Genomic DNA, 144,179 nt, shown 5'->3' on the forward strand with positions numbered 1-144,179 from the left:
GAATGGATTGTCCAAGGTCTTTTAAATCATGTTTCTTTCCATATCTTGCAAAGAAACTTAAGTTTTAATTACTCTATGTTTGTTTTAGCATGAAGGAGGCAATAGGCCACCACTGGAAGAATTTGTGTTGGTAACAGGAGCTCACACCTCAGGAGGAACACAGCCTGGTCTCCAAGGTTGAGCACAGTTTGCAGATTGAGCAGACAGGGAAAAAAAAATATCATAAATATCTTTCAAAAATGCATTTTTGCTCTAAGTCACAATGGAGACCATGGAAGCCCCATTGTTGTGCCTGTACAACAAAGCATACACCTTTTAAAACAGAAGATCCTAAATTAAATTTTAGCCACTGCATTAAAGGGTCATTTCCAAAAGATGAAAGTACATTCTGTGGCAGTGTAAAAGGATAATAGAGGGCAAAAAAAGAATTACAACACACTCGTATTGTGGAAAAAAGAGCATGAGTTTTGATATCCATGAAATGTTAGATTTTCCGCTATTCACAAGGCTCTGCATTCTTAATATCTGTAAAGAATGGTCATCTCACTTGCTAAAATATAACCCAAATGCTCAAGCCACTCAGCTAAAATACTCCAAAGTAGCCACTCCATCCAGCTGATTCTGCCATTTAGCACTTCTCCTGTAACATCAGCAGTGTAACCTTAGTCCCCAAAAATTGGAAGGCGAGTTATGCCATTGACCTCAGTCTGATCTGGCTCTAGGACAAGCAGCTGTGCAGTCCCTTGGGGCTATGAGCCGTGGGGGAACTCCAGGGCTCTGCCAGAGGAAAACAGCCCCAGATGCCTCAGCTGGAGGGGAAAGTCAGAGCTATAACCTCTCCCTGCAGCTGCCAGGAGCCTGAAGTAGTGGGGCCAGGTTTTTGGAGAATCACAGAATGGTTTGGGTTGGAAGGACCCTTAAAGATCATCTTGTCCACCCTCTGCCATGGGCAGGGACAACTTCAATGAGAACCAGGTTGCTAAAAGCCCTGTCCAACCTGGCCTTGAACACTTTGAAGGACCTGGTCCACCCTCACAGTAAAGAATTTCTTCCAAATATCTAATCTAACCCGGCCATCTTTCAGTCTGAGGCCATTACCCTTTATCCTGTCACTCCATGCTCTGGTCAAAAATCCCTTTCAGCTCCTTTGGAGCCCCTTTAGGCTCTGAAAGGTGCTGTGAGATCTCCCCAGAGCCTTCTCCTCTCCAGGCTGAACAATCCCATGTCTCTCAGCCTGTCTCCATAGCAGAGAAATTCCAGCTCTTGGATCATCTGGACTCACTCCAACATCCTTCTTATCCTGGGCCTCTCAGGGCTGGATGCAGAGCTCCAGGTGGAGGCTCACAAGAGTTCACCCTGGCACACAAAAATGGAGAAATCCCAAATCAGAGCCCACCTGGTGACACATTGGAAAGTGCTGGTACGGCCTCATGTATGAACAGCCAGGGCTGGTGTTGATGTGTGTTCTTCATAGCGAGAAATTCACGTGTCAAAGTCTTTAGACACGTTGCTCAGACACCAAACCCTTGTATTCAACACTGGGGGACACGTGAGACCCTCGTGCTGCCTCCCCACATGTCACACTCTCCAAAGTGCACGTCCACATCCACACACACCCCTGTAGGGACACTTGCAGGCAAGCACTGTCTTCTCAGCCACAGAGCAAAACTCACTAATTAATGTTTGTTAAAATTAATATTTTTGCCAGTCAGTATTAGTCACACTTGAAGCATCCTGAGCTTCCAGTAGGCTGTCTTAATTAAAGTTTTATCTCCCACTTAATGGAAGAATTATTACCAATTTTGATCACTCTTTTTCTTGCAGATTGCAGCAGCGCTGTATCAGACTTTGCATCCCTGTACACAAAGCAAAACTTCTTTCAGATTTCAAAGGCAGGCTGATTTATTTTGCAATATTCTGCTGCATCCTGGGGTGTCTTGGATCCAATGCTCTCACCCCACAGTGCAGAAACCACCAAACAGGTGTTCCCACAAAAGGAAAGGACAGTCCCCATGATGGATATTTTTATGGAAAGCAGTACCATTTGCACAGCTTTGTTTTCCACTGCTTCAGATATTTTCAATAGCAAAAAGCCATCCAAGTAGTGCTTCTACTGACAACTGAAGGTTCTTTCTTCCTTTTTTTTTTAATCAAATAATTTAACAACACTGATTTCCCTAACGTAAGGTCTATTGCCCTCATGCAAGTCTGGAATAATAGCACCATCATGAATGGAATTCAATCTGGAGTCATTCAGGAGCAGCTGAGATCCAAATTCCCCAATCAGTAATATTTTGTTCCAGATTGCAAAACTTCTTGCTAGAACACAAACCCTCTCTTTACAAGAGTTTAAATGAGTTGTTAGTGACGTCTTCACAGAGAGAGTTGGAGAATTTATTTGTACTTCACAAAGAACCTCTTCCTCTCTTTAAAAGCACCAGTTGTTTTAATTTAAACTGTTATTAAAGGTTTCTTGCCCTAAGTGTGGTGTTGGAACTGTACAGCATCTCTATCAGTGGAGGGATTCAATGGCATAAAGACCAGGCACTGGAGTGAGACAGATCCTTGTATTGCTCCCCTCAGCTTGCCAGAATTAATCCAGATTTACACGCCACTCATCTGTAAGGGATGGCTAGTGCCTAATTCTTCCCTCATAACCATGGAGCAGCAGGGAAGACAAGACCCTCTATGTATTTTAATTGAAAAGAATGGATTGGTAAACCAAAATGTCCCTTTTTCAGTCACAGATTCAGACCTGGATCAAGTGACAGTATGTCCTAGAAACTGCAGCGTCACCAGCACAGTGACCCAAGTCAGGAATGCTTTGGTGGCACTTTTAAGCATTTCTTTTTCTCTTAAAAAAAAAAAAAAAAAAAAGGCAGCCAATCTTCCCCTTGTGCCACGTTGACGTCAGGAAACACAGAAATCTACAGAATTCTCTTTAAAGTATTTTGGCCGCATGCAGCGGAGCTTAAATAGGATCAGCTCTTTCCTGACAGGTCACAGTATGCTGACTAAGTTTAGTTACACTTTATGATTTCAAAGGCTTCTCCCCCAAAAGATACTCCCCTCTCTCCTCTGTTGTGTTTTTTTTAACAGCGCCATGATCAAAGTGCTTTTCAAAATGCTATTCATGACGACTTTGAGCTAAAAAATGAAACCTAAAGTGATTCTGAGCCAGCATTTCATTTTAATTTAAGTGATGCATAAATTTTGCACGACTGCTCAGCTTCTTCCATTCGACCACTACAGATAATAAAGAGTTATTTAAAATATGTGGAATATGTGAATAGTTCTGTTAGTGAGAAATGATGCCATGTTCATGCCAAAAGCTGAAGAGATGCCCAAGAACTTTAAAATGCCCAAGAACTTTAAACCAGTGCAAGGGTGATAGGTACTGTGAAGAATTAAGGCAAGAAGACATAACTGAAACAGAGTCATCACCTTTGATTTAATTGCTATCATTTTATTCAAGCTTTGAGTTATATGGAGCAAAGTTTTAAAAAACTGGAGAGCTTTATTATTGCCACTGAAAGAGAGAAAGAGGAATATTTCTGCCACTTGCACAGGGTATCTCAAGCATGTAACATGAAATGCAGCCTTGTGCAGAACTTCAGCAGAGATGAAAAGCACTTTAGTCTCCAGAGCAAGTTTATATTTTTGTGGTGTTATCTGAAATAGCCACTCAATGCAAACTCCATACTTACCTTGGGGGGAAAAGCCAAGTTCTTTCTGCCAGGATTTAAACACCCTGTTCCTGGGAAGTGTATGTTTTCCATGCTCAGACTGCCAAACCTCCTGCACCAGCACTCATTACATGGTCCAGTGAGAGTTAAGGGCAATATACTTCCCCCAAAAAAACAGACTTTTTGCTCATTTCACCATTTTTTCCTGAAATATAGGGCTTCTCCAGGGGACCAGCTCCAGCTCCTAAGTAGGTAGTATATAATGACATAATATTCTGGGCACAGTGTCTGCAAGGGTACACCCATCCCATGTGAAAGGCTGTTCCTAAAAAACATTGCCACCTCTTTGGTATCCTTGGGAAAAAAATGAAGGGGAAAACCAGATTAAGTGTTAGAGCAGAGAAGGGGGAGCCACTGGCATTTGTGCCGCTGATTCTCTTGCAGTTTGGGGGCTGAGAAGTTAATGCATTCAGCTCATCTTGAACGGCAGCCTTCCTTCCCTCACGTTATTCATACAACTTAACTCCAGCTGCCTCCTCCTCGTCCCTCCTGCTTCGCCTTGTGCTTCTCAAAAGGCATTTCTCTGCACGGCACATCAGAAACTAAAAATCTAAGTTGCTATCTTACTTCCAAACCAAGCTGTTGTCAGCATTAAACCTACACAATGCATTACAATATAATCCATTTACAGGGTGTCTTATCATGCAAATAACTCAAGGTGCCTCACAATAAAATAAAAAGGACGAGAGGAATAAACCTCAGCCATTGGAACGCACAAAAAGGAAACCTTGAAATTTACTTTTAAACACACTAATGGCTCTTTTCTCCCAGTGAGGCATGAAGAGGGACAGGGCAGAGGATTTGACCAAGGAATTCCTATTAGCATTTGATGTGACTTAAATGTGTAAATCCACCCCAAGGTTACTGGGAGACCAGACTTCTTAAAAGGAGAAACTTCCTTCATACCTTGAAGAGAGAAGATTCATAAAGGCACAAATGTTAGAGGAAACCTTGGTCAACAAAAGATCATCCCATTGGCCTAGATCTAAACAGGAGTAAGGCCTGAATTATCCAATTCAGGGCACAAACCATGAAAGTTCCCCATAACACAGAAGCAGAAATAACATTTAAAAGTAAGAACAGTTTTGACCAGGGCTTACCTCTGACTCATTTCCAAAAAGGGTCCTTAAAATTAATGGTCCATTATCAGTGTAGAAGTAGAAAATAAAAGGTGCTTTTTTACCTTTCGACTTAATTTGTTTTCATTTTCCATAGTTTTTCCTTAGATTTATAAAATGCTCTTTGAAAGAGATGGATTCACAGTTCCCCCCTCTCCTTTGCCCCCCTGAGTTGAAGCATGAAGCAGTCAGAAATCATTGCAAAAATGCCAAATACTGGAGATAAAAGGCAGCACTAGGAACAAACATGTGAAGGTACCAGCTCTTGTAGCACAGTCAAGGTATTTCCTTAATTTTCTCTTCATCGTTTTTCAGATGTACCTACGTGTTCAGATTAAAAATATTTGGTGAGCGTTCAGCTTTGGGGCATTCAGGAAGGGAATAAGGAAGACTGGAACACCTCAACCATCAGGAGACAATGAAAAGCATAGAATTCAGCCTAGAATGAAAAACCCATGGATATTTTGGCAGAGTTGAACAATTCTTCCTCCTCCCAGAACAGAAAAAACCTCCACAATCCAAATATATCCAGCACATATCCAGTAGTAGTTTACTACTTTTTAAATGAGTGGGCATTAACACAACATCCAAACCATAGTTTAGCTAGCGTCCATCTATCCCATTCTAATTTTAGTGAGGAATGTATAACCTATTTTCAAATCGATACTAGCAGCCATTATAGAAAATTATTATTATGCACCAATATTTGCTCTACTTCTAGGGCTCATTGTAGCCAGCCTTGCCTACAAGCTGGGTTAATTCTACAGACAAATTAGCAGAAATATAAATTGCCATTTTACATTTTAAACACCACTCCCTTTCTTTCAAGGTCACAGTAGCCATGGTTTCTGTGTTGCTGAACACTGGCTCTACTCAGATTTGAGTGGTCTTTCTCTTCAGGATTTCCATTTCCACATTCATTCCCACAGATTTAAATCCAGAGTAATACTTAAATAGCGAGTGATTTTCCACATTTCTAAATGCTATCAGATATTTTCCTATGGCCCAGGCTAAGCAGTAATGAACTCCTAAAGTTACTCTAAGAAATAAAAGACTGAAGCAAAAACGCAATTTAAATTGGAAAGCACTGTGTTGTTTGACTTCTCTTGCTTCAAAGTAAAAAGGCCAATTTATTTGCCATTTGAAGAGGATGAAAGCCTTTCTAAGACACTATTCCCCCTTCATCTATCACATATTGCTGGACATGTATTGCACCCATGGTTTGTGAGAGCCCTTCCTGAGGGATCATAGCTAATTTCAGAGGAGACAGAGGGATATGTATCATCTGCCTTGCCAAGATCAGAATCAGGTCTGCCTTGGTAAGCTAAGCTTTAGCTTGGAGAGAGGTTTTTATGGCTGAGTTATAAAAACCCTGGAAACAGGGGAGTTTATGACAGAACCACTGACAGACCCTTAACTATGGCAGTATTCATGGTTACCACTACAAGACAGGCATTATGTTGGAGGGCAGTAAAGTTAAACCTGCCCATAGGGCATTCCCAAATGTTAACTGCTGGTGCATACAGTAAAATTTTTAGCACAGGTGCACTCTCCAAATAAACTTGACTTCCAGAAACCCCCTTTAAAAAAAAATAGGGGAAAAAAAAAAAAAAGGTTTTCATCTGTGCCACTGGAAACATTTCTATAGTTGTGAACAACTACATTTGATTAAAAACTGTCAGATTTATCTTCTTAGCAGGAGGGAAGAAATATGTGTTTTCCTCCAAAAGGAAATCAATGTGTCTTTATGACAGATACAGAGTGAAAACAGGGATGGTGTCACTTTAAAAGGGGAGGGAGGAAGGAGTGTGACCCATTGGATGTGGCCATTAGCTGCTGGCATAATCATTGTGAGGAAATGCCCTGTTCAGGACTTATATTCTGCATTTACAGGGCTGGTGTATATTCACTGACCCAACAGTTACTACTCACTCTCTTAAGGCACAGCATCTTCAGTGCAGGGGCACTGTGATTCTTTGTCCTCTTCCCATTTCTTAATTAGCACACCTTAATGAAATCTCATGAAAAAGGCCCTTGGCTTTTTCTTTACTGATATTATCACTGCGAGAGTCCAACCAGATTCTTTAAAACAGCAGAATAAAAGCAAATTCATTTTACTTGAAATAACACAGAATTTTTTTTTATTATGGCATACTGGTTGATTTAGTGGCCAAAACAAATATTCTCGCTGAGACAATGTATCACTGAAATTAAATATATATATATTAACTGAAAGAGTGAAATGGAGCTTGATTAAAACCAGTGACTTAATGCCCTTATCAGGCTATTTGACCTTAACAAATGCATTATCAGCTTGGATTACGACAACACCCAGAGTTACCATACAACATGGTTAAAAGAAAAATCCAGAGGTAAAGATGCTGCCCCTATCCTGAAAAGCTTAGAAGCTGAAGAGAGGTGATGGAAGAAATAAATAATGATTGCACCTCTGAGCAACTGCACTGCAGGAAGATGAAGCAACTTGCTCAGTAAGACAGATTTTTGGCAGAGGAGTACAGTCTGTATACCCCAAATGCCAGATCACAGCCTTAAGCAGAAAAATACATTCTCCTTTTGAAATTATTTTAAATTTAACCAAGCAAAACCACCGTGGTTTTTAATGCCAGGTGATGTTCAGAACCATCCCTTGCTCTGCACAAATTCCTTTTAATGAGGTTCTGCCAAAGGAATCAGTAACTTCATGTGCATCTCCAGCAAGGGCACACAGATTTTTAGAAAGGTTTTGGTGCTTTAAACTGAGCTGTCCTAAAATGTGATGGTTGCAAGAACAAAGACTCAGTTTTCAGAGTAGGGGCAGCTACTAAGCAGGAGTCTGTCACCAACTATGCTGATCATATATGGATAAATGAGAGAGAATTATCCAACACTCTCCAAGCTGAAATATCTCACTGTACTAAGTGCCAGAGTATTAGAAAAACAGGAGAAATTCAGTGTCACTGGGTGGAGAGTAATAAAAGTGCAATACAGACACACACAGAGGCTGTAGATGCATCTGTGCCAGAAAGATCTCAGTGACTGTGAATAATTCACTGTAAAGCATCAATTCAGTGCCCCACAAAAGGGAAAATAAGATACAAGATTATGAGGGAAGAAGGCAAATGCAGAAAATATCCTCATGCCATGTATAAATCCACTGTAGTTCTGGTCACTCTGACTCAAAATAGATGCAGAAAATTGCAACACCTTCCTGCTTCTCTTAAGTAAAGAATATCTGAAAAAGAAAAAGGGAGCACAATATCTGGCCTATAAAATCTGGAATAGGGAAGGTAAGTAGGGAATGATTATTCACTCTTTTTCATAATACAATATAGGGCACTTGCTGCAAGAAAGTATTTTTCTCCTCAGCATGAATTCAATGATGGAACTCATTTTCAAAGATGTTGGAGAGAACAAAAGTAGAGATGGATTTTAAAATCCATGAAACCACACTGAGTAATATTAAACATCATCTTTGGATGTCTTTTAACTGCAGATTTTGACATCAGGAAGGTACAGAGTTCTCCTTCCAATAATCTTTCCCTAATCTGTCACAGACTATGGCTGGGCCAGGTTTTACTTTGGTTTGACACAACTTGAAGTTTATGGTATCATGAAGTTTATTATGAAATTTTCACATAGCACATAAAATTGTGCCAATAAAATCTGCAGATGACAGGAAGAATTATTTTAGCAAGTGATGGGAGAGGATGAGGTTCTGATTCAGGGCACTCTGTTATGCTGTATTTGCTGCAATGTAGCTAAACAATGCAAAAATCAGGGAACAAGGCTGATTTTATAGACTGGGAACTGTCTCAAAACATTTGAACCTGAAGTATTTAATCTCCACCTCTACTCAGCATAACAAGGCCAAAACTGTCTGGAGTCCAGAGCCAGAATAAAAAAAAAAAAAAAAAAAAAAAAAAAAAAAAAAAAAAAAAAAGGAGAAAGTTTCAAGTAGAAACAAGAAAATTATCTGCTCTAACAAAAACTGGTAATTCAGGTCACTAGACATCTGGGTCTGACTTTACTTTCAAAAGGGAGACCTACCAAAGTAAGACCATAAAATAATCTAGATATTAGAAACAAGCACTGCTGTGCAACATATAAACTCAAATTCCTCAGCTGAACAAGAAAGGAGTAAGAGGACTTGATTTCTAAGCAGTGGGACCTGTGCACAGGGAGAATATTGGATAACACGGGGCATTTGACCTTGCTGCCAACAACATGACAAGATGCAAAAATGGAAACAGCAGTTACAGAAACTCAGCTTTGAAGTAAGATGCAGTTTCCCAGTGCTGCAAACTGCTATATTTTGAGATCATTGGGCTTAGACAATGTAGAATTTATCTTCATCACCTGACTTGGAACACCCAGCAGTTTATGCACCCTCCTGTTTGAGAGGATATGGGGAAAGGAGAGGATTCTTATGCAAGTGAGAGAAATGCAGATGCTCAACATCCATAAAGCAGAGTCTATTTTTACCAGTCTGTGAATCTGGGCCTTTGCCTTGTCCCCTTTATTATCTTTGTGGTCCAGCATTAGGAAAATATTTATGCTTCAGAGTCCCAAGCATTAGACAGGTACTTGCAGTGTCAAGAATAATTCTCACACCTTGGTGTATAACTAGGTTTCTGGTCTTGCTTTATGCCAGTATTTCTTCCCTTGGCTACATCCAAGATTTTGCAATGCTAGACATGAAATGCTGAAAAGGTGATCAAAGTCTAGGAGGGCAATGAAGAGGTCTCACAGGTGGTAGCTGGTACCTGTTCTTGTCATGTTCAGGATTGCACTGATCACCAATTTCAGACCTGAGAGTGAAATTAACCCAGGTCAGGTTATCAGGGACAATGAGGGAATTCTTACTGTGCAGGAATCCCCAGATATATTTCAGCCAGTTTCTCTGGACTTTAGTATTGCCTTGCTGTGACCCATTCTCTGCCTACACTTAATATTTGAGGAACAAGAAAGGGCAGAGAAGAGGGGGGGTGGAAATGCACAGAGTTTTAAATAGGTTGCAATCTCTGCTCTTATCATAGGTAATTTGTAGTATTTAATAGCCCTGATATACAGGAGGTCACATGAAATCATTTAGAAGTCCTGTCTGGATTCAATTTCTAAGAATGTATTAATCTCTGCCTGGCACGGGGAAGATAATGGCATTTCCTTCAGCAGAGCCTCGCTGTGTGCCAAGAGCAGGAGCCCCACTGTCATCAGATCAGCCAGTGAAAACAAGAGGGCTGCATGGTTGTTTATTTATTGAGTCATTCCAGCCCGATATTGGCTTTGTGCCAATGCATATAAGGCCAGAGATAAAGAGTTATTCCTGACGATAGCAGGACAATCCATTCCTCCCCATCGCAGCGCAGAAATCCGGGGCTAAATTAAACCCAAGCCCAGATATGCAGGTAACCTGAATCTCGGCTTTCACAAGGGAGAAAAGGTTCAGGAGACAAGCTGGGACAAATCCAGAGAAGGGTCATAAAGGCACGACGAGCCAGATCCCTGCACAAACCTTTTGCTGTCTTTCAACAGCCCGGTGCAGATCTGAACTTGGAAAGGTCCAAAGGAAACTATTTAAAGCCAGGTCCCAGAATGCAAAGTGAGCTGGTGGGATTGCTCAGGAGCCTGAAGTGGCATTTTTTTATAGAGCAAACAATATAAAGTAAATAAAGGAGAATGACAACCCTCTAAAAGAAGACTAAAAGCCTCACTGGTGTGTGCTGGCTGTCAGAGAATACAGGAGCAAAATGCAAGTGTGGTAAAAGGTTCTAGCCTCGAAAAACCTTTTTTTTTTCCTTCTTCTTTAAAGTAATGAAATGGTTCAACAACCTTCTGAGAAGGTGAAAAATCTTGCCTGTTTACATTTGTAAGAGAAGCCTGAATTACCTGCCTTTCCCTTTAAGCATTTTCAGATACAAATCAAACACAGATGGCCCATTATGTTTATGACCTCACTGTCAATTGCTCTAGATAGTGCATGCATTAATTATTGAAATATTTTCATAGTATACAACTTTTTAGTGTTCACATTGTCACAGATAATTTCAACTTTCTGATTAGGAGATATAAACAGTGTTATTTACGAGAATTAATCTCTCGAATGCCATAAAAGTCACAAATATACTGGGGGGAAGGGAGGTTTTCCATATATATGTATATATATGTACACAATGAATCCAGCCCAAAAAAATAAAATAAAAATAATTGGCCTCAGTCCTGAAAGTCAACATTATGTTAACATTCCCTGTGATACATAAACGATGCCAAAACCTATTACAATTGCAGTAAATTTTGATTACCAGAGTTGTTTGTTATTTATGTCTAGAAGATAAAGATAATATTGGGAATAGCCCTCTTCTTTTCTGATTATAAATTACATCCATAAAATACTGTGTTCTTCAAAGAGTAAGAAACTTGATTGAGGGTTTTTTTAAATTCTGTCTATTCTGCTTCAAGAAAAACAGCTTTGGTGAGTGAGCAGGTAGTAGGACATTTTTAATTCTCATTTAGTTTCATTATTAAAATTGAGCAGCTCTAGATTATGTCCAGAGAATTCTGCAGAGTAACAGACAGCTCCTAGGGGTGGCAAAGTGTTCATTTTACTGTGAGGTCATTAAAAACACCAGTTCCACCAGAAACAGCCCATTGCAACATGCCTGTTAATCACTGTATTGCTTTAAAAATTTAAAAAAAAAAAATTAACCTTGACTTCCAATACTATTTTTCCCCTCCCAATACTAATTTTCCCCTCCTAAAACATCTGCATTCATACTGTGATAAACTTTTCTAGGCTTCGTCCAGCAGAAAAGCATGGAATTTTTATCCTAGGTACTGTTAAAAAGAAAAAAAGAAAAGGAGATCACCTGTTCATTAAGGTTGCAAAAGTACATCTATGTAGGAAAAACTTTTCAGTTTCTTCTACTGATACTTCTCTTACCTTAGTATTTCTGCAAGGCAAAACTAGAGTGGAAACCCCAAATTTATGGGGTGAAGAATTCAAAGAGTTAATCCTCCCCATAATGTTCCGGATGAGCCAACAGAAAACATGCCTTTTTAATATTTCTATTTTCAGCAAAAACCCCTCCAACCAGCTGATGGCATCCAAAAGAGCAAAGGTAGAATGAGGAGGGGGGAAGGAAGAGAAAGAAACATCTCATGGAAGTAGCCCAAGGGAGAAATAAGTTCATGACTAGCACATTTACACCTTTCTTGATTTATTTAAGGTACAAGAATAGTGTAATATGACCTGTTTGCTTCCCTAACAAGCATTTCTATTTGCAGCAGATCAAGTCCAGACCCACTTCTCTCCTCTCAGAGCCCTTCAGGAGAGCACAGAGCTGAGCCCTCTGCAGCATCCCATGGGCATGGGGGGAAAGAGCAGCTGAAGTAGGAGGAAAAATCCCACATTGCTCCTTTTTAACCAAATTTAGTGGTGAAGCAGGATTCTCCCTTTTAACCACAGCCCCCAGCTTCACATATTCCATCTCTGTTCCAGCCAAGTGGCTTTTGGGTTCTCACGGACCCCAGGTTTGTTTGCGCACCCCAAGGAGGAACCACACCTGACCATGAAACCCTCCCAAGCAATTATTTCCCCTCTCCTCACTTCACTCTCCTCAAACATGTCTGTCATAGACTTTCTGATAGTAAAAATAACAGAAAAACAGCTAGCAAATAAAAGCCCAACTTTTCCAAGACACCCTTTGTCTCATGGATGGAGATTTTTAGGTTCTGCAAGGACCCAGAATTCCTTTAGTCCAATTTACACCCAGGCCCCAACTCTCCATAAATTTCCTTAATGCAACTTCTTCCCCTGTGGGGTCCTGTGCATTGTTAGAAGAGAATTGGGAAGGAAAGAAGAGGTTTGCTTCTAGGTAGAAGTTTTTCTGACCTTGAAGGAAGGAAAGATGTAGGTTTTCCATGCCCCTGTTTCTATGCAAAACTGCTCTTAATCCATCCTGCTGATTTTATTGATTCTGAAATTGTTAGCACTAGGGTTTTTCTAGAGCTGAGAAACAGGGGAAGAATTAGATTTGGGTCTTTTTTTATTCTGTAGAGGATTCTTATGGTTTTCTACACCTTGAAGAGCTAAACCTCGCACTTGTGACCGTTTCAGATGGATTGTCCCTATCAACTCTTCCAGGACTAGTGCTTATGAGAGATAGTAAATATTAACCCTTTCTTCTTTGCCTTTTTGCTTCCAAACAGAAAGCAGAGGCCAGGTGAAGTTTCTGTCCAGGCAAATAACTAGGAGGTTTATTGTTTAACTGTCATTTAACAGCAAACCTTTCCTGCTTTTTTTTTTTTCCTATAAACTGTGAGGGAAAAGTAGATGTTCAGGAAAGGACAGACCCTACTGAAACATGTTTGGGGCTGATGGAAGCAGGCTGGCTGTGCAAACAGATCTTTAGGGATTTATGATGATCAGTTTTTCAAGCATTAGGAAAGCCTGAGAGCACATTATTTTTAAATGAGTTATATATTTAGCACTATGCCCACCATTCTTTCAGTTCTAATTTTAGAGGGCAGGGGACAACTCTGGCACTATTGTAGCCTTGTCTAAATTTAATATAGTTGAGCAGCTGATGATTATCAGAGAGATTGGCTTTTTGCTCCTTCAGGAATTTTTCACTCAGGAAAAAAATCACTGCGTAGTACTCTGCTCAGGGTATTGTACAAGCTGTTGTAGTACTTGAGAAGAAAGTGTGCTCTGAAATAGTCTTTTAAGCATTATCTCCTACTCCAGGTAGGGATTTTAGATACAGGAGAAGGGGATGAGGTTGGTTTGGTCAAGGTTTTCCTTTCCCTTCTGCAGGAGGAGCAGTACTTCATGGTGTCATGTACCAATGGACAACTCCTTATGGGTGCAGACACAACTGGAGACAGAACAGAGCTCAGGAACTTCCAGGTCAGAAGCTGTCCTGTGGGAAGGGTGAGGAGAGGTGTTCCCAACTTCTTGCCCACTGCCAAAAGTCAAGTGGTCCATCCAGAGCCATGGGTTGAAGACCAGAAGAGGAACTTTTGTAATCCTTCAGCTCAGTCTCCCATAAACTCCCCAGTCCCAGTCAAATGTGACTTTTAACTCTTACCTGGTGCTGCCTTTCTTGCTGTGGCCTCAGTGAGCAGTGTCATCTCAAGCAGTGCCTCTGAGTTTGACAGACGATGTGCCAGTCATCGTTTATGGAAACAGGGGCACGATGCAGGGAGGGTGTTTAAGTGTTTGTAAGTGATTAAAGGCAGCATTCAGAAACACTTCAGTATTAGAGGCAAGCTCAATCTGCATAACTCTACACAGTGTCAAAGACTCATTCGGGACAAGGGATGTTTAAGGAAAATCTCTGTAAAAAGAGGCCTTGCAACTCCCTATAAATATTAGGCTTTCTGCCTTCCTTCTGAAATATATTAACAGCCTCAAGAGGGATTATTGATGCTGGCAAGTTTAAACAGCCCTCAGAAGTCCCTGACACTGTGTGCAGCATTAGAATTTTGCATGTGGTTCCCCCCTCACGCACTGAAGTGTTTTGAGGTTGGGGTGGCTGCAGGTCTCTGAGAAAGCAAGATTGATAAAGCAAAGCAATCGGAGTTATTTCCTATGCATGAAATTGATTAAATGCTTCACTAAATGGCTTATAAATTTGGCTCTCATATTTCTGTCACCCACTGCAAAGATTACAGAAATTCCGTCTATAACCATGTTGTATACAATACCAAATTACAAAAGGTTGTAAAAACTAATGTTTTGTTTAAAGTTTTGAGCAGGACCATATGCCTTTGGTGACCTTGAGTAAGCTATTTTAATTCAAAACATTTTAAAGAGTAGAGGAGAAGGAAAAAAATCCATCTGCATAACAAAACTGAACTAACAGAATTTAGTACTTAGGATGCTGCACATCATTTTTCACTTGTTGCCAGAAAAATTGTTGAATCCCCTTGTACTAGAGTATTCTAATTTTATAGCTACTAAATGTACATGGCATGAAACCTAGAAGCTCAGGTTTCCTCAGATTGAGTTTGCTTTTCTTATTTTATGAATTCTGTTATCAAATCTACCTGGGAACTTGCATGGTCCCCTCTACTCTTGAACCCATGTGCATCAGGCACTGGTGTTTTCTTGATCTCATCAACCCTTTAAAGTGAAGCTTTATTGATTCTTGCCTTAGCATAGAGTTTCATTACCTCCCAAAATAGGGTGAAAAACTGAGCCACGGAGACCCTGAGGATCTTTAGATGCCAAAAACAGGTGTGAGTGTAGTTTGCACCCTGATTTGCTTGTTTTCCTTTCACGTGAGACAGCCACAGGACTTCCCAGAGTTTGTGCAATGCTCTGTGAGCATTGTCAGCTGCTGAGACCCACTGGTACCACATTAATTTCCTGGCTGTGCTCAGCCATGCGCAGGGTTCTGCACACATTTGACAACAGCTGCTGCTCACACCCAGTTGTGCTCTCAGTCTGCAGCAGAACAAACTTTGGGGCATCTGAGTCTTCTGTTATTTTAAAATCTTGTGTTGGATTATGCCTTGGCTGCCCTTGTGTAAGCACCTGACCTGGAAACCTAAGCCCTCCCAAAGTGTCCAATTGTGGATGTCCCATCCCTGGCAGTGCCCAGTGTCAGGTTAGACAAAGCTTGGAGCAACCTGGTTTAGTGGAAATTTCCCTGCCCACAGCAGGAGAGTTGGAACAGGATGATCCTGAAGGTTTCAACCCAAATCATTCAGTGATTTTCTGACTGTAGGAAAGGACATTACTTAGAAAGCTACAGATATATAGTTAGCCCCACTGAAACAGCCAGATTTTTTTATAGATCCAATAAACACTGGACTTCTCACAGCCACAAATAAAATTTTACAGGATCCTTTTTACATGGAGCTCCATTGTACAGATGAGAAGAGCAAAGTTCAGTGGGCACATTGCTTTTGCCCAGTTTCACAGTGCAAGACCTTTGGCAAAACTTGAGGCTGAGCTCTGGCTCTTTCACTCCCCAGTGCTTCAAGAACTCAACCATTCTCTCCTCAACTATACAAATAAAGACTTTAAGTGATTAAATGTAAGTACTGAAGCGAAGCTCATAGCAAGCAAGAGTGAATTGGCATGAAATGCAAACACAAGCATGAGAAAACAATCCATGTTTTAACCATAAATGCCTGTTTTCTGCAGGAAAAGCTGTGTTCTCCCATAACATTTACAAGCCATCTTGTCCCCAGCAAGGATTAACATTTGGCATCGAAGTACTGATCTGGCAAAGGGCTGCCAGTAACGTAATCTTTTTTACAACCAACAACATGCTTAAAGTCTTGACAGACTTGACCTCTGCCCATTGCTAATCCCTAACTTTCTTGCCCACTCAGATATACATCTTTAAAGAGATGGCACCGAATGTATAGCAAACAGCTACACTTGAAGTGATGGTGAAACAAGAGCTGCCCAGGGAAAATCATTGGGTGGAGAGCTAACCCAGCCTGGCTGGGATTTTGGCTCCATGGTGGGGAGAGGTTAGCCTGCTCAGTTAGACATTTGTGGGGACTTTGTTGCTGCCCAGATGGGAGAACACACCTTTTGGCAAGAGAAGATGCAATGTATTTGCTTGGATTGCTGGAGAGCCCAAAACTGTAATGGGACTCTTTGTGCTCAGACAGTCTGAACAATCCTTGATCCCGAAGGATAAAGCTAAACAAAGTAGATGAAACTCACACATGGAAAAATGAGATATAAAGAGGCCTTATATTTTACTGAATCAGTTTCTGGTTGAAAAACCAGAGTGGTAGATTTACATTATATTCACAGAAAATAACAGCCAATCCAAAAAGATTCCAGCTGTCTTTTCTTTCATTTGTATGACAACCAGTCCTGGGACACATGCCAGCTCCTCAGATATTGCTCCTCCACAGTCTAGTTATTTTAACTTCTGGCAACTGGTTATTTGACCTCTTGGTGGCTTGTCATTTTAGTATCACTTTCTCTATGTGGATAATCTAGTGGGAATCCTTCTTTTATAGTGAAACGTGGTAATTGGCCAGAACACTTAAGCATTGTGCTGTCAAGTCCAGTCTTGAGCTACAGCTGAGGAATTGTGGCTGGGAAGCACAAAAAGTACATTTCAGGGTCTTGTTCATGAATTGATGGTCATCAGACACTGGGAGAAAACAAGTTTTTTCTAAGCCATGTGTTGTATATCAGCTTTGGATCACTCCATAAAGCCTTGTGATAGCAAACTCTTCTCCTGGGTGAGCACAGGCTCCTAAGGACTGACAAGGAGGAATTTTGAACAGCATGACCCTCAGCTTTCACTGGCTTGAGAATGCTGAGTTAGATCACTCTGGCCAGAGAAACCAGCCAGGTGTAAGACCTGATCTCTCCTTCTCTATCCAGTGATTCCAAAGTGGCACAAAATCCAGCGGAGTTCTCTGTATCCTATGGAATTCCTCCAGGGATTGGCCAGCACTGCTGGACGAGAGTTGCTTTTCAACAGTTCCAAAGCAGCCTGAAAGCACTTCAGAAGAGCCTTGTGTCTGTAAACAATCTCATCTTCTGATGAGAAATGCCAACAAAGGGGCAGCCATATATCTTTAATTTAAGGCAATATTCCTTTGTCCACCTTGAGCAGTCAAAGCACAGCCATAGATTTTTCCAGTAGTCTGGGAATGGGATCTTAGAAAATGGTGTGCTCAGTCTGACATGGACTTAAATAGGTTTCAGAATAATCCATTATGCATCATGTGTTTAATTGACATAATTAATATTTTTAAGGGGAGCCATTTACATTGTGAGTTCTATACACATTATTTACAATTTCAACAGTAACAGTTAATGCTCTGTGACAAACTATATTGTTTCCAGCTTGTTATCCATTCATAACAAGGTCAATCTATTACCATTATTTTTGTGAATGTAGCTGTTACCTTGAGGCAAAAAGTTAATTGTAAATTACAGAGGAGGGATTATTGAGTTGGATTTTTTAACTGTATTCACTGCAATGTATGGTAATGCTGCTATTTTATGAAACATTTACATTTAAAAGCATTTTGTTATTCATATCACACATGCTGGACAAACTCACTTTTAAACTTTTCAAGAACTCGCTCAACGGGAAGGGAAGAGCCTTTTGGAAGGATCCAGCTGAACACTCCATAACCACTGCAGTTAAAACCAGATGGAGTCTCAATCTATTTTTCCCCTTTGTCTGAGGCTGGTCCCTCTGCTATCACCGTCCAACACAACTCTGAGAAGGGCTTAGTGCTCTGAGGAACAGGAGCAGATTTGATTGTAATTCTGAGTAACACCACAAAAGTGATCTGTAAGAGACGTATCTGCAGATTTTATTCAGCCCCTGACACACAGCAAGTACACAGGGCCGCTCTGATGGCTGAACTCTTCTCCTCCCTTCTTCTGCACAATTTCCACTGCGTTGGTTGATGCCCTGGCAGGCAGAGTTAAATTTTATATTTACACCCTGCCTTGTTTGCTTCCACCTGAGCAAAAGTCAAAGGGTCCATGGCATTGCTGCTTCCCAGATGGCAGTAAAATTGTCATTCAGAGACTACACAGAAAAGGATGGAGAACCATCATAAAACCTGTCCTTTTTTTTTTTTACATCATTTTAACAATGCATCTCAGGGCAAAACCCATGAGTTTTCCATTAGATCATGGACTTGTCCATCTTAAAGGAGAGCTGACACCATTTAACTCCAATCTAGATCTGTCTGAAACGTTGATCTCCACTTTAGTTTTCTTCTGTACTGTACTTGGAATTAGGTGATTTATATAATCCCATTCTATCCTGGCTTCAATTAAAATACTGTCATTTTATCTTCACAATCACTTCCAGAATAAGAGAAGACAAACTCATAAACACTGAATATTTTGAGCACACTAAAGAATGTAAGAGCCTGATCAGATGCAGAAATGCATTTGCAGTCACACAGAAATAAGAAAGTGTGTTTTATCTTACTTTCTCTACTTAAGAATAGGCAGGTGAGAGTTGTTGGGATATTTCCTTAACCAAGCTGTAGGAGATGTGTTCTAACTTCTCAGTGATGAAATTTGTGTAGCATGCTGAGGGTGTTCAGGTGAAATTTTATAGAGAACAATTTAAGTCTGTTAGAATCTCAACTGCTCACTTGAGAAAATTTATTCCTTTCTTCCTCAAGTCCTGATGAAAAATAAATTTGTCAGGCCTGTGTTTTATATTTCAAATGTTTAATGTGCTATAACAGACCAAGGTTTTTTCCTACCTCATGCTCTCAGAAACTTCAAGGCATCATCAGGCATTAGCATATCAAGCTTGGAATGGGTTAATTAACATTATTTCTGTGGTCTCCTTTGCTGGCAGCATGTTCAAAGTGCACAAAGCTCGGGACATGTGCATTCTTCGTCCAATAACTTGTCCAGTAATTGGTATATTGATTGCTAATGTCATCATGTTTTAGTATATATAAACCCTCTCACTCTATCACACAGCAGCCAACAATCCAAGAAGTCATTGTTTATTCATTGTAACTCCCAAACTGGCCGTGTCAGATTCTGCTTCAGGCCTTGCTGATAAAAATCAGCAGATGATTGGGCACACACATTCTTGACATGGCTGACCCATGACATCTTAGGGCCAGCAGGGAGCCTGTCATTATGTGTACAATACTCTTCTTTCTTCCCCCTTATCTATTCCCAGATGACTTTGAGATTTTTATTAACTCATTAATGACTGAAAATGTCATTAAAGAAAGTGGGGAGGGAGGGGGAAGAAGGACATTGTGTTTGTTTGTTTAAAAGTGGGGAGCAGCGAGCCATGGGCTCCACTTGGAGAAAGGTGAGGAGCCTTAAAGGCAAAGCTGAAGTGTATCCAATGGAAATGATCATTAGTTCAATAGGATGAATAAAGCCAAGCTTTAGAACAGAGAAAAAATTATACTAGGTCATATTTGAAACAGAACTAAAAAGGGAGGGATGAATTTCTCAACAAAAATAGCAAAAAAGGGTGGTCAAGATTATTTAGCACAATCAAGAGCCCTCACAAGCACATAAGGATATGTCCCTGGGACTGCCTGGGTGTTCAAACACTTCAGAATTCAGTCAGAAGGAGTTTTCTGTTCAGGCTTAGAATTTTATCATGTCTTTAAAAGAGCATCACTTCACAAAGAGAAATAGTGCCTGTGTTTATGGGTGTTTTTAATTTTCTTGTATACATGTCAGTTGAAAGGACATTGAAAAGCATTAAATAGTGATAACACCTGAAGTTTTTCTCAGGTTTTTTTTATCCTAAGTTTATGAATTCTATCTGTAAATGTAGAAAACTACTGTATATATAAATTTGCAGATTTTTACTATATGGTCAGAATTTTATTACATTTAAATATATGTATTTAAAGCAGAGTTTTCATGTGAGTCTGTTGATAGGCTATTTCTGATCCTACAACATTCAGTCACAAAAATTACCCTACATTCAAGATAAAAAGCTACTCTTACCTTAGAGAGTTTTCTTCCACCTCAAAATATTGCTTATATTTCTTAACTTCTGAAACAATCTCAAATCTGATACTTTATTGGAAGCTGGATTCATATGAGAATGAAAATAGCCTTTTTCTCCTGAAATTTGTGTGTTTCCTATAATTAGAGTCCTGTCGGTTTAGAACCAAGGACTTAATATTTTAAATATTGCAATTATTTTATTTTAATGATTGCCATTTGTGGGCTGACTGAGGAGTAGTGAATGTTTTCCTTTCCTGGGCAGCTGCCCTCCATATGGTTGTTGATCTCAGCCTAGAAAACTCTGATGTGATTCTGTGATTCCTGGGTGCTAAAGTGACCCAGAGCTCAGTGTCACCTCCATTGGTTGTCCCTTAATATTCCTTGTTTCCATGTCTTTCTGCTCCATGAGGTGAGTGGAATAAAGATGAGCCTGTTTCCCAAAGGGAGCTGCAGGTATTGGTATAAAATAATGCAATAACCTCCATGGATTGGACCTGTGAGTTCCTGCAGCCAACTCAAACAGGAATCTGCTCATTCCATCACATAAACTGCAGATAATGGATCAGATGTATCAACCTGACCTCATAGACTGAGTACAGTCATTTTTAGTACTCCTAATAGGAGCTAAATTAAAATAATTTAATTAAACCACATTATTTGTGATAACTCTCCATTCTCTCCACTCAATAGGTGATCAGATCACCTGGGTCATAGGGCAAACATTTATTCTCAGGAATAATGATAATATTTGCTGTGTCCCAAGTCCTTGTGAAGACAGTGGACATTTTCTCCAATATTAGATGTCATTTCTGGTTTGCCTCTTTAAGAGTGATTTCTATTCTTCTTTTGTCTCCTGATAATTAACAGAACATTGTTTGTATTGTAGTGGGAGCTGGAGTTCTCCATCATAGGTCACAGACTTTGTGGAAGATGCTGTCAGCGGCTTTAAAAAACTGCACATACATATATTTTTATATACCTATATTCTCCAAAGGAGCACAGATGGTTTTAAAAAAGAAAAAAAAAAAAAAAAAAACAGCAAGCATTTGCTGGCCTAATCAGCTATGCCCTGATTAATCAAGGTGTGTCATTTCCCAAATGCACCTTTCTGAGAGGAATCTTTCCTTTCTCTTCCCTCTCTGACATCCAGCCTCTCTTCCATCGTGTACCAGAGTGGGAACCTGTCATGAATCTTTGGATAATGGACTGTTGCTTTGACAAACTACTCCTGGTGAAACACGTGCCTGTCTTGGCAACAATAATAGCAAAGTGCAGATTTTGGGGAAGAAATAGAGGTTTTGAGGGCCTCAGCACCAGACTTCGAGTCTATAAATTGCTGGCCTGGGATGTTAGATGCCTTTTAATATTTTCAAACATCCAGTAGAGTAATGAAAGGACTGTAGGGCTACCCTGATGTAAGACCTCGGGAGAGTTGTTTTCAGAGATCATGGGAGCTCAGAACTTGTTTAAGAACATGAAGTCCTATCCAAGTAATAGCTGGAAATAAGTTGCTTGATTTTTCTATCCCTAAAGACAAATTCTTGTAATAGCAAAAGTGTAAAATCCAACAAAGAGGGGCTTGATACTTTCAGATACTCCAGCCACTTCACAGTAGGGGGGAAAAAAAAAAAAAGGGCAGACTGACAGTGAAACTATTTGGGGTAAATAATGAGGACAGACTACTCAGAAATAAACTGGCATGGATTTGGCCATGAGATGTCAGATTCATAACTTGGGAAATGAAAGCCTCTATATACTAGAGAGCAGGCCCTAGCCCAGCAGTGGCAATTCAGCCTTCTGAGCCACAGGGATTTCTTTATAAGCAGTGGTATATTAAATGTGGGATCGGGCAGGCCAAAGGGACAGCAGTAAAACAGAGACAACGTGCAGCGACCAAAAATGAGCTAAAGCCAGACACTAATTACTTCACAGTAATTTGGTTTTCCTGTAGAGTTGACTAATATTGCTTGCTCCTGGAGAGTAAATGCTATCCCTATCAGTTGGGTTTTAGACCTAGTAAGGTTTTTTTTTTTTCATTTAAGTGAAACTGAGGAGAAAGCAGTTTTTGTTTATTTATCTGATTTTGCGCCTTTTTCGACGTGAAGATGAGGGGCGGATTGTTACACTGTGCACATAGATGGAGTGGGCTGAGGAGGAGACAGGCCTAGGTCAACAAAACAGATTCATCCATCACATCTGCCAGAGTGGAAAGATAGTTGTCTGGATGCTCGGTCAACCCGGGACCTTTCTGCTGAGTCAACTGACAAGATTGCAGATACTCGTGACAACAAGGACACTTATCCACCAGTAAGTGGACTGAAGACCACCAACACGTTTCTGGCGGTGGGTCTTCAGCTTGGGAAGCTCTGAACTCTTGAACACCAGAGTTTGCAGCCCTCCTCTCCTTATCGCCTGAGAATCTTGCCAAAAACTAAGATGGAATAAGGTAAAAGAACAAAAGGAAGGGATTCTGAGGTGCTAATGGTGGAAGGTGTGAGAGTCAGTAGAAAGTACAGTAAAGAAACCCATGACAAGTCATGATAAATGGGTCGTTATAAAATTCATGTTTAGGCTGCACCAGTCTGGGGATAATGCCATTCGTCATGGCAACACTGGGGCACTAATGAGCCCTCATTGCATATTCATGGCTTTGGCGCCTCTCTCCTCTCTCTGCCTCCCTCCCACCCCTAACCAATGCCTGGTAAATATCTCCACCTCAAGCTGAAACTCGACTTAGGCTGCTTTTTTTTTTTTTTTTTATTTGTTATGTTGCAGCAATTACACTGTAAAAGTGCTGCACAAGATTGATTGCTCTGATCTGTAGTTCAATTGTAAATTAGAATACACATCCCCCTGGGGACACACGGCCCCTATTTGTGATTAAGAAAAAAGCCCCATAATAGACTAATAGCTAAAGTTCTCTCTCTTTTACTTTCAGGCAATTAGCTTGATGAAATGGCCTCTTTTTGTGTACCCTGGAAGTGTAAACCGATATCATAATGAAGTATATGATGTTTATTCTATTATTTTCACCTTGCCATGTATGCAGGAATGCATAAATAATGGCTGCTTTGTCTAGTACACTTACTGATTCAGAAGTAAACTCTGTCTTAAAGATGCAGCCTGTGATCCCATAGCCTTCTGGACACTGTGACTAGTCCCTATAAAAACTCACATTCTGCCCAAAGAAGTTGGAGACCATTTTTGGCCAGGTGATTAAATACTGTTTGCCAGACACTTTCATTTATGATGAACCTTAATTGGCAAATCCTCCTAATAACCTTGTGGAAAACAAGGTATGCCCATTTTACAGAAAGGAAAACTGAGGGGCAGATGCTGAGCGCGTTACACAAGCCCACACAGGACCTTAATAAGTACTTAAGAAATCCTACCTCCTGGAAGGTTTTTTCAGGCAATCAGAGGCTCCCTTTCCTCCCTCTTGTGAAGTTATTAATGCTGTCATGGATGGGTCATGGAGTGGCTCTGACCTTACTCTTCCTCACCGGCGCACGACTCCGCGGTGTCACGGCTGCCTCCATTTCCACGTGACACACAGAGCTAAAGCTCTTTCACCTGAATCCAAGGTGGATGTGGTCATGCCCATTCTCAATGTTGTGTGCTGGATGTCGGCTTTCCCAAGGCTCAATTTGAGCTGTCAGTCTGAGCCAAAGGAGTGGTGTTGTGCAACAGCGTTAGAACGCGGGGATGGTGTTTGTGCAGTCGAGCTCCAGATAAATATCTGGGAAGCAAACTGCCATGTGATGATAGCTCTGGGCATATCTGCCTGCTGAGGAAAGGTGCTCCTGCATTAGCCTTTCACTTTGGCCCAGGAGTGCACTTTTGAAGAGAATCCCCCAAATATAACCCTGCTTACCACATCCCACCAGGCCAGGCAGCCTTGGAGCACGCAGACGGAATTCTTTAGTGGGGAATTAAAGCAGGTGATGTGGTCTGGGAGCTGCAGCAGCAGCTAACAGGAATTCTCTCCACAGGAGCATGCTAGAGTTAGTCTGAGTAAACCTCCACCTGGGCCAGTCCCTGCTCCTCAGAGCATGGTGCAGACAGAGCTTTCTTTGCCCATTTGCAGGGCTCCTATCCAAGGAGTTATGACAAACTTGGGTAGTGTGGCAGGGAGGACGTGTGAAATGGCCTGAAAATCCTGCCTGAGGAAATGCACTTCTTTATGTACACCCCCATCAGTTTGCCTGCAGTAGAAATGTCTCCATTTAGTTTAAATTCTGTGTGAGAGGTGTTCTGTAGGGGAATATAACACAGCTTGGAAACATTTTGCTAAGAAGCACTACCAGTGCAAACCTTCAAAGGGTAACTCTGTACATGGCTACAAAACCATATTCTGTTTAAACTTGTTCATCATTGTCTTCTTGCATGACAGCCCTGGCATTTAAAATATGTTAGGGGTGACACAATACTTTCACCTGGTGCAGACATATATCACTGGAAGGATGTTCTCATAAACAAAGTGCTGCAGGCTATGATCTTATCATTCTCCTCTTCCTTCTTCTCAGCTCAGTTCAATGACAAACACGTATTTCTCTTCTTTGCTCCAGTTTCTGCTCTGCAGGAGCCTGGTGCTGGAGCAACAGGTGATGTTGCAAATCAGGAATGACAAGCGTTGGTGGTGGCCTGGTGAGGGGAAAGCATCAGAGGGGGCAGGAAACAAATGGAACAAATTTCATCCCAATCCAGCTGGTGCAGCTTCATGGCACGGGCAGAAGTGCACAAGCGTGTGTGCGTGCCTGCACAAGCGTGAACTTTTTTTGAGGAAGACAAAGCAAATTAGAGTGTTCATGTGTAATTAGCTGACTATTAGTGTGGTTCAGCCAAGGCAATAGGCAGACAGTTAACTCGAAGATAGCTCGCAGATAAAAGGGCTGGGAAGGGTGTTCTGGGGAAAGCTGGAGGTAATAGTTCAGAAGATAAAATCCTGACAAATTGAGCAGGCATCTCAGAAGTTCTTTCCCCACACCATTAGCACAGTGAAGCTACACAGGCCTTCCCTCTCCGCCCTGCAAAGCTTAACCCCTCACGGCATCTGGGGCTCTTCACCCTTGGATGGCTCACTTCTGAATTATTTAATTATCATTTCCTGTTTAAATGCATTCGTTTGAAATAAAACGGTGAAATTTCCTGCCTGTGCTTCCTGCCCTCCTTCTTGTGCTAGCATATGAAGCAGAGATTATTACCCCTGTAGAGGCCGGAATACCTCCAGCTCTTTATCTGAGAGGGTGTGTGACCAGGTCTAGTAAAAACATTATCATTAAGCATCACACCTGTGGAGAAACAAAAAGTGTGTCCGAGTTCAAGTCTTTGCAACTTCTGTGAAAAATGTGGGTGTTTTAGTAAATCTCTGTGCTAAATGAAAATGTCATTATAATTTTCACTCATTTTACAGCTGACAGGGAAGTGCTTTCTTCTGTCCCTTGGGAGTTTTCAGGATTTCATATTCTTTCAGCTAATTCTGTGGCTAACCAATAAGCTGCTAAAAAGTGAAAAATCTAACTGAGCCATTTGCTTCAGTAGTTTCAAAATATTTCATTTTTTTACTTTCACTTATAAATTAAAAATTAAAATCAAAAATATTTCAAAAGCAAATATACATTCACTTAGAATAATATTATTGGGGCACTTGCAATGATTTTTAAAAATCTTTAACATCTTTTTTTTGCAGCGGAGAAGCCTCATGAAAACTTAATTATTCAATCCAAACCTTTTTGGTTGTTTGATATTTTCCAGGACAAAGTTCTCATGGAAAACCCTAGCCACAATCCACTTTTATCATTAATTCAGTATATCAGGGCATTCTTGTTTGGGATGACTTCCAGGAAAGAATAATTGAGAACTTCATGCTAAGTTGATCCAGCAGTGAAATTCTCAAATACTGCTGAAATTATCCATATTTCTGAGTATTCATTTATGAAAAACTTACATTTCTCTAAGGTCTATATGCCTATGGCCCCTTCCATTCCTCTCAAACAGGATTGATTAAAAGTTCTTTTTGTTGAAGTAAAAGTTTATCACAGGTTTTGCACAACCTGTGCACTGTTTCTCTGTCAGTGTGTAAATTTTGCAGCAGGACTGTTAGAACTTTTTCCTGCAAGGAAAATGCACTCAGGGTATTTCAGATGAGACGGTCTTTTCTGTGATGCCAGACACAGAATTCACCAAATAGACAGGAAAACCTGCACTGTCGGGGTGGGTACAGCCATACACACTGAAGAACATGTTATTTTTTGCAGGAAAAAAAAAATCACTTCTCAAGGTACAGTTAGCAACTTTTGCTTCATAGCTATTCTTTAACCCCCAAAAGAAAATTCCCACTGCTGCTTTTAATGCTTGTTTGTCCAAGCCTTGTGTAGGCATTTGTCACGAGCCAAATTTGGAGCGAATTCTCTGCAGAAGAAATGAGGAATGAAGAGTGGGCAAGACTGTGTTGGTGTTTCTGTCCATCTTGAAGGAGGGAACCTTCTGCTGCAGCTCTCAAGTGATGCTCGAGGGGAAGAACAGCACGTACAAGGAGGAGAGCCAAGTGCCTGCCACTAGAGAGAAGCCCTGGGGACAGCACCAAGGTAAGGGCCCTCACCAGCCACTCAGAAAATGCTTTCCTTGTGACTTTTGCTGCCCCACTCACCTTCCTCCCCGTGTCCTGTCGTTTCCCATTTTGCACAACGACAGGGAATCCTGAGGTTTTACACAGGTTTCTGGAGTGAGGAGCAAGCATTCAAGCTGCTTGCCTTGCCTAAAAAGAGGAGTAGGGTTACACCAGAGGTCCTGCAAGCCCCTCACCATCTCCTCTGAGCTTAGGGGTGTTCAGCCTGGAGAAAAGGAGTCTCAGGGGGGACATTATCACTCTCTACAAGTCCCTGATAGGAGGTGCAGCCAGGTGTGGGTTGGTCTCTTCCCCCAGGTGACAAGCCACAGGACAAGAGGAAGAAACTCAAGTTGCACCAGGGGAGGTTTATGTTGGATATTAGGGAAAATTTCATCACTGAGAGGGTGCTCAAGCACTGGAACAAGTTGCCCAAAGAAGAAGTGCAGCCACTATACTGGAGGTGCTCAAAAAATGTGTGGATACGGTGCTCAGGAACATGGTTTAATGCTAGACCTGGCAGTGTTGGGTTAATGGTTGAACTGACGATCTCAGAGGTCTTTTCCCACCTTAATGACTCCATGATTCCATGGCCCCTGTGATTCTATGATCCCACCTTAATGATTCCATTATTCCATGGCCCCTGTGATTCTATGGTCCCACCTTAATGATTCCATTATTCCATGGCCCCTGTGATTCTATGGTCCCACCTTAATGATTCCATGATTCCACGGCCCCTGTGATTCTATGGTCCCACCTTAATGATTCCATGATTCCACGGCCCCTGTGATTCTATGGTCCCACCCTAATGATTCCATTATTCCATGGCCCGTGTGATTCTATGGTCCCACCTTAATGACTCCGTGATTCTATGGCCTCTTTGGCAGAAACTCCCAGCAGATGTACAGAAAAATGTCAGAAGTCAAACTAATTCTTCTCATGAGGTATCTTCCTTGCTCCTATCACGCAGTGCATTAGAGACTGGCAATAGAAGTTGCATAAAACAAGAATGTTTAATGGTATTTTAAGTTGATTATATTTTTGGTATTCTTTTGGCAGAAAGTCCTGCAATTTAATTAACTAATTGTGTTGCATGACAAAATTTTATTCACTTTAAACCTCTTTTGCTCCTTGTATTAACATAGTCTATAAATATTCCCCTCCTAAGAACATTCTCCATAACATTTGCCACGGTATAAACTTCAGCCCCCTCCTCCCAAAGAGTTCTAAATTTATCTGGTTTATCCTGGCATGAAAGCAAATACGTACAATTACTGACAAGACAACCACTATCAAACCCAACTGTTGTTACCCAGACTGAAATTCTTCCAAAAATTAATTATTTAAAATAATCCAAACGGTGCAAATATCCAAAGATCAGACAGATCCATAAAACTTGCCTGTAGCAAAATCATGCAATTAGAATCATGCTCATAAGTGTTGCAGTCTTAAAACATTAATGGAAGGAGTTATTAAAATTGTATTTGATTTGCATTATTACAACACTGAATGCACTATGGAAAACTGAGTCCATGAGTGAGGTGCAGCACAAACCAGAGTATTATTATCTGAGTTGGAACTTTAAAATAGACTCTGCTTTACAGTTCTGCCTGAATTTTCTTTAGTTTTATTGCTCTTGTAAATTGATAAGGATTCCTGGTTTTATATTAGAAATAGAAAATGAGGAGGAGGATAAGAAAATAGTTGTAGATAAAGACTCAGGAAAGCAATTCGAGAAAAAAAAAATCCTTCCCAAAGTAAGTAATTTTTATCAGAAATGAGATGCGTTGTTGTGATCATAAGTGCCATCAGAAGCCCCAAGAATTGCAGGGTTTCTGTAGACAACCTAGGGAAAAGTTTCCCCAAATGTGGAAGCAATTATTATAAAGAAATTCATGACTCACAGTAAGAATTCCTGGTTTTATTTCCATTACAAATAGTCTGCAATTTGTGCATCTCTGTCTGACATCTTTTTATTGGGCACTTACCCTCCCTGACATGTTTATAAAATTACCTGCTTCATTAGTGGGACATCACCAGCAAATCTGATGCACAAATATTGCCTTTAATCCAGCAGAAAACAGAGTTTGCTGAAGTCAATGGAATAATTTCAATCAATTCCAACAGAATTAGAGATAAACCTGTGAGGGTTAAAAAAGATATATATATAACCACTATTACAAAGTGTAAGAAGGAATACAGGGAATTTTCTTTGCAACTGAGATATTTTTAGGTTTTTTATTCTTTAGAATCCCTGTACAGGCACGTCCCTCATGCACAGTTGTCAAAAATAGTGTTTAGGCATTTAGGCTCAAGTTGATCTAATCCAGTACAGAAGTGTGCTCTAAATTTTTCAGGGCAGTGAAAATTTGTAAAAATGGTATCTTCATGTTCAAAAGCTCCATTTCATTTAGAAGAACAGTGTCAATAAATTAAATAAATGAGATTATTTCTATTAAAAATAGAAATAGTGTCTTGTAGAAAAAAATAGTCCTTCTTCTGAACTTAAACTATGCTTTAAAATTCAGTATTCAGATCCTTAGCAGGTGTAAATCATCACAGAAATTATGCTGTTACACTTTACATGATATTACCAAATTGTCTTGCTGGTAATTAAGAATATCCTCTATGGAATAAGGACCAATGACAGGAGAAAGTATAAGTTGATATTGTCTCAGCACGCCTAAGTGGTAGACAGAAATATTCATGTGCATAATCTTGCACCTTCCTTACATGATACCCAGTGGGCTGAAGTAATAGTGTACAGAATTATCTTGGAAAAGGCAATTCTCAACAGAAACTAAAGAATCTTATGAGTTGTCTGTGTTTCTCATAATTATACATGGCAAAAATTAAGATAAAACTAACAGGCATGCTCTTGGAAAATGTTTCTTTAAAAATGTTTCTTTAAACTTTCAGCATATTATACTCAAGTGTTTTCCAAGCTCAAATTTTCTGTATTTCATTCCAAGAAAATCAGTATCCCTTTCTCCATTTCTCTTTATGGGTCTATCATGTCTGTAATGTACAGCACGTAGAAACCAATGCCATTCCTATTACTCAGGAAGGCAATGAAGCTGTTCTGATCAAAGATGAAATTTCTGAATTCTGGTGTATGAAATTCGGATGAAATTTCTGAATTCTGATCAAAGATGAAATTTCTGGTGTAAATTTCAGGGGAAAGGCCTGAATTCAACAGAGACTTCCATGAAGAGGCAAACAGCCACTCTGTCCTCTACAGCACAGCTCCCCTAACTCACCAACAGAGAGTTTTTCCAGAATCAAACTTCTCTTTAAAATGCCAGTGCTCTCCTTCCTCGGTATTAAAAGTGATTCTCGTGAAAATTATTTTCTTCTGATTCTCGTGGAAATTATTTTCAACATGTCCCTTAAGGAGATGCCCATTATGAGCAGCAGAGGCTCAGGGCTGGCATTTCAGGATTTCATGAAACATGCTCCAACCTATGTGTTCAGCCCATGGCTCTCCCCAGTATGCTTTGGGCTTTAGAAATCACTTTGCTTTAATTCCATCTAAGTTACTGTGAGGATACAAGGTCAAAATTCCATGGAACATGATGTTACATCCATGGAACATCAACATACAGCCGATGACCAAGTCCCCATTTTCTCTTTTTGGATAAAAAGGTCAGTATTGGTTTCACTATCCCCTCCAAAAAATTAAAAATAGTCAACTGAGAGAGGAAAAAATACAATGCATAGTGGTGAATGATGCTAGGATGCATGTGTTTAAAATGTCCTGTAAGTGCAGGGTAACCAGAATCCTGATGTCATAAACATAACATTAAAAGGCCAAACATATTAAGACCAAAAAATATTCTGTATAGATTACTAGTGAGCATCCTTATGGCAGATACTGAGGGATATTCTAGATTCTATCAGGAATCAAGAAAGAATTAGGCATATATGTACATATAGGAGGAGTTTTTGATCTCACATAAAATGTAGAAAGCATAAAATACTGTGTATTAGAGGTCCCCTGGGCAAGAACTATTATCTCAGCATCAACTGCAAACACATTACCATCGGAAGGCTTATTCCAAGGTATGAAAAAATCCACTAACAGCAGGAAACAGAAACGTTTGAGAGCTCCTCTGGAAGCCCTCAGAACCAAAGCAGGATGGCTCTGTGCAAGGCAGGCTCCAGCAGCGCGGGCCCTCCAGGAGCTCTGATCAGGCACTTCCCTCATCTTCACGTCTGCACCCTCCAAGCTGAATATCAGCATCTTTCTGAAGCTGCTTAATGCATGAGGCTCTGTTTTAACCTCTCGGTGTCCTGTCTGTATGTGGAATGCAGAGAAGTGGGCTTTTTTCCTTATTAATATGGAATAATAAAATAATGTCACCTGTTGTAATGCACCAAGAATTTTGTGGGAAAATTTTTTCCCACAGAGGGAAAATTCTGTGTCCTGCCTACTAAATGACAGGCACAAGCAGCTCCTTCTGTGCATGTGATCACATCCCACTTTGTGCACGTTGGAGCTTTCCAAACCTCCAGAGTTTTGTGTTTAGCAAAGCAGATGTGCAAATGGAGATCGGGGTGACCTCCCTTCTGAGAAGCAGGCCTTTGACACACATTACTCCCCTGCTGACAGCACCACAAGTGTGGATCAGTTGGCATTTCACACCTGCAACTAATGTAGAAGTTGTAACAATATGAGTGAGCATTAGGGAGAGAAGGGATCCTTTGGACATAAACCAGCTATATTTAACAGGAAAGGTGCAAATCCACATTATGACTCAGGATATGTATTAGCTGCAGCCCTTCCATAACCTAGAAAGAAAGAATTATATCCAAGGGAACTTACCTCAAAGAGTTTCTCTCTCCTCAGGCAGAAGTGATGATTAGGCTAAAACTGGCCATTTGTTTTATCTGTGGGTCGGGAATAGACAATTTAGTCCTTGCAGCTTCAGCTGTCTTGGCTCAAGATCCTGACCTACAATAAATACCTCTCCAATCAATAGAGCACTGAACTTGGAGCACAGCCAAGGACCTTTCCTGGCAACTTTGGCCTGGACTGAGCTGACCTGGTAAATCTGCAGCGTTTGGGGAGAGATGTCACTGAGGATCCTGAGCTCTCCAAGTCCTCCAAGCCTTGGGAAGTCTGTGCCTCCAGTTAGGCTGCTGGGGACAGGAGCTACAGCAGCTTTTCACATGCTGTTTTCTTGTTGGTGACAGATGATCTGCGCTGCTCCTTGGGCTGTTTGGGCTGTCCTAATGCTGCAGCACATATCCTACAACACTCATCACTGCTCAGGGCGCTCTTCGCTGAAGCAGGTCTATCAGCTGCAGAGCATTTGGGGTTGGATGTATTTGCTCCCCCAATTAGGAGCAGCAAATCTTGTTGAGTGGATAGAAAGGTACCATCACCCTTAGTACCAGCATGGTCTGGGAGCTCATCTCTGGATGAGTTCTGCAGGTTTCTTTGCCAGTGTCCAAAGGTGGCTGCCCTGATCCCTCCCTACATTTCCCCCTTCTGCCTCTCTTCCTGCCTGAGAAATGTCACTGCGGTGAATGGGCAGCTTCAGCTCCTCCTGCCAGGCTGGGAAGGGGCCACAGCAGCACATCTCTCCTTGAAAATCAGGGTGCAACACCCACCAAAGGGGGCCCTGGGACGTTACGTGACATTTCCTTGGGAAAGGAAACCGGTTTGTCACCTCTTGCTTAACGGTGTCACCTCAAGGCAGAGCTGAGGAGCACCCGTGGGCACCAGAGATAAGGTTGCATTAGTAACACTCTATCCATCTTGTTCTGGAGATCATGGAAGCACAGGAAAGCTTGGGTTGAAAAAGACCTCCAAGATCACCTAGTTCCAAGACATTCTGTTTTCCAGCCTCGAATGTGACATAACATTAAAAATGTGGTGAGAGTCTCACTTACATAAATGTTAATTTATAGATTGTCCTACCAAAGAAAGTAAAGCATCTCTCCCAGCTCATCTTCCTGATTTCTCTTAGAGGATAGAACAGCTCCAAAGTAGATCAGAGCTGTCACCATCCATGACCCCTTGGGGTGAGAACTGTATGAAAACATAGAAAAGGTGTTCTTAATGCAGAATGACATAAACTACAGATGAAGTATGTGTGAATACTTTTGTGTAAGGTGACTGTATGAATGTACTCTGCAAAATGCATTTTGGATGTCGTTGAGAATAGTAGTGCACACAATTCAAAGTTACCAGGAATATTAAAACAGGTGGGAAAGGCACAGAATAGACAAAGGAAATTGTAGATAAAGGCAGGAAAAAGGGAAAGATGATAGATGCGGAGACAGCTAAGAGGATGACAGGTGAGACAGGCAGGATGAGATAGGACAAACCCAAATGGTTCATTGGATGGAAAAATGTCTCTCTGGCATTGTACCTTTAGTTTGTTTTTCCACAGTGGTGTTACAGTTCTGTTTCTACTGCTACTACAAGTGCAGCACTGAAGTTCTCCTGATTAGTTTTTCCCCCCTGTGTAAGATGTCCTTTATGCTGTGATGAGATCATTTGTGTATTAGTTCATTTTAATCTTTTCAGAAGGAATCCAGGAACTGCGGTGAGGTCATGACTGCAGTAATGTCTAAAAGGATGGTTTTATACAGGAGGGGAGGAGTATTCCTCTCATTTAGCAAAACTCTAACAGAATTTGTGGCTCTCAAGTGTGTTGGACAAGTTAAGGTTTGGGATTTTTTCTGTTGTGTGTGTTTGCAAAGGACAGGCTGCTTCATACTCTTGTTTTTCCCTAAGTATTGCATAAATCTAATAAATTGTGCAGACAAAGTACCCTGTTAGAACTTCACCTGAATAATCCTCTAGCATCATCCTGACCCATGACACCTCCCAGTTTTACAGTCAAGAGCGTGGTAAATAAACCCAGACTCCTCTGGTGGCCTGAGTGTCCTCACATCAGACCTCCTGTACCACTGAGAAGGCAGCTGCCTCACTGAGAGCATCCTTGTTCCCATCTCAAGGTGAAAAATCCTTGGGGCATGCCCCAGGGCCATGGTATCACTCTTTAATATGATATATCTGTGCCTCATGGGTCAACTGAGCAATGTCAGGCATGAATTTGGACTGTGACATTTCAGGCAATGACCCAAAAATAAAAGTGCCAAAATTTCACTGTTACTCTGATTTTCACCTCCAGTCGTTCCCACTCTCTGTGGAAGTGACAAGACTTAATGATATAATTCTGAAAGGTCTCTGGATGGATTTAATACTGGAAAGAGACGTGTAGACAGATGGAATCACGTGCCTTGCTTTGCCATGGCCAATGTATTATATTTTAAGGTGTTCTAATGAACTTTAAAATTATTCCCCAGCATGCACTGGTCAGAGGGGTTCTTCTGAGTGTGCCATCTTCCTGGATCCTTGAGATCATTCCCTCTGGATCTGTTGGATCAACAGCAGAGTGGTGATAACAAATACAGTGCTGCTTTAACTGTGCTTTCCCCCTCTTTGCTAAATGGACTTGTGCATACCAAGAGTTACACTGCTCCTCTTTTAGCAACTTCAGGGCATCAGTCATGTGCTCAAAACCAGTTCCCCTCTCATATCTAGAGACCAAATGTCTTGGATGATCCATGGGACACAGAAGACGCCACAGGCTTAGTTTTGCTCCAGGGGTTTGAGAGATTTAGTTACCCAGAGAGGAGTGGGAGATTAATGGTGCTCGTTGATGGTGACAGGGACCTGTGTGCTCGAAATCCCATCACAGGCAGAGAAGAACCCACCTCTACACACTCCTAATATGCATAACTATGGAAAGCCTTTTAAATAAAAAAGACTAATTAATAATGCCTAGTGGTCTAGGTGTATAAGTATGAATTGTCAGGGATTTCTGCAGGCTCAGGGAGGTGGGGAAATGGGTTAACATTGCATTGTTTCAAATTACAGGGTTTTAGATTGTTTCAAACGAGAAGCAGAGAGGGTTTCCACGCCAGATTTGAGACTTTTATTCTCTTTTATTTGTACTCAAATTTCGGCTTCAGCTCACATTGTCATTCTGCCCAGGCTGCTTCCCAGACCAGCTAATTTGTCTACCTGTGTTCCATTTTAGGCCTTGGTTTTAATTTGAGGATGATTCCTGCTAATACCAAAGACTGGATAGGACATCCATTAAAAGTCTACACAGCAATTGAAATGGAAAATTCCAAAAGAAACCCTATTAGAGTTTTTCTCCATCAAATCAACATTACAGACTTCTTATGCATTTCTTAATTAGACATTGATATTAACTGGACTGTTGCATGATTTAAATCTAGCTCTTAATCTCAGCTATTCTATGCTGCTGTAGTTTTTATGACATCCAACCAGCGGCTGCTTTATGCATTAATCTATCTGGAAAACCACCTTCACATTTTTTTTTTGTCTTTTTTTAGAAGAATAAAGGCCCCAAGAAGGAAATGAAAGCTTTTGGGTTCAGCCATTAGTAATTTTCTGCTTAGTATTTGAAAAATTGCTTATTTTAATTGCTTCATAGAAGAAAAAGATATCAAAGCTAACGTTCTTTCTCTCCAAACTTTGTAATTATTTCTCTCAGACTCTTATTTGAAATGCCTTGAAAGGATTTTCATTGAAATGTAGATTTCTTCTCTTTCAAAAGTACTTTTATTCCCCTGTGCTTCTTTCCCTTTTTTTTTTTTTTTCCTATTGACTTCCTCTCTAGATTTAGAGCAAAAACATAGTCTCCAATGTCTGGACACTGCAGCATGTGTCACACAGATGTCCCCAAAGTGACATCTTCTTTAAACCTAACCTTCCCATGGCCTACAGACTGTGCTGACAATTTGCCTTAGGTCTTAGTCTGGTACCCTTGGGCTTCCTCCAGGGATAGCAAGGAAAAGCCATAGGTATTATAGGGGCTTGCTCTGTCTACTCATGCTGAAAATTATTGTGTGATTTGCTAATTAATATCAGCACCAAAATTAGGAATCTAATGGAAAAATTCTGTAAATATGAATGAGGGTGTCAGTGAGCTGAGGCCAAGGCAGATGTAAGCCTTGTATAGTTTTGGGTTCTGTTTCCAGCAGTGTAAGCCCTGAATATCCTAATCCAGAAGGGAATTTACCAACCAAACCCTGTAGTTAATTCTGCATTGTATTTAAATGTCAGTAGCACAAAGCCTGAGGATCGTGTTGGCCTCCACAGTAATCCTTGATACCAATACAGCAATAGTAGCAAGAAGTTCTTTATTTCACCTATACATTTTCAGAGAGCATCATTTACTAATAGATTATGATCTGGTCAAAGTGATCTATACATTCATTACATCTGGAGTGGGCTTTCATAACTCACAGGACCTGAGAATGAGGCAAAACTCACACTTGTTTATGGTGCTGCAGCTCTGCTCAGCAAGAAAAGGTGCAGAGAAAACACTGTCCTAAGCACTTGTGGTCTGCTCTGGGTCCCAGGTGATTTCTCATGCCAGCTCACAAATATCCTTAAGAGCCTCAGAAGAGGGGGGACGTGGCTGCCCCAGAGCCACCTCAAAATGCAGCTTTGCAAACCAGTCACCCCACAAGCCTCGTGCAGCCATGGCTGAGGTTATCTCCCAGGGGAAATCTTCCCAGTGGAACAAAACATTTTGAGAATAGAAGATGGAAATGAAGCTAAAGCATTCTCAATATCATATTTTGCACACATTTTTTTTTTGCAATAACACAGAGGGAAGAAAGAGAATAAGAAAATGAGTTAGAGGGAGATGGAGAGAGAGATGGTCTATTAAGCAAAGCTACTTTTTTACTCTCTGAATTTACAGTCCTGATAGACATCTCTTTTCAAAATTACTCATTTTTTATATTCAGATACTACAGCTTTCAGTACTAGGTCCTAGATTTGTCTGGACAGATTACCCTCTTATTTCCACAATGAAACTTAATTATCCTTTTTATGTCTTCAGATACTTCCAGTTATTTCCTGAACTGTTTCTGGGGACAGAGAGCAGCTGATGGGTCAGTCAGTAAAGTAAATACTGTGCATCCCTACTGTTTTTAAGGCAAAAGCCCTTTGGCCCCAGGTCTTTTTAGAATATCTTGAGGGCTAGCCCATATAATTTGCTCAGATCTACTTTCCTGAGCTTTTTTTCTTTTTGTGACTAGGCAGAGACTCATCATTTTCTCACCACCTTTCTGTGTATTACTTGGAAGCATCTAAATGTGACTAACTCACCTGGAATCCGTAGAGGGATATTTGAATGCGTCATCCCTGAGACAAGAATAACTCCTCCTGAAATCCAGGGTGGAATTGACTGCGTGGCTTCAAACACCCCTTCCTGTACCCCTGCTGCTGCAGCAAGAAGGAATGCATCCGAGTGCTCAGAGCCCAAATGAATAAATAAACTGGTTCAAAGCAATGGCAGGAGCACACAGGGGTGTGGAAGTTGCTGGTATTGAGTAGTTTCTGGATTTTAGGACACTCCAGGTTTCATCTGTAAAGAAAACTATAACACATAATCCACTGTCACTGCATTCTGTCTGAGCAGAGCTAACACAGAGCAGTCAACATGAGAATATCACCTGAAATAACCCAGGACCTGCAAATACTGAACAGAAAATTATAATGAGTATCCATTCAGACTTTGAGAGTTATTTTTTAGCTTTTTCTTTATTTTTAAAGTCTCAGTTGTTCAAATTAGAAAGTAAAGAAGTGTTACAACTAATTAAAATATAAATTGGCTACAGAAAATCACCGAAATCATCAGGAAGTAGAGAGAGAGCACAACTGGGGATGTGTTATAGAATCCTTTATGAATTAAATGCTAAATTCTAAAGGGCTGACCTGGCAAAATAATATTAATGTTAATATTAATAGAGCAAGTGTTGCTGTGGTACCCAGGTATATTTTACTTGGTTGAACAAGTAGTGGTCAAATGCAGTTTAGCTAGGCTGGGATGAATAACAGACTTTGTATGGACTTTACATATTGTATTCACCCCGAATTAAACAAAATTTCTCTTACCCTGGCACAGCATTCACACTGCAGTCACATCTCTGCATGGAAGTTCCTTCTTCCAAGTCAAACTTGTGACCCCAGCCTGAAAGCAGGAACCAGCATGGTTCAGTATCACTGAGTCTGTCATACCAAAACCAGAAATTAAGATGTCACTGAGGTATAAAACACAAGTTTCTCTGTCACACCCAACCTACATTTTCTCCAGATGAGCTCATCATACTCGGTTTCCACTATCCTCAGAGAACAGATAATCTGTTTCCTATAAATACAATAAAGAGTGCTTCAAATGACATGACATTTTTTCAATTCGTCATTTCGGTGATTCAAAATAAGTGTGAAGGGAAAAGATGCTGAAAGCAGCAAGCAGCAGGAGCCCAGGACTGAGGAGCTCAGGAGGCTGAGTCTCCATTTTTGCTGGGTTTTGATGGATTCTCCCATCTCAGACCTGTCACCTGAACCTTCAGCCTGGGTGCATTTACCTCCACAGGGTCCTGCAGCCCTGTGTGCTGCACAATGATCTGGTCCTGATCTCATCTCTGCCCTCACTCCCTGCAACCAGAAAAACAGTGATAAAAAAATAATAATAAGCCCAGAATAATTATGTATTGTCTTTGCAGTGAAACAGGCCTTGAGCACTGAGAGCTCTCCACTGGGAGAAGTCCCATTTAAAAAATCTCCCTGGCATAAAAATGAATCAGATCCTGTTACATGAATGGCCTGTGTTTACTATTCTTTTCACTTACCTTCTAGTCGTTCATTTTCTGAGCTGACTTGTGCCTCTTCCTCTGTTGCCAGCAGGAATTGGGTAACAAGAACTTGCTGGAAATGGAGTGGTAAACAAATAAACAAACACAGAGAAGGACCTGCTGACTTGGCAGATGCACTATTACAATCATGATGTAAAACTATCAAGCAACAAATGCAACTTCTGAATATCTCATGACTCACATCACAAACAGTGAAGGGAAAACTGAAAGAGAATTAATGAATTTGGAACAACACTGGATTTTCAGATCATAGGAAAATCAGGACAAGTCTGGGTTGAATTCTTGGTCTGAATCAAATATTCTTCTTCCTGTAGCCATCAATCACTACATCCATTATCTGTAAAAAAGGCATCACTTGGACTACCCCAATAGCAATGACCACTCTACTATAACCAAGAAAATCAGTCAGCATCTTTGCTCTAGGGTAAGGAAAATATTTGGACGCTTCAGGAGTACTCATTTCTCCTCCCAAGAGCCCAAAACCTCTAAGTGTGTTACCAGGGCTCCTTGCTTCATCTGTTTCAATTTTGAAGCTCTTGGAAAAGGTAACAGTTCACAACTGCTGCAATGGTCTTGCCCCAGGGAGATGGACAAAGCAGCAGGGCAGAGGCAGAAACACCACAAGGAACCCAACGGATGTTTTCTTGGGAAAAAGGGGAGATTAATTAAAGGGGAAAATCTGCTGGTCATTAAGTGTCCTGGAGCAACTATTGTGACACTGAAGCAGTGAGTTTCTGTGTGGCTTTAAGACATCTGCCCTGAGGAAACATTTGCAATTGAAACTGTGTCCTCTTTTTCCCAAGTCTCGGATTCCCATGGGCCAGCAGTTGCCTTGCTAAATGAAATGCTTCTTTAGGGAGACTGGCTGGCCCCAGGGATTGGTAATGCAATATAGAGCCTTTCATCTCTCACCCATGAACCCAAGTCAAACAGAGTTTGGTAAATGGCCAATAACCCCTACCATTCCGGGGCTGTTTGGTGACCTGTGCGAAATGAGGAGGGTCATCTCTGTGTCTGTTTACTAGAAGGCAAGTGTCAACTTCACCATAAAAAAGGACACAGTTACTACTCATTATCACCCAATTTAACATTCTGAAGACAAGAGAACGAGCCTGGAAAACTCAGCCATCTTCTGACCCAACCATGGCGGTCCCAGTACATCAGGGCTTGAGGAACATTAATGAGGACAGCTGCATTGTAGCAAACCAGGCTGTGCCTCTCCTGCCAACCAGAAATCCACGTCTGAGCTACTCTCAGCTGCGTGTGATTACAGTCCTTCCCAGATCCACACGGAAATCCACAGGACTCTGTCCAGTTTTTGGGTGCATCGGGCACTAAAACACAACCATGAAGTTACACAATGCCGCAGGCTTCTGCAAATCTGCATTTATGGTCTTAAAAAGGCACAGGCAACTTGCACAGGGACCCAGAATCCAGCACTGAGAGAGTTAATGTGCTGAGGAGCCCTGCACTGAAAGGCTCTGTTCCCTCACCCATGGTGAATATAGTGTTCTGGTTACCAAAATAGCTGTATTTGGAAGGGTTGAAGGCCAGAAGCTCACTGCAGTACCCACTCTTGCCCTATGCACTGCTCATTTTAAGGTCAGACCTTTAGCATCAGGAATCTGTTAGAAGAAAGAGGAATCGCTTTAAAAGTTGTTGCCACTCTGGGGATTACCCTGGAAGGTCTGAGAGGGTAAAGGAAAGGGCAGGGGCAGATAAACACTTGGCCACATGAAAAATCAGCTGCCCCTAAATTTCAATACATCTGCATAAACCTCCCAAAACTGCAGCCAGCTTGCTCTTCCTCACAGTGTTCCCAGTCACCAGTCTCATTTTGCAGCCCTTCTCATGCCACAGCAATGCTAACTCTGTCATTGTCAGCTGAGTTACTGTTTAATCCCTCCTATCTTGATTAATTGCATTAAATTGGTATACCTCTGTTAATTAAACAGAAGATGGCAGAGGCAGCTTTTACTTCTTGTTCTTTTGTGTAGATCATTTCCCAGGACTTCACAGGTTGTGGAAAAATAACAATACAGACACACCACACATCATATTTCAGCACAGCTGATAAAGCTATTTTACCCATACAGTGGTCCATGATTCTTTTTGCATATCACAGTACAGGTTTAATTACCACGCTGCTGCTGCATGGCAGCTCTTCTTGCTTTTTCTTTTTTTTATTTGTATTATTTGCAAGTCATAATCATGTTTTCCTGTCATCCCCGAGCAATGTGCATGCGTGCGTACAGGCAAATGCCAAGCCTGGAAAGGAAATTTGATGCGTGTCCATGAATTAGAGTTTTCAAACTTTGGCTGAAGATTAGTACATGTAAACATAGCTCTGCCCCCTTCATCTTGGATAATTGGTCACAAATGCTACTTGACACTTCTCAAATCAGACACTTTACATACTTCTGAGCATAGCTGAACTTTTTTGGCAGGAATTAATTTGCTTTGCAACTTAGCTGCTCGTTCCTGGCCCGGTCCCTGCTGCAGTGATTTCAGGGCAATGTTCTGCCCGTGTGAGGCAGGACCAGATCTGTTTGCCAGCGCCGACGAGCCCAGCTCTGCTGACTCCCTCACAAAAACAATTACTGCAGCTGATGTTCTGCCCTTTGCCAGCCTTGATTAACACTGGGATTTTTACCTTCAGGCCCCTCTTTCTATTCCAATGACTGAGCAAGTTATAATGCATCAGGGGACGTCTCAAAAGAACGAGGAAGGTGATGTAGCATCCCCAGAAAATGCAACTTTTGACACGCCAAAACCCTTCCACAGCTTTATGGGAGATGGTCACAGACACCATCCAAGGAAACTCGCTCACTTTTTTTTCCTGCCCTTCCTGCAAACAGCGCACGCTCCAGCAGAGAGGGGAAATCCATTTCTGGAGTAGTGATGGAGTTTGAAGCAGGCACAGAATTTGGTGCTATTAAAGAGCCCCCTGTTTGCTCTGACAGTTCAGTGTGTTTACTCACCCTGCACCAGCACTGAGAGAGCTGAGCAGACCATATGCTCACTTAGAAGGGCTGCCAGGTCTCAGGGAGCATTGCTGTGCCTGTTCCAGGAGGGGTTTGGGACAAGAACACATTCCATAAAGGATTTCACTAGGAATATTGTATTTTATCTGGTGATTTATTTCTGTCCAGTCTCTGCACTAAATGGCAGATTATCAGCATTTCCATGTAGATCTATGAATAACCAGTGGAAAATCTCATTTGCCCTTTATTCACTGGGGTGTTGATAAGCTGCAGCATATTAAAAATATTTGTCAGTTTGTTCTTCTCAGCTATCAAGTAGGGTACGTGCCAGCATGGCTGCTTCACCCAGAAAATGGAGAGAAAATGACGAAAAAAATGTCAGTTCTAGAAGAGGGTGACCATTTGCATGAGTTATTTTAGGATTATTGCCTTGCTTCTAACTAAAACTTAAATCTGTAAATTAGACTGAGCTCCTACCTGCAGAAGCAAAGGGTGGAACTTTGTGCTGTGCCTCAGGTGTAGAGAGGAGCAAATCCCTGGTGGTGCACTCGTGTTTCCTTGGTTCTCAGGGCTTCCTGCAGCTCAAAGCACTGATGAGGAGTAGCCAAGACAGAAAGAGTCCCCACCTCTGGCCTCTGGTGCTTGTGCCATGACCAAGAGCTGAGCCCAGGGCCAGGGAACCAGCTGCATCAGCCACCTTTGAGTGCTTGGTCCCCCTGCTTTCCGATCATGGTCTCGTGATGGTTCATCCCTAGAAAAGAAGGGTAACTCCTGTTATCAGAAATATGGCAGATTCACTGTGGAGAAGCAATAATTTCCCCAGAATTCAAAAAGAGACATGGCATGTTAGTATGTCTTGAGTTTTTATAGGTTCATACTTTAAAATAAACAAATTGGTATGTATTTTGCTCTCTTCAGTTTAACTCTGATGTTTGAATCACTGTGGGAGGGGTGGGTATGATATTTCTAGGAGAACAAGGCAACAATTGGCCAAGAGATATAGCACAGCTCTAAAGTCTGAGCTAAGGAGGATGCTTGGTTTCCATTACTATTATCTATCACTATAAATTTAGCTTTCAGGTCCTAGACATTTTAAAATAACATGTCTAGTGTTGGAATAGGAGACTATCAGAAAAAGTGAATTACAGGTTACAGGCTTCCAGGATTTGCAGTAAAAGAACTATTACTGTAATTACACCTGTGGAGTCCTCATTTATGTTGTTATTAGGGGAAAAGGATGGGAGAATTAGGATGTATGGAAAGAAAACATTGCAGAAGGGGGGCTAAATAGTTTAGCTGGGACAAAGAACTATGATGGCTCCTGGTCACACTTGTGTTTTCAGCATGTGAAGTCACCATGTGCATGTGGACCTGAAATGTCCAGGGATTTAGGTGAAACCACTATGGATCACCAGTATCTGGTACAAATGGACACAAACCTCAGCCCCCAGAAAGGCCCAGCCTCACACTCAGCACCCAGATTGGGAGCTGATGCCTTTTTGTGCCATTGAGCATCTCCATGATCTCTGCTGGGTGCAAATGGGGATTGACCAAGTGACTCCATGAGCTCCCTTCTTCAGAGACAAAAGTCCTTCCCCATCCTCAAAGAAGATCAAACCCAGATCCTTGAACATTTGAAATGAGAGTAGAATAGGGAAAAACAAAATCTTTCTTTTTAGGGGAGAGGTGAATCTCCATTTTGTCTCGTTATTTTGTCAGGGCTGAGTGGCCATTATTAGTCCATGGCTACTTGCTGGTGTAAATCCACTGTGTCATCTCCTGGATGTTATTACTTAAAGTCAGCAAATTTGTGCTTCAGTGGCTGAAGATTTGCTTGCTTAATGCCTGGTTTCATCAACAAATTCAGGCTGGCAATGACATCCTACTTGTCTAAGTTAATATACAGCTTTGCACTGTCCTTGTTTCCCTTCCCATTCAAACTTATGGCTCTGTGTTGGTGTCTACCAAAAACCAACATCACAGCTGAAGAGAATAAAGTGATGAACGAACATGAGGTTTGCATGTAGAGAATTAGAAGTCCGGCTGGGTAGATCACATTATTTAATGTATCATCATTATGTTTGCATTTAAAAAGCATTTAAAGTATATTATTTCTTCTAATACTCCATCTCTTCAGTGCTCTGACAGCAGGGATGAATCGTGCTGTGTTTTTTGGTAGAGATTTGTTTTCTAAACATGATGGAACTATGTGGATCCACTACAATAAGTGAGTCATCCCTGCTTGAGGAAACTCTTGTGTCAAGAGTAAAATCCTTGTTTGGCTGTGCTGCAAGAAGCAGGATGATATTTAATTATGACAGCTGAAACTCATCTCCAAGTGCAGACAATATTGATTTGTTCTAATATAGAACAGGTGGAATTAAAAAGCCGGTTTATTTAGAAATTTACGTATTCCTAAAATGTCTGTTCAGCTCATTTTTAAATTTGATTTCTTATCCCAGGTGAATTCCACTGCATTTCTGAATCTCAAGAACTGCCTGTGCCTGATAAGAGCTAATCAAAGTATACCAGCATAATTCAGTTGTTTTGATTGTGAGATTTTTGTTTGCTGCTTTATTGGGCAATGGTGTTTGCAAAAGAGAGGTGAAGAGAACCAGAGATGGAATTACAGCCCACAGTTGGTGCATGAGACTTAATATTAGGATAGGACCACAGTCTATAAGGTCAGTGGCACATGATACCAAGCTAGCAGGCAAAATCAATGCCTGGTTCTGTAAAAAAACCAGCAAGGAGAATCTGTGCCAGCGTCCCAGCATGACAAATGAACTTGGGCAAGTTGAAGATAATCATGATTATTTAATATTCCACAGCTCTACAACTTGATACTCTGTGGACAAAAGATCAGAAGTCTGCTGAATCCAAAGTTTTGAATCTTTGGGTCAATATACTTCTCATGTCTTCAACATTGTTTAATTTAGGAGGAAACAGTTCTGAGCTAAGATAAGATCTCAGACAAAATTGACGTGGACTCACAACATGGCCTAACATAACAATTTAATCTATCCTGTGCTTCCCCTGAAAGAAGGCTTAATAACTGTGGTATGATTTCACCTGCTGCTTCTAACATTTGCTCATTCTTTTTTCCTGAGCAAATTTGGATTATCAGATGGCGAGCAGCTTTGTTCATGGTAGACAAACTTGAATTCATTTAGGATTAATAACAATAGGTTCAATCTTGGATTCAATGGCAGTTCTTAATGAATGGAGTCTTTGGAAGATAAATGTTTGTTTGTGTGAAAAGAGAAATAATTAATTCTCCATTTTTCTGGGTATGAGGTGATTATAGTGCATATCACAAAATGTTTTCCCTGTGTTTCCAGCCCTGAGTGTAACAACTGCAGGAATGCTCCCCAAGCCCCAGCATTGCAGATATGAGCCATTTTGACCTTGTCATTTCAAAATCTGAAGTTTTGCAAGGAATTGCTTGTGTGAGAAAAAAAAAAATGTATCTCTTACTCACAGTGCTCTCAGGTGTTCCTGGTGATCTGATGCAGGGCAGCGAGGAGGGAGGCAGGGAGGGAGGAAGGTCCACATCACTGCGATCCATCGGCAGCCATGGGTCAGCACAGGGTCACTTGAGTGAAGGAATCAAGGCTGGATTTTGGCCCAATCCTCACCATTGCCTTAGACATGGGCGTCTTCCAGATTCCTGTGGGAAATCCCACGTTCTTCATCACTGTCCCTGTCTCTTGGGAAGCAGCCGGAGCCCACCGCGCCCGGCCAGGAGAGGCTGTGCTGCCCAGCACCCGGTACCCGCTGACCTCAGGAGGAATTAACAGGCTTCAGCAAACGTACCCTGCAGGCAATTTTACCCTGCAAAAACATCACCCACATTGCTAGAGTTTAGGACAACAAATTAGAGCTTTTAATATGCACTGGCCGCTTTTTTTTTTTCACCCCCCCATCCCCACACCACCACCATCCCCCCTCCCAGCCCAGTAACATCCAGTTGCTTAATTCCATTTGAAATCACCCGGGTTAGGCACCTAAATAATCTTGTCCTTCATGCCTGTCAACATCTTGAGGCACCTAACCACCTTTAGAGATGTGGTGTGAAAGCTTGTGAACGATGCAATCGAGGAGGGAAACAAAAGACAAGTATCCCTATTTGCTGCCCAAGAATCCACAAAGAATGCTGCTTCAGCTCTGCTCTGATTTCTAATTAGATTATGAGTGATGTAGGACTCTGAAGCCAAGCTGGAGTTTGTGCTAGCACTTTGCATGTATGAATGACAAAGGGACACCACTTTCATATTGATTTAAGCAAGCCAGTGGAAGAATGTTTAAACATCAAGTGCTTGATGTCCCAGTTTGCCAGAGCACCTGGAAATATCAAATTAATTCCAGGTGTTCTGCCATTAAGACGGGCTTGCTGCTTTTACAGCCACACATACAAAATGTGGCTCCCAGTTCCACAAATAAAAACGGAATGGTTTCTGCTCCTAATGCCTCGATAACTCCGACATATTGCAAGTTCTGGAAAGAATTTTAATCTACATAGTTTTTTTTTTTTTAAATGGGGAGGGGAGCGAGGGGGGAAAGATTTTAAATATGCTGCATACAATTTGTGATGGTCATCTCTAAAATGCAGCTCCATTATCCTTTTCCATTTGGAATGAATGAGGCTAATTAATTTCAGGCCATACTTGATGAGGTCAGCACCATACGAAGGGTGCGTGCTAGACATTGCTAATCTCTTTCAGCTGAGAGTGATGAATTAAAGATGAAGCATTCCTTTGCAGGCCTAATTTAGAATGTATATCAAAAACCTACAGCAAATAATACTATACCCTACAACAAAGGAAAACTTGTTCTCTCAGGCTCCCATGTAGGGTTGATTTTAAAGGCATTTTCATTTCGCTTTGGAATTCCAGCTGTGGATGGGTGAAACAGTTCAGAAAATTCAAGCTTTCTCTCTTTCTATTGCTTTTATGGACAAAAGTAGGCAAGGGGGGGCTAAGGGGAGAGAGAAACTGGTCCGTGTTTGATCCTGTATGTCCTGTGGTTCTGACTGTACGCTCGGCATTTGGGAAACCAAGCACCTGTGACGTGACACCCCCCAGGGCCACACTCACATCTTGCTGTTGGGGATTTCTAGGTCTGAGGGGAAAGCAGTCAAGGGTCCCCTCTGGTTCAGCATCATCCCAAGAATGTTTTGTTGGACATTGCTGGGCCACCCAACAAGGACAGGAGCTTCCAAGCCTTACAGAGCTGTCCTTCTCCCCAGGGATAAACACCTCCCTATGCGAAAAGGTCCCACCACATCTAGAAGTGCAGATAGCAAAACTGAATGGAACAAATCACAGTGAAAGCAGCCAGGTCTGGGAGCAGGACAAATTGCTACACAGCTCCCAAACTTGGCTGGGAGTTGAGGCTCAGCCAAGCTTTGCCACCTTTCCCTCAAGGCAAAGCCACCCACAAAGTCCATAGGGATTTCCCCCGAGCAAGGGACTGCAGGATTTGTCCCTGTGGGCAGCAGGAAGCTGAATTGTCATTCTGGTAAAACAGAGACTTATGAAATCTTAACCCAGCCTCCCAAGGAGGCTGCAAACAATAGACCAGCATCCTCCCCAGCACTTCTCTGCTCAGTACCTGGCAGTTCCTTGGAATTCTTGACAGGTTGCTGCAGCGCGTGGAAGTTCCCAACTGGTGGCCATAAGCGGCTGCCGTCTTTGTATCCCAGTAGTCCTCATTAGAACAAAGCTGCTTCGAATTAAATCCAATCTACATGCCGAATCAATCTTTCAACCCTTTGATTGCTTCTGAAAATATTTATACTTCTTAATAATGCACATTTTGTCCCAAAGCCTGTGATTAAACCCAGACAAGGTCCGGAGAAGCCTGAAGTATATGGGGAAGGGGTTGTTTTGGACAGGAAAAGAAAGATAAAGACACAGGTTTTTCCTATTGTGAAATCATTAGAGTGTATAAATCTAGCAATTGCAGTTGTATAAGCATCAGAGTGGGGTTGTAATAAATACAGATTGGAGTATTATAGTAACCAAATGGAGTTTATGGATTATGTTCACTAGTTCATATTTCTCAGCTACTACAACCTAACTAGCTTCATGCTGCACTCACCTCTGTAAATATTCCCTATTAATATTCTCTTTACGTGTTTGTGGGGGGAAAAAAAAAGTTAGGATTCAACTGCTGCTCTGTGTAAAACAAATATGTTTAAAGAATCATGCCCTCCAAAGAAAAAAAATAAACACAGGGATGCTGCAAAGCGACCGTGTTCGAAGGGCACAGGCTGTGTCTGGCTGAAATCGCCCCATTCTGCTGAAAGTTAATAACTTCCATCTGAGTGGGATCTGCTCCTAATGCAGGGCATTTGCTGTGAGAAAATTGGGGTGTAAAAACGAGGAAAATAACTTCTGCTATCCCTTACCCTGGTGGATTTTTAGGGTGGTAAATAATAAGCTTTGGCTGGAGATGAGAAGCGCACAAAGGCTTTGAAACCGGGCTGCGTGGTAAACAGCGCGTTATTCCCTTCTCAAAAAACAAAGTGAATCGCAGGTGAGACATGAGGAGATGAAGGGAAGGAAACATTCCCTGGCTAAGAAATAACCCAGACAGGGCCAGATCCTCCAGAGTGGGGGTCTGCCGTCGATTAAGAAGGTGCTGGTGGCTGGGGACGCAGATCAGATAAAGGCTCTGTACCTGTCTCCCTCCCTAAACACAAATGACTGCCCTTGTCTCTAAAAAAAGGGAAAAATTGACTTTGGAAAACACACCATGATAAATCTCCTTGGATATAGTATGCAGTGTCTGTGTGAGCAGGAAAGAAATCCTAGAAACTAAAAGTATGCAGTGCTTATTTAATATCATTGTCATCAGCAGCATCAGATGGTAAATGCAGGTAATATTCTTCAGGAGTGGGCTGATAAATGCTTGTGGTAGTTTTGCTCGTGACAGTTTCCCCTTTCATAAAGGAGAGAAAGAAATATTCTCAGCTAAAATATTATTCATTGACTCTTTCATCACGTAGTTCATTATATTAAGTTGTTATTTCCTAAATATGTTAGGGGGTGGTAATATTATTATACATATATCCTGAGTCATGATGGCTGTTTTGCATTAATGTATGATTTGGATGCTCAGTCTTTAAGGTAGAGAGAAGGGGTGTGTTTATCATGACCATAAATAAGGGGAGAGCAGAGATTGTAAAAAACCTCTCATAAATAGGGATGGATCCAAAATCTAATGACACGCATGAAAATCCATTTTGGATCAGACCCCCATCAGAACTCTGTATTATATAACCAGCATTTTCTGAGTATCTTCTATTGTTTGACAGCCCTGATTTCACACTGAACTTGGAGTTCATTTCTGAACAGAAGCTTTTTCTATAGAAACTTTTAATCATATCTTTTTTGTGAACACACACATACCATCGAGGATATTGTCTTATTAAAGAGTTTAAGCCTAAAGGTGTATGCCTACTTTTAAAAGAAATTTTCTGATTGTAGATAACTGCTCAATTTGATTTAGTGTCCAATGATAGTGATGGGGTTGATAACTGAGCATTCATCGGTAATTCATCTTGTGCTAGTAGAAATTTACAGCAAAGCAGTGCTTTCCCAACACTGACAAGTCCTATTAATCTTCTTCAGACACATTTCAATAGGTGTCTCCATCTGTGCCCAACATCTAAACACTCTGGCATCGCTGGGGACTTGGAGACACCTTCATTTCAGGTTACACTAGTGAAAATGTGATACTAGATTGTACTCTATTTTTAACCTAATTCTCTCTTTTCATTCAATTAGCCTTTCTTGCCTGCATTTTTCTACTCATGTGTAACATCCTTTTCCCAGGAATAGCTTAAAAATGAGATTTAGTTACTTAAAGAGACAGAATCTGCCAGGGCAAGAGCAACCAGGAGCTTAGCACAGAAAAGCAGAATAACAAAGCTCAGGGACACAGCGTGGAGACTGAATTGCCACTCACCAAACACGTCCCGAGCAGCATTCCCACAATATTCCCCTCCTGATGCACCTCTTGCAGGCACCACAGGGTTAGGACAGGTCTGAAACCAGAACTCAAAACAATTGCAGGATGTTTGGGTGTTGAAATCCCAAAGAGCTCTGTTTGTTCGTGCTGCACGGGGATCCCCACCATCCATCCCCACTTCGCTTTACATATACAACTAATGCATGAACAAACACAGAGCAGTCAAATTACAGCAATAACATTTATGGGTGGATTATGTTCCAACTTCCTCGCTTATTATTAAAAGCGAGTAAATTGCGAAGCACATGGAAGAGGTAGGGTGCAAATGCAGGCGAATTTCCACTCTGAACCAAATGTTGTTTTTTCACTTTCAAAGCTGCGATGAGTTTGCGAGCAGACGCAGCACAGCTTTAAAGCTTACTCATTCAAAAATGTGTGTTTGGGTTCCTCTTTTTTTTTTTTTTTTTTTTTTTTTCCCCTCTCTCTCCCCTCCTTACTCCATTTACGTTTTGCCTTTCAAAGAGGAGCAGATGCACACCATTTGGGTTTGGGTGGCTCCTACTTGCTCTGAACTTTCTTCTGAAAAGAGCAAACCGTGAGCCGTGCGTCTGCTCCGCGCCGCAGAGGCAGCCTCAAACTTTGTTTCTGGCTTTATGAAGTTCTCTCGTGAGTCGTATTATAGATCTAAATGACCTTATTGTAGGTGGCAAGTTTAAATGTGCCATATTAATAACTTGTTATCCAAGACAAATTAAGTCCTTATGTGTCAAAAGCACTCTGTTCTGGATTACCTACAAGACAAGTATTTATTGAATAAACGTTGGATCCAATTTCATTTTAATGTGACTGACTGTATGCTGCAGCCCCTTAGAACGAGATAAAAACACTCAAACCTACAACTGTGTTGCAACATTACACCTAACTTGTCTATTTCTATTATTGTCTTTTTAACATGGGATCTCAAAAGTGTTTGGGGGGGTTTAAGGATTTATTATTATTGTTGTTATTATTTTTTCTGAAGAGCAAGGAGAGAGATAGAAAAAAAAAAAAGACTGGCATTCAGCCTAAAGAGAAATCATTGAAACAAATTAATCCTATGCCGTTTAAATTGACATGGTAATCCATCATCAGCAAAGGGAAACTCTGAAAGCAATCTAGAATCTGCAGTGTTCTTTCACTGGCCCTCAGGCACAAAGACAGATAGTAAAAGAGGAAGGGGGGAAAAAATCATAAAAGTTAGCAGCACCTTAGCATAGGGAAGGGCTAGAGAAAGCAGCTTTCACTTTTTCCTGCTTTCAAGCAGCCAGCTCAGAAAGCAGCGCCGATTAACCTTCAGTCACTGCCTGGTAAGGTTTGCTTGTGTGTCAGATCATCTTCAGCTGCTGGGATGGGAGTTATTTCAAATAGTGCAGAGCCCCCGTCCTGTATAAACTCCACCATTGAAAACTCTGCCAAACATCAACTTGGGCATTTCTGCTTACAGAGGGCCTTTTATTAGCCTAAACTTGATCATTCCAAATGGACAATAAATTCTATCTGCAGAGCCCTGCAGAAAATAGCTGCACTATCCTTGGGAGTTTAATAGGCAGGATTTTCATAGAGCTAGCATGAAAAAAACTGGGGGGGGTTTATTTGGGTTTGGACTCAGGGTAGTTTTTTGTCTATCCCCTGCTTTCTCAGTGGGGCTATCCACCATAATATATGTTTCCCAAGAGATTTTTCAAACTAGTTTTAAATATCTAAAGTGATGAGACTTTGTGCACCTTTAAAATTTTATTAGACTTACGGTCAGAAGAAAACATAAACCTCTTGGGCCTTGAAAGCCCATTGCAATACAGCCATTATCCCTATAATGTCAACAGAGCTACAAAATTCTCTAGAAATAAACCTTTTAAGAACAGCTTTCCCTGCTTCATGTTTTCTTTTAAGGTCAGTGGTGCATCACTTTTTTGGAAAGCGTTTCCCCTCTCTGGCCAGGTTTAGCAATGTGAAATAGAATGTATATTACTAAATGAATAGGTTTAATTTTAGACACTGAAAAAATAAATAGAAGAAGAGAACCAGGGCAGGAATAATACCTTTCAGTTAGAAACAGACATAGTAGAAAGAAAAAGTCAGAACTTTAGTGCCAGGGGCAAAGGGGTGAAAGGCTGGCTAATATGAACCATATCCAACATCTGCCCTATTTTAATTTAGCAGGGATAAAGTTTCTTCTTTTTTATTATTAAGAAAACTTTATGTGGCAGAGAAACCCATGAGCTATGTTATCAAAACTGTTTTATTGTCACACTGAAACTTAGAACTATTAAGAATTGGCGGGGCAAAGAGATAAAAACTCCCCTTCTCTCTCCTTTTATACTCTGTGACAAGCCTGGGCTCGGGTCCTGCTGACTGGGATGTCCTTTTCATGTCTTTATGAAGTACTGCACTTGGGGCTCTAATATAAAGGGGAGGTTAATTGTTCAGGATGGGTCCAGATGATTGATTCTCCAGGTTTAAAAAAAATAAATTAATAAATTTTTAAAAATCTGAATATTTTAAACAAAATCCTGATGCGGCGGTCGCCCTCAGAGTGAGCGATGGTGCTGGGGCACAACAAGTGTAAAGAAGGGCTGGGCTGGGGACCTGTATGAGAAACAGCCCAAATTGCCAGGCTGGAACATGATCTCATTCCACCTAAAAGTTTTCCACCTCAATAGTGCAAATTCCACTATAAAATAACAAAGTGTACCAAACCACATGTGAGTAGCTGTAGGAGTAAGAGAGCAAATTGGTTTCTGACAAAAGAGGGATGAATACCTTCGGATAATCTAAAGTTAAAATTTGATTGAAAGCATAACATTCCTCTAAGCATCAATATGCTTAGGATCCAAAATATGGTTATTTTATTACCAGTTAATACTTAGATCAAAGCAAAACACTGTAGCTGGAAGGGACATTCTCTCTGGAAATAAAGTTCCATGTAATTATTTCCTATTAAAAACTAAAACTGGTCTTAGATTCAAAAATTTGGGCTTCCTTACATATGATATAATGCAAGCTTGTCAAGAGAGAGCAGATGTACCATTTTTCACTGTTTGCTGGTATCTCTTTGCTTTAAAGTTTTCGGTTTAGCTTTAACCCTTTGAATGTGAAAGATTCTCATCCAATTTACCTCGATCAGACCAGGGGAACTGTTTTGGATTATATAGACTCATTTCCTTATGATAAGAAATTAGGATTTGATATGAGCTAACATCATTTTAAATAAAGCCTGCAACTGTAAAGAGGGAAAATCTAAAGAAAATGATATGGCGATGGGTAGGCAGCTGAAAGTTAAATATTAAATTGTAAACAAAGGTTTTACTCTTGGGCAAAACAGCTCATCTTAATTCAGTTCGAGACATGGAGTTTAAAATATGCACTCAAAATACTTCCAAGAAAGCTGCAACCTTTCAGAGGAGAGAGATAAGAATGTATTTTAATTATGAGGTTATAAATATGCGATAGATTTAATTTTTTTTTTTACCAACTCCTAATGTGCTACGTAACATTGTTCAGATGCAGTTATATATTTATCTGTCTGTCTTTATTCCTGTCCAGGGTTTTGCTTTTATTTTATTCTTTCTCTTTTTTTTTTTCTTCCCTCCTGATAGCTCAATCTCTATTTATGGCATCGTTGAGACAGGCCCTGGGAAAAAAAAAAGAATCTATCCTTCTGTATTTATAAACCACCACAGAATAAATAGGGAATGCTTCCTTTTTACAGCTGAAGGGCTGGTATTATAAGTAGCAATATGAAATATTTAGACACATTATTTCAAGCTTCCCGGCTGCTTCTGATTCTGCTAATTATTTTTGATCTGTCAGTCAGAAATAAAAAAATAAATAAATAAAACTTTAAAGAGTTCATTAGAACTGCGGAAAGGAAGAAGAGTCAGATATAAGGCAGCAATTATAATTTGGTTTTAACATGTTTTTTTCATTTTTTGCTGACTCCTCAGCCACATTGTTTGGTAGAAGGATGGCTACAATATACTTCTACATTAAAGCCTGTTAAATAGGGAAGAAGCTGAGACATTCAGCTGGGATATTGTTTGCTAGCTCAATTAGTATCCCAAGAATTTGAAAGTACAATAAATGTATCTGAAGATCATATCTAAACATACTTACCAAAAAGTACCCACCTCTCTCAGCAGTTCACATATTTCTGCCTTCTAACAGGGAGGGGAGAAAAAAAAAAAAAAAGAAAAAGAAAAAAAAGAAAAAGAAAAAGAAAAAGAAAAAGGCAGTTTGATGTGTAGGTTAAGATTGGTGTGTGGCAAGGTTTGTGTGACATACAAAGAAATCTGTATTTCACTCAACAATTTCATTGCTTAAACATATAGTTTAGAAGCATCTTTTCCTTAAACATGTGGTTCAATAACATTTTCTTCAAAGGAACAACTCAGTGTGTTAAAAGATTTAAGAACAAAGAATGTGCTGCAAAATGCAAATTCCTCCAGTGTTACACTGTGTATGCAATTATGTATGTAGGCAGATAGATATAATTTGAGAGTTATTAACTTTCAACATCAATGATGTACCCTGAATCAATACAATGTAACTACCTATTAAAATATAAACCAGGTGTGTTCCCAGGCAAATATAGTCTCAGAAGCTTTTCTAGATTTTTTTTTTCCTTTAAAGATTACAGCTCTACTGTGGACAAGAAGCTCAAGAGATTGGTGCTGGTCCTAAAGATGGAGATTGTTTTGCTTTTTGCTGATGGTTCTAGAATCTTTCATTCCCTCCACGTTTAGGGAAAAAAAAATTAAATAATAAATAATATTGAAATGGTGTGAAGGGGATGAATTGTCTCACAAATATCCATATATTTATATATTTATACGCCTCCGGATGCATAGGAAAGAGAAAAGTTCCCTATTTCCATATTTCCTTTGGCTGAAGGGAGAGAATGAAGGGAGCAGGAATCATTTTAAGCTTTGCCCTCCCGGCGGATCGACCCCTCTCGCAAATCCCTTTCTCCCGGCCGCCCTCCCTCGCTCACAGCCCCGCGCAGTTAACCTTGGAGCGGCGCCGGGCAGGGAAGGGTTAATGAAACCCAGCTCTTTACGACCTCCAGGGTCAGACTCTTCCTATCTGCAATCTAAGGAATTAGGTAAGGAGGTTATAAGATTATAGTGGAAGGAGTTATAGGCCCTCGTAGCCTCACACCTGAACATATTGGGCTAATCCACTGGGATTCTTAAAAATCGCTTCAGCTATGGAAAACTGTTAATTAGGCTGGGTCTGTCCCGAGGTTTCCTGTTGCATTACAGATCCAGCCGAGCTGCCTGCGCTCCATGGGCTCGCCTGAAACCTTCATAGTGTGCCCAGCTTTCTGTCCCTTCCCCACAGCTGAAATCACCACCAGCCCCTGATTCCGGGGTCAAAAAATAGCAAAGCTGGGGGAAAATTCAACCCGGGACATGAACAAAAGTCACCCCCCTCCGGTCCCTGAGCCCTGGGTGCCCGGCAGGCTATTTGCCGCTGTTTCTAACTTCAGTGTTTGTTTACAGTAGCAAAATTAGCGCTTGGAGGAGAAGTGAAAAGCTGTTTTCACATCAGTTTTACTCCTCGGTTCCTAGCTTGAGATGCCTTTCCTCCCTCCCAGCAATCAGCATCATTTAAAGTGCGGTACAAACTTTCTCTCGCTGCTTTGGCTTAGTTCTCTGCAGTCGCATCCTATTTTCTGCTAAAGAAAAATACGCGGGGAGAAGGCAGCATGTGAACACGGGCCAAACATCACGGATTCGAGGCAAAAAAATAATAATCATAATCCCGAGCATCCCCCCAGAACGTATTTCAATGTGGCATGGCAGAGCCCTGCCCTAGTCCCAGCTTTCTGCCCTTTGGCACTCAGATATTTGCTTGTCTCCAGCAAAGTTTTCTTTAATCCGCCGAGACACCCCAGGGCTGTACCTGAGCCACGGCTAAATTGCTCCCTACAGCCGATAAAATCCTGCAGCAGCAACTCCCCAACTTCAATACTTAAAGCAAGAGCTGGTTTTAGCCATTTTGCCATTTGCAGAAATGCTGAATTTTTTAATTTTTTTTTAATTTTTTTTTCCCTATGCCACTTGTGGTCACCCTCGAATGGCAGTAATCTGTAGATTACATATTACGAGCCTTGTCATTACGTGGATAAAATGAGGTGGTTAAACGCTAAAATCCATTTTACTCACCACATTTGCTTGTGGGGAGGGAGGGGGGCGGGAAGGAGAGGGGAGGACAAACTTGTAGGAGAAGGATTGAAACCCCTCGGATGGGAGCTGGATGTGCTGTCAGAGCCCTCTCTGCCTGTGGGTACACGGGCTGGGCACCCCTCAACTTCACCTCCAAGGCAGCCAGGCGCCCGATCACTGCAGCCCTTCTCCCTCGCTCCTGAGCCTTTTGTCCCCATTTTCGTGGTATCTCAGCTTTGCTCCACAGAGGCGACTTTTCTCTGCCTCTCCTGGATTTGCTCTGTAGCATTTCTAGGCTCCTACTCTCCAGCTCTCCCCCCGTTCGCCTCTTTCATCTGTGTCCCTGATCCCTCTCCAGCTGATGTGATTCTTTAGAAATGTGGGTCTTATCCCGTCCCTACCTTTGCCGGCTCTGATTAGATATTATTTTTTCATTGGCTCTGCTACAATGGGTTCCTCCCTTTAATCTTTCGGTATATTTTCCCCCTCCCGGTATAACCAAATCCATGAAATTCACAGCCTCTCTCTTTGACACGACTGGTTCGTCTAATCACTCCATATCGATTTCCCTAACTCTTTTCATCCAGCTGAAGACACATTTTAAAACACTCCAAGCCAGAGTGTGCTCTTTGCTTTATACACACTAATAAAATGATTTACCCTTCTCTCTCTGCTCTCCTCACAGGAGAAAATCGTTCAAGTCGCGGCTATTTGTGTGTGATCAGTAAATATTTAGTGTGGCGACATCCTCAGCTCCTCTCCTGATCAATACGCAACCCAACAGGAGGCGGACTATTGTCCGGGTAGTGACTTGCTGAGATCTCCTTTAGATGAATCCTTTGCCCCCCATACTGTCTGTTATGATTTATCCTCGAAGGTGACCAATAAAGCAAAACCGAGTCTTTAAACCCGTCTGTTTCTAACCTGTTTACCGTGCCATTAAAGCACCTAAGCGAGGAATGGCTCCTTCATCCCCGTCTCCCACATCCCTGGCATGGGCTGACACACGCAGGGCGCTGCTGGAAAATGGGGATCAGAGCGGGCAGCTCTGCACCCCTGAACCTCTGCTCCCCTCGTTCCCCTGCAGGAAAAGCCCGGCCGCTCTCTGCGCTGCGGTGCCACGGCTCTGAGAGGGCGATTCCCCGCTCGCAGCCACCCTGCAGCACCCCCGGGCACAGCTCAGCCCCAGCCGGTGCCAACGGTGTGCCCAGGGATGGAGGGTGCCCCAGCAACTTGCAGCCCGCCTCCCTCCTCCTCCTCACCGCATCCCGCGGCTCTGCTGCCCCAGGAGCAGGCTGGGGCAGGGCTGCTGGGGGCTCAGTGGTTTGTTGGTTTGTTTGTTTGTCTGGGGTTTTTTGGTTTGGGGTGGTTTTGTTTGTTTGTTTGTTTTTTGAACGACATGGAAAAGCTGCAGTGAAGGAAAATAATAATAATAATAATAATAATAATGGAAATGGAGAAGAGCTTTAAAGCACGTTTCCTGTGGTTAACCATAACGAGAGCTTTCCCAGAGTGATAAAACGGGCAGCAGGAGAAGTTCGCGTGTGGATGTGTGTGTGCTTTATCCTGATGTGCTCTTTCGCTGCTGGCAAAGCCAATGCCTCCCCTTGTAACACCCCAGGAGCTGCTGCGCCCGCCGTGGTGTCCGAGGCAGCAGTGGTGCCTGTCTGATGCAGCCTGGGCGCCTCCACACAATGGCCACGCAGTGATCTCTGCATCGCCTCTGTGTGCTCGCTCGCACCATGCCCTGCAGCCCACAGAGGTGCCCAGATATTTATTTTATCCCCGTGCGTGTGCCTTTGCACCTCAGCTCTGGGTCGGAGGCGTTCATCTCTGCAGATGGACATTGCCTGCACAGGCGCCGCATAAATCCAGGGCTGTGTATTACAGATGTGCGACTGTTATTCAAATGTAAAACCAGCTACATCCACCTGTTAACTTTGTTTAGAAACCACTTTCACTAATGGCTTTTCTCTAACTTATTCAGCCCGTTACTCGAGTATAGGAGGCAATGGAGGGGAAAAATCCATATGAAACCCTGCTCACAGGCTCTCTTCGAGAGGACACTTTCCACACCTTGCCTAGACAGGGCTCCTATAGAGCGCTTATCTCTCGAATATATCTTTATACTAATGCATACTTAATTGGTCTGTCTTGACTGTCCATATAAAACAATTTAATTAGGGTGCTTTCTGCTTTGGAAAGAAAGAAAAAAAAAATCTGCCCAGCATTTATTGTATTTAGCACCAATACAGGCAGAAAATGTTGCACAAGTTTTTGGTTGAAAGAGCACCTATGTGTCCATTGAAGGGCGTTGATCCGAAAAGACAGAGAGGACAAGTAAAATCGATTTGAAGCAACCCTCTCTGTCCCTTTCACACCATTCAGACACTCCATTCCTTCTAAGACAAAGACCCAGCGCCTTGGGAATGCTGGCAAGGCGGGGGGGGAGGGGGGGGGAAGGAGGAAAAAAGGAAAAAAAGAGGGGAGAAAGAAAAAAAAAAAGGAAAAAAAAAAAGCTTCAATCCCCCCAAGCGAAAGGGAGAGCTCTGAAATTCCTTCATATTGCTGTTATTTACCCCCGAAGATATGTTCAACTCCAGGATTTTCTTCAATTCGGCGTCTAACACTGCTGCTGCGAGGAATGTCCCTGGAAGGGGAGGAGGTAATTATGGCTATTAGTGCTGCGAGCCCAGCCGCAACCTTGGTCACTCGCAGGCTTTTAGGGTTAAAATAGCCCTCACCTCTGACCCCTGCGGAGCAAAGTTGTAGCTATTGCCACAAGTTGGGCCAAAGTTTTCAAATCCAGGGCTGGGCAACACCGGAGGGGGCAAACTTCTCCCTGGAATTATTTTTGGTTGGGATTTAAATCATCTTTAGTCTATTTAATTGCCTTTCCCTCCTCCTTTGGCCAAATAATCCCTTTCGGGGAGGTGGGGGGGATTTCAAAACGCCCTGCTCTCGCTACCTTTCCCACTGCTCTTTCCATTTAGGTTTAATTTGGCAGATTGTTTTCAAGCATGAAAATGGTTATCATCAAACTGAATTACTGGGTCAGCCTTTCATTCAGAGATCTCAAGAATAAAAGGGGGGACTGGGGGGGGGTGGTCGGGCAGGGGTGTCCCCCCCTTTAGGCTTTCCCCGCCATGACCCGTTCAGCTTTACAAAAAAAAAAAAATATTAAAAGGAGCATTTGGAAAAATGAAGAAAGGACAAAAAGCTTGGATTTGTCTCCTGTGCTTTCTGCACACCTTCACGATCCTCCCCTGCAAGGGGGGATTTTGGAAGGGGGGGCGAGGGGGTGCTCAAATTGAGGAGGGGAGGGAGCCCACAGATGCAAGTACCCCTCTGGCAATAATAAAAATTCATTCAAGTGGGCTATGTCTCCATCTTCCATGTACTGATTAGACTTAACAAGAGTGGAAACTTGTGTAGACCATATTTATGGTATTAACAAGCAGTTAAAAGATTTATCCTTCTTCTGATCAATATTGTTCGTGGCCGGTCCTTCCCCCCCACCCCCCGGGCCCTCCCCGAAGGCTGCAATGACAATCGCCTTCATACTTTTTCATCACCGATCGAGGTGGCAAAACCCTTTTGTAATTTTCATTAGCCCAGTAAACATGCAATTAACATGCAGCACTGTGGTTAACTTAATTCCTGTTTTAAGGCAAGGACAAGCAAGAAATGGAAGAGCGTTTGTTCCATTTGTCAAGTATGACACACTCCCTACCCTAACAGTTTCTTAAAATAAAAGCTCGGCTCCCCACCACCACGACCACCACCCCTCTTTCCAGAAACCCCCCACACTGATACACACACACACACAAAAAGGAGCAGGAATCCATTAGTTGGAGAGTATTCTCCTGCCAAAGGCGGTATAATGTATTCCAAATTTTCCCAAGCCCTCACTGTACCGGGGTCCCGTTCCCCCCACTCCCCCCTCCCATCCTGGGGAAGGGGGCTGACTCGCTGATATTTCTCGTGGGTGAAAGATTCAGCCTTTTCCTAACCGTATTTTTTTTTTTTTAATTTAAATAAAATAAAACTAAACGTGCTTCCCATGACTAAAAGTTGCCATGTTTGTGAAGGGGGTGGGGAAAAATGTCTCCAAGGGTTTCAATTAGCAACAAATGATTATTGCAACGGATTTTTGGTAATGAAAAAATGTGGAGTACCTCTTTCGAGCTGGGATCTCAGGGGCAGTGAGAGAGAGAGAGAGAGAGAGAGAGGGGGAGAGGGAGAGAAGGAGAGAGAGAGAAAGAGATTGCTGATTAGCTCGGATTCTTTCCCAACTTGCTTTAGCGTGTGCTTGCGTTCCCTGCCGACCCTACACAGGACACTATATATTTTTTCCCCTTCGGTGCATGTGTTGATAGTCCAGCCTGTAGTTGTTTGCGGTTGGCTTTTTCTTTTCCTTTTCGTTTTTTGTTTTTTTTTTTTTTTTTTTTCTGCCGGGGAGGGGGGAGGTGGGAAAGGGGAGGAGGGGGGGGCTGAAATCCGTCGCATCCATCCTACCCCCACAGTCATTAACTTAGGAGATTTCCCTCTCTTATTTTTTTTTTTTCCTCCCCAATTGGAAGGGTGGGTTGTGAATATTTTTCCCCTTATTTTTTTTCCCCTAATTTTTTTTTTTATTTTTTTAAGTCTCGCCTTTCCAGCTCCAAACAAGGTGTAGCGAGACTCTCTTCCTTCTAAGGAATGAAATGAGACAAGGATCACTCAAAGACATCTCCTACCTTGGGCTTGGGGATTTTTTCTTAAAGGCAAGGCGCACATTCCTAAGCAGCTGTGTACAAAGCCCCCCCTGAAATCTTGTCTGTGTAAAGTTAGAGTGTGTTCAGGGTGTTTTTTTTTTTTTCCTCTCTCTCCCAAGGCTGATCGCTAATAATACATCGAAAGCACTTCCCTTTAGGTTGTGGGAAATCTATTCCCTTCACCTTGCTTCCTTTTTTTCCCCCCCTGAAGGCTGTAACTTTACTTTTTTTTTTTCTCTCTCTCTCTTTTTTTTTTTTTTTAATCAGTTTGCACAATCGCTTAGATAAACACCAAGAAGGAGACTTCTCTTTAATTACCCAACGCACATCTTTCTGGGGGGCAAACAGCGGTCTGAATTTTTTTTTTATTTGTTTGTTTCACCTGCCAAACTAAAGGAGAGGTAGAAAAAGGAAGATGCAAGCGATTTGGGACCTTGAACAAGGCAAATATGGTTTTGGTATGTTTACTTATAGTTTTTTTTCTTCTTCTTTGACACTTTTTTCGGGCAATGTGTTGTGATTCTTGTGTTTCTCTTTTAAGGAAAACAAAAAATCCAAAAAAGCAAATGTTAGCTAACGTGCGTCTTAAACGATCGTTTCTAAGGTTACGTGGGTTGCTCTAAGGAGGGGAAGAGGGGAGGGGGGCAGACCCAAGTATGTGTAATTGCAGCACCATCAGTTTAGCACGTCCTTTAAGCTAAATAAAGCAAAAGCAGCAAACAAACAAACAAGCGAACAAACCCAAGGACCGGAGCCGCTTTCCAGGTCCGAGGCAAAGCGCCTGCGAGTCATTTCCCCGGGAGCAGAGCCCGCTGCCCTGCCCGGCGCCGGGAACGCTCGGGAGGAGCGCGGACCGACCTGCTCCGGAGGGTGGGAGGGCAGGACAGGGGCTCTGAACTTAAGTGATAGCTGTTAAACTGCCCGCGATCGCGCCGCTCCGTGCAGCTGGCAGCGTTTATTTGGGGTGGGGGGAGATGGGGGGAAAAAAAGAAAAAAAAAAAAAAAGAAAGAAAAAAAAAAAAAAAAAAAAAAAAGAGGTTGTGGTGAAGGTAAAGCGCCGAGATCCCCTCTCCCCCTCCGGTCGCTTCCCTGGCTAAGCAAGTACAATGGAAAGAAGCTGGAATATACTCACCATCCGAAGGTGTGGTTGGCAGTTCGGCTGAGGCTTTAAGGCAATTATTTATCCTTCTTTTTTTTTTTTTTTTTTTTTTAAGTATTATTGCAAAAGACGTAGATCTGACTTTAAGCGGCAGAAGTGTTTTGCTCTGACAACAGCAAGCGAGGCTCGGATCCTCGTTAAAAAAAAAAAAAAATCACAAAACAGGATCTCCCCCCCCCCCCCCAACCCAATCCCTTACCACTATCCCTTAAAAATACCTATTCGGCACAGCTCTCGCAGAAACCCTGATGCAGAAATCTTATAGTCCGGTCTAGGAGTGCCCAAGCCAATTAATTTTAAATCCTTAGGAATTAATCAGATTAAAATGTACAGAAGTTTCATTCTCGTATGCATACGTGAGCCAAAAGTCGTTTCCCTTTAAGAGATCCTTTTCTTTTAAAGTTGAATTTTAGGCAGATAAGAGACTTACACTAGGGGGCAGCCAGATACTGTACTTGCTCCAATCTTAAGCAATTTTTTTTCCTCTCTCACAGCATATGCTCTGATTTAGCACTGTAAATTTTTCAGAGGACCCAACTCTGACAGCCCCTGGTGATTTTCAAAGTACCACAAGCCAGTGGTTAAAAATTGCATTGACTTGGAAGTTCAGAGGCACACAATAGGAGCCACTTTCCCTATTCATGGAACTTCAGTGTGGTGGAAGAGAAAAACACACACATACTACATTGAGGGAGAAGAGGAATTCATTGAATTCTGTTAGACGTAACTGCTTTCCACTGAGTTCAGAGCGAAACTCGGTATTTGTTCGATGCTGTATTCATATTGCGATTTAATCTAGAAAGAATTAGAGGACTGTTAGGCAGCTTTCTGCCAGGAAAGCAGCTTCCCCCTCCTTCCTCCTCTCTTTTTGAAACCTAAAGATTTACACCGACTCTATCCCCAACTCAATTTTAGCAAAATAAATCCTTCCACTCCCTCTCATTAAAATAAATTTACATCTGCAGTAAAATGGCAGGAGGGATGCGTTTGTTTATTTGGAAAACCAACACGGTCTCACTTTTAAACCAGAGCATTTCTATTGTCATTAAGCCTCGGAGAAGGACAGTGGAGAATCTCCCCGTTCCTTGCGAAGCGCTCAGGTTTCGAGGATTATTTAGCGAAATTAGCTGCAGTTCATTTTTACATTCATCTCTTCTGTCTCAACCCACTCGCAGGGGTGTTTTCAAATAAATAGCAAAGCATCTAATGGTGCTAATAGATAGTTATATCGCTGCATCCCTCGAAGAGCAAATAGTTAATCTGGGGCATTCTTCATTAATGCTTGAGCAATCAGCGTATACGGCGGCTTTTAAGCGTATTTCAATGGTTTTTCATTTTTACGATCATACGTTCAAACTATTAATATTGTGCGTCCTGTTAAAACCGCTTTCTCTTGTGATTTCTGCATTTGTTAGGACGGCGTTTATGTTTTTTCATATGGTGAATTAATCCTGTTTACTTTGTCAGATTCGAGACAGGAAAGGTTGGTGTTGGGTTGTGCTTTGGGTTTTGGCTTTTATTTTTTTCCTCAGGAAATCCAACATCAGCAACAATCTGTGGCTATTCTGTATTTTGAACCCCCACCTTCTCCTACCCTCCCCGAAAGGTCACCTCCTCAGCTCTGGCTTGTTTGGAAACCATAAGGCAGTTCCCCACATTTTAACCTGGAAAGATTCCTTCCCCACTTTCTGTCTTCCCAGTCCCTCCTGGTCACTGTTTCGGGTAAAGGTTATTTTTTGCTCCGTGAGGATCAATGGGAACGCTGCAGCCTTGTCTTTGAAATTGAGTCGCAAAAACCTCTTCGCCCGTGGGGTCTGAAACACGCCAGGTTTCCCGGCAGGACACCCTCAAGTCGAGGTGCTTTTTACAACTTTCCAACCATCTCCGCACCTGCGGCTTTAGCCACACGTTTTATTTCTGCGGCACAAGTGTGTGGGCATGTGGCAACATGAAAAAGTGTGTGTGAGGAGGTGAGGGGCAATGAATCCCTGACAGAGTTGTGCCCAGGTCTGTGTCCCCGCGGCCGTGCTTGGTGACCGGCTGGGATGCGAGCGCTCACAGACGCGTGTGTTCGCGGAGGAAGAACGGTCCGGCCGGGCATTTATCTGTCTGTGCTAACATGTTTTCTATTTTATCTCTCCGTCCCTTCGCTTGTTCGAGTGTCTTTTGGCCATTTTCACCGGGAGACGGACTCGAGTCCCCGCTCCGCTGGCCAGTAGCTCCATTCAGCGGCAAATAAACACGTCCCCGTGCTTAGCTCTGTTACCTGCTCGTGGTACAGAACGGAGGTCGCGTTACAGTGTCGGGGTACGTGCGGCCACCAAACCCCCGAACCCGCAAAACCCCGAAATAAAGTTAAAGGGGTCGAGGCGAGCCACGCCGTGGCGATGCCGTGCGGAAGGCTCGGCTGTCACGCTCTGCGGAGCGCCGTGCCGGGCTCCGGAGCTGCTGCAGCGGAGCCGCGCTCCCCTCGCTCCGGGGCGAGCGGGACCCGGGAGCGCTCGGGCGGAGCCCCCGAGCCCCGCCGGGGCCGGGCGGTGCGAGCGGCGGCTCCCGGAGCGCGGGGCACGGGCGCGCTCGGCTCGGCGCGGCTCAGCGCAGCCCGGCCCGGCTCGGCGCGGCTCCGCGGGCGGCCGGGGCTCGGCTCGGGCGGGCGGCGGGACACGGGGCGGCCGCGCCGAGCGCAGGTGCCCGGAGCGGGGCCGGGGGGCTCTGCTGTGAGACCCCCGGCGGGCTCCAGCCCGCACCGCGCTCCCCGAGCGCTTTCGGACAACCCGCGGCCGCCCCTTCCCCGCAGCGGCGGCGGCGGCAGCGCCGGGGCTCGGCTTTACTTTATTCCGTGGAGTTTTACCTCGGTTTAGCGCCTGCTTGCCGCTTTGCACCCGGCCGCCCCCTCCGACCCCCGAGGCCGTGCCCCGGCGGGCAGCCCCAGGTGAGGCGGCGGCGATGCCGCGCTCCGCACGCCGGGCTCGCCCTCACCCCTGGCCCCGGCGGGGCGTGAGGGCGCGGGGCGGCGGGCGCGGGGCGGCGGGCGGCGCTAGGACCGCGCGGGCGGCGGCGGCGGCCATGGCGGGCCGCGCAAGGGCGGCGCGGGCCAATGAGGGCCGGGGGGCGGGGCGCGCGCTCCTGGCCACTCAGGCGCCGGCCCGGTTGCCTTATAAGGCGCGCGGTCGCCATGGCGACGCGCGCTGAGTTGCAGCAGCCGTGTCAAAGTTCACTCTCCCGCCAGCGGGGCGAGCGGCCGGCGGGGAGCGCGCTCGCCGCTCCTCGGCCCACACGCCGCCCGCACCGCCCGCCCGCCCCGCCCCGCGCCGCCCCTCCCCGCCGCCGCCGCCAGGGGAGGGGAGCGGGGGGGAGCCCCTGCTTCTTTTTATTTTGGGGCGGGGGGGGGGGGGGGGAAGCGCTGGCGCGCTCTCCCCGTGGTGATTTTTTTCCCCTCCTCCCTCCCTCCCCGGCTGAGGAGCGATGCTGCGCGCTGGGTTATGATCCTTCCCTCTCTCTCTCTCTCTCTCTCTCTCCCTCTCCCTCCTCCTCCTCCTCCTCCTCTCCTCCTCCTCCTCCTCCTCCTCCTCCTCCTCCTCCCGCTCCCCTCTTTTATCATCCTGGCTGGCTGGGCGCTGCTGCGCTGGCGAGTTGACTCCTTCCCTCCCCCCCGCCCCGCGGCCCCCCTCCCCCTGCCCGCGCCGTGAGCACCGGCGGCGCGGAGGCGAGAGCCCACTTGCGAGGCGGCAGAAGCAGCATAAGGCAGCGCGGCGGCGGCGGCGGCAGCGGCGGCGGGAGCGGCGGCGGCGGGAGCGGCGGCAGCGGCACCCGAGCGGCGGCGGGAGCGGGAGCGGCGGCGGGGACGCGGCGCGGCGGGAGCGGCGAACCGGCGGAACGGGGCAGAGCGGAGCAGAGCGGCGGCGCCGGAGAGGAGGAGGAGGAGGAACAAATAAACAATCATAATAATAATTCATAATAATCGTAATCGTAACGATCATAAGAATTTTTTTATAAAACAAAAAAAAAAAAAAAAGAGAGCGAGGAGGAGGAGGAGGAAAAAAAAAAAGCCAACAGCCCCCCCACACCCCCGAGCCCAAAAGAGGGAGCGAGAGAGAGCAAGAGCGCAGCGGCCGGGCGGAGCGGCGGAGAGGAAGAATTAAAGCGAGCGAAGGAGGGAGGAGAGACAGAGCAGAGAGAGAGGAGGAAAGAGGAGGAGGAGGAAAAAAAAAAGCCCACAAAAACAAAGCGATCGCAGTTGATGTTGCTGCTGCAAGCTGGACTTCCAAAAACTACGGCGAGACCGACCGCTCTCCGCGCCGAGAAGAGTCTCCTCCGCTGTGCGTGTTTTTTTCCGCTGTGTGTGTAATCTTTAACCTTTTATTCATTCTTATTTTGATGGCTTTCCTGAATGGCTGACTGCGAGCTTCCCTGGACCTGGCCCCCAGACACCCGCCTCTCCTCCTTCAACTACTCTGCTGCAGATCAGCTCTAAGAGAGAGAGAGGGAGATCTTTGAAGAGATTTTTTTTTTTTTTCTCCTCTCTCTCTCTCTCTCTCTCCCCCTCTCTCCCCCACCCCCACCACCCCTTTACTTTGCTCTCCTGGAGCCCAGACAATCGACTCGCACCTCGCCCCCCCGCACACACACCTCCATCGCCCCGTGCTTCTGCACCTTCGCCGGTACCGGGAGATCCCCCCCACCCCGACCCTCCTGAAAAAAAAAAAAAAAAAAAAAAAAAAAAAGGCAAAACAACAAAAGAGAGAGAGGGAAAAAGAGAGAGAGAGAGAGAGGGGAGGACAAAAAAATAAAAAGACTGCTGCAAAGCTGATCTGAAAAGCAAAGCAAACAAACTTTGAAAATAAAGGGGGAACAGGAAGTTTGGCAACGGTGTCCAATAGATATGGCAATGGTAGTCGGTGCGTGGCGAGACCCCCAGGACGATGTGCCCGGAGCTCAGGGAACGCAGCCTTCGCAAGCCCCGCCGGTGCAGGGACCCCCGGCCGGGGCCCCGCACACCCCACAGACCCCGGGGCCCGGGGGCCCTCCCAGTACGCCAGCCCAGACCAACCCGCCGAGCCAGCAGAACCAAGGAGACAAGCAGCAGCAGCAGCAGCACATTGAATGTGTGGTTTGTGGGGACAAGTCTAGTGGCAAACATTATGGCCAGTTTACCTGCGAGGGTTGCAAGAGTTTCTTCAAGCGGAGTGTAAGGAGGAATCTCAGCTACACTTGTCGTGCCAACAGGAACTGTCCCATTGACCAGCACCACCGCAATCAGTGTCAGTACTGCCGCCTCAAAAAATGCCTCAAAGTTGGCATGAGACGGGAAGGTATTGGGATTTCATTTGTTTTGCAATTTTTTTTTTCACTCGCTGCGTTTTGGGGTTTGTTTGGTTTTCCTTTTTTTATTATTTTTAAATAATATATATAATTGCTCTTAGCATTTTTAACTTTCCTCTCCAAACCCCAAACCCAACCAGAACCTTTCCTTCCCCCCCACCCACCCCCCTCGAATAAACCAGCCAGAAACTTTCTCGTAATGAAAGAAAGCGGTGTTGGGGAGGGTGGGCAGGGAGGCAGGGGCTCTCGCATGCTTTCTCCTGCACTCGTAATTGATTTGTGTTTGTTTTGATTTTGCTGATGGAGGTTTATTGAAAGTGGATTTTTAGTTTCACGCTGCTTAGGAGCGAGATGATGATTCTGACGTGTGGTTACTTTTCCTTCGTGTTTCCTCCTGCATGCTCAGCCTTAGCCCCCGTGCCCCGAGCAGCCCTGTGTGTGTGTGTGTGTGTGTGTCTGTGCGTGTGTGTACACACACACACGGAGCCTCCCGAGATGCACACACACACACACACACACATACACATACACACACGCATATATATATATCCTCCAGCACCCTGCCTTAGATTGCAATTTTACACAGGCGGTTCAAATTACTATTACAATGGGACTCACCCTACCGAGGCTCTACAGCACTCCACTGTGGATTCCCGGCCGGATTTTTCCTCCTTTAAAAATATATATACACACACACACATATCTCCACGAGTGTGTGTGTATACACACACTGCCGTGTGCCTGCCTTTCCTGGTTGTTATTTCCTCACTTTTCTCTTCTTCCTCTTATTTTCTTGCTCCTCCGGGAGAGGCAGGAGGGGGTAGAAGGGATGGGGTGGGGGGTGTAAGGAGCAGTCCAGAAGTAAGTGTGGGGTGCTCGGATCTCTGCAAGTGGAGTCTTTGTGATATAAAATTAGACGGGAAATGTGAGCCTGCAGTTTTCCAGTGCGTGCTCTGTGTCTGGACGCTGCTATGTAGGTTAAGGGTGAGGGGGCTTGGGACTCGCCGGGCTCCTCTCTTTGTGTTTCTGCAAGAGTAACTAACCTTGGAATACAGGCGATAACAAATATAAATCAAGCACATTTTTAGGCGTTCTCCCTTCTTGTCGTCTCTCTGCCTCTGAGCCCTTTATCTCTCTCCTTTTTCTCTCGCTGTCACCGTGTAAATTTATTAACAAAATGAAAGGCCCACTTTCCATGGGCAGCGGGGGAAGGTGCCTTTGGATAATGCCCTCAGCCTCACCAGGGGACCTGCCGGGGATGTTGTGGGGTGATTTCGCCTCCTTTGGTATTTTTTTGCGAGAGGGGGGGATGTATAATACCAGCAGCAACAATGTATTCAGTGGGCGAGAAACGCGTGTGGGACCAGAGCCGGGGATTTCGAACTGAAGTGTTTCTTCCTTCTCCCCTCCTCCTTCCCCATCCCGCTCCCCCAGCCTCAAACCAGCGAGCTGGTTTAGGTGTAACGGAGGGAAAAAAACACACAAAGACGTATCCTGCATCTCTGGAAGGAGGGGGTGGCGGTGCAGGGGAGGGGGGGATAACCGGACTGTGGCGTGTTTTGGGAAGTGAGGAGCCGGGCTCCCACAGCAGCCCTGGCCGAGCCCACAGCGTCCCTCAGCTTTTGTTGTTGCTTGACTTGACCCGAGAACTGCGGAGCCTTAGAGCGGGGCCGGGGCTGAACTCTGGCGGGGAAAATGCACGCTTCCCCCCGAAGCTGGCCGGGTGCGGGGTCACACAGGCACGCACGAGCACACAAAGCAGGCTGTATTGGAACCGATGGTCGCAATTCAGATATTAATAGCTGTAGTTTCTTCTCTATTTACTGCAGCGGTCCAGAGGGGCAGAATGCCACCCACACAGCCAACTCATGGTCAGTTCGCCTTGACAAATGGGGACCCTCTCAACTGCCATTCCTACCTATCCGGATATATCTCCCTTCTTCTGAGAGCAGAGCCCTACCCCACCTCCCGCTTTGGCAGTCAGTGCATGCAACCCAACAACATCATGGGCATCGAGAACATTTGTGAACTGGCAGCTAGGATGCTCTTCAGCGCGGTGGAGTGGGCCAGGAATATCCCCTTCTTCCCAGACCTCCAGATCACAGACCAGGTGGCCCTCCTGAGGCTGACCTGGAGCGAGTTATTTGTCCTCAACGCTGCCCAGTGCTCCATGCCCCTCCACGTAGCTCCGCTCCTGGCAGCTGCTGGCCTCCACGCTTCGCCAATGTCTGCTGACCGAGTGGTCGCCTTTATGGACCACATACGAATCTTCCAAGAGCAAGTAGAAAAACTGAAAGCATTGCATGTCGACTCTGCAGAATATAGCTGTTTAAAGGCCATAGTCCTCTTCACCTCAGGTAGGCGGCATTTCTTTGCTCCTTTTTTTTGTTGATTTTTTTTTTTTTTTTTTTTTCTTTTTCCTCTCCTCCTTCCCCGGGCCCCCCTTGAGAAGTGTTTGCTCTTGCAAAGTGTTATTGCCTGCACCCCATGCCCGCTCCCTGCCCCCCGAGAGCCAGCGCGGTCTCTTTTCCTTTTAGGAAGCGGTGCCCTGTGCTCTGCCCTGCAGGGCCTCGGATCCGAGCATCCCATCTTCTAGGGAGTGCAAATCAGAGAAAAAAAACAAAATAAAAATAAAATACACACGCCCCATTCATTTTAATTTTTTTTTAAAGAAAAAAGCAGGCGGCCAAAATACACCCCAAGCCTAGCTGAATAATGCTGGGGACTGGGAAAGAAGGGGCCTGGGAAGAGGCACCCATTCGCCACGAGAGACTGCGCTCTTCCCATTGAAAATAATATTTTATTTAACAGTATAGCTCTGGGTTGTTGCATTTAATGACACGCATCCGAACAGCAGCAAAATCTGTTTGATGTTGTTAAATACAAGTCGTCCTATCAGTGAAACCACTTTAAAAAGAGGATCATTTTATGGGCAGCCAGGAAGGGAAAAAAGCCCTGCAGGATTAAAAATTGAATTAAAAAAAAAAAAAAAGTTAAATGCGCAAATCTGAGTTTAAAATATGTTCCCTGCCATCTCATAAAATAAAATAAATCAACTTTGCAAAGAGCTGTCTCTGATTTAAACAGAATGTGGCAGTGAGCAGTTCTGTGTCATTTAAGCTAAGGGGAAAAGTTTGCATTTGTACCCAGCAGGAACTGCATAGTCCAAAGCGAGTAGCGGGTGCGAAAAGATCATTACCATAAGTAGACAGGGATAGTATGGAAAAGTAAGAGGAGGCTGAAGCTGCCGCTCCGCAGTGTAATTCCGGGGTGACACAAGCATGACTCTCCCGAGGAAAAGACCTCGAGGTGTTTCTTAGATAATCAAAGAGGGGAGGGGGGGGAAATATGTGTCAACTTTTGCTGCCTAGAAATAGTGCATGAGTTATAAAGCAATAATTGAGTGCGTTGTGAAATCTAATTAGCTTGCACTAGAGTTTAACCTGGGTGAGTAATAATCCTGATATTAACTCTGGAGGCTAAATTTTTTTTTTTTTTTTCTTCTGAGGGGAAAAAAAAAAAAATCTGCTCGCTAATTTGTGCAATACGTTATCTCAGATCACTAACTTTGAGGCTGCACCGGCAACCCAGTGTGCTGGAGCCCTGGAAGTTTGGGGATTAAATTTAAAAATACATATATTTCGCCTGTAACTCATTCGGACGCTTGGGAAAGTGGCCACGCGATAAACATATGAATGGAAGCAGGACCTGCAAAATAATTACTCATCAGAGTTTTTTAAAGCCTGATATCAGGAAACAGGAAAAAAATGTAGTTTATGTGGGAAAAGAAGGGCTCACAATCCGTTCCTTGTTGTGTTAAAGGGGGTCTGGGGAACGAAGTCATTTTCTGGACTTTGTCCAGGTTCTGGGTCGTGACCTAAACTTCCTTTTATATATTATTGCTTTACACATAAAAAACTTCTCCTTTTTTTTTTCCTCCCCCCCCAATTACTGGTGTTAAATCCTGAGGTGATCAATGAGCAGGGCGCATCTAGCCACAGGGAGACAGGGATCCCGAGTGGGAAGGGGTGTCCGTGGGGTGCTTATTTTATTTTTCTATCGTTTTTCTAGGATGCATTTTCCTCTCCCTCGCTCAGCCGCTCAGCGAGGATCCCACACACGCTCACATCCCTCCCCAGCCCCTGCCCAGCTCACACCCACACCAAGGAGTTTATTTCCAATCCTGCCTTTTCTCCCAAATCACTTTTTTTTTTTTTTTACTTTTTTTTTTTTTTTTTTTTTTTTTTAGCCTTCTGAGAAAACAATCGTCCGATCCTGTCGTAACTGTTTAATTTATGACTATTTTCAAAATGGGAGGCCTGGCGTGTAAATTGCCTCCCAACTAGATAAACGTTTCTTGTTATCTGATTCTGGGGAAGACAGCCGCATGCAAAAAAATATAGGGTGATGCTTGCAGCTTCTGCAGCACCCCAATAACCCTCCCTGATGTAAAGCAGACGCACATAGATGCATATAATGTTTGCTGCAGCCTCTTTTAAGAGGGAGGGGGGAAAAATCTGGGTTCTAATGACTCGCAGAATATGCATGTGTTAGCCCTGTGCCTAGGAAAGCCACAGGGAGGTCAGGTCACAACCTGTGCTCTTTCAGCACAGACGTCTCTGATTTAAAGGGAACTTATTGTATTTTAGCGTATCAGGGAAAAAAAAAAAAGAAAAAAAAAAAAAGAAAAAAAAAAAAAGAAAAAAAATGTCCAGACCCTATCAGGGAGTTTTCTTCTTGTAAGGGCCTTTAGGTTTAAAAAGAAGAAGAAGAGGAAAAAAAAAAAGAGGGGGGAGTGGAGGGGGGGGAAGAAAGAAAGAGAAAAGAAAAGAGGGGGGAAAAGAAACAGCTCAAATGAACAGAGAGATCACAGTTTGCATGGCTGCCTCTGAATAGGCTAAACTGACAAGATCAGTTTTAAAGGGCCACTTAAATCAGTTTCAAAGACTGAAGAAAAACGCGTTGTCTTCTTTGGGGGAGAATCTGTTGCTGGATCCGGGGCGCCATTATCTTTGGCTGGGCCAGTTTTTTATTATTATTATGATTTCTATCACTGTGAGTAGTAGTCCTTCTCATCACAGGGTTAGGCTCCCCCCAATTATTTTCCAAGAAGGGGGGGGTGTGGAGAAATAGTGGCTCCCTTTCCCCCTTTTTGACTCAAGGCTTCCCCGCCCCCCCAGCCTTTCCCCCAAAAACCACAGAGATATGGAATTAGGCTTGGCCAGCACCTCCTTGCCACCCCTCAGGTCTGTCGTGCCATTAGAAATCTCGACCCTGGGAGCTGTGCTCTGTCCTAAAGGAGACCCTCTAGAAGAGAGAGAAATGCAGACACACACACACACACACACACATGCACAGAGAGATTGTCCCTTTTGGTGAAACCCACTTAAACTCTGGGGGGCGAGGTGATGGCGCACCATCTACTCTTAAACCTAGACATTTGGAGGAGAAAAAAAAAATCAAATTAAAAAATTTAAAAACAACACACACAAACCGCCAAAACCTTTTTAATCTGATGATTGCTTTCTTTTTTTTTTTTTAATCTTTTCTTTCTTTTTTTTTTTTTTTTTTTTTTTTTTTTTTTTAATACACTTTCTTCTAGATGCCTGTGGTCTCTCTGATGTAGCCCATGTTGAAAGTTTACAGGAGAAGTCACAGTGTGCTTTGGAAGAGTATGTTAGGAGCCAGTATCCCAACCAGCCAACACGATTCGGGAAGCTATTACTACGTCTCCCCTCCCTTCGCACTGTCTCCTCTTCTGTCATAGAGCAATTGTTTTTCGTCCGTTTGGTAGGTAAAACCCCCATAGAAACCCTAATCAGGGATATGTTACTGTCTGGCAGCAGTTTTAACTGGCCTTACATGTCCATTCAATAAAACATCCAAGAGAGAGAGAGAGAGAGAGAGAGAAAATAAAAGGAAAAAAAACAAAACAAAACAAAACAACAACACCGAGACAAAAATTAAAAAAAAAAAAATAAATAAAAATTCAAAATTGAGAAGGGAGATGCGAGTGAAAGGAAAGCAGATGACATTTGGGTTCTGGTTGTTTCTTAAATTTCCTTCTGCTAAGAAAGGATGTAAAAGGATGTTACAAGTTTGCTAAGAGAAGACAGGAAAAAATTAATGGACTGTGAATTAAAAAAAGAGACTGTCAAATGAACTTTTACAGAATGCATTAAAAACTCCCGTGTCGTTCAGAAAAAAACTTGCTACTTATCATTTTTTTTGTAAAAAATAAAAAAGAGGGAAAGAAAAAAAGAAAGAAGAAGAAAAGAAACGATGGTGGGCTTTTTCTTTTTTTCTTTTTTCTTCTTTTTTTTTCTTTTTTTTTGGGGTAAACTTTTTAAAAAATCTCGCTTAAAGTGCATTTAAAGGAAATTTGGAGAAAATTAGCAGAACGGAAGAAAGTAAGTCTTTTTTTTCCAAATTATTAATTGTCCTATGTGTCTATGTACCTATAGCTGTTCTTTTTTGTATTTTTCTGGTTTCAAACCAGTTTATTCTGTGGTTCTATAATAATTTTTGATATAACCTTGGCTTCTTTAAAAAAAAAAAATAAACTGTGTATCCTTAAAATATATGTTCTGAAAGAATTAAAACTGAGTCCACGAAAGTATCATAGGAAGAAAGGAAAAGAGAAAAAAAAAAAAACCCTCAACAACACAATGATGGAAGCGCACTTAAGGTGGTGACCCAAAATCTAGCTTGAAGCTGAGAGAGCTATAATTATATAGACCCGAATGAACCACACGTGTCATATAACTCCCCCCAAATCTAGGTTTTTTTGATATTTCGGACAGAAAATGAACTGTGGGGATTTATTATAGGTAGAAGGATTTTGTGTCCAAGACACACTATGGTTTTGATTTAAAAGGAAAAAAAAAAAAAACAAACAAGCAAACGAGCAAAGTGAACTTTTGTAATTTGAATTGGGTTCCACATAGTTCATCATGAATTGTTATTAAACTCCTCTATCTGTTTGTATATTTGCAAGCCCTTTGTATTATAATAATTGTTGATATTTTCCCTTTTTAAAAAATACCATTGAAATCAGCATGACAAAATAACACTGTTGGCACTTATAGATAACGTGATTGATTCAGTATCTTAGAGTTTACAGTTTTGTGTTTAAAAAAACTGAAGGTTTTTTTTTTTTTTTTAAGTGCAACATTTCTGTATACTGTAAAAGTTATAATAACTGAACTGTTTGGTCGAGTCTTTGTGTGTTATATTCCAAGGAAAATTGAAAGTATTCAGAAATTAAAATATTATTTGATATCTGAAACTTGTTTGGCTGTCATAAATGTCTTTCAGAAACCACATTACTTCTCTATAGTTTGCAGTCATTTAAGTCCATAGACGATTGATTTGTTTACTTGTCACAGTAAGTTTGTAGCAGATGTATTGTAGTGTATTTACCTGTTTAATTCCGGGATGGGGGTGGAGGACTTAAGTTCGTGGTTTATCTATGGTTTTAGGAAGTACTATGCTGAAATGGTAAACCATCAACCCCCATTCATCTAATCCTCCTGTTAATTAAAAATGGATTTTCTGGAAAAAAAAAAAAAAAAAGGCCCTTATTTTTGTCACACTTAAGTGCCTGCGTAGGAAAGGTATTGTTGTGAAAAAGTATTAGAAATCTGGAGATCAGTATCTATTTTATGATCAGAATGGGGCGAAAAATCTTTTGTAAATGTCTGACATACGCGCACAAGATCATTCAAGCAAGGTAATAGCAGTATTGTAAATATAGGTCAGTTGTTTGCAATGAGTTTTCTTTAAGTATGTGTGATTTTTTATAATACTCCGTAGTTGCCATCTATCGTTGTCATTGAGAGGTCTTCAAATGGAGTGGCTTTAGCTTCTAGCACTGAGGAGTCGGTTTTTAATGTATATATACTCTCAAGTGGATTTCATTTTTTTTTATTATTATTTTTTTTTTTTTTTTTTAATTTTTTTAACCTTTAGACTGTGAAAGCATGACCACAGGTCATCTCTCTCTTTTCCATATGGGCTCGGTGTCTGTGTGTATGCTGGCACACAGGCGGGCGTGGGCGTCCCTGGATGTGCCCTGTGTGTGGAGGCACAGGGCCCTCTCCTGCAGCTCCCAGGGACCTGCCTGGGCGGGTGGCACAGCCCCGGACACACCATGGGCAATTGGAAAAAAAAACCCCACCAAATAACCCAACCCAAACATGAAGGAAGGCAAGATGATGTGGTTTTTGCAATGGGTTGATATTTTATTTCGTGTGTGTGCGTGTCATTTATTTTATTTTTTTTTTCCTCTCTTTTCTTTCTCTCTCCCCCCGCCCGCCCTCCCCTTGGTCTATAGCAGATGCTTTGTATGTGAAAGCTTGCAATTTTGTTCTTGTCTGAGGCTTCCCCCTCTCCCTTTTTACCACACGTAACTACACCATGTTGTGGTTTCACAAAAAGAGAGAGAGGGAGGGAGAGAGATCATTCTGTAAAGTCGATTAAACCCTGATCTTTAGTGTGTTCCAGTTAGACACATCTGTACTGGGGGCTGAGGGGCGTATGACTGTGAATTTGAGCAGAGTTTTACATCTGAATCATGGCTCCTTTTCTATAAATATATAAATATATATAAATATATAAATATACTATTATTGCAGGGGAATTGCTGACCTCTAGATTTAGCTTTTTCTATTGCAAGTGCTATCCATGTGAGTGTGTGTGTGTGAAGTTTTTATGCTTACTAAGAACACAGGATCTTGACTTGTTTGTTTTGTGTTAGTTTATTGTAAACAACCATTTGTTGTAAATTGTTATTGGCATTAAATTATAATTTATGATTTTCAAATCCAAAACATTCTCTGCTTTTTATGTTTTAAAGCCTGTAAGCTATCTCTGTATTTATAAGTTTCTTGCAGCGAGCTTTGGTTCACAGAGAATAATAGTAAACAGAAAATGCACCAGGGTTAAATAAAAACACACACACACACACACGCACGCACACACACAAGCCCCGTGTATATATGTTTGGAATGCTCAGAGGAGGATTTGTTTAGGGACTTCAGTTAGTTTTAAGTTTATAGCATTTAAAGAAAGTTTTTCTTTTCATGCTGAGTTAGAACAAAAGATCTATCCAAAGATTGAATTGGACAAAAGAGGAGGGTTGGGATGGAGAAGCTTGTTCTATGTTGAATTGAGGAGATCCCTTTTTTTTTTTTTTTTTTTTAAGAAAAGGGAAAAAAAAAAAAAAAAAAAAAAAAAGCTGTTAAACATGGCGACTCTTTCCCTCTAAGTGTCTAATATATTTTTTTTCCTTGCGGTTCCCCCACTTCCCAACCCTCCCTTTTATTATATTTTCTGCTTTAATCTGATCTCAGCTCGCTCTATTCCTTCCCCCCTTACCCCCGCCATTCCTGCCACCGGGACTGGCGGGGAAAGACCCAAAGGCGACCCGGAACGACAGCGAGAGCTGCGGAGCCGCCCGCGGTGCAACCCACAGCTCGGGAAAGGTCTTCTTCACCCCCCCTTCCCCTTCCTCCTCCTCCTGCCTGCGCTCTGCCCTCCCCGCCGCCGCTCTCCCGAACCGGCCCGGCCCCGCCGGGGGGGCGGCGGCCCCGCGGGGCGCGGAGGGGGCGCGGGAGGAGGCGGCTCCCCAAGTTCAGACAAAAGCGGGGGCTGGGGCCGGAGGAGGCGCCGGGCGGGCGGTGCCAGCCCGCGCGTGTGAGCGTGTCCGTGTGTCTGTCCGTGCGTGTGTCTGTGCGTGAGCGCGTGTGGCAACCGCGCGTATCTCCGTGCGCGGCGCCGGCCCGGTGGGAGGTGGTTTTTTTTTTTGGTTTTTTTTTTTTTTTTAAATTTATTTTCTGGAGGTTTTTTCCGGAGGTTCGGAGGAGGAGCGGGGGGCTGCGCGGCCGCGGGGGCGACGCGTGGGAAAGTGCGCGGTGGGCGGCGGAGCGGAGCCAACATGGCGGCCCCGGGCCGGGCGCTCGCCCCGCGCAGCCGGGGGGGCCCCGCGGCCCCGCTCCGCGCCCCGCGCAGCGCCCCGAGCCGCCGGGAGCGGCCGCGCTTCCCCCGCCGCCCGCATCCCGCCCGCGTGTCAATGACCTGTGGAAGCATCTCCCCCGTGCGAGCGCGGCGCGGAGCGGCGGGGTCACGCCGACCCCGGGCGGGATAGCGGGGTCTGCGCCCGCAGCGAGAGCGCGGCGTCCTCGGGATGGGCCCGAAAGGGGAAAAAATAATAAAAAAGGGGGGAGAAAGAGATAGGGATAGCGAGGAAAAGGCAAGGATGTTTCGAGGCGCTCCGTAACCGCCGCTGATAACGAGCGGGATGTGGGAATGGAGATGGGTTTTATTTTTATTTCCTTCTCCTCTTCTTCTTTTTTTTCTTCTTCTTCTTCTTCTTTTTTTTTTTTTTTTTTTTTTTTTTTAATTAAAACTTTAGTGGGTCCTGGGGATCGCGCTCGCTTCGCTTTGCTTTGTAGAATGGAAAGAGATACACGGAGAAATGCAGGCCTTGTCAGGATTTATTGAAGTTGGGTTTAAAAAACGTGCTTCAGATGATTTTTCCCATTTTCTCAGATTTCAAAGGCTCCCCGCAGTGCGGCTGCCTAATTAATGGTGAAATTCAACTAAATCTAATTATGCAGTAATTTTAAAGCAGTTAGTCCTGGGCGCTGCTTTGTAATAGGAACCCAGTTTTTAAAGTTTGCTTAATGTGTTGGTTTAGGGAGCTGGGGAGGAGAAGGGTGTAAGGGACAGAGCTGTGGGGTTGTTTCTTTTCCATTTCCCCCTTCTCCCCTTTTTCTCCCCCTCTTTTGTAAAGCAAAGAAATGCAAAATATAAACCCCAAACAGGCAGCGAAAGGCAAGGAGAGAGGCTGTCTTATCCCCTCGTATGCGATAGGGGTATTGAGTGAGAAGCACCAGCGAAAGTGTAAATAACACAGTAGTTAATAGGGACCATAAAGGTATTCCTGGCCTGTGGATTTCCAAGTGCCGAGCTGTTTTAGAGAGGATCTTGAATCCTGCGGTAATAAAGGGGCAACGGAGACACACAGCGTCTCTTCTTGGGAAATAGAAACCAGATTTCAGCTATTGAACATCTATTGTCATTAAGAGGAGAGGCTTGTGCTCGCGAAGTTATAAATCTTATCACCCTTTTGATAACACAGTTGTAATCAGTTAGCATCGCATTCAAACCCAATTGTAAAACTGCCTAATTTCATATGTCATACATGTCATTAAAACTTTATTTTTCCCACTTCTCTTTTTTTCCTCCCCTCTCTCTACCCATCCCCCCCCCCCCACGTAAAATGTCAACAGATCTGGCTGTAACGTGCAGCAGGGAGAGCCCGAGGTGGCTGCGCTGCTCCGGGGGCGAGCCCGGTGCTATGATGAAGAGGGTTTGCTTTCTTCCCACCTAGGTAATCGGAAGCGTTTCTATCATATTAGAAGTATAGGAGGGGGAAAAAAAAAAAAACCCACCCCATAATAATAAAAATAGAGGGGGGTGGGAGGCAAGGGAGAGAGGAAAATGAAATCCTTCTCCTTCCTTCGGAATTGCCATCGCTCAATGAAGTTCTTTGAAAGAAACTTGTCTTATGATTAGCTAAGCAAACACATCTGCTTTCCTAGTTTGGGCTTAGCTAATTATCAAAACAAAGGGGCCGTTTCTTCTTCTACCTTGCTGGAAAGAAGATGTTATTTCAGGAGTCCTGTCCCTCCTCCCCCTCCCTGATCCACACACACACGCAGCCCCCGTCCCAGCCCTTCCCAGCGAAGCACCACGCTCCTTTTATTGGGATTACCGATGGGGAAATGAGTTTGCGCACTCCTCTTCCTAATGTTAAGCTTTATCATTACCTTCCTTGGAACAATATTTTTCCAACCAAATGTCCCTGCGGCAGGGCGGAGGGTGGAGGTGGGAAGGGGAAGGGAGGAGGGGGAAGGTGGTTTTGAATTGCGGACCAACTTCGCAGCTATTTGAATCAAGGCTGCACTCGGTTGATTTTAGTTGACAGAGCGTGTGTTGAAGCTGAACTCTATAATTTGCACTTCTGTTCTTTTATTAGACTTGGACAACGAACTAATGAGCTTTCCCAGACCAGTGTGTCACTTGTATTTATTTTCTTTCGGAAACTTTTAGATAGAAGAAGTGTTCTCGCAGAAGGGCAGAGGTGGAGGGAAGGTTTCGCGCGGCGCTTATTTATTTATTTATTTTCCTGGAGGTGCGGGGATCAGCTCTGCGCTGGTGCGGATGTGTCTGTGCGTGTGTGCGTGTGTCCCTGTCCCCGGTGAAAGGCGACCCACGCGGTGTTAGAGCAGGAGAAGCTCCGAGCTCCATGTGTTATCCGGGCGATGCTGCCCTTGCAGTGACTCGGGTGGTGGGAAGGTAACGCGGAGGCGAGCCTTGCGAGACGCCCGAAAACAAAATAAATACATGAATTCGCGTCTAAAGCCTTGGTCCTGAAGGCAGAGGCTCCGCGGTGCGGGCGCGCTGTGGAGCGGAGGGCAGTGAGCGGCGTGAACCCGAATTTGATCAGATCTCTGCAGGAGCGGGTTAACTTCATAAAAGCGAGAGGTGGCTTTAAACATGTACCTGAGAGACGCTGGAAGAAAAGGGTTTGAAAGCAAATAGAAAGGTTTTTAATATACATGCATATTTAAGAAAGGGAGAAAAAGCCCAAAGGAAGGGTTTCCATACGCAAAAAAAAATAAAATAAAATAAAAAGGGGGCGAAACGTTTGTCACTACATGACCACCAACGCACGAAGCCGTATCCATCGCTCGCAGCCTGCTCCATCCGTGCGAGTCGTGAGATATTTTGAATTTTGATTCCAGCGTGTTTTCTTTGAACTGGGCCTTTCGGTTTATTAGGGCAGGAAGAGGAACTCAGCAATCCTCTTTGAAACACGCTTGGTTTAACTATTTTACACAAGTTTGCCCAGGTCCCTGGAGATTCTCCAGTTGAAGAAGATTGAAATTAGAGTTAAAAGCTGGCGGGGGGGTGGTGTGTGTGCTGGGAGGGGGTGTAAGAGGGGTAAGGGGGTGGAGGGCGAGTGTGGAAGAGGGTGATGAATCCATTGTAAATGCTCTCCTGTATTCCTGTGTGTTGGGGAATGGAACAGAAATCTGCGTCGCCTTGTTTGATCCATACGCGCGCATCTGCGGGTGCGAGTGCGTGGCTCGTACTCTGTATGGAGACATGCACACACATCTCTAGGCCACGATTAATATTCCCAGAAATGCAGGAGAAAAAAAGCTGGCATTTAGCGGCCATACGGAGAGGAGCACGCTGCCTGCTTCCCAGCAGCTTCGCTCCCAAACTTTGCCTTTTCTTTTGTTTTCTTTTCTTTATTCTTTTTTTTCCCCCCTCCTTCTTGTAAATTGCTGTTAACGTGTGTCTTTATGTTCTGTCTATAACTAGGATGTAATCAGGCGCCCCATGTCTCTCTCTGAAAGCATTTAATAAATGTCTATTAAAGCGCTACAAATGTAAGATAAATTTAGTGGCGCTGCTGTCTCCCTGTATCCAAACGGTAATGATGGATTTATCAACAGGGATTCGCCTTCAGCGCGGTGAGAGAGATTTACTCAACAAATAAGTCGGAAAAGCACCCACCCAAATACAATCATTTATACGGAAACTGATTTCTTTACAGCACCACAGATTCGAGGGAACATACAGCTTATTGCCTTTTTTTTTTCCTTCGCTTTTTCTCTTTTTTTCCTTTTTTCACCCGTCCTCCTTTTATTTCCCTCCTTTTTAACATAATCAGTGGAGCTGAGAGCGTGTGTTTGTCTCTGTTTTGGGAGTGTTTGCCTGCTTATTGCTGGTGGAAGCTCCCAGACTCGATCAAACCCGGATCAATGCCTAATTTCTCGGCATTACCCTCTCCCTTCTCCCCCCTACTCTCACGTAATTTTTTTTTCCTTCAGCCCCAAAATATCGAACATACGCGTGTTCGGTACCAAAACCCGTCGAGTTTCGAAGACCAGGATGAATAATAAAAGGGGGGGGAATTGTCCCTGAATTATCTGCGTGTCGCTCCATAAATGCTTGCGAGCGGCTCTCAGGAGCCACAGCACCTCGCAGAGATGCTGCCTACCTCTGCTGAAATTTCTCTCTCCTTTTTCTCAGCCTTTGCTTTGAACCCTACCCAACACCCTGCACGCGTATAAAAGGAATGAACTCAGAAAGAAGCGCCATTCATTGTTGGATTCAAGCACTGTCAAAAAAAAAAAAAAAAATTACTGAAATGCAGCCTTAAGATTATTTCCCTTTCCTAGAAAGTAGCTCCCAACCTCAGATTTCTCCCCCCTCCCCCTTCTTCCCTGGTTTTATTCCCCCCCCTCCCCCCCCCACGCACACACACCCTTGACCACATCTTTCTCCGATTCGCCTTGGAAAAAAAAAAAAAATTGCATGTGCTGATGTGATGGAGCCCTTTAAACAACGGGCATGTGAGAGCTGTATTCACTCTGAAACATTACCCCTATTTTCTGAATTTCCTTCCTTTCAAATAGCTGCTCGTATCTTACCATCCTGGATCTCCTGATTTAAACATCCTCAGCTCTGGGAGCTTGTTAGATACATCTACGTTTTAATTTAATTTAATTTCGGTATTGTACTTAAAACAACAATAAATAAACGCGAGAACTTGTGTTTTCCTTTGCAGAGAGTTTTTTATTCTTCTCCAGAAATTTCATTGAGATGTCTCTGTACTTTGTTTGTCAGTTATCTTTGTTCCTTTTAAATAAAGGGCTTTTAAATGGACTTATTGCTCCCAGCGTGGGTTCTTCTCTCTAAATGTTAGAAAATTGTGCCATCTACCCGCTATTCTAAGTACTGTCACACTCGGAGACCTCCAAGGACCTTCCAGCCCCAACTTCAATACAACTGTGTCAAAGGGTGCCTAGTAGCGAGAGGAGAAAGGTTTGCGTGGATTTTACAGATTTCCAGCCTGAATCGCTCTCTGAAGCGCCAGAACGATCTGCAAAGATGCAGTTGGCTCCCTTTGATGGCTGGCGCTCCGGCCCCAGCTCCAGCCCAAGCCTTTGCAGGAACTAATGAAGCCTCCCTGCCTTTAGCTACATCGCACTTTCTCTCCAGTGCATAGTTTTCCCTGCTAATTTTAGACACGAAAAGTGTGGGTGTGCAGGGAAAGGGGCGGGGGGGAGAGAGGGAGAGGGGGCAGTCAGTCTTCTGTCGTAATTTTTTTTTCTTTCTTTCTTTAAGAGAAATAGTCAGATATTTATAGCCATGGTCTCTAATGCTGAAAATATAGTGTCGTTAATTGAAAAACAAAAGTTCGCTCGCTGAGGTTGGTTCTGGCTGATTAGCTGGGGATGCTGCTGGCTGTGTTTCCAAGGGCGGGATGAGCAAAACAGAAATGTATATAAACTTTACAGGCCTTTTTATCTCCACCCCAATACTTTGCACAGTAACCCAGTTCTACCTCATTAGCCCAACTGGAACATTAGTGCTCAGGTTTAAAATTAGATTTCAAAACCTTTCTTGCTCGTAGGTAAGTAGAAATAGTTGGGAAGGTGTCTCAATCCTATTTTTTTTTCTTTTCCCACTAAAACTTAAAATCAGAAGCGCCTTCTAAATCAGTTTAAATGGATTACCAATTTCCAGGTTTCTGTAATGGTGTAGTTACATGTCTTCGAAATTATTTTCGCACCTCTTATGAGTATCAAGAGAAGATTGAGGGTGCTGGACGAGTATTTATGTGCGGGGAAAAAACCGTGATACGCTTTATGACTTTTATGACTTGTTTCACACTGTTCGAGAAATGGCGTTTTAAGCAATGTACAATTAAAACTATATTGCTCTTTGGACAAATTCCAAGAAACTTCAGAATCAATTAGTTTAGATCCTTGAATACTTGTTGCTAATACGTTTATAAATGTATATATATATATATGATATCAAAGAACAAGAACGACTTGCCAAGGACAGCTATGCTCCAGATGTAATTTTTAAGTCCCTGCCATATAGCTGCGCAGAATCCCTTCTCCGATTTCTCATTTTTCATTCATTCCTGTCGGAATATCCAGGCATCACAGAATCATTTTTCTCTCCCTTTTTTCCACCCCCCTCCCCCGCCCAATCCCCTCTTTTCGTGCCCTTTCGAGCTTTCCGGGAAGTTTCGCCATTTGTTTTTGTTTGTTTGTTTATTTGTTTGTTTTTCCGTTTGATACTTCCCAGCGGCTTTTTAACCATTCCCGTGATTATTCCTATTGGCCAGGTACTGGGGTTAAAACTTTATTCTTCTCTACCCACAAACTCCCGCCCCGCAGGCGAAGCCACATTCAGCCCCTCTTAATTCCCAGGTTTAAAGATAATCCGAATTTTAAAAGCGGCTCCACCAGCTTCTCTCTTCCCTTGATCACAAACTGTTTTGTCATCTTAAGTGCGATTTTCCATCCTTCTCCAATATTTTTTTTTTCCTTGCCCCAGAGCCTTTTTCAGACCACATTTCCACAATTCTGCTGCCTGAGCTTGGCGGTGGGAGCGGGGCTGCTGCCTTTGGGGCCGCAGCGGCTGGGGCTCAGCCCCGGGCATCCCAAATCCTCCCAAATCATCCCAAACCATCCCAGCGCTTTCCTTGGAGATCACTGTCCGTTCCTATTCTTTGCAAGGTTTATTTTTCTGGACAAGAAAGTCGTCCCCCCGCTGCAGATGTAATGGATTCCACTCGCAGGTTTTCCTTCCTGCAGAATCTAATCTCAGCCAACAAGTTTCTGCCCTAAACTCCTGCATCGTTATTTGTGAACGACCCCTGGAAATTTGCTGGACAGTGACCTCAAATTTCATCCTCTCCGCAGACGGTTTCGCTTACCCTTAAAAAGAAGCTTATTTTTTTTTTAAGCTCACTAAAGTAAATAATAACAACAACAACATTAATAATAATAAACTCTGACAGAAACATATGCAAAATATCTTGAGGATAAAGCCTTAAATGAGACATTGACATCCAGGCTAGTTTTTGCATTGACACTGCGTGAGGCTCAAAGGAGCAGTGAGAGTCAGGGCTGCCATCCAGCAAACTTTGCTGGACTTTATTCAGATAAAACTCGATCTTTCCCTCGCTGAAGCCAATGGCGAACTTGTACAATAGGAGGCAGGTCAGAGCACATCACACTGCCCATATTGTCTTCTGAAACATGGGGAGAACCCTGCCACCTTCCTCAGCTGCCTTTAAAAAAAATTATTTTTATTATGTTCCACGCCTGATAGACACCCCCTCCCCGCTCGTGTTTTGTGTTTCCTAGTCCCTTTATAGGAGGATGATTCATTTTGCACTGTCACTATTTTCAATTTTGTGGGTTTACTGATGTCTTACTAAAGGGAAAAAAAAAAAAAAAAGTACACTTTTCCTACCCCAAAGGTCTCATTAGCCTCCACTGGCTGCTTTTTAGACAGCAGCTCAGTCTCTCTCCTCCAGCTGAATTTGTCCAACCCCTTCATCTTCTCATGTTTTATTTCGAGGTCTCACGGAAATAAAACCATTAAATCCCCAAAAGGTCAGCCTGTCCCCGCTCTAACATCCCCGCGAGCCGAGGTTCCGTCCGCGCTCCCGTTCGGATGCGCTGCGGGGATGCGGCGGGGCCGGGGCTCGGGGCGAGCCGGGCTCGGGCTCCGCAGGGTCCCCCGGGACAGCCCCAGCACCTTCCCCCTGCAGCTCCCCGCACGCTCTGGCCAGACCTCAACGCTGTTTATATTATTATTATTATTATTATTATTATTATTATTATTATTATTATTATTATTATTATTATTATTACTACTACTACTGATATTCAAATGGGTGCCCGTTTGTCCCCCGCCACCAGCGTGTTTCAGAGCGATTATCTCATATCTTTGCTGCAGCAGTAAGCTATCCCTCAGCCCCGGGTCAGGCATTGATCTCTCTGCAATGTAACAAACGGCCGGGTTAATTTTCCCTCATTACCATTTCCATGGCTCAGGCTCCACACGCAGGACGGAGCCCTCCAGCCCCGCGGCCGCTGTGTGCGGCTCGGGGCGCGCACACGGACGCGCGGCCGGACAGACGGACATGCGCGCCCCAAACCCGCTCCGAGCGCCCCCGAGCAGCGCGGGGCTGCTTTTCTCTGCCGTGTCACCTCGCCTGACCCCCCCTCTTTGTACGGATTTGGGGTTTTCTTTGGGGTTGTATTATTTTTTTAAACGTTGTTCTGCTCGCTATAAATTAGAAGGATTTTTTTTTTTCTTTCTTTTTTTTTTTTTTTTTTTTTTTTGTTCACCCCGTTTACTTCTTAATCTTTTCTTCTTTCTTTTTTTTTTTTTTTTTTTTTTTTTTTTTTTTTTTTTTTTCTTCATCGAGTCTTTTCATTCACTGGTTGCAAAAGAAAAGGGGGTTGGTCAACACCAAAATGGCAAAGTTCAGCTTGGAGAAAAAAAAAAAAAAAACAAAAAACAAAAAAACCTCCAGCTACCTACAAAGGGGCTCAGGGCTTTGTAATGGCAGAAAGAAACAAAAATGAAAAGAAAATTGCAGTTGAGGCTAAAGTGTGAGAGTGTGTTTGTGTGTATGTATATCTGTGTGTATTTTTAAAGGTTTCTTTGAACTGCCTTTGTGCTGACTAGGCAAAGCTCCTTGCCAATGCTAGTCACGGTTTAAGGAACTTTGAGTTAACCTCTTATATCGAATGAATCTTTTCATTTGGAAACCAATAAATCTCAATCTCTAGCCACCTTTTGTAGAACAGGCTGGGGCTTACCAAGGCGAGGCTGAAGCTTATAATAAAGAAGAGATAAAGTTTGCCAAAGTTTGGGTTGTTTTTTTTTTTGCTACTTTTTTTTTTTTTTTTTTTTTTTTTGTAACCTTCCCCTCCTTCTTCTTCCTCTTCTTCTCTTGTAAATAAAAGTTTTGGAGATGGCAGCATTTGGAAGCAATCCGGAGAAGGACTTGGATCTATGCATTGTTTCACAGTAAGCCTATTTACTTAAATAGAGTCTTCAGGGATTGAAACACGAAAATGATTTATAGTTTTCCAACAAGTCATTATTTTGGTCAGTTGTTGAGGGTGGGGTTGTGGAAAAGGAGGGGGGTCCATACAGTCTAATAATCAATGTGTGTCTATGGAAAGTGAAAAGGGAGGGGTGGGGAGGGGAGGGTTCTGTAGATAAGTAGGGTTAACACTATAAACATTGCAGACAATTGAGTTTTCCCATCTGAGCGGGAGTTGGGGAGAAAAGGGGTCTTCACATTTATCAGGCATGGGAGAGGGGGAGTGTGGGTGGACGAGAGAGAGGGGGAAAAATACATTTCTCAAATCACTCCGGACTCACTCCTTTGGTTTCTGCCTTGCACTTTTGCATTTTGGGGATCATTTCTTTGAAGTACTTTGAAACCCAGCGTTTCATCTAATCTTTGGACGGGAGACGTGACCACGAGAATCAATGTTTTGATTTATTTTTTCAGTATTTATCTCCTGTCCAGTCTCCCTCGCTCGCTCGCCTGATTATTCCATATTTATACTCGTGTATACATAATGTACAGATTATATATATAATGCCCCCGTAGACATCTTTTAAAAAATCATTTGCAATTTCTCTTGCACGGAGGCGCAGTTCACTTCTCAACCCCTCTCTTTATCCTGTTTTATTTCAAGACGCTGTCTTCTTGCCGTCTCCAAATTGTTCCCATCCAGGAGTTATTAATTACTCTTACAAGGCGGGAGATTCTTAACTAATAACAAAGTTGTAAATTACCACCTTCCCTCAAATATTTCTCATTTGTCAACCCTGATTGATTTGATTAATATTCCACCGGCTGAGATCATTTCAAGTTGCACTATATAATCAGCAGCACCAGGCTGCTCAGCAGAGCTTCTGCTTGCGGAGAAGGATTTTCTCCAGCCCTTGAGCTGAAGTGTGTTTTGCACTTGCTCCAGAGGAGGTATAAACGTGGACCTACCGCTAAAAGGACTTTAAGGTGCAGAGGCTGAATGCGGTGTCGGGAAATTAAATGAGCAGAGCGTATCTGTTTGGTTAAAAAAAAAAAAAAAAAAAAAAATCAGTAAAGAAAAAGAAACGAATGGTAAACCCTCATGTAAGCCTGGAAGAAAAAGAAGACACGGGTTTCTGCCCTGCTTACGGGGCTGGTTCAGCCCTCGCCTGAACTCTCCCACACTCCCTCCTCGCCTTGCATCCAGACTGTCACATCGCCTGCAATAAACACCCAGCACTGCGGTCTGTGCTTTGCTTGTGGCCTCGGACGCAGAGAAATAATACCAATAGCGCTTAAATTAACCCCCCATGCCTCGAAGTGACAGACAATAAACTTGGCTTCAGCCCCTCTCGCTCCGCCGCGAGTGGGACTGGGATTCTGGTTCGAAACCATCATATTGACTTAATTACGTGGCTGTAAATAACGGCCCAGAGATCATCTTTCTCTGCTTTTAAAAGGGGGGAGAAAAAGGCAAAAAGGTCATCTGGGTGAGCTTTCTGCCCTGTGCCCGAGCGGAACCTCCGCGCACCGCTGCGCGTATGCACCTCGAGAGCAGGGTGGAGGAAATAAGGTGGAAATGGCCAAATAGGAGTGACCCCTGCGTGCCTGAGCCGGGCCAGCAGGTCCTTGCTGTCCTTGCGACCCAGCGACACCGCTCCCGCCGCCAGCACTTCAGTTTTAATCTTAATTATATTAAGTGAAGTAGCGGGCTGGCCGTGGGGTTGGACGTGGCGCTGCCTGGCAAAGCATGGATCGTGACTATCGCCTTTCTATCGCTGTTCACGACCCACCTTGTCTGAGGCCGGGGGGCTGGGGGGCTTTTTTTGCTTTTTTTTTTTCCTTCCCCTCCTTTTGGTGGTTGTTGTTGTTGTGGTTTTGGTGTGAGTGTAAAGGTAAAAATGAGAGACACGAGTGAAATAACATTCCGCCCAGTCACCTGCAATTCAATATGCACACGAGAGACGCCGATGTATATGAGACGATTTTAATTATGATTAGAAGACACACTCTGAGCAAGAAAATAGATTTGGAGGGAGGGGAGGGCGGGGGGGAAAAAGAGGATCTGGAGGAGCATTAATGAAATCTTTCCCCGCGATACTAAAAGAAACAAGTGGTTGATACAACGGAGGTGATTTGTCACCCAACTGCAGAGGGGGGGTGGGCGATGGGATCTGAGCATCATTCCTTTCCTCCCCCCCCCCATCTTTTGAAGCACATGATATGCCGCGATGCCTGGCAGGCAGAGCCCGCACCACGCCTGTGCCGGGCTCTCCGCGCCGAGCCCCCCCTGCCCGCCGGCCGCGGCTCCGAGCAGCGCCGTGCTCGGGCCTGCCTCGAGGGGAGAGACGGGGTTTGTGCGCATGGAACCTTTTGTCTCGGCCCGCGGATCGCCGGCCCCTGCACAGACAGCGCCGACAGTTCAGGGTCACCGGCGATTCGCGGCCCCGCTGCCCGCAGGGTGGGGAGGGGGACGCGGGCAGAAGGTGACCCTGGCCGGTCCCTCCCGGACAGTTGTGGCCCCGGGAGCCGGAGCGGAGGCGGTGGCGGTGCGGGGATGCCGGGGGAGCGGCCAGGACCTGTTCTGCCCCCGGCTGCGCCCTCCCAGCCCCGGCGCGGCCCCCGCCCGCCCCGCGCCGCCGCTGTGCGAGAGCCGGCTATTTTTCTCAGGATGTGACTTCCAAGTGGCATAATCTGTGGGAGTGTGAATCTGTTCTCGTTATGTTTGTCCCCTTCGGTATTTCTACAGGCTCTTTTATTTTTTCCTTTCTTTCCTTTTTTTTTTTTTTTTTTTTTTTCCCATCTCTCTCTCTCTCTCTCTCTCTCTCTTTTTTTTTTTTTTTTTCGGTATAAATTAACTCCGACTGAAACCACCAGATTGTTCCGAGGAGACTACCTCCCTAATGACTTCATCTCCAAAAGTTGACTGACACTCTAGCGAACTGCCAACACCTGTTTCCCAGCACCCAGACTCCAGAACCCACCAGACCTCGTAAATTTAGCTTCTCCCTTCTCCCCCCCCCCCCCACCCTCCCTTAATAGATGACGTGAATATCTGAAGGGAAAGGGGGAGGGGGAGATGGAAGTAGGTCACATTTGAAACTTTTTATTTTTCATCTCTTCTGAGCCAAAGGCGGAGATAAAAGGGCCGGACAGCTCCTGCCGCGGGGTGCCCGGGGCTGGTGGCAGCCCTGGGGTCGGGGTCGGCCTCCAGCGCTGGCAGCTGCCCGCTCAGGCGGGGTTTAGGGGCAAAGCTCACGCCTGCCCGGCAGATCTCAGGGGCTGTAACCATGACCCGAGCCCTCTCCTCGCCTCTGCCTTTTCCCGAGGTTGCTGCAGGTCTGGGGCTCTTCGGTCCCACCTGGCCCCGCTGGTCTCTGATGCAGCCTCGCTGCAGGGGTGATGCCAAGCTGGGCCGAGGGGACAGCGGTGGGACAGGGCCAGGTGTCACTCCGGGCAGAGGGACACACCAGAGGGGCTGCCCCTGGGGGAAGGAGGGGTAGGAGGGCGGCCAGCATCGCCCCCGAGCCTGCGGGAAGGATGGAGAGGGCTCCAGCCCGAGGTGGCCGGGGCAGCGGTGGTGGCAGCGGTCCCCTCGCCAGGGTCCTGGGCTGTCTGGGCACTTCCCTGCTCCCCGTCGTTCCCTGCACGGGTTTCAGAGGTTCAGGAGAAAAATAAATAAAAAATAAAAAAAAAAAAAAGAAAAAAAAAGAAGAAGGACAGAAATTAAAAAGAAAACTATCTTGTCAAATAGGGAAAATCCTTTCCAGCTGCAGCCTTGCTGGAGAGGCTGCGGGGAGCAGGCACCACGAGGCCGGAACGGGTGCCGCAGCCCCTGCCCCGGGCGGCCGAACCCCACCTGTCCCTGCCCACCGTGCAGGAGAGCTCTGCTCTGCTCACATCCTCCCCCAAACCCCCCACCCTGCCCGGGACAGCCTCCGCCACCGGGCCTGGAGCCCAGCACGGGAGGAGGGCGAGCACAGCCCCGCAGCGCCGGGTGGCATCTCGGCAGGGCGCTCCTCAATGCCGACATCTCCCCTTGCCACCCCTCTCCTCATCCCCCGGGGGCCCCGAACACCCCGAGAGGAGCCGGTCCGCTCCCCGAACAGCCGGGACAGAGATTTGGCACACCCTGAGCAGAGGGGAGAGCTTTTGGGGAACGCTGGTAGGGTGACTTTGGAGCGCTCCTCACCCCGAGAGGAAATCCCCAGCCCTCGGAGCATCCCGCCCCCCACACGGATGCGAAGTTGGAAGTTGTCTCCTCTTGAAAAGAACCCCCTGAAATTAATAGGCTGCGAACATAATTAATAGGTGGAATATGCAAAACGTTTGCGGTGTTTAAAAGGCTCGTGGCAGGTCCGCGTGTCTGTGCGAGATACTGAGGTGTCGCAAGGGCTGGTTATTAATGGGCAGGTTTTACGTAGCTTAAGGAGAGGGAAAAAAAAAAAAAAGAAAAAAAGAAAAAAAAAAAAAAAAGAAAAAAAGAAACCAGGTTTTCTTTTTCTCACTTCTCGCTCTCCCTCTCTCTAATCCAGGAATCATTAGCAACCCCCTCTGGCTACATGTTTTGCATCAGTGAAACATTATGACATAGTTGTAATACAAACTCCGCTGACTTGCTCTGCATCTTGTGGTAGGAAGTGCAATAACAATAAAAGCATTTTTTTAAAAAAAAAAGACTCCGGGCATTAAGTTGTCTACCTGGAACACTCTTTTCTAAACAAACAAAAAAACAACCAAAAAAACAAAAAAAAAAAAAAAAAAAAGAAAAACAAACCCAACCTCCCCCCCCCCAAAAAATTAAAACAAAACAAAACAAAAAACCAAACCAACAAACAAACAAACAAACAAACAAACAAGGTGGTGTTAGGACGGAAAACTTCTCAGCCTGAGGGATCCACTGTCCGCACTGGACAGGGGGAATTTCTTCCCTGTCTTTTCACCCTCCTGTTTTGTTGGGGTTTTTTTCCCTTTACCCTAATTCTGAGCGTTTTTCATAATTTCTGGGTGTTGCTGCATCCCCCGCACTGCCTGCTCGCATCCCCGGGCTCTTAACAAACCCCGACCGGGGACATTATCTCCCCGCAATATTAATTGTCAAAAGCAGCCTTTGCTCAATTATCTCTCTTCCACCTGTCGCAGCTGTTGGGTTATATTGTTCCCCGTTGAAATTCTCGCTGGAATTAAAAAATAGAGCGATTTTTCCTCTTCTTTTCTGCTTTCTTTGAAAGAATCCAATTGTGCTGGGGCCGGCCGGGGGCCCGCCGCCCCGCACCTCTCTATTTTCTCCATTACTCATTAACTAATATTCGCTACTTTCTGCTAAAGTCAAATGGCTCTTAATAGCTCTTTACATTCTCGGAATAACATGTGGATGCTCTTGATCAATACTTAATAGCACGTTTCATGCTAAACAACTGCCGTGTGTGCTGCTGGGCAGGAGTTCTGTGCGAACGGGAGGGCGAAGAGGACCCGGGGGAATCTCTGCCCTCCGTTGTCACCCAAAGCCACCAAAACCTCGGGAATTGGGGTCTTTCCTTTCCTCCCTGCCCCTGCCGCTGCTCCCTTCTCAGAAGGACCGAAAAGGATCCCCCCAAATCCTCCTTCCCGCTCAGCACCTGCCTGCGAGGAGAGATCCGCGGGGTGCTTTGAAACGCGCATGTGACACTGTCCCTATTGTGAGCCTGCAGGGGCCTTCCTCTTCTTTTTTTTTTTTTTTTTCTTTTCTGTTTCTTTTTAATAATTTCCCAAAAGAGTCCTCCAAGTGCTGGAAGTATTTCGAGACTTTACGTTTTCATCATCTTCTTTACATTGCATTATTCACTGCTTCCTATTCCATTATTATTATGATTATTCCCTTAAGCGACGTGGGAATTTCGAACTATATCAGCGCTAATGCTGGTGTTTGGGGGGTTTTACCATTTAATTTATTTTTTTTTCCTGGGGAAAACAAACAGATTAAAAAAATGTTAAATTATCTTGAGAAATAGCAGTGGTACGTGCTCCATAAGGAAATTACTCTGCCTTCTGAGTATCATTTTGATTTAAAGAAAGTAGTTGATAGTAGTTAATGTGAGTGTTTTGGTTTTTTGGGGGGTTTTTGGTGCAGAAATTGCTGCCATAGCGGGCAGAGAGAACTCCTTCAATTCTGCTCTTTTTACTCGAATGCCCAGTCTTACCACAGCATTTTGCGCTCCGGGACAGTCCCGAGCCCAGTCTCCCTGCGAGGTCAGGCACCACCGTGCAGGAGGGCAAAAAAAGACATTTAAAAATTGCAGAGAAGGCGAGAAAAGCCTTTCTGTTCTTTTTGAGATTTGGCTGCAGGAGCTCCGCGAGTGCTGTCCCCTGGGTCTGTCCCTGGGTCTGTCCCTGGCTCTGTCCCTGGGTCTGTCCCTGGGTCTGTCCCCTGGTGCTGTCCCCTGGCGCTGTCCCCTCGCTCCGCGCCCCCGTGCGCGGCCCCGCAGGTGCGCGGTCGCTGCGCGGCTGCAGTTGCGCCCAGCGCAGCGAGGTGGCGCTGGGGAGCGCGGCGGGCGGCGGCGCTGGGGGGACGCGGGCGCGCAGCGGGGTCACCCCTCCAAAAAATACACCCTCCTAACCCATCGTACGTGGTTTTTATCAAAATCCAACCCTCCCGGTGGCAGCTCTGACCTTCCCCGATTCCCCTCTGGAGCGCACACCTTCCGCGCCCGCGCTCTCCCTGCGGGCATCCCGCTTCCTGCGCGGCCGCGGAGCGGGGTCAGGTTCTGCCGGCGCCTCTGCCGCACTTTTAGGGTGGTCAGTGTTATTTCAGCGCTCAGGCGTTAAGAGAGAGCAAAGGTAGGGAGCAACCTGTCTGCTTTGTTTAAAATAATTCCCCCTCTCGCCCCGCTCTGCCCCCCTGGAAGCGGCTCTGGCGCGGGTTTATTAATAAACGCAGGTTATTGGCAATAGTTTTATAGAGCCAAACACGCTGCGGGAACCTGGCCGCGCGGGGAGGAGAACTCCCACAAAGGTGAATTCCCAGCATGGGGAGCACACACAGAGCCGCCAGTTCTTCTGTGGCCAGGGAAACTCCTGAGAGCTTTGACGCGTGCTGTCATTGAGGAGTGCATTTCTCTGATTTAGATCTTTTTGTTTACTCTTTTAAGGTCTCTAAAAAACGTGGGGGAAAAAAAAATTCCTTTATGGGTCTATCCTTTCCCTACAATACCTGCGACCTTCTGAGAGATGATCGCTTTTAAAGAAATATCTTAATAGTGTATGAAAATTACTCCGTGAGCTAAAAGGATCCGAGATACCTTTCCTTTAATGGTTTTTAGAATATGATGATGATTACTATTATTATTCCCCCCTCACGCTCCCCCCATATATTAAACAGCCTCGACAGGAGTGTGAGGAAGAAACGGACACAAGAGAATTATTTACGGCTAACCCAGTGCTAACTTCCACATCCCCGTGCGTGGGCACATGTGTGATCATACATGACGCTTCCTCCCTGTGAGGGCAGCATCTCGGTGCTGCTCTTCCTCTGTCCCCACTTTTCGCCTTCCCTGTAACTTTTGGAGGCTGGTGGGTTGATGTTGATTTTCTTTTTATTATTGTTTTTAATCTCCGCGTTAGGCACGCAGGTTTCCCCATGCAGGTCAGGTCATTAGGAATGTTAACGTCGAGACAAAGAATTATAAACACGATCTCCAAGTCTCTCTCAATTCATTTCTTCAACCGTTTATTCGGTTTAAGTGATGAAAAGTGACAGTTCTGAAATAGACAGCTTTTAAAAGTAATGAAGTCAGATGACGCTTTAACCTGTCGATTGCTATAAATCAACTTTGAAAAAGATGAATGAACAATATTATTTGCTGGCTTAACTAGGAGTTAATACAGTGTCGCAGTAGGAGCTGCGGGAGCGCAGCGGCGTTGGGTGCTGCCGCCTTCCCCGAGCCTCACCCGCCGCCAAAAATAACAATGTTAAAGCAGCGAAACATTCCTCCTGGTGCGGAAACCAGTGTCATTGTCACCGCTTTTATTACGGACCCTCGAAGGGAAAAAGGGGTATTTAAACGATCCCCAACATCCAGCTGGGAAAGGGAGGAATCAGCTATTTTCTCCTTTTTTTTTTTCCTTTTTCTTTTTTTTTCCCTTGTCGTTTTTAGAGGCCTTTCAAGCAAAAGTCTTGCCGCGTTACCGGTATATAAGGCCAAACTCATCCGTGTACCTCCACCAGGAAGGTTTTCAAAATAAATATGGGCCATTTCCTCCCCTTTACCTGATTCCTTTACTACCTGCAAGCTTGTAGGCACAGCGTGGAAGAAAAAATAAAACGGGAAATAAATGAAAAAAAGAAAATCGGGAGGAATAATAGGAGAGGAAAAAGTAGATTCTTTTCGGGGAGAAAAACATAATTTTCGTGGGTGAAACAAGTGCAAGCGTGATGGGGATATCGCCCGTTCCTCCCGTCCCTTCCCGGCCTCGCGTGTAACCCGAAAAGTACTGAAAAAGGAAGGAATTGAAAAAGAAGGAATTCCTTTCTAAGGGATGATCAGGAATGAATCAATGACTGGTTTATGTGCCGGGTTCGCTCCCGCAGCTCTCCTTGCGCCCTTCCCAAACCTCGCTCGGGGCCGCAGCCCCGGGACGGGGTGCGGAGGCTTCGCCTCTGCCCTTGGGAAATACGAATACCGCCCGGGCGTTGATAAACTTTTCCCTTTTTTAGTCCGCAAAACGGTTTTTAAACAAGCTATAAACAGAAAAACAAACCACGAGAACTCTGCTTGGGATTCAGGGCCGGGATGGATTTTTTAACCGCCTTTTTCCCCCCCCTTTTTTCTTTCCCGAGCACAATATAAATCAAAGTGCTGCTCATCCTTTCCCAGCACTGTTAACTGTCCTGGATTATTTTTTTTTCTAGCCCTGGGTTGTTTTTTCCCCCCGGGGTGGCGAGGGGCAGAGGTGGCAGAGGTGGCGAGGGGCAGAGGTGCGCGCCCCAGCGCGGAGCTCCGCGCACACCCGAGCGCGGCGGCCACAAACGCGGGCCACGGGCTGGGAATTGGGGCTGGGGGGGTGTCTGAGATGTTACCCGGGCTTCTTTCTACAAAGTGTTATCGATTTTAGGCGAGTCTTGGCGCCCTCACCTTCCCCCCCCTCCCCGAGAAATGTCAGAGCAGAGAAGTTGAGAGAGAAGTTTCTCTGCTGCTTTAAAGGTGACCTTTGGGAAAGTTTCCGCACTTTCTCTTTCACCGCTCAAGGACTTTATTTGAAGTTCCTTGTCTGACTACACTCTCTCCGAAGCCAAAGCTGTCTCTTACATTGCACTTCTCAAGTCTTTATCCTTGAAAAATATGGAGACGCAGATACATTTTTCTTCTTCTTTTTTTTTTTAATTTTTTTTTTATTTCCCTAAGAAAAACAACAGATCCTCCGCAGGGACCTCTTTCTCTCGGAGAAAAAAAAATAGCCTCTCTGTTTAGAGAAGAGCTCGGGAGGAGGGAAAATGCCTTCTATACCTGTTGCAAGCGCAGGTTGCCCCAGTGACTCCCAGTGCCCCCAGTTTGAAGCAGCAGCTGCGGGGAGCGCGGGGTGGGGCGGGGACGGATCCGCGCTTGCCAGGGGGGCTCCGTGGGTGCCGACCCCGGCCCGTGCGGGGCTCAGTGTCCCCTGCCTGTCCCACAGCCCCGCCGCGCCGGGGGGACGCGCTCCCCTCGCCCCACACCCTGCGTGGAATTCCCAGGAGCTCCAGGGAGCTTTCCCCGAGGTTTATTCGCACGGAGGATGCGGAGAAAGCGGCAGGCGAAGATTTATGTTTACGGTAGGAATCTGTGGGGCGAGCTGGGCCCAGTTCGTGTCACAGCCCTCGGGCCACAGCCCCCAGCTGGCCTCGCCTCGGGCGGGCGAGCGCCCGGCCCGACCAGCGCCGGGGTGCCGGCATCGGGAAAAAGGCCACGGAAAGAAACTTTCCCCTCTCTGATTGTGTTACCTTTGGCTCGAACGTGTAATGAAAATCCTCGGAAAATGTTACACAACACGAGGATAGCCTTTTGGAGCGATGCGTCCAGAAAAGCCTGGCCGCTTCCCTGGGGGCGAGCGGCGTTATCGCCCGGGAAGCACAAACGCATCCTCGGCGATCCCGCCGCGCTTCCCCCCTTCCCGGGCCACCGAAACCCGAGCCCGAAAATAATATAACCCGTCGGCGGCCGCAGACACGGCTCTCACCCGTACAGTGTTACAAAAAGCATTTAAATTAATCAGGGCGCTCCCCACGGCTGCTAATTAGGCGGGGAGGGAAGGGAGGGCCGGCCGGGGCCGCGCCGGGAGGAGCCCACGGGCGGCACCCCCGGGCCGGGCTGAGCGCTGGGGAGGGACCGGGGGCGCTGCTCGGGCCCCGAGGGGCGGCTCGGGGCGCTGGCCGTGCCTGCGGAGCCGTGGGAGAGTGGATGGATGGATGGATGGATGGATGGATGGATGGATGGATGGATGGATGGATGGATGGATGGATGGATGGATGGAGGGATGGGGAGGATGGATGGAGCTTGGCGGCGCACGGGGACGCGCCACTTCCACCCCAGCTGTCCCGGCTGACCGCGGGATTAGCGAGGACACTGCAGCCAGGGAGCTGCGCCCTCTTCCACCCCTACACCTCCCTCCGTGCGCCACCACTAAGAACTAAAGAGTGGGTTCATAATATTTCTTTCAATTTCCATTTAATATTATTTTAATTGCCCAGATCTCGCGATAAGGCAAACCTGGCGAGAGCTGGATTCATCCCCCCCCATCCCCGCCCCCCTCCACCAAAGTTATGATGGAAAAAGCAGAATAAATCAGAATAAATCCATCTCTGCGCCCCATCTCCACTCAGTACCCGGGGGGCAAGTGGGGGGCTCATCCCTAAAGCTGCACTGAGAAGCTCCTGCCCGGGGACAGGGGATGCTGGGGAGAGGCGAACAGCCCTCAGGAGACCCCCTCCTCCCAAAGTCCCGAGCTGGATCTTGCAATGTTTGCAATCCACACCCCCCTCATTTCACCACTCCTCGCAGGAACTGGTTCTATTCCCAACCAGCTGGGCTCGCAAAATCCAGCTCGGGGACTCACTTTAAAAACTATTATTATTATTATTATTATTATTATTATTATTATTATTATTATTATTATTATTATTATTATTATTATTATTATTATTATTATTATTATTATTGTTACTATTCCACCCTGCCAACGCCATCCACCACAAGCGAAGGGCTGCGGGGTTTGTGTTGTTGGGTTGCGGGGTTTGTGTTGTTGGGTTGCGGGGTTCGGGTTGTTGGGTTGCCGGGTGTTTTTTTTTGCCCGTGGCACAAGGAGGGGCTCCAGGGCGAGGCTGGAGGGGCTCAGGTGGAGCCGCAGCCGGGCCGGGGCCGCTGCCCCGGTGGCTCCGCGCTGCGCTGGGTGGGTGGGAAGCGGGGCAGGCAGGCAGGGAGGGAGGGCTTGGAAAACCGTCCAATTTTCCTGTGAAAGAAAAAAAGAAAATAATCATGGAGGGGGGGGGGGGAAGAGGGACTGCGGTGAATCGGTGTGAAGGAAGTGGGATTATTGCCTTAATTTTGGACGTTGATAAGGGAATGAGGTAAAAACAAAACTCGCTTCATTATATACAACAAAATGTAATTTATACCCAGGGATGCCTGTCCACTGAGATTTACATCATTTGCTGATAGCGATCACACTTATTACTTTTCTTCAAAGACTTTTTTTTTTTCCCCCCTTAAAAAAAAAAAAAAAAAAAAAAAGAGGGCATTTGTGCTAAATTGCCCAATGCTAGTGTGATAACTGTCAAAAGTTTGACATCAAAGGGAACTAATATTATTCAGTTACCAGAGGAGCTGTCTGTCCAAATAAGAATATCTTAATTACTGAATCACAACGGTAGAAAAGGGAACAGATCTGAAAAGGAGAGGGGCTGGCGGGGGGGGCGGGCGGGGTTGGGGGGGAGCTTTCAGTCTGTTCCTTTTTGATGAACCATCTATATTAGGCCACTGTGCGATTCTTAATCATGTTTAGTGGTTTATACCCTTTCTCTCTCCCCACCGGTCCTCTGAACTTTATAACTATATGTAAACACGTTGTCAGTTTGAAAATAATCTTCTCTGGGTTCTTGTTAGAAGAAATTTCAATCTTCTTCAGTTCTAGATTAGGCAGTCTAGTTTTCTCTATCAGTGAATGGACTGGGTTTCTTGGACAATAATGTGCCAATTGTTGATGGTTTGTGACCCATAAAATGTGAGGGTGACTATTCTGGCTTTGGTATGTAATTATGCAAAACACTTTCTATAAAGGCTTGCCATCTGATCTAATGACAGTCCCTGCGGTCTATTTCAAAAAGGGAGGGTCTCTATACACAGCTCCTGAGAGAAAGAAAAGTAACATTTTGTTTTAATACAAGTTTTATGGGAAAAATGGATAAACACAGAAACAGCCGAACACATAGGCAAAGCGTTTTCGGGGCAAACTCAACCAAGGAGGAGATATTTTCATAAGTTCAGCAGAGCAACACCACAGGTCCACAGCATCGGGGTAGGGACAAATGATGTGAAATCCCCAGAGGGAGGGAAAAAAAAAAATTATCTTCAACTCCTAAGCACCTTGGAAGAGATGGGAGGTCGCCGGGGACGCCGGGGATCCCGCACAGCCTCCCACCTCTGCGGGCTTTTCCATGCCACAGGAATCATTGATTCCCCCTTTTTTAGCTGTGGAGCAAGGCTGGGTTCTGCCTTAGCCAGCCTGTGACAGCGAGCTGGGCACTCGGGATGGCACCCACCATGCTTTCCATGGACGGCTGTTCCACCTGAGATTTTAATGCCAGCAATGTAAAATGTAATAAAAATAACCAGGATCGGCACCACCAGCTCCATCTCCCTCTCCAAAGAGCCTGGACAACAGAGGGTTTCTTAAAACAGGTGAACAGGAGGGCAGGAAAGAGACAAACATCCCCTTAAAGAAAAGGGGGGAAGTTAGAGGTGTTTGGGGGTGTTTTGTTTAATACATTATTTGTATTTTCCCCATTCCTCCTTGCCCCCTCCCTTCCTGCTTTCCTGAAAGGAGGGACGCTAAAGGGCTCCGGCTGCTTTGGTTGCTATCAAATGACATTGCTGCTACGTCACGGGACAAAACATAAACACTGCTGCCAATTTAAACTGATGTATAAAGATTAATGGGAGATGAAGCATACTAACAACCTGGATTATAATGGCAGGAATAGTTATTATTTCTCCAGAGCACATCCATGTATGCAGAGAGCCATAGGGAGCGAGCAGTCATGGCTGGAATTTTATCTCTCCACATAGGCATGATGTGTGTGTCCACTGTGACATGTTTAATTCCCCCGTGGACTAAAGTAATACCAAAAAAAAAAGGGAAAAAAATAAGCAAGAAAGGCTGATTAAAAGGGAGAATCAACAAAATATCAACATGCCACAGAGAGGAAGGAGGAATAGATAATTAGAAGCAAAAGAGGAGCAGGTAATTATGATCTGAAATTAAACATGATGTTTAAGACGTCTCCTTTGTACTGCAGCGAAGATTTCAGATTCATACACATAATAAACACTCAGGTTGTCATCTGGAGGTGCAAATCTGAAAGATATTCCAACAAATGAAGTGCTGGCAGAGAGAGGTATAAAGAGATCTCCGCCTGTCAGGGGTCAGACAGCCTGAGATTGCTTCTAGAGATCTTTTGAAAATTTCACACGATTGAAGGCTTAGGGGCTTTGCTGTGTTCGCATTTCAAACTCAGATCAGCGGGATCACAATCAAAAATAGAGGTCTGGAAAATTTTGATGCAAAGATGGCCACAGGCTCCACTGATTTTTTTTTTTCCCTTCTTCTTCTTCTTCTCCCAGACAGACACTCTGACATGACTATGATCCCGGGGATGACAGAGTTGTCAGAAAAGAAAGGGAAAATAGCATCTTGTCTTGTAACTTCCTATCAGTCAAAAGGAATTTAGGATCCTCTTTCCAATAAAAGAGAGGGAGAAGGAGCAAGAGGGGGAGCGGGGGAAGACGAGGCTTTCTTACCGAGCAAAGAAAAGTGAAGAGAGTTGCGTGTTTCATAATTAATATTCCACACCTAAACGTTTCTGATCTCTTCCCTTTGCAGTCCTCCCACCCCATCACCTTCCTCTTCTCTACAATTTCAATTTTAGATCAATCCAGGTCCTCTGAAACAGTGTGCACAAGTGATAAAATACTGGCTACATGGATATCCGTGTCTAATACTGTATCACTCACCCTATATTCTTCCACGAGATATATTTTTTTACTCGAACTTAATGTAACTAGGTGATTTTTGCAACAAATATCTCCTACCGTTATTGTTTTATTAAAAACATTAAATCGTTCTAATAAAGTATGTTTAAAGTCTGAAAAAATAAGTTATAAAAACGGAAGGAAATAGAAAATTTAGAAGCGTCCTGTGAGCCGAAGAACAGCAAAAGAAGGATTAAAGCAACGGGAATTGAGTTAAAACATATATTCAGTATATTCTATTTATAGCTCTTTTGGCAAGGTCAGGTGCAATAGGAAGTGTTTTATCATCTCAGCTATTTCAAATTAATTGCTATTGATTTGTTGACCAGGAGGAAGAGTAGTTAGCTCAGGTCTAATTATTGTGGTTTCTAAAAGAAATGCTGCGGGTAACTTTCCAAAGGAAACGAGCTGGGCTTGGAAACCGGACCTTGCCGGGATGCTCTGTCCTAATTAGCTCCGAGGCGAGTGCTTGGCACCTCGAACCGCCCCAAAGTTTCCCAGTTTGCATTTAATTCCTGGGTGCTCTGCAAGACAGGTCCTAAGAATTAGTGAAAAGTGCCCGGTACTGCTCATCCTGCATGGATTTTTGTGGGGTTGATATTTTAAAATCAATTTCTGTGGTGCCGTGTGTGCTGCTTCAGGTAAAGAGAGGAGAGGGAAGCAGTGAAAATGTGCTTTTGGTAATTGACCATTTATTCATTTATATATATATATATATACATATAATTTTTTTTCTTTATTAAGTAAAACATATTTACAAGAAAGATGATTTTTTTTTTGTCCTTGGAAAGGATGAAAAAGGATTCGGAATTCACTGAGTAACTGAAGTTTCACAATCTTTTCAGAAATAAAACATAACCACCCTTGCCATGCTGGGAAGCAGAAAATAACCTCTGCAAAATGCCTAAAATGAGGATATTTACGTTGTTAAAGTTGTGATAAGAAAGTCTGTGTGTGAAACCGCCAAAGTTTCCCGTTCCCCCGCTCCTCCCCAAATGTGACAGTGGTAACTCTGGCAAATGACATCTCAATAATGAACAAAACATTCTTTTTTTTTTTTTTTTCCCCCTTTTTTTCCCCTTGCCATCTGAAGCAGCCAGTTAATTAACAAATAACCCCCTCATTTTTCGTGGACCCCACTTTTTCTAAATGAAGGACGAGAACTTTAGGAGGAAAAATTAACAACGAACTTGAGGGTGTGAAGAAAAATAAAACAAAAAAACTTTGGAGGGATGCGTTTGGGATGTATTTTGCTCTGCTGGGAATATTTCAGAGTTATGTCACAAAAATAAACCTAAGCGGTAGTGGAAGCAATTTTTTTGAAGATAATAAACAAGGCTAAAGAATTTAAAATAAAATAATTCGAACATACAGAAATGGGTTGTTTCAAAGGATTATTAGAAATATCTTTTGGGAGGGAGCTTTTGTTTTTTCTCCCTGAAAAGATGAACCAGAATGAGGAGGATTCGGGGTTTTTGTGCCTGTACCTGGATGGTGACGTGTTTGCAATCCAGACTTTCGGGCGCAATTTTAGAAATGGGGGAATAAAGACAGAAAATCGGAGAAACACAATTAGAAAGAAGCACGATTAAAAACGTTCTACGGGGAGTGCGGAGAAACAGAAATAAGCCAATTTTTAAGAACCATTTCCCTACTTGAGGAAAAAAAAAATCCTAGAATTTTCCACATGTGCAACATAAATTCCAGCTTCTGCCGAATTCCCCCGCTTTCAGCTGAACAAATTGAATTCTCGGAGGGGGAAAAAAAAAAAGCCGAAAAAGATTACGAAAGCCCTAACTTTGCCACGGAGCTGCCCTGTAAACCAGCACGTTTGCGCTCGCACCTCGTGGATATTTTTTAATCTCTGGCAAGGTCCCGTCCCGCTGCGGGGAGCTCGTACCTGGTCAGAGGGGAGGGAGGGGAGGAAAAGCAGCAAACGAACTTGGCAGGAGGAAATCGTTGCCGTTCCGGGCAAGGACGTGGGGCAGGGGTTTAACTCTCAAAGTTTTACTTGGGAAGAGGAGGAAAACTGAAATATTAACGAGGCGGCTTGCGGGGCGGGCGGTGGGCGCAGGGCTGGAGCGGCGATGCCCCCTCCCGCGGGCTGGGGGAGAGGAGGGGGGAATTTGTATTCCTTTCACCCCAGAGATGGACAAGATTGTCCTGACAACTGCAAAACGCGGGGGTTCGGACCTTTGTTCTGCGCTGCCGATTGCAATTTGGAAGCGGCGATTTGCGTTTTCTCCCTTTCTAAAGAAAAACAGGACGATCCATGGAATGACTTCATTTTTTTTTTTTTTTTTCCTCCCAATAAAGTTTTCACAAACGGAGAGTGGATTTTGAGGGGGTTATTTTTTCTCTTGTTTAAAATTTTTTTTTCCCTGCTTTTCTTTTTGTTTTGAAGCGTGGCCAACAGCTCGCTAAGAAACGTGGAAAATAATGGGAACTCTCCTGATGATTTGGTGAAACAGTCCCTAAATCGGGGCAGGAGCTGGCGGACGGGCCCCATCCTGTCTCCTTTCCTCAGGGAAACCCACCTGCCCCTCATTCTGTCTCAATAACTCCGGGGGCGAGCGGGAGGTGTGTTAGAAGAAATTCCCCAAACCGGGACGCCCCATCCCATATTCATCCCGCCCCGCCTCCATCACCCATCCTCCCCTCCCGCTGCCCCACGGCCACGCAGGACATCCCAGAGGGATCAATCCCAGCCGGATCTGGGTGCTGGATGTGCCTCCCCTTGCCCCATCCCGGCTCCTCTCCGGGGGCATCCCTTGCTCCCCCTCCACGCGTGTTCCCAGCTCGGAGGTGAAACCACCCCAATTCCACGCGTCGGGCTGCAAACACCTCCCACGGCACGCAGCACCTTTCCGTACACCCCCAAATCAATGAAATCCTCCTGAAATCTCCCCAGGATTGCGGCGGGAGGTGGCAGCGGGTGGTGCCGAGAGTGGAAAGGGGAGCTGCGCTAGCATTTTCCCCCGGGTTTTTCACGCTGAGGGGGGATTTGGGGTTTTTCTCGCACCCCTGTTCCTATGAGCACCTCGCAGCCTTGAGGTGAAAATCTCATTGTATCCTGCACGGGGTTAATCCCGGGCTGGCAGCGAGTGTTTAAGCAGAATCTGTAGGTACGGCCTGTAATGTATAGAATGCCCCGAGTGTGTCCCCTTCACGGACACGCTGGAGGTGCCGGCGGGTGGCACACACAGCCCCAGCCGCGGGTGGGTGTCCCATTGTGTCCCACTGAGGGTGCCAGCCGTGCCCCGAGCTGTTTGCAGAGGGCTCGGTGCCTCCCGTGCGTTTGGGGCACCGGGAAAGGAGGGGAGGCACCGCCAGAATTATTCCCAGGCACCAAACGCTGCTGCTGTGGAGATTTCACATGATCTCCCTAATTCCACGTTTTATATTTTATGATGTCTTGCCAGCATCACAGTGTGTTTCTGTTTAGATATACTAAGCTCCTTGAAATTAATTAACCTGTGGTCAGCAACAAAAAAAAAAAAAAAAAAAAAAAAAAGAAAAAAAAAAAGAAAAAAAAAGAAAAAGAAAAAGTAATACTGGTTAAGCTATATTCCTTTACAATGTTTGGTCACAGTGAGTTACAGAATTTTCCAGCTGTGAGGATGATGTACACTATTTATTGTAATTGAATTGCTGTTATAACACCTTTCAAGAGGAAAAGTGATACATGACAAAAGTTGAGCTGACGCGGGGGCCCCCTTTCATCCATCCCCCTTCCCCCCAGCTCCCCCCGGTTTATCTGGAATAAAAACTTCACTCGGGGGTGAGGACCTGGGGTGGGCGAGGGCATCGAGTGGATGAGGATCGGGGGTGGGTGAGGATCTGGGGTGGGTGAGGATTTGGGGTGGGTGAGGATCCCTTCGGATCCCCCGCGGCCGCGCTCCGCTTCCAGCCCGCAGCCAGAGGCGCTTCGGCCGCGCAAACTGCGCACCCTGCGGGAATTCCCGGCTGGAGCGGGCACTGAGATCAGCCCCGCGCACCCTGCGGGAATTCCCGGCTGGAGCGGGCACTGAGATCAGCCCCGCGCACCCTGCGGGAATTCCCGGCTGGAGCGGGCACTGAGATCAGCCCCGCGCACCCTGCGGGAATTCCCGGCTGGAGCCTGGAACAGGCACCGGGCTCAGCCCTGCGCATTCTGCGGGAATTCCCGCTGGAACGGGCACCGGAATAAACCCCGAGCATCCCGCAGGAATTCCCGGCTGGAGCGGCTCTGAGCCCTGCAGTGCCCTCGGGAATTCCCGGCTGGAACCTGGAGCGGGCACCGGAATCAGCCCTGCGCATCCCGCGGGAATTCCCGACTGGAGCGGGCACCGCGCTCAGCCCCGCGGGTCACTCCATCAGCCCCGAACCGGCCGAGCAGGCGAGAGGGTGCAGAGGGTTCTCGTTTGTAGCCCAAAGAGCCGAACAGAGCCGCTCTCATGTTCCGGGAGGCAATTGGATTTGTTTCCATCCCACGCGTAATAGATTCTCTGGAGCATCTGAGAGATTATTTTATAAAGCAAATTCAAACCAGGCTGTTCATTAGATCGCATTATTATGAAAAGGGAATGATCAGTTGGGAAAAAATCTATCTAATTTGGAGGGAAAAGACCGCAGATTTTAAATAATTTCTGTAACTTTTGCTACCTTTGGCGGTTTTGGCAAGAGAACAAATAAAAACCCCGAGGAGTTAGAAGTGTTTTTTCCTCTCTCTCATATTTTTTCCCTTCTCAGTGCCACACAGCAGCCTTTCCTCCTTCAACTTCAAAGAGCACTGAAAGGACAAACATTCTGATACAGCTAATAATACACGGAGAGAAAGAATTTGCATTCCTTAGCAAATATAAGTGCTCATTAATAGAATCATGTATTTGGCTAAGAACATCTTGCCAGTACAGCTGGGAGATAGAAAGTGGTCGTGTGGGGAGGGTTGGAGAAAGAGTTTTGATTGACGCTGTAGGAGCCACATCACCCCCCCCCCTTTCCCCCAGCCATCTATATCAGGTCGATGATTACTATTAAAAAAAAAAGAAAAAAAAAAGTAAAGTAATAATCATAAAGGAACAGATGGGGACAGAGTGCCCTGCGACTTCTGAAAGGCACAGCAAGGACTCGCTGGCTAGAAATTCATCAAGATAATGCTAATTGCGCTCTCAGGTCGTGCCGGGGGTCCCGCACCCGCGGCACATCCGCGGCACATCAGCGGAACATCAGCGGAACATCAGTGGAACATCTGCAGAACATCTGCAGCACATCCGCGGAACATCTGCGGAAAATCCGCGCCCTCCCAGCCCCGGGACTGCCCCGATCCCCTCCGAGCCCGCGGGGCCAGCAGGGAAGGGCGTGGAGGGCAGTGATCCTTCCATCCATCCATCCATCCATCCGTCCATCCATCATCCATCCATCCATCCATCCATCCGTCCATCCATCCATCCATCCATCCATCCATCCATCCATCCATCCATCATCCATCCGTCCATCCATCCATCCATCCATCCATCCATCCATCCATCCATTCCTCCATCCATCCATCCATCCATCCATCCATCCATCCATCCATCCATCATCCATCCATCCCTCCATTCCTCCATGCCTCCATTCCTCCATCCATCCGTTCCTCCATCCATCCATCCATCCATCCATCCATCCATCCATCCATCCATCCATCATCCATCCATCCCTCCATTCCTCCATCCATCCATCCATCCATCCATCCATCCATCCATCCATGCATCCATCTCTCCATTCCTCCATCCATCATCCATCCATCCATCCATCCATCCATCCATCCATCCATCCATCCATCCCTCCCTCCCTCCCAATGGGTGTGGTGGGAACCAATAAACCAAATTAAAGTTGTCTTCTGATTGAAACTTTGTTCTCTTGGCTGAGCTGAGGACAATTCTCGTGATTTATCCTTATTTTACACTCGTGAGAACTCTAATTTAGGTCTTGCCTTCCCTACTGTAAATCTGAACTTGCTGTTCCCTGCAGAGGAGTCTTCTCCAAGAGGGAATATGTAAAAATCAGCCTGACACAGTCCCCATAAAAATCAGCCTGACACAGTCCCCAGGAAAGTTTCCAGACACCCAGGTGGGCAAAGCTTTCCTGTTCTCAGCACAATAGATCATGAAAAAAGAGAAAACCTTAGAGAAATTAAAAAAACAACTCAGCCTTTTAAGGTGATTATCACAACTTACGCCTACATTTACTGATTCCCACCTTTCTACAAAGAAAAATAATAAAAATATCTGGCCAGCAGAGACCGAGTAGGTGTGTCTGTGAGGAGATGCTGAATTGGAATTGCAGCTCAACATCAGGACTATAATTTGTTCTCCTGGGTTCCCAGGCTTAAAAGTGTCATAATTATCAGGATTTTAAAGGTGAACAATATATTTCAAACTGTTATTTTGAAGGAGCCTGTGAGTTTATTTTTTCACTTCAGTCTTGAACATCAGGTTTGGATATCTTTGTAGAAGATAACCCTTAATTCAGCTGCAAGGCTGAGAGTTTACACAGAGTGAGGATGCTTTGGTGAGAGTTTTACTCCATCAGATTTTGCTGCTAACAATTACTTTCTGGGTTTGAACTGTTTCAATCATATTTGTAGAAGTCACCCTTTCTTTCTTTCTAGGTTTTAACTATTTCAATCGTATTTATAGAAGTTACCTTTATCTGTGAGCTTCTTTAGTTTTAGTTAATTTGGAAGGATTTTTTACACATTACATGAGTGTATTTTTGTTTCTCCAACACAGCTGAACATAGCTTTGGCTTTAGTGGACTTTATTTCATTGGAGATGCACACGAATGCAAGGGAATGCACCTGTGGTTTTCCAGGATGGTTTGTGTATGGCAAGAGCAGAAACACGCATTGGCTTCAAAGAAATCCTCTATTTATCAGTATAATCTGTAGAAATTACCAGTCAGGGGCCTGCTGTTGGTTTAGGCCCAGTGGTCATGGGTCTAACAACCCTCTGACCGAGCCTGGGATTACAAAGTCAAAGATCTGTGCTTGCTTCAGCAGGTGGGACCCTCCATCTGAGCACTCTGATGTCTGCAGTGCCTCTTTGTTGTGTCCCAGTGGTCCCCAGCCCACCGCGGCCCTGGGATAATAACATCAAGCGAGGAATGCTCTGTCTTTTTCTTTTCTTTTTTTTTTTTTTTTTTTTTTTTTCTCCCTCACCTCTCCCCGTCCTTTTTAACTCCTGTGGCTGTGAGCAGCCTCAGAGGGTCCATGAGGTTAACAAATTGGGAATTTCAACCCCCCCTTTGTTCCAGCCTCCCCTGGAACACTCCTGCTGGCCTTGAACGCAGGAATCCCTCCCGACCCACAGCCCCAAGGCCCCCGAGCTCACAGGGACAGCCCCAGCAGGGGAGTGCCCCAGGGTGAGGAGCCCAGATCTTCGGGGATGAAACAAAATGTTTCAGATGTGATGAATTGGACATCTGTTTCATCAGAGGGGGGAAAAAAGGGAAAATTCATCAGCCCTAATGAGAGATGCAAAGATATTTTGGTCTGTTGATAGGCTGCCTCCTGCTCCTCACAGCTGGAACAAACACTGCCTAATCTATTGGCCTCTAGGAATGATTTTTTTTTTCCTCCCCTGGGCAATATCTTTTCTTCACATCAGATCACTGGAGTATCAGTAGCAGGCACTCGATGCTTTGCATTGTGCTCTTTAGCAGTTTTGGGTCACTGCCAGCCTCCAATTTACCTGCAGGTTCCCTTCTCCCTGGGATGTGGATCCATTCCATACTGGATTTCTTAAACATGATCTCCTCTTCCTGTGCAAGTTTTATTTTTTATTCAGGAGCTCTACGAGAGCATTTTGTTTCTCTGTTAATGTGACCAGGGGATCTGCTTTTACCCCAACATTTTCCTGTAGGATTCACCTCCTCCAAATGTTTCCATACCCTCTAAATGTGGTCAAGAGGCAGGAGGGACATGTTCTTTGTCACCCTGGGAACACCTCAGTGTCACCATCCCCTGCACTGGTCCATAGCTCAGTGCTGGTGGACACTCCCTGTGCCAGCTGCTTTGTCAAGGGATTGATAAAACCTCATTTTGATTTTTACTAGCAGCTTTGTGTGGACTCTGAATGGTCTGACAGCACATCCCTGGACCTGGGGACCTTTTCCTCTTTGGAAGTGGGTTGGTTTCATGCACAAACTCAGTTTTTGAAAACAGAACACTTCTTAATGCAAAATTCATTTTTCTGTAAATACAATATTTCTAATGGAGCCTTTTCTGGAAAGAATTTCCTCTCCAGCTCCTCTTCACTTCATTCCCATGCCCTGTGTTATTCTAGGCGCAGGGCTTTTGCTGTAATTTGTATTTTCCTCCTTGCAGGAGGTGGCAGGAGGCCAAGCCCTGCCCGAGCCATCCTGCACACCACGGGCTGAAGGAAGCCATGAAAGATGTCTCTGCCTCCAGCCCCAAGTGTGTGCTTTTCATCTGCAGGGCTGTGCCCAGGGATGACGCAAGCCCAGCTGGGATTTCAGCCAGGCACTTGCAGACCAAGTTTTACAGCATTGCCTGAGAGGGGCCAAGCAGGCATCTGCCTTTTCCTGGCCCTCCTTGCAGCTGCCCCAGCAGTGGCCACTTTCCAAAGTGCTGTCACCCACGTTTATTCAATACTCAATGGACTAGAGGCTCTTCAGGAAGCTGCAGGATCCTCTCTGAAGCTCCTGATAACACCTTGTTGCGCTGTTGACACGCTTGCAGATCCTGTGACACCCCATATTTCTTTTTTTAGAAGTAGCATTCCAGCTCTCTCTCTTTTTTTTTTTTTTTTAAGCCTCCCTTTCATTACATTGTGCTGATGGCACAGAAAATTGTCAGCTGTCCATTCTTTCCCCAGACAGGGAGTATGTCTGTATGTATATGTATGTATATATGTATGTATAATCAAGGCAAGGGGAGGAGAGGGTCAGGTGTTGCTATGGAAAGAGACCATTAATCTGTGACAGAACTGCTACTCTGCGAGGTGAGAGCCTTCCCCTGCACAAAACAAGCCTTCAAAGGGAAGCTCACCAGCCTTTCTCCAGGGGACACCTGCCCCAGGTTTGTTGGTTTCATAATTTGCTCCTCTTGTTGCTTGACTTTGGTTGTGGCTTTTCAACCAGATTTTCACTGCTCTGAAGGTAGCCCAGTCTCAGCTAGTCTGGATTAAATTAGAGAGATTTTTATGAGGTTTTGCCTTGAATGCTTCACAAAGAGCTTGATGGCCAGGTCCTGGAGATTATCATAAGTTTCTCAAAAATCCTGTGATGGTTTATGCCAGACAAGCGCCTGCTTACACTCAGCTGACATCTCTCAATTTTAATAGATGCACCCAAAGAGAAAGAAGTGGAAATTGAAGCAAAGGGAGACATGAATCCCTTTCCCATCTATTCTGTTAAAATGATGTCCCTTGCAGACCTGGGTATCACTCTGGTCCATACTGGGCATGGTTTCACCAGGGACTGTCAAGCCAACCAGCCTGCAGCAATAAAAGCAGTTCTGCTTTCGTTTTCTAAGCCCATTTCTGACCAGGAGGATGGAACAGAAGGAATCCTCCTTTGGAGGTGCCTTTGCAGAGCTGGTTTCTCTTTGCTCATGCATGGACATCCAAGCACACACAAAATTGCTTCGTCTTCCCCAGGCCCTCAGTGAGGAGGGGTTTGAAGCAGCCCCTCCTGACCCACAAAATGATCTTCATCTGAGGGCCCCACAAAGCCTAGCACACAAGTTATTAACTGTGGCAAATTGATTGCATTGAATTTAACGTGATAAAAGGTAGACTTGCCAGCTGAATGTCTCATCTATAAAACTGCACTGTCGCAGACATCTTTCATGAAAAATCCTTTCCTTAGGATTTTTCCTCCTGAGAAGCTGAGAGGCCTCAGGAAAAAAATGCAAACATTGATTATCTGCTGCTGTGAGATGCAACAGGTGCATCTGGGATTGGCTTATGTGGTTGTTTCTAATCAATGGCCAGTCACAGTCAGCTGGCTCAGACAGAGAGTCTGAGACCGCTGCCTTTGTTATCATTCTTTGCTATTCTATTCTTAGCCAGCCTTCTGATGAAACCTTCTCTTCTATTCTTTTAGTATAGTAATGTAATATATATCATAAAATATTAAATCAAACCTTCTGAAACATGGAGTCAGATCCTCACCTCTTCCCCAATCCGAAAACCCCTGTGAACATTGTCACACTGCACACTCTGGGTGTTTTTACACCTTTGGAAGAATCCTCTCTCTGGGTGTAATTTTAACCCATAGCTTTATCCCAGCTTAGCAATGGAACTAGAGCCGAAGAGTTAAATGAATTTCTCCCCATACAGCAAGATTTTTCAATCCGTTTCACTTTCCCAGCCCCTGCCACTCGTGCTGCTGGCTGCAGAGCTGCCAGTGTGTGCTGCCTCCCCCGGTCACTTGGAGCCTGCCCCATGCACCACGGGGTCTTCCCCAGCCAGAGGCTGAGAGCAGCTGCTTGGAGGAATGGGAATGAGCAGCACCAGCCTCTCTCAGGGTCACTGGCCCGGTGTGATGCTCACACACACACACCAAGCAATGTGCCACAAGCTGCATTTTGTTTTTGTTCTGCCTGGCAGTCTCAGTTTCAGCTTGTTAAATTTTTTTTCCTCTGTGTTGAGCGCTGCGTACAACAAGAAGGGTTGGTTTAAATATTAAAGTGTTAACATTTCCTTTGCTGTCCCTCATCTCCAGCATTTTTAAGTTTTCTTCAGCAGTCATTTGATTGATTCTGAGATTTTTGTGCTGCTTTGGACCTTTAAAGCCTGGTAAGAAATCACTGTGTCTAGTTTTTAAATCTTTGAGATCTGAACAGAATTTCTCCCCATGAGCACAGGTGTGTGTGTGTGTGTGTGCATACATGTGTGCACAGAAAAACGGAGTTATGTGCCCCTCTGGAAATCAAACCTGGCAAAAGGAAGGTAGCTCTTTCCTCTGTAGCACTTAGAAATTTTCCATGATCCCTTTCTGTCTTTTTCAGAGTAGATTTTGCTGCAAAACCAGCACTCAGAGATGGGCTGTGGCCTCAGTGTCATTTCTCCTTTGCACCCAGCTCAGCAGCAATGTTTTCAGTCAAGAATGGTGATGGACGCGGGGTATCAGTCACAGGGGCTCTCATAAAATTCCCAATAATAAACCAGGTAAAGTTCTGTGGTCCAACCAACACTGCTCAAGGAATTCGAGCACCAAGGCACACTGATGATCAGATGCTGCATGGTTCTACCAGGTAAAATAACAGGAGTATAAATTAGGAAAAAACCCACCAGCTGACTCAGAATTTTGCCATACATTTCAAGATGCTGCTATCAGTGGTCACTGGTGACAAAGTGACTGGTGAGAAAAGGAAGGAGGTGATAAGTAAGAGGCAGACGAAAGAAAAGTCATGAAGAAATAAAGAATACTTTCCAGAGCAAAGAGATTTCTGAGAGAGAAGGGCTGTTTTTGCAGCAAAGAGCAGGTTTTCTTCACAAATGGGCTTGAATTGCACCATTAAGAGATGGGGTGCATTTCTCATCTTGGGAGTCCATGGCTTGTTTGCTAGAGGGAGAAAAAGGATGCAATCTTCTTGGTCCTACCAGCAAATTTATTCCAAATGAAAGCAAATCTGAGAAAATTTGGTGAGAGTTTTTCTGGCTTTTGTGGGGTTGTTTTGTGTGGAAACATGTGCCTTGTTATACATGTACGTCATTGCAACTACTCCTTGGATCCAAAACTGTTTACAGGGTAAATTTCAGATTAAGAAAAACTCCCAGTGTCCATTTCAAATTAAGGGACAACTTAAGAGACAGATTTTCTGCTACATTTGACCATAATATCCATTATGGTCTTGGCAATGTTTTTAAAAGCCGTCACCTCAGTATAATTTTTTAAGTGATAGGAAAAGACTCTAATGTAGGAATGCCATGAAGGGAGGATTGGGGGAAAGGAGGAAAAGAGGCAGTTGTACAAATTTTGGCTGAACAGAGGATCCAAGAGGGCGAAAAAGAAACTGAGATTTTGTAAGAAAGAATGAAATACGTGAAAGAAGATGGGCATCTGGGAAGGGAGGGTAAGAAGTATGATCTTGCTGAAGGATGGGAAAAAAGCAGTGTAAAGGGTATCTCTGGGGGATAGGCACAGCATGGTGGGAAAAGGGATTTGTCACTTGGTTTTTGGGATGGGCAGACAGACAGGAGGCTGTGGTGAGGAGGGAGACCCAGAAAGGGGCATACAGAAAGGGGGACCCAAAAAGGGACACACAGAAAGGGGCACTCAGAAAGGGACACACAGAAAGGGGCACACAGAAAGGGACACACAGAAAGGGACACATAGAAAGGGGAACCCCGAAAGGGACACCCAGAAAGGGACACACAGAAAGGGACACACAGAGGGACACACAGAGGGACACACAGAAAGGGACACACAGAGGGACACACAGAAAGGGACACACAGAAAGGGGAACCCCGAAAGGGACACCCAGAAAGGGACACACAGAAAGGGACACACAGAGGGACACACAGAGGGACACACAGAAAGGGACACACAGAAAGGGACACCCAGAAAGGGACACACAGAAAGGGACACACAGAGGGACACCCAGAAAGGGACACACAGAAATGGGGACCCAAAAAGGGACACATAGAAAGGGACACATAGAAAGGGACACACAGAAAGGGACACATAGAAAGGGACACCCAGAAAGGGACACACAGAAAGGGGCACACAGAAAGGGGCACCCAGCAGCCCAGGCTGGCCCTCAGCAGGGCGGTGGGGGAAGGTGGGGATGGCTGCCAGCCTGCCTGGGGATGGGGTGGCACTGCCAGTGCTGGTGCTGTCAGGGACGGCAGATGACAGGAGCAGGAAATGGGGAATATGGGAGAAGAAAGCACTCTCAGGGAGGGGTGAGTTCAGCTTCCATCTCTCAGTGCAGCTCCTCCAAATCTGGGGCCATCTGGACACAGTCCTGTCCCTCCTACAAGCTGTCAGCAGCAGCGAGGGATTGCTCTGGCAGCCAGGACTCCCTGGCACATCCGAGAGGCTCCGTGCCCGTGGCCAGGAGGGCAGATGGCACCGGATCCAGCACGGTGCCTTTGCACCACCTGGTGTCCCCTGCTCGGGGAGCCCTGCGGAGCCAGGTGAGCCCTGGGCACAGCCCTGTCACTCAGCCGGGGGCTGCAGAGCCACAGCAGGGCTGGCAGGGGACACCTCAGCCCCTTGGAGCGTGTGGACCATGGTGGGATGGCCACGTTTGGTTCTGGCTGCGCTGTGCCAGGCTCTGTCACCAGAGCAGCAGCTCGAGATGGGTGACAAAGCAGGGGAGTGAGAGCTTGGCTGGCACACTGTCTGCAGAGGAACGGATCCTTGCAGTGCTCAGTCTCCAACCCCATCTCCTCAGCACATCCTCTGCCCATAAACTGAAATTTGGGCTGGTGTTTTGAGTTGCTTCTGCAATGGGTATGGATGAGAGGAAGTATTGTGTAAAGTATACGTATATGTAAAGTATATGAAAGTATATGTTCCTGATCGTGCTCACCTGTACATCAGGGATTATTTTATTCATGAAATGTCTCCTTAACCCTCAGCCTTCCCAAGAACAACACAAATTATTTCATTAAATTTGTTTATTACGGCAAATCTGGTAAGGGGCATCTGCAAAGTGAATGCTTTGGGCTAAGAAAATGATGTGTGTTTTTTTTTTTTTACTCAGAGCTGCAGAAAATAATGCCAAGGATTGCAGCTCTTGTAGAAAAAAACAGACCAAACCAAACCCAACAAATAAACAATTTGAAAATCATGCCAAAAATCGAGAGTTGTAATAAGGACAGTGTAAAATTTTGTATTAGAGGAGATGACGTGGGAAGCAAGGGGTGGCTGTGAATTGGTTTAAGGGTCAGCTCTCCCTGTCTGTCTCTCCTGTCACCCCAGGCATTGCCTCCTCACAGATGTTGTTCCTGGGAGAGGGAAGAGGTTGTGGTTGACATGTCCAACCCTCAGCCCCAACAAACTCTTCTGGCAGAGGAGACTCTGAGAGTTTCAGCTTGGATCCCATATGTGCATGTATTTCTTCTGCTGGAAAGTAAAGATGCTTTTAAAAATGACATCTATTTCTGTTAAATTGTAAAAGATTTCTCCAACCCAGGTATGACATTCTGGCCAAAACCTTTGAGGCAGAAATCCTCCCAGAAGAAAAACAAGTTGCCCCACAGTGAAAATATCCACAGAGTGAAACAGAAAAATAAATAGAAGGCTTGAATACAAGTTTTCTCTGCATGATAAACAGGTTCCCTAAACATTTATTCATTAGTCATTCAGTAAAGAAGAGGAGAAAAAAAAGAATAAAAAAGATTCTGGATTGATAAATTTGTAAATGTTTTAAATTTATTTTATGGCGTAACATGAACACTTATGCAATGAATTCATACATAAACAAATAATGAAATATCTTTAAACACACAGAGGAGTGTGCACACAAAATGCTCTTGTAGGAAGCAGAGCCCAGTTTCAAAAACTGATCTCAGACCAGGCTGGAGTGCCCGGCTGTGTCACCTTACACTGGGACAGCAGTCGCTGCATGACTGCACACCCTGCTTTGGAACTGCACTAATGTGACAATCTGGGAAGTAAATGAGTGACCTGAAGTGTGTGACAGCAGCCCCTGCGATGGCCCACCCCAAACTCCCCTTTTGGACAGGGTGAAAAGATGAAACCCTGTGACACTCTAGCCCTGGCACAGATATTTGATAGAACGCTCTAAGTGCAGTGGATGTGGCTCAGGGGAGGGACATATTAGCTGCAAATACCATTAAAGCAGCTACCAATTTAAAAACACACAAAATGCAGAAGAAACTGAGCCATAGCAAAACCTGTTAGTGATAAAATTGGAAAGAGAAGCGCTGCGTGCCCAGCTGGTTCAATCCTGATGGAGGGCAAAATGGAGTGAAAAATAAACACCAGATTTAGAAGCACACTTGATGTATCTGGCAGACTGCAGGAGCTGGTGCCACCAAGGCAGAGATGTCTGCAGCCACATCAGAAGTGCCCAGCTCTGCTCAGACACACACGACATCGGTGCCCTGCGGGGTCTCAGCCCCCTGCACTGGAGCAGGGAGTGAGCAGTGACCCAGCTCAGCCCTGCTGTCCCTGCTGGCACAGAGAGCTGCACTCACACCCTCACCACAGATCCATCCTCATGGAGTCACAGAGCCACAGGATCCCAGAGCGCTTCGGGTTGCAAAGATCATCTCTTTGCATCCCCTGTGCCATGGGCAGGGACATTTTTCACTATGCCAGGGTGCTCCAAGCCCCATCCAACCTGTCCTTGGGATAAGGCAGCCACAGATTCTCTGTGCCACAGCCTCACCACCCTCACAGGGGAGAATTTATTCCTGGTATCTAATCTTAATCTAACCTATTTCTGTTTAAAACCATCACCATCCATCACTGTGCCCCCTAATGTCTTGAACACCTATATCCCCCCTAAGGATCTAGAGGCAGTTTTGTAATCAACACAAAAAATTTCAGGAGAATGGTATTCATAACTTCAGTGCTCAACATCCATTGATTTCAACGCAGGAGAAGTTTTCAAAACTTCTTTTATTTTCCTCCTTAGCTCCTATGAAGGCAGCTTCTGGGTGTCCAAGCTCTCACGAAAAATCAAAGGGAGCCTGAATGCAAAGCAAAAGCACAGTTGTCACTTTAGTTTACTCATGCTTGTCCCAGAAAATGAAAAGAGGCTTTTTCTCACTTTGTTTTTTTTTTTTTTTTTGTTTTTTTTTTTTTTTTTTTTTTAATGCACTCGTGCAACACAGTTGTGTTTGGAGTTAAACTTCTTATTGTCATGTTGGAAACCCAAACTGTGCATGCAAATCTCCTGATGGCTCAGCACCAGACCTGTGAGTCTCATTGCAGAGACATCTTTGAAAATTTGGCCTCATTCTGTAGTGACAAAGTGACAGATTCCTCTGGTAAGGAAATTCTGGTGAGCAGAGTGCCTGGAGGTTTGGCTAATTTGCTAGGATTACAGTTTGGGTTTTAATGACAGTGGCTCAGTTTTCCCTCAAACCAGCCATCAAAATAGAGCTCTGCTTTTAGAGAAAACCAAAGATACAAAAGTAGATTTATCCCATCTGACTGGTGCTGCAAAGCTCCCAACTAAGCCTGTGTTCCCCTTGTCACATTTCCTCTGCTAGAACCTGGGTCTGTTTTTTTTAATTCTCACACTGTTTTGAGCATCCAGGATTCTTGGGAAGCTCATTTTCACCCTGTTTAGTCCAGAAATTAACTGGGATTTCTGTCTCACACTGATCCTGAGCATACACCTTGTCTTCTCCTCTTAGGCTCTCATTTAAGGACGCAGTGGGATGGGTGGGATGGTTCCCCTTTTGCCATCCTTGTGCTGCTCTGCCACACCAAAGGGAAGCCTTGGGCCAGGATCAGGTCCACCAACTCCTTCATGTATGCAAAGACACCTTTTTATGATAGAAATTCCTATCAAGCCCTTGCTAATTAAGCCCAGTTAAATAACTCTGACCATTTATATGACATATTTCATCTTGGAAGAGCTAATAAAACCAGAAATTACTGTTCACAGTGCTCCCAAGAGGCAGCTCATCATTATCACATCCATTTGACAGGGAAACTGAGGCAATGTGTTTTTAGGACAAGAGAATGGAGTCTTTGCCAAACCACCCAGGTGAGTTCAGTGCTCTGCAATTTCCCATGCGGGATAAAATCCTCTTCTGCTGGGTATCAAGGGAGAATCTCCTGGTTTTCCTCATCAGGAAGATGCAAAGGTGAAAAAGGGTCATGGAAAAGATGTCTGTGGATCTTCCAATTCTCTGCTGGGCATTTGAACTTAAAATGCCAGCAATGCTCTTCTCCCTGGCTCTCAAGAGGAAAGCTATATCTGGAGTAGGGCAACATGCCTTAATTTGAGAAATTTAATGCCTTCGAAGCACTACCAAAGCACAATTAGCAAATAAAAAAACCCCAGAAGTCAAGGCAGGAGACCTGAGTGTGTAGTTCAAACATCAAAGGAATATTACCTGTGCTTTCATCTCCCGTTCCTCTTGTGAGTCAAAGATACAACATATTACTGCATATTTTAAGCATTTTCTGTTTTGAAAGCTTAAATGTCAGTGTAATTACCCCAATGGTAATTTCTGTTCTGCTGTTCCAGGCTGGTGCTTCAGCAGAGTCTCCCAGTTTTCACATGATTATCTCCATCTCTGCCTTTGATAGGTTTGTGTCCAATTCACTCTGGATTTGAACTGGTTGACATTCTTTGAAAATCTGCTTTGAATGCTGCCAATGAGGTATGGTGCTGACTTTTGTGGGGCATTTTTGATGTCCTTCTCTCACCTGGTTCCCCCATCCTCTTTCCCAAGTGCAGGATCACCTGGCTGCACCGAGACCCAGAGTTCAGAGCAATCTGTAATGCAACCGCCTGGAACAGAACATAACTTTAACCTTTTTCTTTTTGTCCCATCTCTCTTTCTTTAGAATAAACTTCACAGTTGAGGATTATTGACAAATCTGCTCGAAAAAGACACATGAAGAACATCCTTTATGGTCCATCTTGTGGTAAAACACGGGTATTTCTTTGCTCATTTGAGTGTCAGTGGATTATTCCTGCTGGTGCAATGTTTTCAAGAGATAAAATACTCCCCACTGTGCTACATGCAAATCTCTGCAATGTAAACATAAATAGTTGTTGCACATGCATAATCAAAGGCATTTTTTTTTATAATTATTGTTGGATAGTTCAGTCCTCTAATAGCATCATCTGGTGTAAATCAGTGTAGCTCTACTGAAGCCTGCAAAGCCCCTACCGATTTGTACCAGATGGGGCTCAAACTCTTCATTCTAAGTTTAGTCCTTCTAAAGAAAAAAAATTAAAAATTGAGAGAGAAAGCCTTGGTAGTCCTTGAAAATGAAGTTCTTTGTTCATTCATGGGAAGCTGGTAAAGCAAGAATGGCAGGGACTTTTCTTGATCCGTGCTCAGCCCTTATCTGGGGAGAACATTTCTGCCATGGAGGGAAGCAGGAGGTTCTGTGCCAAGTGAGCTCTTGGCCCCTCTGCTCAGAATGCTGCAAAGATTTGCCAGATAATGTAATTTATAATGTAATTTATAACGTGAACCCCTTTCTGCCAAGATTTGGACCAAGACCACCAGCTCTTTAGCATGACACTGCCAGATGCTAAGAATTTTCAGTTGTTCAGAGCCTGTGCTGCATTTTGAGACACCTAAAGGTGAAGGGCTGGAAATCTGGTTTTCTGTCCCCAGAGCGATCTTGTTTCACTGTCATTCAGCATTATCTTTGTACACAGCACAAAGAACTTTCTAAAGCTACTTTGACACCTGATTTGACTCCAGCTAAAGACAACAACCTCAATTTTAATCCTTCTGGTGTTTTGTAGAAAACTGTGCTCTGAGTTAATATAAAAGACAATATTCAGTAGCTTCTATTTTCACAAATTAACTTAGACTACAACATTCAAATAGCTGCTAGTGGAAGTTGCCCATGCAGATTTCAATGCTATAAATATACAGTTATTTCTAAATTATCAACAATATCTTAACTGCTGTACACAGTGTTTTATCAAGAGACACAAAGTTAACTTTGCTTGCATAAAAAGAGGTGGAAAATTAGGAGTTTGCTCCCTCTCTTTTGAATGCAGACAGCAAAAATATCCACTAAATACCAAATATTACATATTAATGATAGATTGGAGGAGAGAGTTTTGACAGAAGTGAAGAGTACACATATACAGCATAGATTTACCCACCTTTCAAACAACTTAAAGTCTGCATTACTGTGCTCAGCTCTTTCAGGTTTACCTGTCAGATTTTTTTCCCCTCGTGTTTTCCATTTTTTTCACAAGATCCTCCAAAAGAGTTGCTGTTATTCTTGCACAGGCTTGACGTGGACATAAACTTTTTTGCAAGAAGCCTGAGCTACTGTTAGCAGCTCTTGAAGAGCTCCAAGTCCGACGTGGGTTTAATTTGTGGTGAGTGCCATGGCAGAAATGTCTAACAATATAAGTCTGTTGGACATGTCGTCTGGGCTGTCACGTTCAATTTGCACATGACCTCCTGGCCAAAAACTGGGAAAGAAGTGGTAGAATGTGGGACTGAAAGCTTATATTATTGCTTTGACAGCTTCACTCATCTAGAAGTAATGCAAAATGCAATTTATATTTATACTCTCTGACCTTCTGTACAGAGAGTGAAAGTATCTAATGATGGGCCATGGTAGCAGAGAAAGAAACAGATCTCAATACAGCTGGAATTTGTCTACATTTTTTTTTTTGCTGTTCAACCATTCAATTACAGTCAAAAGATAAATGAAACATGAAGAGTGCCTTGGTTAGGTAGTGACACAATTATTTTATAGTGAGTAGGTTCTGGCTCTGAGCCCTGGCAAAGGTTGCCATGCACACCTTGTTTCACTAGATACAGATAATCTGCCTGCTCCCACCAGACAAATCCCCTCTGCTTGGAGGTGTGTCCTTCTGCCCATCACAGGAGGAGAAGAAAGACACCTCAGTACCACTGTTCCCCTGCATTTCAATCTCCTCCAGAAAGGCTGATGCTCTAATCCTATTAACCACAACAAACGGGACGCGAGGCATTTCTGTGGAAAACAGGCAGAGAGGAAGGATCTGCCACCTTCTTCTCATCTGAGGAGCAGCACACGGGTCTGTGTCCTCCCAGGGAAAAGAAATAAATGCAGCAGGCTTGGATTCTGACAGTAAGCACCAGGTGACACCTGAGGATCCTTAACAAAACATCCCAGAGCTGGAATGGCACTGCTGCAGCTCAGCATCCTTCAGAGGGGTCACTGCAGCCACCACCGCTCAGTTTGGCTCCAAAATTCAGCCTCCAGCTCATCTGTTCCTGCCTTCTCATCCAAAGGAGACACAGGATCTGAAGGAAAAGTTATTTGCAGGGATGAGCTTTAAGAAGACATAACAAAAACAGAAAATACGAAGTGTGGGGTTCATGCATCTCGGGGTGTTTTGGACAGCGACATCAGTTTGAACTCATCTCTTCACTCCATTGATCCATTCTGCTTTAAACAGGAGTCCATCCAAAGCCCACTGACCTCAGCAGAGAGAGTTTCATAAATGGTTGGAGGCTACAAAACAATGTTAGAAATCAGATAATCATATAAACCAATCACTTGTTTTCTGTCGTAATTGTTTTCTTGTGGTCTGCCATGTTTTTCTCTTGTACATTGAATTAATAAAAATCACTGGATGAAGATTTTAACTGATATCTAACTTTCTCCATGGAACTTTTTTTTAAATATATGTGTTGACAGTAATAAACCATTAAACTTATGGTGACTCTACAGTTAATATGTCAGCAAAGAATAAAGATGCAGAAACAAAGGCTATGAGAAGGTCATGTTTCATAAATAAATACAATAAGATGAGATAACTAAGACAAAATAGTTCAGTGATGAGAAGTGAAGATTAATATGCAATTTATCTTCCTTTTGGTTTGTTTCTCAGTGACAAAGAGCAGTTTGTCCAATCTATTAGTTGTCCTACTGGTAAAAAAATTCTTACTTCTGTACATTTGGAGCAGAATATGATTATATTTATTAAATTATTTGGAAATTTGATACCTAGGTGATTGTGGAGCTTCTTCCCCTGGCCCCTGCACTCTCCTGGGTTTCCAGGGTGTGATGTTTCAGCCCATGGGTTTGAACCTGGGGCCACACATGAGCACTGGGAGCCCTGGGGTGGCTCCCTGGGGGTGAGGGCAGCTCTGAGGATGACCACAGCTCTGTGAGGGGCACTGTGCAGCATGAACCTCACAGTTGGTGCACATGGTTCAATCAATACCCACCTCCCCAGGGCACCCCCAGTCACAGAGCAAACCCACCAGGGGGATCTAACCAGATCTGCTTCCTTCTTGTTCTTTTTTTTCCCCCAAATGGACAGCTAGAATAGAAAATATCAGTTAAAACAACCAAAAAAACTCCCCCGACACACCTCCAAAATCTTGTCTAGGTGTGACTCCTGCTGGTGCCAGCACAGGCTTTGCCCTTGGCAGAAGGAGGAGAGGGATGAGGCCCCTGATTTGGGTGGGAGGGAGAGGAACGCCCCCAGGAAATCGCAAGGTTGCTTCTGCAACCTCTTGCCCAGCAGCTGGTACAGCGAGCAGCGCCTCCCCTCACACACTGCACAGATCTCTTCCAGCTGAGTCACTAAATCAGGAAAAAATGGAGCAGTTGAGCTGGCATTTTAGAGGACTGATTTGGAGGGGGGTGGGAGGAAGAAATCCCCCCTGTCCTTTGTCTGTAGCGTTTTTATTTTTTTTTTCTCCGCCAAGCTGCTGGAGTGAAGCAGTTAATAGTGATTTTTTTTCCCCCATCATTTTTAATCCACAACCCTGCCCTGTACCTGCCCTTATAATCCCCTAGCATGTGCTGGTGACATCACATGGCCATCAGCTCCCAGCTCCATCCCTGTGACTGTCATTAACTGTTGCAAGCAAATGAAAAATGACTGGGAGACTCGGTGGCTCCCACCAGTGACCTTGGGTATTATTAGAATGACCTCGCTTTGGCTGGACCATAAAAAAAAAAAAAAAAAAAAAAAGAAAAACCTTCCTTGATATCATCACTGGGGCTGACTGAGGCTGTTTGCAGCGAGGAGCAGGGAAAGGAGTGCAGAAAGCCATTAAAGAAAGCAAAGTAAATGTTATGCAAAGATGCAGTGGCCATAAATAGTTGATCAGAGGCGCAGCCCCAGCAGCAGCCCCACAGCCTGACCCCGTGCCAGGACACGCTGGGCTGTGCTGGGGTTACAGAGCACCTTGCTGCGAGTGTTTTTTAACCAACCTCCTCTTTGTGATTTGTTTGCTTGGGCTTGAAAGGAAAATAAATCACGTGTAACCACTTAAGGGCTTATTGGCCTCTCACACCTTATACTCTGACATGCTTTTCTGGTCCTACACACAACTCCGGGAGCAGACGAGGGGCACACTGGGCAGGATGGACATTTTTTTGTGCAGTACCACACAAGGAAAACGTGTCTTTATGTTTCTATGTAGATACATGTCCTCTCTGTGCAAACACGTGTACAGCACATGATTATTAATGTACATATTCATGCAAGCATAAACACACAAAACTTATAGATATTCATATTTATGGTCGTGCATTATTCTCAATGCACAGGCATCGGGATATAAAAGGAACAAATATTCATTGCATGTGTCCGATGTTGCCTTCTATATAATATATAATAGTATACATATAAGTATGTATGTATACATGCATATATACATGTGTATATACATATGTATGTAGTATATAATAGTATATATATGTATCATATAGTGGTTGTGCTTCTTCCATGTACTCTGGAGATATTAGTAGTAAAAATAAAGAATTAAAATAAGAAATAACTAAAAAAAAATGGCAATAACAATGAGAATAAGAATAATTCACATATCTAGGCTGGGCCATGAGGATGTTCTGGTGTTTAGTGCCCTCCCTGGCAGGGACCTGCAGGCTCCCCCAGGGCAGGGGATGCCCAGGAGCCCCAGCTCTGGTCCAAGTGCGGTGCTGGGTGACCAAGCCAGGCTGCAGTGTTCTACCCGGGAGGGCAGAGTGGGGACCGGCTGCCCTCGGGGTCCCTGCTGTGAAATAGTGAAAGCCCCTGGGGCACACAGAAGCGATCCTCCCGCCGCTGTCCTGCCCGGCTCCTCCGCTGTCAGCTGGAAATGGATCTGATGCCCTCTGGACTTTAGCTGCCGACGAAAAGGGCATTTTATTACAGGTTCTGACAAGTTGCAGAGAGACTCGGAGAACTCAATAAGGAGAAACAGCGAATCAAGGGGCAGGAGGGGGGATGCTGCAGATGTTTGGCAGGCAGGGGGAAGATGGGCTCAGACGGGAGGTGTGGGCAGGGACACTGATGCCAGGCTGTGAGTAGGGACACTGATGTGGGGGTGTGAGCAGGGACACTGATGTCGGGGTGTGAGCAGAACCGCTGATGTCGGGGTGTGAGCAGGGACACACATGTAGGGTGTGAGCAGGGTTGATGATGCCAGGGGTGTGAGCAGGAACATTGATGTCGGTCTGTGAGCAGGGACACTGATGCCAGGGGTGTGAGCAGGGACACACATGTAGGGTGTGAGCAGGGACATTGATGCCAGGGGTGTGAGCAGGGACACACATGTAGGGTGTGAGCAGGGACACACATGTAGGGTGTGAGCCGAACCGCTGATGTCGGGCTGTGAGCCGAACCGCTGATCCCAGGGATGCCGATGCTGCCGACGGGAGCGCAGCGCATCCTCCGCCGGGCAGAGCTCCCCGGAGCGGCGCGGGGGCTCCCGACAGAGCCCCGCTACCAGTGGCAGCTCCTCATCGGGGAGCAAGGAGCAGACATCACCGAACCTCCTTTTCCCCCCTATTAAACCTGTGCGCGTCTAGAGAGCTCCTGTCCCCTTTGCGCCGCGCAGGACGCGCCGTGCGCGATGGAGGCGGGAGGGATGGGCTGCAGGTGGCTTCCCCACGCCATCCGTCCGTCCGTCTCCTGCTCTGGGCCGGGAGGGCACGGCTGCCGGGCTGCAGGGGGGTGGCATCGCCCCGCGGTGCCAGGCGGAGCGGGCAGGGAGCGGCGCTCCGCCGGGCCGCGCTCACCCCCCGGCTCCCGCATGCCGCCCCTCGGACCTGTCACGTACCCAGAAGGATGCCAAGGACTTTATGGAGTCTGTCAAGCACTCAGTACTTCTGTCTTTAGTGGCATCCTCATAGACAAACTTCGCAGGTGTTAAAAAAATATGCCGGGAAATAATACTACTAATACTAATAAAAAAAAAAAAAAAAAAAAAACCAACAAAAAAACAAACCTCAACGAGCTTAACAGCTGCTCAGGGACACTGCAAACCATCTGATTTTGCAGGATAGGGCTACCATCCTAATTCTCCCTGGCAGCTTTTCAAGTGCGTTTCATCGCCGGTTGCCAATGGAGGATGGCTCTGTCTCTCCCTTCGAGCCCTGCCGGGTGTCTCTGGGAGCGGCTTGGCACCGGGAAAATCAACTCCCATCCCGGGAACTGGAGGGGAAAAAAAGGAAAAAAAAAGAAAAAAAAAGAAAAAAAAAAGTGCTGGTGTCTGGAAAAGAAATAGTAATAATTTAAAAAAAAAGTTTTGAAGTGTCAGACTGTGAATTGAAGAGCTTCAGCCGGGGTAGTGCGGTGCCTTATGGCAGGTGAGCGCTGCGCGGGGAGCTCCTCACCCGCCTCGGGGCAGGGAGGGAGGAACGCGACACTCGCAGACAGTTTGGGGACATTCGTGTGCTTTAAGAGCCCAAGGGTGACCTCGGTGCCGGCCTGGCACCGCTGTGCGCGACACGGGGCACGCAGGGAGGGCTGGAGGCAGGAATCACAGCGCTCCTGCATCCCTCCCGAAGGATGCTCCCCTCCCGCCGGCCGGCTGATGTCAGCTCGCTATTTCCCCTTGGCTCATGGCTCTCGTTTCGGGTTTATATTTATTTTCGAAGTGTTGAAGCCCCAGTAACACGAAGGGTTTTCTCGGAAGGAAAAACAAACCCCAACGAAATCCCAGAGCAATCTTCACCGCGAAGCAGAGCTGCCTGTTTCTGGAAATGATGCTTGCAGAAAGGGTGAAAGTCATGAGCCTCTAACCAAAAAATGTAACAAACCCCGGCCAGTATCACAAGGGCAGGCTTCCCATGGGCCTCAGGGCTTGCTGTTATCCTTGCTTACACTGATAAGTCCTTTTTGTAAATCCTCCAAAGTTGCTTGCTCTTCCCTTTCATGTATAAAGTTACCAAAATCTGACAGATAAGACAGATTTACTGTTCCTGGATAAGACTTATGGCCACACGTAAGAGACCACACTGCAAAAGATCAGTTAAAATGTGTTGCTGCTTCAATGAAAGACTGTTGAAAAAACCCCTATTTTTACTTTAAACGATAGCATGAGGAAAATAATAATATAGTAAAAGGGGAAAGGAGGCAGGTCCCAGAAGAATAAAGACATTTTCTGCTCTGCTGTCACTCGTGTTTTCACCTGTATGTGCGCTTTCCAGGGCAGGCGGTGTGGCTCAGGGAACTGCTTTTCTCCTCCTTTTCTTCGGTTTTATTTCAAAATGCAGCTGACACCTTCACAGGTACATGACATTATCGGCACTCACACTCGGGGAAAGGGCTGGGGAATGTGGTGGAAGGATGTGTCAAGGATGAGGCAGGAAAGTGCAAATTTAGAAAACCTTGGAAGTTTTTCTCCAAGCCGCCTGTAAAGACAAATTAGCGGGGATTCCTTGGATTATAACATATACATTTTGAACTATTATTGGAGACCTTTATCATTTAAGGAATGGTGACCGATTTCCTAAGAGTGAACTATTTGTTTCTTTCCCTTCAGGGACAGGTTTTTGCCTACATTTGGTGTTTTGTAGCACTGGGGGAAGAGAGCCCAAACCAAACTTCCTCACCTCCCTGCTAAATCTCAGCCTTCCTTTGGTTATCCAAAACTGTTCGAATCTGAGCCAGCGAGTCCCAAAAGTTTGACAAAGCTGAGTAGAGAAATTACTCATCCAAGAGTGTATTAGCACTCAGGGAGGCAAATCACAGCACAGTGGATAAAATAAAAATTAAATAAGATAAAGTACGGGCTCTTGCTGAGGTTTATTTTTGATTTACCTGTTTAACACTTGATAAAAAATAATTATGGTAGTAAGAGAATCGAAGTGAGAGTAACAGCTTTAAAGGCAAATGGGAGAGGAGGATGGGGGATCCAAGGAAGAGCAAAGGAAGGCAAGACAGCTGGAAACCAAGGATTGCTGTGCTCAGTCCCTGAGCCATGGGCGAGCTGGAATTGCCAGAGGCTGAGGGGGCATCGCCCTTCCCTGGGTCCCCCCAGCCCTCGGATAATAAACTCAAGTGTCTGCCTGTCTCAGCCCTGCCCATCTTCTTTAGCCAGCTTGACAAAGTGGAAGAAATATGACATGTGAATTATTAAAGAGGAGGCAGTTGACTCCTAACCCCTGTTGCTTTTTCTCAGAACCCATTACCTGAGAATTTATCTTGCAGGAATTACAGTGTCTGAAAGCTTCGGGAGGAACGGCCAGGAGGGAGGGGGGCATTTGAATAAGAGTTTTGAAGAAATACCGCTGAAAAGCGCCAGGTTTCACCTCAGCATTTGCGCCACTCGAGAGGTGGATAACGTGGAAGAGAAAACAAGCCATTCCTCCTCAGAAGTGGATCAGGTCGCCACGGGGAGCCAGGGAATAAAATCCGAACTGAATTTAAAACGGCTATCACCACTTAAATACCTTTAAAAAGTAGAAAGGGGAAAATGGAGAGCTTTTTTCGTGCTTAAAGTTTGTCCTTTAGCCCCGTTCTTAAAGTTAACGAGGGCTCTCGATAAGTAATCTCCCCAGCCGTCCCGGGTGAAGAGGGGCTCTGCAGTGTGCCCTGCTCACCCCTGGCACCCAGAAATGGGATTTAGCTCCCTAACAGGAATGCAGAGCCCGGAATCTTGGGGGAAAAGCACAAATTCTGGGTACAGACTCCAAAGTTTGCAGGTTCTGCCATAACCCTCCCCATAAAAGTTTGACAGTGCTGTGGAGCTGGTGGGTGATTCTCAGGCCGAGCAAAGCGTTGGCTGATTGTTTCCCCCACCCAGGAATTCAGAGGGACAGATTGAATGGCATAGACATTGATTTTCCTTTTTAAAAATTTTTTCTCTTCTCCCTCTCCCTTTAAAAAAAAAAATTATTTCGGAAGGGGGAAAAACCACTTTGGGAGAGAAGAAGACGAGGGTGATTTTTCCAGTCCTCTGGGCATAGATTTGTATCTAGCGCTGCCAAGCCTAAGGTAATAATTGAATCTCTCCCAAATCTTGGTGATAGAGCAGTCAGAAATGACTCCATCTGACAGCAGAGCCATGAGGCAAGTGATGGATACTATTGTCCAAGCCTGACCCTCCATTAACACCACCTATCAGCATCTGTATTCTGTCACCAATTCCCATGCCGGAGCCAAGAGGGGTGACTCTAATATTCTGAGCACATTGAAGGCTTCCATGCTGAGTTCAACCCTGCATCAACTAAATGGGTGGAGAGGATGACCTAAACCTTGCTCTCTCTATCTCCACTCGCCTTATTACCCCACTCCAATCCCATTGTTTTGCAGGTGCCTGCAATTTGCTCCTTATCTCCTCACTGTTTATGAGGGCTCCTTTTTATTAATACAAAGGGAGAAATGTTATTAATATTAATTAACAAAATAAAAAATGAAGCAGTTTTGGGAATCCACCAAATGAATAATCTCATCCCCTAATTGGAGATGAAGTGGTGGTGGGGGGGAGGAGGTGTAAGAGAAACAGATGACCTACTGGGTGACAGGCACAGGTTGGAAGGGTGACATTTTATTGTAAGCCTCCCTATGAAAGGAAGAAAAGGAAAGGACCAGTCAATTTAATGCAGGGACCAAGAGTGCAAGAGTGTTGCTAAGAGACAGAGATGCTGCTAAAGTTCTGTGAGAAGCTGTACCCTGACCTTATGCAAATGGAGGCTTCCAACTCTTTGTGGAAAGGCTGCAAATTCCACCCACTGTGTCACCAATACCTGGCATCGAGCCTTTTATTCAAATGTTCTCTAAAAACACACACGCAGAGGATGTGACAAAGCATGACACATTTAGGGCTGGGAGGGGGGGACGCGGAGGGGGGCAGCAGGGAGGGGGAAGGACGGATCTCATGGTGGAAATGTCACCCATCCAAACCTCGCAGAGCCTGTCATCTCCCCGAGCTGAGAGACGAACCCAAGGATCCCTAAATTACCTTAATCCACATCTATTAGGAGTCATAAATAGCATCTACTCCTCGTGCGTGGGAGAGGCTTCGGGAAAACAGAGGAGCCACCACGACCTGCTGGCTATCAGCTCTCTGTCCCTACATCTGCAGCACCCACAGCTGCCCAGGGAGCTCCTTCTGCATCTGGTTACATCCCACGGCCAAAATCAGCCAGAGAAAACCCCTTAGCCAGGGCCCAGAGCTATGGGGAAACGTTAAATCTGGGGGAGCAGGGAGGTGGGAACGCTCCCGGCTCAAACACAACCTTCACCGAGGATTCAAGGTGAAGTGAGTGACTCTAGAGCTGGTTTTTTCTCACTGCAATCAGCAGAGAGTAAATACCCGGGTAAATCAATACAGATCCCTACCTCACGGAAAACAAGGTTGGGTTTTGGGGTTTTTTTGCGTTTTCTTTTTTTTTTTTATTATTTTTTTTTTAATCGAATATGAGTTCCAGACAGGCATCAGAGTAATTGAAGAGTTATCTCGGGGAAAAAAAATCTCAATACCCAGTTATAGCAACTTTCTCCCTAGTATATTAAACACCTGTGGATGCTGCACACGGATCTTCCCAGACTTTCCTCTCCCAGTACCTTCCTCACACACAAATGGCAGATTTATATTTTGCTGTGAACGTTCAGGTTTGCGACGCAGGGAAAGGAAAGGCTGCTTGTGCTCAGAATGATAAATAAAAGTAATAAAAAGGAGCAGAATGACCTGGGCAGCGAGATAAAGTGCTCCAGGACAGGCTCGTCCTGCCGGGCTGAGCTTGCGGTGCTTAAATTCGATACCCCTCTGTTTTCCACGCGATCTGGAAATTATCGGTTTACTTTCATTTCAGTTGATGCTCGGGGCACTTTTGGGACTCCGGCGGCCAATTTTCCTTTCACAGGAGATAGGATTTCTCTGTCCGCCCTGAGCAGCGACTGAAAAGTGACTCAGCTGCGGTCTGCAAAGTAAGGTGATGCCTGATTACTCATCTTTGAGACACTCAGGCTTTGCTTGGGCTTCAAACCGCCTCGGAAAGCCGAGCTGGGAGAAGCAGTCAAAAAACTTAAAACCCCTCTGTCACCATCGGATCCACCTGATTCTCCTCGGCCCCATCCTTCGTTGGGGGAAAGCTGCTTTGGGCATCTCCTGTCCTCAGGATGTCCCAAAGCAGGTGGAAAACGTGACCCTGCGCGAGTGAATGACTCTGCCCATGGGTGGAGGTGGCACTGGGAGGGTCACGCTGCTTCCTGCGGTGCCACTTCTTGTGGGCATGGGGGCTGCGGGTGCCCTCTGTGCCAGGTGGGCACAGTAAATGAAGTTACCCGTGCAAATTGCCCGGTATATACATATATATATATAATTTTTTTTAATAATAAGAATTTTCATAATGCGCACAATACTATTAATATTTCATATTAGCAGTGCGTGCATGGTGAACTTTGTAATGGGAAATTCAATCGCCGCTGTAAATATTAATAGAATATGAAATGAAGCCACAGCTTCCATGTAGCACTGACAGTAAAACGGAGTGAACATGTGGTGGCCCTGGGGCAAGATAGGCCTTTCCTCTTGTCTCTCTCGCTTTATTACATTAGCCCGAGCCTCTCCTTACAGTCCTGGGCTCAGAAGCTGAAGTTCACAGGTCAGCCATGACAAATGTCCCCACGTCTAGCCAAACAAGACCCCCTGGCCTTGCCATTACATTTGCCCAACAAGCCCCTGGAGAGCGCTTAAGGGTGGCAGGCGCAGGTAAAGAGCTTTTTAGCGCAACTTCCCAAAAGCATCCGAGCTCTTTAGCGCAACTTCCCAAACGCGTCCGAGGCGCGGAGCATCCCCTCTGGGCTGGCTGCGGGCACCTTTCCACCCACCCCGGCTGCGGGCACAGCCTTTGCCCGTGATCGCACCCACCCTGGGCGTCCTGTCCCGTCCCGATTTGGGATTTCCCGCTGATTTCCCCCCGTTCCGAGCGGCCCCGGCGGAACCAGCGAGGTTCGGGGCATGCCCGCGATGCCCACGTTGGCCCTGGGGCTCTCTCTTTGGAGGAGCCAAACCGGGAATCAAACGCCTTCTTGGCTTCTCAGCCCCGTGTTTTTTTTGGCTGACATCAGCCCCGGACCGTCAGCCTGCCGGGCTTTTGGGGTTTTTCCAGTCTTTTCCCCTGTTTCCAGGACTTTTCTTGTATAAACATCATTTCCAGCCGCTTTCTTTTTGCAGCGGGCATTAATCTCCATTTGTTAGGGGAAACCTTGTCAGAATTTCCTCCCGCTTTTCCCCACGGAGGTTTGGGCTGCCCGGTGATTTATGCTGTGTCTCCCCGGGGCTCGGCGCTCACTTTTCCCGTGCCTTGAGAAGCTGCAGGTGGGAGGAGAGGGGCTGGAAACCCCCCAAAATCTGCAGGGCCTGTCGGGGAGGGGGGCACAGCTGGGGAAGTGGGACAAGGCGCCGGGAAGAGAATTCGAAAGGGACACTTCAGTAGGTGGTTAACAAATGGGCGATAATCCCAAAGCGTACAACTCTTTTTATCTCGGCAGGCAAAACTTCCCACCTGAGAGGGGGGAAACACATTGCACCCCGAGAGCCCCATTCCTTCCTATATTAAAAAAAAAAATTCCAATCAAAACCCCTGTGACCAGCCCCCATAAAAAACTTTAATTTCAACAAATACCCAGGACTACTGATTTGTTTTTTAGGAAATCCTAATATTTTAGTCTTTATCTGACAATTTTTCAGAAAAATCCAAGCAGCCGCGTGTCTGCCGCTTCTCCAGCCGCTCCCACTGTCCGGCAGCTGCGGGAGATGCCGAGCTGGGAGGGGAGAACCCCCGGTCGCTTCCTCCTTGGAGCGGCTCGTCCCTAATTGCATGCCAAGAAGAAACAGTTCTCGGGAGCCTTTTAGCCACCCGGGTTGTGAAATCATGAATGAAAAGGAAATAAACCCTAATGCGCAGCCAGGAACCGACTCTGGCCACTTCTACATTGACTTATTCTTTTAACAGCTTCTGTATTTTTCCAGCATCGTGGCTCACGTACTTTGTACCGTGTCTGTGGCTTCATTAAAAGCTTTCTATTATATCCCCCAGGAAAATGCAACTGTCACCTCTCCGTGCCTTTTAAGAAGAGTTGCACTTTCAAAGAATATTTTTCTCCCCTTTTACTAAAAGAAACAGCACTGAATTCAGGTTTTGTAAGTGTTAAATAACTTTCCCAGCGTGTATTAAAGGAAGATTGTATTTTATCAACAGCTGATTGATGCGGCCATGTGATCCTCTCGGTTTGTCTATAGTATCATATTTATTTAACCTGCTGGGGGACTGTGTTCAGGGGCCGCTTGCTCCCGCTGGCAAGAGCACACACATTACACACTACCCCAGGTATTCTGATTGATTGTTCCCACCCCACAGCCTTTGGATCATAATTTAACACAGCAGGTCCTGCAGCACAGAGGAGGTTTTCGTGCAATGCAGTGAGGGGTTTCTCTGAGCCAGTACCGCACAGCTACCAGGCTTTTCTGAACTAGAAATTTGATGTACGGGGAGAGGTGGAGGAGCGCTTGCAGAATCGCGATGCGAGCGGTGGCACACGCAAACGCCTTTAGCCTCTATATTTAATCCGAGCCCTTCATTTTTAACAAGTTCTTCCTGCAAATGAGCATTTCCTGGGACTTTCGGAGCACCCGGGCGCAGCACCATCACGCACGTCAAACGCTCCATAGCGGCAGTCGGTCAATTATATTCAAGCATATTTAAAATGCGGAGAGAGTCAGACGTCGGTTTTCTCCTCACTTTCCTCAAATGAAACAGTTCACAAAGTCTTTTGGCTGCCAGCTGCTGTTTGGCCCCAGAGAGGAGATAAAAACAAAACACCCATCATTCCCCCCCCCCCCCCACCAAAAAAAACCCCAAACCCCTCAACCCCCCCACAATCCACATCATGAACGCCTTGCAAATTGTTTAACCAGCTCTGTGATGAATTAATTTGCGCGGGGAGGTTCTGGATGCCGGCGGGTGCTGCTCGCAGCGGTGCTGCTGGTGCTGCCCGGGCAGCGGCGGGGCCGGAGCGGGGCATCCCGGCCATCCCCGGCCATCCCCGGCCATCCCCGGCCATCCCCGGCATCCCCGGCCATCCCCGGCCATCCCTGCCATCCCCGGCCATCCCCGACATCCCCGGCCATCCCCAGCATCCCCGGCCATCCCCGGCCATCCCCGGCCATCCCCGGCCATCCCCGTTGCGGAGCATCCCGGGCAGCTTTCATTAAAGCTTTATTTTTATTTTTTTTTCCACGTTTATCCTGCGTGCACCCACATTTTGCTGCGGAAAACAACGTTTTCCAATGTTGTTTGCTTGTTTATATATATTTTTTTTAAAGAAAGAATAATTATTTCTATTTTTAACCCCTTCCTCCAGCCGGGTCAGGGATGCGCTGCGGGGCAAGTCTTCGCCCCCCAGCTTTCTCTCCTTTTTTCCCCTCTGGTTTGTCTGCGCCCCTTGGAGAAGTGGGGATCTCCCCATTTACTCTCTGGAGCTGCACCCCGGTCCCGCAGGAGGCCCCGGCCCCGGGCTGACCCCGCGCTGGGTGCGGGCCCGGCCCGGGCGGGTACCCCGGGCACAGCCTGGCACCCGCTGATGTTTGCCCATGACTCAGGGCCAGGCCAGGGATGCAGGGGCTCGCCAAGGTGAGGGAGATGGCAAAGGAGGTGCCAGCTAATGGATCGGCTCCAGTCCCGCAGTGCCGCGGGGCAGAGGCGTATTGACAGATCACGTTAATCAGTAATTTTTTTGGTTTGTTTTTTTTTTTTTTTTTTTTTTTCCTCTGGTGGGTGCTGGTGACAAATGGCTCCACTCGCCGGGTTCGTAACCCTTTTGTGGCCAGGGCCCTTCTCTCTGCCCACCTTCCCGGTACCGATGTGAGCTCGTCCCGCTCAGCCCTCGGGATTCCCCCCCGGGGGAGGCGGACAGATTTCCCAGGGCGCTTCTCCTGCCCAGATTAATTTTATTCTGGGAAAATCCTGTCACTTAGGACCACCTGTGCTGGGATCTCTTCAGGAAAGGCGGTTTTATGGTCCAAATGTCTTTTTTGGAGGAGGGCACGGGGAGCGCTTTTACTCCGCAGCGGAGACTTTCCGCATTACCTGTTCTGTTGACAAAGTAAACTAAATCCCACTTAAAAACACGATTCCTAGTCTCTGTGAGAATGAAGCATATATGTTTTTAGGGCTTGTTAGTGCCAGGTCATATTGACTGATTCCTGAATAGTTGCCATTGTGCCGCGCTTGCTAAAGGAACCCGAGCAAACAGCAAACACCGCCCGAGAAAGGTTTGCGGTTCCCTTCCAGCGCCGGCTGCGGGCTCGCAGCCAGCCTCTCCCTCCCCGGGCTAATCTCTTCCTTCTAAATTTGTTTAGGGGAAAAAAAAAAAAAAAAAAAAGAGAAGATAATTCCCGGGAAGGTGGGGAGGGAGAACGGATCAAACAGCGCGGGGAGGGTCATGCACCTCCGAGGCAGTCCCGGGGCGAGCATCAGCGCGGCCGGGGGTGCCCAGCGCTTTTCTCGCGGGGCTGCCGGCTCTCCCTGCCCTGGAAAAGGCTGGTGCGGGGCAGGGCAGGGCTGTCCCTGTGGCGGGGACAGCGCTGTCTCGGGCAGGATGCGGGGCAGGAGCCGCGCCCTGCCCGCCCCGCACCGCGCCGGGGCCGGAGCCGCTCCGAGCCCCCTCCCCGAGGGGCTGAGGGAGGAAAACAACAACGTTTGTTCATTCCAAGCCTCGGCAAACAGCTAAACTAGTTTACACAGTTGGTTTTGACGAACGAATAAATTGTTTTCTTTAAGTACACCGTCCTGAGCAAGCACACACTTTAACTAGCTTTCCTAGGAGAGAGCTTTTTACTAGATTGCTTTTTCATTGCGTGGCTATCGGAATGAGATAATGACCAAAGAGGTGGAACCTAATCAGCCTTTTAGTTGAGTTTAAAGAGTCTAGAGGTAGTTTAAAGGTAGCTTTGGTCATGTTTGCCGGGCAGCTGCGATGTTTGCACTACCACGTTATGATGGGGAGAGTAATGTGTTCGATAGATAAGGGAAAGAGGCTAGCCAAAAAGCAAGGTCAGGTGTGATAAGACTTGACACTTTTACTCATTTTTCACACACATGAAAGGAAACTTTAAAATATGAAGCAAAAAGAAGGAAAGACTCGACATGCTAACATCTATCATAAAAACTGTACATTAACAGACCTCACTTCTTATTTAATTAGCCCAAAACCTTATCATAGTTTGGAACATGTCATGCCATTAAAAAGAAAAATAATTCCTCTATTTTGTTAGCACCTAGGTATGCTCTAAAAATAAAACCTCCCTGTTCATGGGATAACCACACAATTCCCTTTCTCCCCCTTCATGTTTTATCTTCACTTTCTAAAGTAGTTAATAAAATAAGTTATAAGCTGAAGATAAGAGTCTGTGAGTGCAATCAATAGGGAAGGGAGGGCATGAGGTTCTAACAGAGACAAAAATCCTGGAGGAAAAGGAAAAAAAAATTGTCTCTCTGGATTTAAAAGCTGTAAAAAATAAAGCCAGCAGGTATTGATGAAGAAATACAAAGTGCAATGTAACCAAACAATCAGTGGCAAAAACTCACTCCCTTAAATAAGATCTGCTGTGCCTTAAATGGTATTTTAGCAATATTGGTGTCCAGGATGACAGCTACATATTATTGACCCTTTGTTTTATGAAAATGAATTGTTTTTTGCTACACACGCAAGAATTCTAAACCAAAACTTACTACATTTCTTCTTTCAGGAAACTTTTCTGCCATCTTCAGTTGAAATCTAAGCTACATTTTGAAGGTCAATCTCTCCTCAACATCCACCTTCTATCAGAAAATTATTTCAATCCCCATTCAACAAAAAAACTAGGAAGATAATATTTGCAGAGCCATCTAAAACCAATTTTCAAAGGCAACATCTACTAGTGTACAGAGGCACTTACACACCCATGTCCAGGATGTGGCTTCTCAAAATGCCTGTGCAGCTGCTGGTCAAAATAAAACCAGAATTTATAGGCACTGCAGCTTTTTCCCTTGAAGCCTGGCAAGTGCCTGGAATTTGCCTTTGGGCAGGTCTAGGGTTCTCAGTCCCTTGGCAGGGCTGAACAGTTTGGTGTTTTTTCTTTTTTCCCTGAGCCCTTCTCAAATGATGCTGCTGTGCTTGCCCAGCGGGTCTTTAAAAGAGAAAATGAGCTGGGTGAAGAAAGAGGACTGACCTGCTGGAAGGTTTGATTTCCCTGCCTTTCCATCAGTCCTCCAAGGGCTACACCAGCCCCAGAGAGATGGAGATCCACTCTCAAGGTCCTCTCCTCTGTCTGAGAGGACATAAGCTCCTTCTCCCTCTCTGCTGGGAAATGAAGAGAAATGGGTCACGTTTCCATCAGTTCCTCCTGAAATGGCTGCATTCTGCAGAAAAACGGGGCCAGGGGCAATGCAAACATGAGCATGGCTCTGTTCTTCAGTGGTCGGAGTCAGCACCAGGGAAAGAGAGCAGGAAATTCCAGCTTCTTGGGTGAAGCTGGAATCCCTTGTGCTTTCAGGCACCTAAAGCACCACTGCTGCACATCCCAGCCCCAAAACTCCCCAGTTATCACTCCAGCTCATACAGGAACGGGATTGGATGTTTAATTCAGTCAACATGCCCCTGGATTCCCACTCCTTATTGGGACAAATCCCTGGGGACTGCCTGAAAATTCACCCAGAGCAGCCTGGTCTTGGCAGAGCTTTCCCACGGGTTGAGAGGTCCCTGGGCACTGCCAGTGTGCCAGCAAACAGCTCCTAATCAGGTGGGGCTCAAACACCTGCATTGTTCCCAGCCAGGGCACTGCATGGGCACCCACGCAGCCAGGCACAGGGTATGCCTGAACACACATGTGAGGCTCAGGAGATTTGGGTGCCTCAACACCTCCAGTGCTTTGCCAGAGCACCGTGACACACACCTGAGTCACCCAGGTATTTTTTATGGTACTGCTCTCAAGCGCCGGCTTACCTGATGCCACACGAAGGATCTCAGTGACCTCGCTGAGGTACCTCATGCCTCAAAGCAAAGGTTTGGGCTTTGCTGAGCAGGGATGAGCTCACACCCACTGGGGGATCATGCCATGTCTTAACACGCTGCTGGATCGCGGCCAGGGCAGCAAAGTGCAAAAATCTCACATGGGATAAAGAAGGTGAGCAGCATCTCCTCAGGCTTAGCAATAGTCTGAAAATAACCCAGCTCAGGGTCTGCCAAACCCATTTCTGCACACGGCAAGGACCAAGGATGACAGAGGGTTCTTCCACACCCCCCCAGTGATGTGGGACAGATGTTTGTCTCCAGCACTTTTCTTTCTCTGCCCCTGAATCCCACAGGAAAACCTCTGGTGGCCACAAACTTTCCTTAGAGTAATGGACAGGCAACAAGATTACATTTTCCATATGGAAAAAAAAAAATAAAATAAGGGAGCCCTGGGTCTTTAGGAATTATTTTCTTCCTATAGAGGCCACCTTGTACACTTTCATTTTAATAATCTATATCAGTGTTGTTTTTTAGCTGATTTTAATGTCAACTGGGGATTAATGTGCATTAATTAAATTGACTGTATTTTCCTTAATGAGCACAAAAGGATTTTATGTTAATACTGATGATCCTAATAAGGATTCTGTCTACTTATCTGTGTTTTCTCAACATCCTGAAATATTTTATTAGGAAACAAATTAATTTAGTTGCTATCACAGGGTAAAAACAAAAGCTATCAGGTGATTGCTGACTGGGTCTGATGATTAAGCTGTAAGTACTGCACGTACTGTAGGACTGCTCACTGCAATGCACTACTTTAAACTTAATTTATGCCCTTTTCATGGCATTGACAAACTTTTCTGGGTTGGAAGCTGCTGTTAAATGAGTACCTGAGCAGACTTTAAAGAGACGCAGGAAGAGAAATCTGGGTAAAGGCTTATTCTTCTTGCCTTGGAGTGAGTTAACAAGTAGGAAACAAGGAATGAGCTGGGACCAGATGCTACAGAGTGATTACAGACAGGTAGACAGGTATTCATGTACAACCCCCTTTCAGCTGCTCGGATTGATAATGCAAATCAGTTTTTAACTTGTTAAAACCCTATAATATAATAACAATCATTCACAACAAACGGAAAGAAATACATTTATTTGCATGCATGAATATATCTGTGTCAATATATTTTTATACATTCACAGCTGTTCCGAGCTTGAAAGACACTTGACTTGCTGAGCAAGCATTTAATAAAAAGCCCATGGAAATGTTAATTAATGGTATTTGGTACTAAATGCTCACTTTGATGCTAAAATGTTACGCTGTGCAGATTTAAAATTCATTCGGCATTTTTTGCCCTTGTTACCATCTGCAAATTTCCACCCCACACCCCATTCTCACATCAGGTTGCTGAAATAATTTGATGGTATTATAGCATATGCCAGTAATGAACACTAGGGACGGCTTCTGATCCCACTACACCTGTTTAACACCGTGGCTCTGATTTCTTGCCACTTGCTCGCCTCTTTCCCTTCACCACCCCAGCCCAAACCACCCTTGGCTTTGCACAAACCCGTAGGAAGAGGCAACATCCCTCAAAGAACTCCCAAGAACTTCAGCAGCTGCCACGTTTTAATCAAATAAGAGCAATTCCAGTGAGTTCAGAAAGAAATACTCTGCTGACCCAAGTTACTCAGGCATAAAATGATCTGTGAGACCCAGCAGCAAGTAGAGACGTGAGAAACCTGGCAGTGGCTCGAAGATACCTTGGGAAAAGGGGATCTGAAGGGTTTCAGGGCTAAAAGCCCACCTGGAGCAGGGAAAGGAGCTCTGTGAATGATCTCTGAATCCTACCCAAGGTAATTCTGGTTTTCTAAGGTCTGTGGCATTGGGAAATTCGGCCGAGAAAATGGTAAATGTAATTTTTAAGGCTGATCATAAGGTAAATTGCAAACTCGTTGACAATATCTATATGGTGGAGAGAAAAAAAATGCTTACATTTCAAAGACTTTAAAATGAAATTTTGTTTACAAAAATGTGACGGATCTGATTACAGAAATCCTTGTCTTTTAATTTATATTTGTCCTAAGTTTTCCATGTAAATGAAATTACAATAATAACTTAAAAATATTTTTTAAAAATCCTTAGGCTAAAATGTTGGAAAAAGGAATGATTTCTTCAAAAATATAAGAAAATTAATTTTTTAGAATAAAATCCCCATTGGAAAAAAAAAAAAAAAAAAGGCATTGATCTTTCATTTCTAAGGACAGAAAAAAAACCCTGCAAGAAATCCAACCATTCTATGAAATTCCACTGGATAGATGGCTGTATATATGAAGAGGTTTAAGCATTTATTTCTTTACACTTCTGCTTTTAGTTTAGTTCAAGTTTTATATTGAATGTTTATACAGGGTTTTAATAACATTTCTGTTTACCTTGTGTCTTTCTTGACAAATTAACCTTTTCCAACAGTAACTATAAATTACATAATCACATTAGAACATTAATTAATTAAAGATATTAGTAGATGACCTATAATTAATATAAAATAATTACAGAAATTATTGTTAGTTTCGACAATCTGGAGCTGAAACCCGCTCTGAAACGTCTCATGCCAGTATTCCTCAGAGTGATTACAGTTAAAATATCCCACTGCCACTTTATTTGTGTGCACAGAAGAATAAATTTTTATGCCAGATATCCCAGCATGTCCAGGCATTGACTTTTGCAAAATGGACTGGGGACATAATTATGAGCAGCACATTTTGCACAGGTCACCCAAGAGCTCCAAAGTATAAAAAAAAATAATTGACATTTTCTACCTTTTTTTTAATGCTGTTGTCTGCTGCTCTTTGAATACTCTGTGATTTGTGCTGGCATCTGGCTGCTGTCCTCTAAGGCTGCATTATTCCATTTTCCCATCCTACCTGGCAGCCTCTGCCACGTCCACCTTGGTCCTTTTGGAGCATCTCAAACACAGTGGAATGGAGAGTCTCACTTTGCCTAAGGAAATTCAGCTGTAACTTGACAAATTGATCAAAAAAGTGTCACAGGGGTAAATCCTGATTTTAAAAAGTGTTTTGTGAGACAGTTAATGTCCTACCCTAACTTATTTGACAACTGGGCACAGAATGTAAAAATGCACCAGATGCAGACTTGAGGGGCTCTCTTTAGGTCTTCACTCTGGACACTTTGTAGATGTGAAAATTAGACCATAAATAGATTTAAATCCATCTCACTTTAATTATTTTTATAATGGTTTTCTATTTCTTCCTTTGCTATACATCCTTCCCCCTTAACAAAATGCATAACTCAATTTGCAGAATCACAACCTCGCCCTGCGTCCAGAGGCTGACTCTAAATTCTCACCTCTAGAAACATGGTGAAATCTCCCTAACAAAGAGTAAAACAGACTTCCAGCTCCAGACCACGGTCTTCCTTCCTTAATGAACATTTGTTGAAGGTAAAACTTTCCATATTAGACTTTCACAAGGAGTGGACTCATTTGCAAATATTTAGCAGGGTTCTGCAGCCCTCCCCAGGGGCAGCTTGGGCAGAAATGTCAGCCTGAGAACTGTGGTACTTTCAAGAGAGTAAAACCACAAAGCTCTGATCTGACTATAAATGCTACATTGCATTTCATTATTGGCTTGGCACACAAGATGAACACAGACATCTTTATCTCTGTGTTTGAATCTCTGTACACACATCTGTCATCAGTGATATTTTTAAGGTTGCTGCCTTGGTTAGATGAAGACAATAACATTTATTTGTGCAGGGATTGCACTAAATATTGGCACGTGCATAAATGGAGGCTGTAGTCAGAAAATAGAAGCCATAAAGATTTAGGGGATGTGGTTCAAAGCACACAAATCTATGCCTTGTTCACGTGCATCTATAAATAAATAGCTGTGTAAGAAACTGGAGGCATCAGTGTCCAGTCCAGATCATGGCCTTATAAAAGCAGCTCCTGTGCAAGAGTCCACTTTACAATTTCCTCTGCTCTAACAACCTCTTTTCATTGCAAGCTTAATGAGTGCTTTCAAGTGCACGACAAAAATGAGATGAGAGAGTTTGGGGGAACCTCCTTGTCGGGGAAAACCAACACCTTGAATTAAAGGCATCAAGCACTTGAGCCTCTGCAGTCAAAGCTGTGTTTTCAGAATGTAAAACGAATAACATTCATTGAACTACTGAAATCCTATAAAATAAAGGAGAAAAGTCCAGTAAACACAGCCCCTAAAACTGCAAAGAGATGCTTGCTTTTGATCTGCAGGAGCCTTTGCTTCTCTTCTTCCATGCAGGAAGGATCACTCAGCTTAACCTGTGGGTGCTGCCTACAGCAATATTTTAACCATTTGATATTTTTTTAAAACACCCTTGCAATTTCTTTGGAGTCCTATAAATCATTTTCCCTTTTATTATTTTTTTTGGTGTGTTATTAAGCTAAAGAACAATGGGATTTTTTCCTCCCCTTGTTTTGTCCATAAATTGATTTATGTTACAGCGAATAGTTGAATTACACACCCTTGTGTAAAACATGCTGAACACTAAAGAATAAGTGACTATCTACCACTTGAAGATTAATCTTCTCTTTGTTTGAGTATCTGAGACTACAGGGCACTCACAGCTGGAAAAGAGCGTTCTAGCTACAGGTTTGTGTTTTTAATAGCATATGAAAGCTGTTGTCAGTTTTTTTTTTTTTTTTTGTTTTTTTTTTTTTTTTTTTTTGCTGCAGTATTTATTTATCATCACATCACCAGAACAATTTGTTGTAATTCTACTGTACATTTCATCCCAAAACCTCAGAGTGCTTTGCAGGCATTAATTATCCCAACCAAATCATGCAACATGTAAATGATACACAGGGATAATTTAACAACTACTAAGAGGAGCTAACTGTGAGGTAGCTCCAGAGAGGTTGTAAATTAGTTGTATGGGCTATCTGAATGAGTTAGGTGTAGCCTGGGAGAGCTGGAAAGTACATTACCCAGCCAAAGCAGCAACGTGTCATTAGCAGGCAGAGCATAATTATGATTTGGCCAAGCTGTAGGATCAAATTATAACACTAAAGTGAGACTCACACTGAGATGAGTAAGTCCTGCTTCAGTGCCATGTGTGTGCTGGCATCTTTGTGTTCCCCATGCACCAGGGAAGATGTGCATTGATGCAGTCTGCAGAAGACAAGTAATTTTTATGTAGGCGGACCAAACTTGTGACTTTGGCTCCCAAAAATTCAAGGTATAGAGAGGAGTTCTGCTAATTTTATTCTCTTTTTAAAGAGAATGAAAAATAATTCTTTATAAATTGCATTTGCACAGCTTTTCTCAGTCATATCCCAAAGACATTTCCAACAGCACAGGGAATGGCCCTGCTCTGCTGGAATGAGTCACTTAACTCAGGCTGGAAATGCCAGCACTGAGCTGTTATCTGGTGAGCTCTGATGGGATCACACACGAGGCAGAAAGGCTGAATGCTTATAGAAATACAAATATTTCTATTGCACCTATACAGGAGCCACAGGAGATGTTTCCCACAGACTAAACTCCCAGTGTGCTCCTCACCTCCAAGTGGAAGGAACTGAAAACTTGTATTTTGAATGCCTTATAGAAATTTTAATCATGAAGCAGAACTCATTTAATCTTGAAGGGAATGCTGATATTTAAAAATTTTACTAAAGCAGCAGTGTACGGAATATTAATAGTTTAAAAACCTATTTGCCATAACATTGCTAATTTTCTTCCTTTTCACAGTATTTATTAAAAAGTAATTGCCATACTTCCCATCAGCTGCTCACCTCAAAATGTGGCAGTCTCTGACACCAGACAGGTGTTGCCAAAGGAAAAAGAAAGTTGAAATGACATGTTGTCAGTTGAAAACATCAGAGGAAAGAAAAAGACAACTCACAGGCAAAAGCAATGACCAGGGAATATCTAGATGTGCTTCTAACAAAGGCTGGAATAAATATACAAGTAATGGAAACTATTGCCTGTGTTAAGACCAGCAAGTTCAATTTTCAAACAGCCCTGCTAAGGCGAGGTTTAGGGATGCATCTCCTCGTCTCAGCTACAGCAGCTCACTCCTGCTTATTTCAGGGATGTGACAAAGGCTTTCACCAGCTGAGGATGTGACCCCAATATCACTCAGATGCCACGTGAGTGCTCCATCCCCTGGGCTTTGAAGAGGTGTGGAGTGGTAACCTGCACACACGTGTGGGTTTCATAGCAAAGGGTTTGTCAACAGGATTCAAGGTCAATACGTATCAAAACATGAGACCTGGCTAATTTGCTTTCATTCATGCACTTGGAGTTAAGCAGCAAAGAAGGGGTTAACCATAAAGTATTTCACCTTGAACCTTGCACTCTCTTTATCTAGCACACCATAATAAAAGATCAAGAGTTCCTGCTTATTATCTTATTTTTCCTCCTTGTTCCACTAGGCTAGGGCCCAGACTAGTTATGGATTAACACTGTGATCAATAGTAAGCTTGCTGTCTCGCTCTCGGCAGGGGAAAATGAACTCAAAATGCAGTCAAACTCTTATTGATCAAGGATATAGGTCTCACTTTCATTACCTCTGTCTCCTGATAACCCACATATAATGTGATGAGTTGCTAATCTCTCTGCTTTTCAATGGACCCTTCACCCCTCCTGTCTGCACAGTAGAGCTTTTATTTTTGCCTCTTCTGTGTAATGCTTGTAGCATTAACTCTCACTCTATTACCATCATGCCTGGTCAATCAAGACTCATAAAAGGACTTTTAAATAGAATTGGGCCAACTGTGTTATGATTTTTATTTATTTGGGTTATCTCCAAGCAAAGGAGTTGTCCTTCAATAACAAGCCATGACAAGAGTGGGTAGTCTGGACTACCCAAACCCATCTTAGAAGAAGATATTTATGTGGAAGCTTGCATTAAAAACATTCTCTCTGCCACAGAGAACGTAGAGCTTTAATGTCATTCTTCTGCCCATTGTGGACAAAGACTTCATGTCCATCCACCTCACCTGTCGTTTTGGGTACTCACCAAGAAATACTTATTTGTTCCTTTGAATAAACTCTGTTGGAAGAGCATTTTGTATGGAAAGGTAACATTTCCTCAGATCCCCTGCAACAAACAGCTCAGCACCAAAAAAAAGGCAGAAAAGCAGTTTATTTCCTGGCATTGATAGACAGAGACATGCAGAGCATTTGGTCACCTTCTGCAAAGTTTTAGTGAGCTCAGAAACAACCTTCCAGTTACAATTTTGAAATGAAGAAATCTCCTTTTTGAACACAATGATTTGCTGATTAAAAAAAAAGGGATTTGTTTTGATTTCTTAATTGAATTTTTAACCAGGAATTATAAAAAGCATTTCCTTTTGGTGGATTCTAAATGTTGTTTATTTATTTCCCATTAATAATAAGAATTGTAATGATAAAAGTGATTCAAAAGTAAATTCTAACCAGAAGACTGAAAAAAAAATAAAAGGTTCCTAAAATAATAAAATTTGAAGGGATTTTGTTCTGATTTGGAGGAAAAGGATGTTTGAAATATCAGGAATCACTGCAGGACGAGATTCCCAGTGTCAGCAAACCTCACTATCTTGAAAAGAGATAATTTGCTGGTAAGCTAAGTGACTGGATTAAAGTAATCAGAACTGTGTTGGAAGGTGTTAATCAGTGTCCCCAAGCAGTGCTTTCCCCAGTTTGTCTCAAACAACATGTCTGTGTACTTCTATCAGGTAATTGAACCAGGTCCCCTCGCATGCCGTGTCACAGGAATTCAAACGACACTTCTCGTAGATCCACTCCTTGCAGATCCTACAAAGTCAGTCATTATTAGCATAATTATTTGTGTGATCTTCAATCAAGGATGTCATCACATTTTCTTAAACATAATATAGATTAAAAATAAGACGTTATTGATTGGTTCTGAAAGGGAAAGGTCTCAAGTTTCACGTGCACTGTTTGCCTTCAGTGGTGGTTTTCTTTATACATTAGATAACACTCCTAACCTCGCAGCCATTGTGAGCGCCGAGTTTCCTTTTGAAGCTCACATCAATCATATAATTAAAACAT

At 44.6% G+C, this 144,179-nt stretch overlaps 1 protein-coding gene and 1 long non-coding RNA gene across 12 annotated transcripts; one reads left to right on the plus strand and one right to left on the minus strand.

Annotated features, from left to right (window-relative positions):
- Window positions 1–27,915: 27,915 nt before the first annotated feature.
- On the minus strand, window positions 27,916–64,210 carry LOC131088850 (uncharacterized). 10 transcript variants are annotated; one of them, XR_009115181.1, is made up of 9 exons: window positions 53,763–53,812; window positions 47,247–47,495; window positions 45,416–45,467; window positions 45,115–45,303; window positions 42,111–42,384; window positions 38,626–38,701; window positions 37,889–38,141; window positions 31,754–37,370; window positions 27,916–29,069 (listed from the first exon to the last, which is right to left on the minus strand). It is a non-coding gene; the product is annotated as an uncharacterized LOC131088850 (long non-coding RNA). The 10 variants fall into 10 exon arrangements; XR_009115177.1 differs by having other exon boundaries at window positions 37,889–37,964; window positions 38,077–38,141; window positions 45,115–45,467; XR_009115180.1 differs by having other exon boundaries at window positions 27,918–29,069; window positions 31,754–31,818; window positions 37,100–37,370; window positions 45,115–45,467.
- NR2F2 (nuclear receptor subfamily 2 group F member 2) lies at window positions 60,633–74,342 on the plus strand. Of its 2 annotated transcripts, none has more exons than XM_058033210.1 (3): window positions 60,633–61,031; window positions 68,884–69,411; window positions 72,657–74,342. In XM_058033210.1, the coding sequence occupies exons 1-3, from the start codon at window positions 60,989–60,991 to the stop codon at window positions 72,929–72,931; spliced, it is 846 nt and encodes a 281-aa protein (XP_057889193.1). In that variant the 5' UTR covers window positions 60,633–60,988; the 3' UTR covers window positions 72,932–74,342. The 2 variants fall into 2 exon arrangements, with proteins under 2 accessions (XP_057889193.1, XP_057889192.1); XM_058033209.1 differs by lacking the exon at window positions 60,633–61,031 and adding an exon at window positions 65,584–67,044.
- The last annotated feature ends 69,837 nt before the right edge of the window (window positions 74,343–144,179 follow it).

Source organism: Melospiza georgiana, chromosome 13, assembly GCF_028018845.1.
Source record: "Melospiza georgiana isolate bMelGeo1 chromosome 13, bMelGeo1.pri, whole genome shotgun sequence".
Taxonomy (NCBI): Eukaryota; Metazoa; Chordata; class Aves; order Passeriformes; family Passerellidae; genus Melospiza; species Melospiza georgiana.

Coding starts and splice junctions, on each gene's coding strand:
- NR2F2 (XM_058033209.1), top strand. CDS start 66,615: ATGGCAATGGTAGTCGGTGCGTGGCGAGACCCCCAGGACGATGTGCCC. Junction 67,045..68,883: donor AGTTGGCATGAGACGGGAAG/GTATTGGGATTT, acceptor TATTTACTGCAG/CGGTCCAGAGGGGCAGAATG. Junction 69,412..72,656: donor CATAGTCCTCTTCACCTCAG/GTAGGCGGCATT, acceptor ACTTTCTTCTAG/ATGCCTGTGGTCTCTCTGAT.